The sequence below is a fragment of the Eretmochelys imbricata genome, chromosome 3 (assembly GCF_965152235.1).
Source record: "Eretmochelys imbricata isolate rEreImb1 chromosome 3, rEreImb1.hap1, whole genome shotgun sequence".
Classification (NCBI taxonomy): domain Eukaryota; kingdom Metazoa; phylum Chordata; order Testudines; family Cheloniidae; genus Eretmochelys; species Eretmochelys imbricata.
In genome coordinates this window covers 130,010,556-130,145,372 of record NC_135574.1, presented here as the reverse complement: position 1 = coordinate 130,145,372, position 134,817 = coordinate 130,010,556, and the positions used below count along the sequence as shown (strand labels likewise).

The 134,817-nt window shown below is 42.3% G+C and overlaps 2 protein-coding genes across 5 annotated transcripts; one reads left to right on the top strand and one right to left on the bottom strand.

Moving 5' to 3' along the window:
- The first annotated feature begins 45,433 nt into the window (after positions 1–45,433).
- COG2 (component of oligomeric golgi complex 2) lies at positions 45,434–90,594 on the top strand. Of its 4 annotated transcripts, none has more exons than XM_077813384.1 (18): positions 45,434–45,596; positions 51,866–52,027; positions 52,916–52,981; positions 55,229–55,309; positions 57,320–57,423; positions 58,819–58,927; positions 60,823–61,002; positions 66,509–66,633; positions 68,740–68,866; positions 74,916–75,055; positions 76,874–76,935; positions 78,324–78,475; positions 79,345–79,542; positions 80,411–80,483; positions 81,012–81,154; positions 84,749–84,888; positions 85,561–85,741; positions 90,150–90,594. In XM_077813384.1, the coding sequence occupies exons 1-18, from the start codon at positions 45,522–45,524 to the stop codon at positions 90,249–90,251; spliced, it is 2,220 nt and encodes a 739-aa protein (XP_077669510.1). In that variant the 5' UTR covers positions 45,434–45,521; the 3' UTR covers positions 90,252–90,594. The 4 variants fall into 4 exon arrangements, with proteins under 4 accessions (XP_077669510.1, XP_077669511.1, XP_077669512.1 ...); XM_077813385.1 differs by having other exon boundaries at positions 45,436–45,596; positions 60,823–60,906; XM_077813386.1 differs by lacking the exon at positions 60,823–61,002 and having other exon boundaries at positions 45,436–45,596.
- Positions 90,595–102,770: 12,176 nt separating this feature from the next.
- AGT (angiotensinogen) lies at positions 102,771–114,596 on the bottom strand. The gene is made up of 4 exons (XM_077811831.1): positions 113,771–114,596; positions 105,622–105,889; positions 104,712–104,856; positions 102,771–102,959 (listed from the first exon to the last, which is right to left on the bottom strand). The coding sequence occupies exons 1-4, from the start codon at positions 114,561–114,563 to the stop codon at positions 102,771–102,773; spliced, it is 1,395 nt and encodes a 464-aa protein (XP_077667957.1). The 5' UTR covers positions 114,564–114,596.
- Between the last annotated feature and the right edge of the window lie 20,221 nt (positions 114,597–134,817).

The window sequence follows — 134,817 nt, the reverse complement described above, 5'->3', positions numbered from 1 at the left end:
TAACTTTATGCACAAAACCCATAAGCCCAGCTGAGTTTCTCCTCAACCTGGTGTTGGGTCCCAGCTGAAACTGGTGTGTGTACTGCAAGAGTGCTTTGCTCAGCAAGATCAAATCGTCCATTAACTACCCTGAGATTTAAAGCAGCGAATAAATCTCTGCCAAGGATAGGAGTGCCTTTGTGGACAATGTAGAACTCTGCAGTTACACAGCAATCACCAAAAGTAACTATTGCTGGCAGGCAGCCATGTACTGGAATATGGTTTTTCAAATAGCACACCAAGTGAAGTTTGGGTTCAGTAAGAGACGCATCTTTAAAGTAATGCAAATAGATGGAATCAGGTAGTATAGATACTGCTGAGCCTGTGTCCAACATTAGCTGAATAGAGTGTGATTTGCCTGAGGGTATGGCAGAAATGTTTACAGTGCGCTTTATTTTTTCTGGAATATGTGCAGTAGTGATTTTGTCCACGCTCAGCACAGTAACATCTGGTATTGTAACTGCATGCACCTATTGATTGAACTGGCTGCTGCGACATACTTTAGCAAAATGCCCAATCTTTTTGCAATGATTGCACTGAGCTACTTTTGCCAGACATCCTGTGTAGCTTGCAAGGTGTTGTGGGGCTCCACAGCGAAAGCATGCTTTTACTGTATTTTGAATTTGCTGATTCGGTGGTTTTCCATTAGTTTTCCTCTTGTTATCGTTTGTCTGCAGCAATAGCGAACTTTTCTGCAAAGGAGTCGCAGCCTGGACTGTGCCTCCTGTATCCATGCTCATTATTTTGGCTTCAGCTGTAGCTGACTCAATCTGAGTAGCAATGGTTATTGCTTTTTCTAGTGTAAGTTGTGGTTCTAGAAGTAAACGTTCTCTTACACGTAGCACGGTTGTTTTCTCAATGAGCTGGTCTCTAATCATCTCATCTGCCATATTCCCAAAGTCACAAGTTACAATCAGACTCCTCAGGGAAGCAATATACTGCATTATAGTCTCCCCTGTTTTCTGCTCACGCTGGCGAAATCTGTAGCAATTAGCTACTACATTCACTTTTGGCATAAAAAAGTTCTTTAATGCAGTGAGTGCAGTCTCATATTTATCATCTGCAAGGGGAAAAGTGTAAAATATACTCTGCCATTCTGCTCCAAGGCAGTGGATAAGCAGAACATGCTTTCTTATTTCAGAAATCTCTGTAGCAGTGATTGCAAGCAGATAAGTCTCAAACATATGGATCCAGGCAGTAAAAGCAATTGGAGGCTCACCTGGGCTTTGCAGAAAGGGTGCAGGTGGGTTCAGAGGCAGAAGATCCCACCCACGTTGCCAAAATGTTGTAGCAACCAGGCAAGGTACTAACAAACTTCAACAGGATTTTATTTTTAAAGTGGAAACCTCTTTACCAAGCTGCTGCCGCACCCTCGGTAGCTCTCACTCCCCCGCACCCCCCGCTGTATCCTGTCCTTTCAGACACCCAACAGCCAGTTATCCCAGTTCTAATAATTACAAGCAGCATCTAAACAGCACACCCAGACAGACTCCTTTGCCACCCGAAGCAAGAAAACAAACAAAAAAACCCCTCTGAGAGCGCAACTGCTGAAGCAAAACAAAAACAAAAAACCAACCACCCGGAATAGCGCCACTGGAATGGTTTGGTTTGCTGGTGCCTAGAGCCAGTCCTGGGACTCCTCAGTACCCTGTCTTCTTCTCACAGTGAACTCACTATTACCATTACCCTGTCCCAACAAGCCAGACTCCATGTGACCAGCACCCTTCCCTCGCCACAAAACGCAACTCAGTGAGATTCTTCGGTACCCTTCCTTCTGCTCTCAGCCCCACCAGACTTCCTGGTACCCATCCCTTTCCCACAGCCCAGAAAGACTCTGTGGTATTCACTCCTCCAAGAGAGAGTCTCCAAAACTCCCCCACTCCCTTACCTTCAGCCAGCCAGTTTCACTGGTACCCATTGCTTCCCTCTGCAGGCCAGACATTCTCACTATGATACCTGAGAGATTGCTCCCTCTCTCGCTCTCTGTGAATGGTGATGAATCAAAAAAAGGTACTCCACTCCTCATCTCCTCAAGTGCCTGGGATTCAGAGGGCCTCTCTGTCAGGACAAGGAGTTGTTGCTACTTGTGGAAGGTGGGGTGAGGTTTGGAAAGCTTTGAGAACTGATTCCACATGATAATTGCAGAAAGCTAGTACAGACTTCACCAATATTTCATTTTAAGTCTCTCTTGAGGCAGTATTCTTTGAGGCCAAAAGAAGAGAGCTAAAAAGGGTGCAAAACCAAACCCCCTCCCACCCTACACAAGACTGAGTAGCCGGGCTTGGTACAAGGAGATTCTACACTGGTGGGAGAGCTGTGGCAGTATGGCAGATGACACAGGAGATCCCTCAGGTAGGCCAGTCCCAGGCCATAGAGAAATGTATAGGTCATAACCAACATCTTACACTTCACCCAAAGACCAATGGTCAGCCAGTACAGATTCCAGAGCACTGGTGTCATGTGGTTCCAGCGAGATGCCCCTCAATAAGTGAGCTGCTGCATTCTGCACCAGCTGCAGTCTTCGAGTTGTTTAAAGGTGTAGTCCCATGTAGTGCACATTGCAAAGTCTAATCTTGAGGTCAGACAAGCATGGGTAGGAGTCGCAAGGTCAGCATCCTAAAACAAAGACCATCCCATCACAACCTCCCAGCCAGATACAGGTGGTAAAAAGCAGACTGGGTTACTGTTGTAACAGAATAGTCAAAGAGAAGGTAGGGGTCTAGGATCATCCCTAAATTGGAAACCCCAGTAACATACTCCCTCAATCATACTCCCTCAATCAAAGGGATTGATGGACATACTCCCTCAATCAAAGGGACTGATATTACCTCTGCCATCTCCTTCAGCTTCTTCTCCCAACCCGCCATCACCATGTGAGTTTTGTCTGGGCTAAGTGTCAGCCAGCTCACTCACCTCCATGCCCCAGTCCCATCCAGATGCCAGCTGAGGCACTGAAATGAAGCGTCCGAGTTGATTGTGATAGAGACATACAGTTGGGTGTCATCAGCATGACTGAAAACATCACACCCTATGCTTCTTTATTAACCTTCCTTATGACCCTCTGTACACCCTGAAGAGGAGGGTTGAGAGAATGGCACCCCACAACACCCACACCTGAGTGCTCTCCAAGAAAAGGAGCAATGGCCCACAACTACTCACTGAGGTCTCTCTGAGAGAAAAAAACAAAGTCCACCCGGGTCCGTCCATGAGTCAACAACACCTTGCAATGAATGTTATCAAAGGGAGCTGATAGATTTATACCAGCATGGACACCTGATCTTCATCCATCCTCAGGAAGAGATCATTGTAAGGGACTAGGGCATAGGCCGTCTGGCCTAAACATCACTGCTGGGCTGCTGTCACCAGGCAGTAGTCAGCAAGCAGGGATCAGAGTAATCACGAGAGCTGGGATCAATAGGCCGGGGCCAGGGGTCACAGCACCCTGATGTCTGTGTGCTTGCCCAGACAACTTCTTGGGGCAGCCATTTTGATTAAATAGTGAGTGTGAACCAATAAAAAGATCACAGGGTGTTGTTGCTGTAGACACTTTGGGTGGTATGTCCTGCAGTGCCTAATCTCCAGAGTGATACTTGGATGTGGCTCTATGGTCTCCTGGCAGTGATGTGGGCTTTTGTGCTCACTTAAAGCTCTTCTTCAGGTCAGACTTGAAGCTCGAAAGCTTGTGTAAGCTCAAAAGGGTGTCTCTCTCACCAATAGAAGTTGGCACAGTAAAAGATATTACCTCACCTCCCTTGGGTCTCTGAGAGTCATTGACAACCTCCACAAGCAAAAGTCCCAGTACTTCCCTGATGGCCATCAACAGCCAGGAAGAACATGAATCCAAAACACAGGTTGTGGGATAAAGTTGTCTCAACACCTCCAGTATCCCACTGAGCATCACCGGCTGAAAGTCTAGCAGAGAAGACCAGGCCCTTGTTCCCTCAAGACCTTCTTCTCACACCACAGAAACAGTCAGCCCATCTGTAATATGATCAGTCTTATCTGAAAAATAAGAAATTTCCTCACAATGGGAGGCACTTGGACCAGTTGCCGAGCAGAGACAGTCCATACACTGTGTACAGTCCAAAACAAATCTGCTCCAAGATATTGCAGATGCTAATGGCCGAGACAAATAACTTTTTCTTTCCCTCCTGCACAGCCACAGCATAAGCGTTTTTAAAAAAAATCATTGTGCTCCAACAACTAATTAGACTCAGGATGAGGCTTCTGCCACCGGTGTTCATGCTAGCACAGTTAAGGGATCTAGCCTGTTCCTCACTGCCATGCAAACCTTCCTCGCTCACAATCACTCCACTCCCCAGCCTTAACTTTGGTGCCAAAATGTGCAAAGATATATACAGATATACACACCTGGAGCTATATGCCTGAGCCTCTACTGCATGAGCTAAAAGCCATATGGCTGTTAGCTATGGCTGTAAAGCAAACTCCTTTCTATCCCTCTCTCTCTCTCTCTCTCTCTCTCTCCCCCTCCATTCCCAAGGTGTGTGGGTTACACATAGAAACTGCTCACCCTTTCCCACCCCCTCTCATGTCTGTCAGCATAGCGCTGCATGACCCATAATCCCCACCCCCACCCCCTGGTATGCACAGGTGTTAGGTGTTAGGTTGGCTGCTAGCCTAACCACTAGGCAAGCTCAGCTGGGCCTGGTAAGCCCCCTCCAAATGGTTGTACTTCCTGACTGGGCAGGGGAGCCAGCAGAGATGACATGTAACTGTTGATAGTGGTAAGGGGGCATGATGTAAAGGTTCTGGTGTATGCATCTGGGTTCAGGGCAGGGCATATAAACCCTGGCAGAAATCTGGAGGGGGTGGGGGACATGCCCCCCCCCCACCATGTGTCGCCTCTGGGAACCAGCAGTCTTCTACTTGAGCCTTGCAGCAGCTGAGCTGCTCAGTGCTTACCAGGCCCACCACGGTGCATATCCTGCTCTCATGTCTGCTTCCTACTTCTAGCCCTTGCCCCTGCTCCCATCTCTCTGCTCTGGTTTCTTACTCCTGGCTCTGATTCTTGGCTATGTCCCTGACTGGGACTCCAGCTTAGACTTTTGGCCTAGACTTTGACTTCTAACTCCCAGCTGTGACCCATGGGCTACTTAGAATCATAGGACTGGAGGGGACCCTGAGAGGTCATCTAGTCCAGTCCCCCGCACTCCTGGCAGGACCAAAAGTCTCCTGCACTCTAGGTACCAGCAAAGCAAGCATGTGCTTGGGGCGGCCCAATTCCAGGGGCGGTGTTCCGGCCACCCTTTTTCTTTTTTTTTTTTGCTTGGGCAGTTGTGCTCTCGGAAATTGGGGCAGCACATTTTTTGCTTGGGGTGGCAAAAAACCTGGAGCCGGCCCTGTCCACAACCTCCCTAGGCAATTTTTCCAGCGTCTAACCACCCTGACAGGAATTTTTTCCCTAATGGCCAACCTAAACCGCCCTTGCTGCAATTTAAGCCCATTGCTTCTTGTCCTATCCTCAGCAGTTAAGAACAGTTTTTCTCCCTCCTCCTTGTAACAACCTTTTATGTACTTGAAAACTATTATCATGTCCCCTCTCAGTCTTTTCTTTTCCAACTAAACAAACCCAATGTTTTCAATTTTCCCTCACAGGTCATGTTTTCTAGACCTTTAATCATTTTTGTTGCTCTTCTCTGGATTTTCTCCAATTTGTCCACATCCTTCCTGAAATGTGGCGCTCAGAACTGGACACATTAGTCCAGTTGAGGCCTAATCAGTGCGGAGTAGAGTGGAAGAAGTTTTTCTGGTGTCTTGCTTACAACACTCCTGCTAATACATCCCAGAAGGATGTTTGCTTTTTTTGCAACAGCGTGACACTGTTGACTCACATTTAGCTTGTGGTCCAAGCTCTGACTATGACTCAGCCTTTTCCTTCGGCTTAGGCTTAAAACCTTTACCCTGACTCTATCTTCAACTTTAGACTAGTGCCTGATCCCTGGATCTATGCTTGTCATTGCCCAAACTGCCACCACAACCACCAGGCACTGTCCTGATCCACCTACTAGGTAGGACACCCATGCCCTGGCAGCTTACAGCAGGCTGTCCCTATGCACACTGACGTGAAGCTGGTGGTCAGGAATTGCTTAAGATGTGTAGGAGGAGTGGCAAAATACTATTCTTCAGATCTGTCAGCTCTGTTGACAAGCCAAGTTGCTTTTATGATACACAGGCAGGAACAAGCCATGGTTGGAAAGGCTGATCATCCGTGACAAGAATTTCTGCTGCCCAAATGTTTGGAATTGGATGAAGGGCTACAATCCTTTCATTTCTAGCATTTGTTGTGACATAAGAGAGGCATCTACTGCAGCTTAAAACAGTGGTAAAACTGCTGGAATTGCACCCACCTTACACATCCACTAAATACACTTATGTATTTTTCTAGGGCAGACAAGGTCCCAGAGTCTTCAATGCCCGGGAGTTATTGGAAGACCCCGCGCTGGCCACAACTTGTGCTGGCCACTCAGCCCATGTGAAAAAGAGCAGCTGACAGCCAGCTAGCTGATCATTAGAATTCAGCCATAATGCCCCCCACAGCTGAGCACTCAAAGTGCTTTCAGTGTATGTAATTATACTAACAACTGAATGCAGTTAGGCACAGATTCCTAGCCAAAGGTAGAGATGCTCTTTTCTTTATCCTACATTTCCTTTCCTTTTTCTCTCGGCTGCCTACTGAGATGGGCACTCTTCCCTCCTGTGTACTCTTTGCCAGTCAAGGTTACGTAATAGCCATCCAGCCATACTTTTGGATGGGATAGATAGCTGGATAGGAGCATTAAGTTGCCCGCATGAGTTAGCATGTGAACACAGGGGTTGCCAGACAGGTTCACACCAGTGAGCCATTAGTCCAGGAGCAGGTGTTTGACAGGCTTTGCTATTATTGTATTATCGTCAGTGCCAGTGCTCATGCATTGGGATCCTAAGCAGGAATATTTTGGGGACCCCACCCCACACAACACAAACTAATAATTAATACAGGACCCCCTGGAGCTGCTTGGAGCCCTAAGAATTGCTTAGTCTGCTCATGCCTAGCGCTGGCTCTGACTACATGCCTTAGCCACAATTTGGGCACGTTGTGCTAGGCACTGTACAAACACAGTAAGATATTGTCCTTGCTCTGAACAGCTTCCAATCTGTTGCCTTGATTCAGCATGATATTTAAACACATATGTAACTTTAAGCACATAAATAGACCAGAGAAGTCATTGGTACTATTCATGTGCTTAAAATTACACTCACACTTAAGCACCTTGCTGAGCCAGGGCCTATATAGACAAGAGGAAACAGAAACAATGCCCCCTTCCAAATGCCTTGGACAAAGGTACAAGAAGCCTGTTGCGGACAATTATGGAATAATCTACCCAAAGGGGAATTTTCTTCCAAACATTATCATTTAGTGGCTGACTTATGCCCCGAAGCATAAGGATTTTTATCTCAAATATATTAGATAGGATATATTTTTTATATAACTGTGGATGTTCTCATTCCATCTAACTGTCCTATCCTTTTTTTTTAAGTCCTAAGCTCTCCGCCTCAATGGTGTCTTGCGGCAATGAATTCCATGTGTTCTAGGAGGTGGCCTGTTAAAGTTGAGTGATTGTTCTACTAGTTTTCTCTCCCTCTGGGGATCTGATGTGTTAGAGCAGACACAGATTGGTTTGGTCCTTCAGCTCTATAGAAGGAGCAGACCCGAACATTTACCGTTTTCAGCACTGAAAAAGGTTAGTTGGAGAGTGAGGTAATACATGAATGATTTATTTATGTTCTCTGCTTTGTTTGTTTTTTTCTTCTTCCAAGTTTCTCTGAAATGTAATGAAATGAAATGTGATAAAGATTTTTTTAATTGGGCCTATGCACTCTCTTGCTTTTCTGTAATGTATAAAGAAAACTCAAAGGTTTTTATGTTTTTCTTTTAAGGTGATTGTCGTTGTTGTTGGGTTTTTACCTTCTGTAAGATTTAAGGGCAGGAACTATTCTGCTTTTATGTTTGTTATGTTTCAGAGTAACAGCCGTGTTAGTCTGTATTCGCAAAAAGAAAAGGAGTACTTGTGGCACCTTAGAGACTAACCAATTTATTTGAGCATAAGCTTTCGTGAGCTACAGCTCACTTCATCGGATGCATACTGTGGAAAGTACAGAAGACATTTTTATACACACAAAGCATGAACAAATACCTCCCCCCACCCCACTCTCCTGCTGGTAATAGCTTATCTAAAGTGATCACTCTCCTTACAATGTGTATGATAATCAAGTTGGGCCATTTCCAAAACCTGGATTTGTGCTGGAAATGGCCCAACTTGATTATCATACATATTGTAAGGAGAGTGATCACTTTAGATAAGCTATTACCAGCAGGAGAGTGGGGTGGGGGGAGGTATTTGTTCATGCTTTGTGTGTATAAAAAGATCTTCTACACTTTCCACAGTATGCATCCGATGAAGTGAGCTGTAGCTCACGAAAGCTTATGCTCAAATAAATTGGTTAGTCTCTAAGGTGCCACAAGTACTCCTTTTCTTTTTGTGTTTGTTATAGCACCTAGCATACCGTGGGTGAGAGTATAATTGGAGTGTTCACTAATTTGCATGACAAACATAAAACTTTCCTTCTCTGTCTATCATCAGGTAGGTTAGTGGATGCCATAGGCGGCGAGTTCTATGGGCCCGTGGTGCCTGGGCACCAGGAATATTCATGGCCCATGGCCCAGCTCCAGCAATCTTTGAGACCGGGTCTCTCCCTTGGCCCCGCCTTCTGCCCCAGGCGCTCCCCCAGCGCGTCCCCCGGGAGATTTAAAACGGCCTGGGGTCCCCACCCACCAGCCGCAGAGCTGAGCAGCTTCCTGCTTGCTCGCTCCATGTGGCTGCTGGCCCCTCCCTGTGGCCCCTGGACAGGATGGGTCTATGTCTACGCACGCTGCTCCCACCCCAAGCGCCCCTGTGGCCAATAGGAAGCTGCGGGAGCAGTGCCTGGGGGTAGCAGCACGTGGAGGCCCCCGACCTGCCCTGCCTAGGAACCCCACGTAAGCGCCACACACCCCTACCCCCTCCCCGAGCCTGCACCCCTTCCCCTTTCTGACACACACCCTCCTGCCCCTAACTCCCTCCCAGAGCCTGCACCCTGCCCCCCAATCCCCTGCCCCAGCCCAGGACCTGCACTTGAGACCTCCTCCCCCCCACCCAAACTCCCTCCCAGAGCCTTAGGCAAGTGTGGGGGTGGGGGTGGGCTCTGGGCACCACCAAAATTTCTACAAATCTGCTGCCCCGCTGGATGCTATTTAAAAAACACTAATTGTGAGTAGAGCTGGTCGAAACATTTTTGATGGATCAGTTTTCTACTGGAAAATGCAGTTTCATTGAAATCAATGTTTCACAGGAACACCTGGATTTTTGTTAATGAAATTTTATATGGAAAAAGCCAAAATGAAGCATTTTGACTTTGTCATTTTGGTAATGTTGAAAATGTTTCATTTTGACTTTGTTTTGATTAATAGTTTTGACTTTTATATTAGTAAATTATTTTAATACTATATGTATACACAGTGTATTAAATATTATGCATCATATGGTATAGTTAATGTTTTATATTGTATTATAGTGTTTTGGTATTATCAAAACATTTGAACTTTATCAAAATTAGACATTTTCATAACTCTGAATTTAAATTTATCATTTTTGTTCCACAGGAAATCTTGAAATTTGGGATTTTTGTTCCAATTTGGAACAATTCCTCTTCCCCTCCAAATTTTGTTATTTCCTCAGGGAACAGAAATTGGAGTTTTCAGCCATCTCTAGTTGGGAGTCTTATTTATTCTTTCTATCTTGGTACTGAGAATGCCTAAGCTTTTGGAAAACTGGTTCTTTTGTATATGTTTCTACAATTGCTTCCCACTTGGTGAGAGGTTCAAGCCTTCCAGCAAAGAAGCCCATATTAGGAAGAAAGCCACTTATGCTAGGAAAGCCAGCACAAACCAAAGCTGCTTTTATTTTGTAGTCAAGAATTTCTAAAAGCAGCCTCTCAATGCCATGTGATTTTTTTTTGAATGATTTCTGTAACTCACTGCACTGTTGTGCACCTCTACAAACCACAGGGTGGATTTACAAAATTCTGACATGGGATCAAGCTGCAACTTCTAAATCTTGATTTCATAGAATCATAGAAATGTAGGACTGGAAGGGACCTGGATAGGTCATCTAGTCCAGTCCCCTGCACCAGTCCAGGTGTTTAATTCTGGAGATTTGGTTTTGGGCAATCTCTAATAAAATAGAAGGTACAGTAGAACCTCAGAGTTATGAGCACCAGAGTTACAAACTAACCAATCAACACACACCTCATTTGGAATTGGAAGTACACAATCAGGCAGCAGCAGAGACACCAAAAAACGGGGGGAAAAGCAAATACAGTGCAGTGCCGTATGAAATGTAAACTACTAAAAAAGGGGAAAGCAGCATTTTTCTTCTAAATAGTAAATTTTCAAAGCTGTATTAAGTCAGTGTTCAGTTGTAAACTTTTGAAAGAACAACCATAACATTTTGTTCAGAGTTACGAACATTTCAGAATTATGAACAACCTCCATTCCTGAGGTGTTCGTAACTGAGTTTCTACTGTATAATCAAGTGTGCATATTGGTGCCTTATACCTCATAAACATCAGCTGAAATTTTTTTGTCTTAAGAATATTTTTCTTCTTCCAAAGGATATCATATGCCACATACAAAAAAATCTGCAAAAAGAAAAGGAGGACTTGTGGCACCTTAGAGACTAACCAATTTATTTGAGTATAAGCTTTCCTGGGCTAAAACCCACTTCATTGGATGCATGAAAGCTTATGCTCAAATAAATTGGTTAGTCTCTAAGGTGCCACAAGTACTCCTTTTCTTTTTGCGAATACAGACTAACACGGCTGCTACTCTGAAAAAAATATCTGATTACCAATCCCCTGAGCCATCCAGTCCCCAACTGATCTAGCTTTTTAATATTTTCAGTTGCTAATGAGTTCTGTCTCAGAGTCTGATATGACCAGACCCTTTCATTCCTTTTTGTCAACACTGCAACCAGGACACCTCTGATATCCCCATCCCAGCTCTAGAAGACTGTGAGGATTGAACCCTGAAAGAATGTAATTTGAGCCAAGAAGCAAACACTTGTATACAGCCACCTCATTTAAGGGGGTGGGGGGTTTCAGCTTTTTACTAATCCATAGCATATGTTGAATTAAATAGCAGAGAAAAAAAGGGGGGGGGGAAGAAGAGCTAACAAAAATAATGGAGAACAATTATCAAAATGAAACAGACTAATGTACCATATGATTAACAACATTTACTTTAAAATGATATTTTATTGAATCTGGTATAACTTAACTTATATCGGAAGCTGAAGCAATTATGGTGATTATGCTGGAATAATGCCAGAAAGAAGCTTGGCTGCAATATTAAGATCAAATGAAGCAGCTTCAACTATAAAATACATTACTAAATAGCCAAGGACAGTAACAGATGATGGCAAGGAAAAGTGAGGGAGTGGAGAGGGCATTTTACCACTGCATGCTAAGTGTGCAACCATCAATCCTCTGTCTCTGAGGACAGTGAGGAGAGGTGGGGGAAATTCCAGTCTGTTCAAGGAGTAAAATCAAATACTGGCACAAGGCCACTGTGAAAGGATCTCTCATACCTGATGGAATTTAAACACATGAGGGCAGCATGAGAATCAGTGTGGTTAATAGAATGCTTCAGATGGATTGAAGTCCTTCAGAAAATGCAGGTCCCTTTCACGTGCAGGACAGTCTTTTCTTGCCTCTATATCATCTTCCCTCTTATCAGGCCAGGGAGTTCAGACCACCCATTATTTGAAAAGAAGCTGTTTGCAGAGGTTCATAATACAAAATATAGCTGCATGAGGTGCTGGGCTGTTAAGAATTACAAATGGAGACAAATTCTGTCCTTGATTACACCTTTGCTTCCTCAGTGAAGTCAATGGAGTTGCGCAGGTGCAGCTGAGGTCAGTCTTTGGCCCGATAAAAATAAATACCATCTTGTGGTTCAGACCCGGAGCACAAGTCTGTCCTGTGTGCATCTAGATTTTGAAGTGAACATCCTCAGGTCTAAAGGGGGAGAAAATCTTCCAAACAATCTTTTTGTCTGTGTTGCAGATGCATTTAGATAGGTACAGACAAACCATGTTAACCAGCTCCTGATGAGTTTAGTGTGTTTAGATTGTGACAGCCTTTAATCACTAAGTGTGGAGTAAGGTACTATTCAATTTGAGTAAGAGTATCTCAATCAAACACCAATATTAAGGGCTGGTCCTGAAACAGTTCCTGTGCAAATATTTCCAGATTGCCTTATACTACTGCAGAAATGAGAACAGCCTAGAGGGTTCACACTTGGGGTTTTTGAACACTTATGGTGTCTTTATAAGCACTAAACCTATTCCCCACTGTTAAATTTTCCGTCATGGATATAGTTCATCATTGATAATATAACTGCCATGGTAGTGCGGAACTTAATAAGAAATCTCCTTTACAACTTAAAGGCAACTTTTTGAAGAAAAGCAGATAAATACAACATACCTCATAGTTGTGCAGCTGTAGTATCTGTTCTTCAGTACAGGTTCAAGTATGCACTAGAACCCGTGGGAAACGGTTTTCCTGTTTTCGGAAAATATTTGAGATTTTGAAGAAATTTCCCAAGCTGAATTGGGACAAAAAGTTGAAATCTTGAATTTTTTTGTAAACTGACAGACTGAGAAAAAAATAAGTTTGGATCATTCTGATAATTTTGAAGTTGATTTGGTTTCGGCCATTTTTTTATTTGTAAATTGGTTTTACTACAATTAGCTTATATTTTGAAACAAAAAGTCATTTTGAGACAGGAAAATGAAATTTTTAATTTTGAAAATGTCAAAACAGGATATTTTGACAATTAAAAAATAATTTCAACATTTTTTGCAAGGCAAGAAATTCATCAGAACTGACCCTTTCCCCCTGATAATTTTGGTTTCAATGAATCCACATTTTTCAAGTGGAAAATGTCTCAGAAAATTTCCCAATCAGCTCTAGTATGTATTTAAAGGACCAAATTCATCACTGGCATAAGATGGTGTAACTCTTTGCTAAAAGGAATTGTACCATCATTCCCTAGGAGTAAGTTTGGCCCAACAAATCTTGAGGACAGTTTACTGAAGCATGGTGCCTTTCACAAATGTATAAATTCAGTCAGTTTAGACTCTTTTTAAGGTAGTAAGACATCTTCCAGTTTAAACCCCCTCTTGCACACTTTTTCAGATGCTCATTACTTTGGCAAATTCTCATTCAGCTGGAAATTTGCTTGCTTGCTTTCAGCTCAATGGGATGATTTTTTTTAATGTAAACAGAATTGGTTAGTCATCTGAGTTCTTCCAGAGAGTGTATATTTAAAAAAATGCACTTGGAAATTATGTGCATGCATAACTCAGCAATGGAGAACAATGAACGGATTTTGTTTGTGCTTGGTCCGTTCTATAGATTTCTGTAAGATTTAAGGTGATAAGCCAATTTTGAAGGAAATTAGGTCAGTAATTTTGAAGTTATTAATAATCTTCAATTGAAACCTTTTCTTTGGTGGGGGGGTTTTAAGTCTTCAACCCTAGAATGATTTAGGGTATTGGGCTGCAAAGCACTTTAATTTAATTGATCTTGATTTTAGATGCTGGACGTCTCAGAGTTAAAAAAAATAAACATTATCTAGTGGAATATCATACATGAGTGAGAGTCTGGAGTTTGGGAGGCAGGGGGGAAATCCTGATGCCATTGAAATCAATGACAAAATTTCCATTGACTCCAGCCGAACCATGATTTGATCCCTGGATTTTATTCCCAAGCATGCAGCTGACATGTTGTGTGACATTAGGAAAGTCATATAACTTCTCTGTGCCTCAGAGAATGTTTCATTCAATGGCTCTGTGATTTATTCATTAATGTTTGTAAAGCACTTGGAGACATGAGGATGGTGTCGCCAGGAGGGCTTTGGCTTCCTTGGCCATGGGATGCTGTTCCAGGAAGAAGGACTCCTAAGCAAAAATGGGGTCCACCTATCAAAGAAGGGAAGAGCATATTTGGATACAGACTGACTAACCTAGTGAGGAGGGCTTTAAACTAGGTTCGAAGGGGGCAGGTGACCAAAGCCCACAGGTAAGTCAAAAACATTGAGACTTGGCAGGGGGGTTGGAATTGGGGGGGGGGGGCATGGGCTGTTATAGCCGGGATAAGGGAGAGACAAGACAGAACTGCAGGGGAGGGAATCAAATCAGTATCTTAGATGTCTGTATACTAATGCGAGAAGTATGGGGAATAAGCAGGAAGAACTCGAAATGCTAGTAAATAAAAATAACTATGATGTAGTTGGCATAACAGACTTGGTGGGATAATATGCATGACTGAAATGTTGGTATAGAAGGGAGGAGGTGTTGCCTTATATATTAAAAATGTATACACTTGGACTGAGGTTGAGATGGAACTAGAGACTTGTTGAAAGTCTCTGGGTAAGGATAAAAGGGGTAAAAAACGAGGATGATGTCATGATAGGGGTCAACTTCAGACCACCTAACCAGGAAGACAAAGGGGATGAGGCTTTTTTTAAACAACTAACAAAATCATCCAAAGCACAGGATTTGGTGGTGATGGGGGACTTCAACTACCCTGACATCTGTTGGGAAAATAACACAGCAGGACACAGATTATCCAACAAGCTCTTGGAATGTATTGGAGACAATTTTTAATTTCAGAAGGTGGAGAAAGCTACTGGGGAGATTCTGTTCTAGATTTGATTTTGACAAATAGGGAGAAGCTGGTTGAGAATTTGAAAATGGAAGACAGTTTGGGTGAAAGTAATTATGAAATGGTAGAGTTCATGATTCTAAGGAATGGTAGGAGGGAGAACAGCAAAATAAAGACAATGGATTTGAAGAAGGCAGACTTTAGCAAATTCAGAGTTTGTATGTAAGATCCCATGGGAAGCAAGTCTAAGGGGAAAAACAGTTGTAGAGAGTTGGTAGTTTTTCAAAGAGACATTATTAAGGGCACAAGAGCAAACTATCCCACTGCATAGGAAAGATAGGAAGTATTGCAAGAGACCACCCTGGCTTAACCAGGAGATTTTCAATGATCTAAAACTCAAAAAAAGAGTCCTACAAAACGTAGAAACTAGGTCAAATTACAAAGGATTAATATAAACAAATAACACAAGTATGTAGGGACAAAATTAGAAAGGCCAAGGCACAAAACGAGATCAAACTAGCTAGAGACATAAGGGGTAACAAGAAAACATTCAGCAAATACATTAGAAGCAAGAGAAACACCAAGGACAGAGTAGGTCTGTTAGTCAAAGGGGGTGGGGGGAAGGGAAATAATAACAGAAAATGTGGAAATGGCAGAGGTGCTTTAAGACTTCTTTGTTTCAGTTTTCACCACTAAGGTTGGTGGTGATTGGACGTTTAACATAGTGAATGCCATTGAAAATGAGGTAGGATCAGAGGCTAAAACAGGGAAAGAACAAATTAAAAATTACTTAGACAAGTTAGATGTCTTCAAGTTACCAAGGCCTGATGAAATGCATCCTAGAATACTCAAGGAGTGGACTGAGGAGATATCTGAGCCATTAGCGATTATTTTTGAAAAGTCATGGAAGATGGGAGAGATTCCAGAAGGCTGGAAAAGGGCAAATATAGCGCCCATTTATAAAAAGAGAAATAAGGACAACCCGGGGAATTACAGACCAGTCAGCTTAACTTCTGTACCTGGAAGGATAATGGAGAAAATAAATGAAGCAATCAATTTGCAAACACCTGGAAGTTAATACAGTGATAAGTAACAGTCAGCATAGATTTGTCAAGAACAAATCATGTCAAACCAACCTGATAGCTTTCTTTGACAGGGTAACAAGCCTTGGATGGGGGGGAGTGGTAGACGTGCTATATCTTGACTTCAATAAAGCTTTTAATACTGTCTCACATGACCTTCTCATAAACAAACTATGGAAAAGATACCTAGATGGAGCTACTATAAGATGGGTGCATAACTGGTTGGAAAACAGTCCCAGAGAGTAGTTATCAGTGGTTCACAGTCATGCTGGAAAGGCATAACGAGTAGGGTCCTGCAGGGATCAGTTCTGGGTCCAGTTCTGTTCAATATCTTCATCAGTGATTTAGATAATGGCATAGGGAGTACACTTATAAAGTTTGAGGACGACACCAAGCTGGGAAGGGTTGCAAGTGCTTTGGAGGATAGGATTATAATTCAAAATGATCTGGACAGTCTGGAGAAATGATATGAAGTAAATAAGATGGAATTCAATAAGGACAAATGCAAAGTACTCCACTTAGGAAGGAACAATCAGTTGCACACATACAAAATGGGAAATGACTACCTGGAAGGAGTACAGCGGAAAGGGATCTGGGGGGTCATAGTGGATCACAAGCTAAATATGATTCAATAGTGTAACACTGTTGCAAAAAAAGGGAACATCATTCTAGGATGTATTAGCAGGAGTGTTGAAAGCAAGACACGAGAAGTAATTCTTCTGCTCTACTCCTCGCTGATTAGGCCTCAGCTGGAGTATTGTGTCAAGTTCTGGGCACCACATTTCAGGAAAGATGTGGACAAACTGGAGAAAGTCCAGAGAAGAGCAACAAAAATGATTAAAGTTCTAGAAAACATGATGAGGGAAGATTGAAAGAATTGGGGTTGTTTAGTCTGGAAATGAGAGGGCTGAGAGGAGACATAACAGTTTTCAAGTACATAAAGGGTTGTTACAAGGAGGAGGGAGAAAAACTGTTCTTAACCTCTGAGGATAGGTCAAGAAGCAATGGACTTAAATTGCAGCAAGGGCGGTTTAGGTTGGACATTAGGAAAAACTTCTTAACTGTCAGGGTGGTTAAGCACTGAAATAAATTGCCTAGAGAGGTTGTAGAATCTCCATCATTGGAGATTTTTAAGAGCAGGTTAGACAAACACCTGTCAGGGATGGTCTAGATAATACTTAGTCCTCCCACGAGTGTAGGGGACTGGACTAGATGACCTCTCGAGGTCCCTTCCAGTCCTACGATTCTATGATTCGATGGTCATGAGGTGAAATGAGTTAGTGAAGTCCAGATTAAGAACACTGGAGAGCTAAGATTGTTTCAGTCAAAGACAAGCGATGTTTGAAGAAAAACAATTCAGTAATTTTAAAGTCAGCAAGATAAAACATTTCCATTCAGTACTTTACCTCAATTCAGAGCCAGTGATTTTTTTCAAACTCAGGCCCAATCTGAGCTTTTTACTGTAAAAGTTGATCATTGTAAAACTATTAAACTGAATTTCTTCTGACTTGGCTTGTTTTATGGATCTCCTTGGGACTTAATCAAACCAAAGCTGCAACCTCCATGTACTGTACCACACACTGTATTAAAGTTGTAACAGCAATGCTAGCTTGTATTATATAATATAGTATTCAACAATTTATGAAAAAGATCATTGGCCAAATCCTCAGATGGTGTAATTTGGTGTAGTCCCATGGGCAGCAGGTATCATAGGCTGGGAGTGGCTGTGCATCCCCAAACAACCTGGCATGGCCTTGCCCACACTCTGCTCCTAGGCCCCTTCCTGAAGTTCCTTCCTGGTTCCTGCTCTTCTGTAGTCCAGGCTGGCTAGGGCTGGGGCATGCCGGTGTGCCGCTGGTACTTTTGGCGACTGGCGCTGGGGCCATGCTGCTCAAACGGTGCTCAGGGTGCTGGGACTGTGCTGTCCGGCCACCCAGTACTCCAGGGCTGGGTGTGCTGCCACCTGGATCTCCGGGGCTTGGGGTGGCCGCACCACCCGGGCATCCAGAGTTCTGGGGCTGGGGGCACTTGGGCAGCCCATGGATGGGGTGGGGGAGGCCCTTAGGGGGTACTCTGGGCTCCTGCGGGGGAGACGGGGCAGAAGGGGAGGGCGAGGGGTGGGGCCTCGGGCAGAAGGGGAGGGGTCAGGGTCTAGCCTCCCTCAATGGCCCAGCCACCCATGTGTAGCCCCTTGACTTCAATGAAGCTATACTGATGTATACCAGCTCACAATGAGGCCTTATATTTTGAGGTACATGCATGAAGAAAGTTATGGCTGAACTCTGCATTTTCTGATTTGTATGTTTGATTTCTCATCCTTAATGTTTCATTAATGCTAAGAAATTTTTGGGGAAGGGAGATTGCACAGAAATATCTGTCAGTGTAATGTCATCTGGAGTCGGTAAAACAAGATTTTATAACTTTCAGTTTAAGGATCAGAAATCTCAGCATCTCCTTGCAATGCAATACTAAAAGGCAGAACTGGTTTCACTTCAATTTGATGCTCAGGAGTCTCTGACGTCTCAGTCACTAGCACGCGTCATGTTGCGTGACTTCTATCAAGTCTTTGCTTCCTCAACCTTTCTTCTGTGAAGCTGCAAGTTTAATCAGAATGGGGGATAGGGGGAGGGAAGTCAGGTTGCCAAGGATGTCCAACCTCTGCAAAGATCTAAGCTGTTCTAAGAACTGTAAGATGGCAACAGAAGCAGGTCATGCAAGGATCCCTTCTGAGTTATAAACCCATTTTTTTTCTTTTGGAAAAATCCAGTAAAGATGTTGACATTAAAAATCCCTTATAAAGAAAGCCTCTGACCCAATTAGTTAACATCGTGATACTGATATAGCATATGTAGGAAAAGCACAGTGGGACTAGATGTAAACCTACAGTTCTTGTTTTGTATTAATTTAAGGATGTTCCTCTATAATTTCCTGTGTGATGGCTATAATATTGAAAAATATTAGGGAGAGCACCACATTTCCCCCCTGCACACACTGATGAATTAAATGATTCAGCTGTTCTTATAAGCATCATGTCACAGAGCTTCCCTTCCAGAAGCTCATCCCAAGTCCTTTGATTTCAATGGACTTTGAATCGGGCCCAAATACAGTAAAGAAACAACAAGGTAGCTTCCTCACACACTCCCCTTTAATGTGTGTGTATAAGACAGATGGACTCAATATGACACTCAGTCCAACACCAGGCAGTCATTGGCATGTGCATGGGTGGCTGCTGGGGATTTGGTTTGGCTGATGAACTGGAAACGTTGCTTGAGCTTTTGCATGTACATGAGCTTTTGCGCCCTGCAGCTATATTATCCCCATAATCATCCAAGGTAAGCTGGCCATTGAGCACTGTGGAGCTAAGCTCTGCAGTGAAACTGTAAATTGGTTGAGTTTATGGGTGCAAAAATAGAGTTGGGATCCTTCAGTGCCAAATGGGTGAGCCTTGGGTGCAGCCGCAGGCTGAGCTGGAATATTGTGGCAGGCCTGGTGTGTTGCATAGTAGGAAAGCTGCTGCCTGAGCCATCACACACCTTAATTACAGACAGGCTGGTACTCCCACAGGATCAATAGCAATACCCAAACTGCAGCTATTCTGACCACGTTACAAAGGTACCCCTTAGAAGATCACAAAAAGGGGATCATGGATGCCACAAGGGAGAAACAAACATACCTACATTTCCAATAGGCACCAGGAAAATCTAAGAGAAACAGGACCAATACTGAACATAGACTGAATTTTGCCTTCTCATATGGAAGAAACTGAAAATATGAATCCTATGTAGATGACAGGGGTCACCATATACATCTTTACTCTTCTCCCTTTGCAAACTGAGAACATTACCCTAGAAATCCCTATACTTTTAGTGTAAGGAATTATACAAATACTGTGGTCATATTAATTCATTGCAAAGGCAATTGTAAAGATGTTGGGCCAGATCCTCAGGTGCAGAAGAGAGGGAAGGTGGCTTTCTGCCCCCTTTCTCCCACCTCCTCCCAATCCTTGGAACTGTTCTGGGCCAATTCAGCTCCCAGCACAACTCAGAGCAACCCCAGGGCTACTCCATATTGTACTAATTTGTAATGGCTTCGTCATATTTCCTAGCTTGCCTGGTCCCAATCCCTCCTGAGCCAGCCACTTTTAGAGCTGCTCTGGCTGACAGTAGACCTCTTGCAGGTGGCTTGTGCAGCTTCACCCCTGCTTCAGGCAGATTTACCTTTGCTGAAACCTGCAACCTGGGTTGCTTCTGTTTCTGCTGGCACAACTCAGAAAGCGAATGCCACCTCAGCTATGTCACTACTGGTCTGTCTCTCATGTTGCCATTAGTATGACTGAGGATAACAACCTCAGTCAGGAAAAGGCATTAGCAGAAGACACTAATGAAAGGTTCGCGATATTCTTAGAAAAGACCATCATTTAAAAGGGATGATTTAAAATATTTATTTAACACAGGAAATTATCTGAGTTAGCTGACTTCTGATATTACACTACTTTTTTCTTTCATTTACAAGGTTACCAAACAAGACAGTGAGGACCACAGGTGCTGGCTTCCACCTTTCCCTGGGGATGCTCAACCCCCACTTAGCCCCAGTCCCCACCCCCATTCCATCCCTTCCCCCAAGCTCCCACCCCTGCCCTGCCCCTTCCCACCCCCGCTCTACCCCAGGCCCCACCCCTATTCCACCCCTTCCCCCAAGGCCCCACCCCTGCCCTGCCTCTTCCCGCTCCCACCCCACCCCCACCCTGCCTCTCCCTGCCCAGTTCTGCCCCCTCCCCTGAGTGCGCCCCCCCCCCCAGTGCATCCTGAACACTGCAGAACGGCTGATTGTGGTGGGCAGGAAGTACTGGGGGGGAGGAGGGAACTGGCTACCGGTGGGTGCTAAGCACCTGCTAATTTTTTTCTGTGGATCTCCAGGGCTGGATCACCCACAGAATCAGCACCTACGGCGTGGACCCCCAAAGTGGTCTCTGTGACCAACCAGAGCTTTTAGGAAGCATTATGATAACACTCAACACTATTTGTCCCTGCAAAGAAATCATTGAGGAGATACCATAAAGTTACATAGGCAGAACAAAGAGCTTTCTCCAGGAAAAGAGCTTCTCAGCTTCCAGCTACAAATGTTTTCAGAATTTCAAAAGAAAAAAGGGCCTCAAGCAGCAAGATTTGGATTCGGAACACCCTAAAACAGTGGTTTTCAACCTGTGGTCTGTGGACCCCTGGGGGTCCCCAGACTATGTTTAAGATTTCCAAAGGGGTCTGCACCTCCATCTGAAATTTTTTGGGGATCTGCAAATGGTTGAAAATCACCGCCCTAAAGGTTGGGGTGTTTGGGCCCAACTCTTTTCAAAAGTCCCAATCAAGCATTAAGCTTGAATTGTTTCTTTCAGAACAGATAATCCGTAGAAGACTTCATTTTCTTGCAGTTGCTATGAAGAATCCAAAAGGAAACCTAAAACATGGTTGAGGGGAGGAAGGATTATTGTCAGGGTCATCCCTAGCGGGGTGCGGGGCCCAGGCTGGAAGTGACGTCACTTCCGGGACTGACCATGCCAGGGGCGGGTAGGAGAGGTGGGGGGAGCTGGTGCCTCCCCAAACAGCCAGGCATAGCCTCTTGCCCACACTCCGCCCGCCCAGAGCCCCACTTCGGCGGTGCCGCTGGGCTCCAGGGAGCTGGAGCCACGCCGCCCGCCTTCCCGAGGCTGAGGAGGCTGTGGCAGCACCACACGCTCTCCCTCCCAGTGCTCTGGGGCTGGGTTTCCCTCCCAGCGTGCTCTCCCTCAGGGGGAAGGAGCAGGGAGAGGGGTAGCCTTCCCCAGCCAGGGGTTCACCTGCTGCCTATGCAGCACTGGCCAATTGCGCCGGCCCGCGGGGACCCCAAAGCCTGGGGCCTGGAGCGGTCACCCCGATTCGCCGTCCCCTAGGGACAGCTCTGATTATGGTCAGCATTTTGACCCTTCTGGGTCTTTAATATTAGGGGTCTCTGCTAGTTGATTAGGGTCCAGTTTCTCAAAAGTGGCTATTGACTTTGGGGGACCCATCTTTGGACACCTGGGGCTGCCTTTCAAAGCTGATGCATACCCACTGCGCTCTTTGACTTCTTTTGGAGTCCTGGGTGCTCAGCACTTCTGAACAGGAGGCCAGCAGGTGTCTGAAGTTGGGTACCGTGAGATGGCAGCATCCAAAATCAGTTGCCACTTTTGAAAAACGTGGTCTGAATCCACTGTGGTATCAGACACATCAGCCGGTGATGGGGACAGTATTGGTTTCTGCCTCTAGCGCCGCCTCCTGTAGATGGAAGAAATTGTGAGATATCGAAGAAATTGTGAGATATGGAATTGTTGATTTCTAGTGGAGACAAGTTTAATGTTACCCCTTACACCACCAGCCACCCAGCTGTTTGGAGGGCCCTGCTGATCAGCTCCTCCCCTTTCCCTATCTCCACCCAGTGCCCCCTGCCAATCAGCTGTTTGGCGGAGGTTTCAGTGGTAAATTTTCAACTACTCTGCTCCTAGTGGACAGGAGGAACTCTGGGTCAGGTGCTTGCCCACCCCTCAGCTGTCTAAATATTTTGCTTGATCTCCATTTAGGCAATGCCGTGTCCCATGCTGGGCCAGCCACACCCCATTCCTCGCTTCCGTACTGTCTGCGTTTGCTATCAGAGACATTGGCAGTTTGTACTTAGAGTGTGGGTTGCTTTTAGGGACAGCATTGGTGGCTGCCCATCTCCTAGGGTGTCATGCCTTGTGAAACCACCTGGCCTTTCTGTGCCTAAAGCTGTGGTGTGGGTAGCCATGATTCAGTTTTCTGTGTCTGATGCAATGTAAGTGAAGAAGTCTGTCAGCTGGGGTCAAGCCTCTGAAAGGATTCAAGATAGAAGGTCTGTGTCTCACTCTTTGTGTCTATCATAGGGACTGGATAATTGTTCTTTCTTTGCTTTTATTTTAGTTTAAGGAAAGCAATCTCGACTGAAAGTAAATGATTTGTTTTGTGTATGGAAATAACAAAAGCCCTCACTGGTCCTGAGAAGAGATTTATTATGCTGGATTTTGCCTAATTATGTGGTGGTTTCAAGCTACAAAAATCTGCAAGATTATGAAATTGGTATAGTTTTGTAATGAGGGAAGAGGGAATAGCACTAAGAATGGAGACAATTTCCCCTATAATGCTTTTGATGACTGGATATATAAAAACCCAAAGGAAATTAATTTTATGATCATGTGGCCAGAGCCCTGTGACAATCAAGCAAAATCTATATAATTTTCTATCAGTCAAACTCTCCTGTCAGCCAGAGATCCAGATGGTGGTGGTAGTATAAACATTCAGGTCAGCAACCATGGTTATCTACATGCAGCTTAATTGGCTGAGGGTAAGTTTCCACACCCCACCAACGTGTCTGAGCCTAAGCAGAAGGGCTCCCCACTGGAGAAAGAAGGTAGTGCTCTCTCCAACCTATTCACTCCTTGGCCTTGCTGAGGAAATTGCTTGCTCCTTCTGGCACTCTTGCCCTCTGTGACGTGGATATTTGTTCACTATGGACCAATGGGACAACCAGCTCGTTTAATCATACCCAGATCAGCCAGGGGATGATATGGATTCTGAGCACTAACAACCTGTTCGGGATGTAAACCAGTGAGTGAGAAGATGAACAGGATACAAAGCCTCTCCCCAGAGTTGTCTTATCCCCTTTCGGTGATATAATGTTCGTGTCGCTCTTTGCATATAGTTTAATCTGAATTAATTTTTTAAGCTAGGTCTGGCGCAGGTTGACCTTGGCAGCACTCAGATTCTGTCTGCCCTCTTCCCTATATCAGGCCTGATTTGAGAACCCCTTAATGCTTTGTCCAGAAGGGTCCTGGTGACCCCTGCAGCTGTAAAACATCCCCTTTTTGTTGACCCCCGTAATTCTGCTTCCAAATTCACATGCTACAGGAATTGTCCCCTTAGTGGCCCTCCAGAGAGCATGTTATACCAACATGGAAAAGACTTTTAATCAAAAGTGCGTAGGGCCTAACAGAGAAGCTGCTATTGCCGCTGAGCCCAGTGTGTTATCCTGACTATCTACATGCATAAGTACATAAGTAGTGAGGAAGGGGTCTTGTTGTGGACCTACAGGTGGGCATTTCACTTATCTGAATTCATCCAAACCTTTAAGTATTTGATTCAGCTGAGTTTCCAGCTCGATCATTTGTCCCAATCCTTAATTATGAAAATTCTGTGCTTGGCCTTTTGGAAGAAATGTATTTGCTTCACAACCATTCAGTATCTTCTTCTAAGAAGAAAGAGATTAACAAAGGGTGAAATGGGGTGTGCAAGAGCAGATCACATATTTCAGGTACAGAAATCTGCAAGTAAGCATCCCAGGAGAAATCTAGAAAAAGAAGAACCTGATCTGGTCTTGCTTTTTTATTTTTGGAAGCAATATTAATGTGTGAGAGAAAGTTCCATCTATTCTGAGATAGATTTAAACCTCAGTGGAATGTTTGAAACTCATTTCAATGCCAAAATATTCCACTGAAATGATGAGCTGATGATGATTTTAGAGCAGCTATAAATAAATGGAAGTACTTTAAATAAACAATGTCACATAATTGGTGTGACTGAGACTAACTATTAAGACAAACTGAGGGAACTGGGATTGTTTAGTCTGCGGAAGAGAAGAACGGGGGAGGGGGGAGGGGATTTGATAGCTGCTTTAATCTATCTGAAAGGGGGTTCCAAAGACGATGGATCTAGACTGTTCTCCGTGGTAGCAGATGACAGAATGAGGAGTAATGGTCTCAAGTTGCAGTGGGGGAGGTTTAGGTTGGATATTAGGAAAAACTTTTTCACTAGGAGGGTGGTGAAACACTGGAATGCATTACCTAGGGAGGTGGTGGAATCTCCTTCCTTAGAAGTTTTTAAGGTCAGGCTTGACAAAGCCCTGGCTGGGATGATTTAGTTGGGGATTGGTCCTGCTTTGAGCAGGGGGTTGGACTAGATGACCTCCTGAGGTTCCTTCCAACCGTGATATTCTATGATTCTATGAAACAATAACAGCTGCCATTCACTGAGCTAGGGAAACATGGCAGGTCAAATGCTTGGCTGGTGTAAATGTGCAACAGAGCTGCTTCTACTTATAACAGCGGAGGATGTGGCCCGGAGTCTCTCCCATCTCACCATCAGCAAGGGAGCTTAAGTATGTACCCAGGCTCTGTGCTGGGCCTGTCTTACCCACCCTGAAGGAATACAGGCCCACATTAGATTGGGTGATCGATGGTTTTAAATTAAGTTGGGATATTAGCATGAGCAATAGGCCCAAAGCATGTGACCAAAAAGAATGAGCTCATGGGAAAGAAGAGTTGTTGTGTTAAACTTGTTAGTGACCTTTCAGAATAACATTGTTATCTTACTTAAGGTTTGAGCTGAAGTAATAGAAATAAAACACAGTTAATTGGGCACCAGGTGCAGCAAATAATTGGCTATATAAGAAACTGCTTCATTTGACCTTAGCTAAGGTCCGATAATTGGCAATGACATCACTTGTTTGTTAAAGGGTGTAAAAAATAAACTCTGAAAGGGTTCATTGCTAATATTTGCTTGATTGGAGCTGACCAATAGGGGCCTAAGCACCCATGGGTTTAGTTTGTTTGTAAGTATCTTGATCAAATGCTTATAAATATTTTGTTACTGTTTGGATGTAGTAAATTGGTTATTAATTAGGCATTTTAGGCATATTTAGAGCAAGTGTATAAATACCATTTGGCCTTTGGATTTAATAAAGGAATTTATGGTTAAATTAGTGTTGTGGTAACACCTTGCATAAATAATATTAATTCCAACGCAGGCTGAAGTTCGCACTTCACTGGATTCACTGCTTTTGTTACCTGTGCTATCTGTAATCAAGCTAGCTCAGGTAGGCTAGTTCCTTCACAGCTTTTGCTGTGCAGACATACCCGGGGGCAGGGGGGGGGGGCTGTACCAATCCCTCCTAAACTTTTTACATTTTTATTTGGGTTTCACTTGGTTGTGTCTCACTCTGACTCATTGGATGCTCTCTGCTCACTTGGAAATGATATCCAAGGCAAGCTTATGTGTACTTGAAGTTTTTCCTATTTGGTGCCAATATTCAAGGCAGCCTACTGGTTGCAGGACTATGGGGGCAATTTTTTGTACTTGCTGCCCTTAGGTGGGGACAAGGTTATAGCAATGGAAAGGATTGATCAGTCACAGGTAACACAGGCTGAATGTGATTTCAGGTGCATTCACTTTAACCCAAGATGCAGGTAGAGGGATGAAATATTGTACTACCCAAAAGAATAGGAGCACCCCTTTGGAGTGCAGGCTGAGGAAAGCATGTGCTAGGTGGATCATGCCTGATGTAATTTGTTCTTTCATATCATAAGGGAGAGACATAGGGATGAAACAGATCCCAGGACTCTTGGTCCTTGACTAGCATTTGAGAGTATTGCAGGAATAATTGCCTTGGTTCACCTACACCCCCCCGCCCCCCATGTATATATGTCACAGTTCAGGGCAACTGCATCTGTATTTCCCCTCTGTGGTCCAGCAGGGGCACCCACATTTAGGATTCTGTCTCCTCAGCCATCACCTCTCTTGGGAGGAGAACAGTCACTCTCACCTTCCTGACCAAGAGACTTTTCTGTGGTTACAAGTTCATGGCAGCCTTAGCTCAGAACAAGCACATAGACCATGCAGATCAGCCCATTCCTTTATACAGTTTGGGCCTTTGATCTTCCGATTCTGGGAACAGCTGATCAGCAGACAGTGGTCCCCTCCTCAGTGCATGGCTGCAGAAGGCTGGGTTTTTGCACAACCAGTGTGTGAGTGTGGGCAGGTGGAGAGGGATTTGCCTTCCCCCCCTTCCCCCCCACCCACAGATTTTTCCCAAGAATTCCACTTTGCACATATTGTCCCAATAGACCATTCTGGTCTGTCACATTGTTCAGTGTAGTCCTTTGCTCATCCAGGCCCACAATAATACATAATACAATGTGCTCCAAAGATATTTAAACTTCATTCAATACAGTTTTTCAAGGCTATTGCAGAAAATTGCCATATCTGTTACATTTCCCCTAAAGAAGGGGGTGTAACTAGTGTAATAGAATGCTAAACTGTATGATCCTGTTCAGCCACTAGGTGGCACCACGTGTGTAACATACCTTATTTAAGCTAACCTCAGCCCTAGCTGACAGAACATTAAAGGATCATATAGTGAACACATCTCTGGCATATCTCTCTGGAAAGGAAGCTCGGTAGCCAGTCCATATCGGGTACAAGAGCCTGACCTGCCAGTTGCAGCCCTGCAACATACCATGTACAAGGTACACATGACAACTAGGGTGATTGACCGGCATCCTAGGGGAACCCATGGCCTTATTTCCTGGACAGGCTTATTCCCTGGATGATAGGTTTCAGAGTAACAGCCATGTTAGTCTGTATTCGCAAAAAGAAAAGGAGTACTTGTGGCTCACGAAAGCTTATGCTCAAATAAATTGGTTAGTCTCTAAGGTGCCACAAGTCCTTTTCTTTTTCCCTGGATGATGTTTCTGTCATGCCAGGGCCTTTCCTAAGTTCACATTTCAACTATTCAGATGCTAAACATTCTGCAGACAAGCCGGCGTGCATCCTTTAAAAATCCGTGCAGAGTCAGTGGACAACTCTCCTGTACAATTTCTCTGCTTAGCTTCCTTCTAATGCTTTGAAGGCTGTCTCTTCTATGCAATTCTGCACAACTGAAAATGTACGTTCCTCTTTAAAGTAAGAAAACTGCAGAGGACATAGTACTTAAGCCACGGGGAAGATAAAAATAACTATTATTTAATTGCTAGAACTTTCCTAAACCACTTTATTAAAAATTAAGGTGTGAGGGTACTATAGTGCAGGGGTGGCCAAACTGTGGCTCATGAGCTGCATGTGGCTCTTTTCTAGTTAAACTGCAGCTCTCAGAGCCCCCCACCCCCTCATTCTCTGCTTACCAGATTGGTTGGGAGAGGTCAGAGCTTCTGCCCTGCGGTGAGGTGGTGGGACTAGGAGCTTCTGCTGAGTAGGGAGGGGGGGTCTCTGGGCTTCAGCTCTGTGGGAGGCATCTTCTGGGGCTTGGGGCTTCAGCAGGAGCAGGGCTGAAGCCTCATGCTCCAGCAGGCGTGCCCCGCAGGGCTGAAGCCCCGAGACTCCTGACCCTGCAGGGCAGAATCCCCTAGCCCCACCAACTTGCCGCAGGGCAGAAGCCCCGAGCCCCAGCAGGAGCACTGCGGCTCTCGAACTTCTGAAGATTGTCATATGTGGCTCAGAGCCAGTAAGTTTGGCCACCCCTGCTATAACGAATCCTTGAAGTCGGTCATGCTTAGGGTTGTCACATAATGCACTGTCATGGCAGTTTTCGATGAATGGAAATATTATTCCCCAAATTACTATGAGTTCCTTCTGGAATTAAAAAAACAACAGATATCTCTGCTGTGTTACTGTAGAGGGTGTCATTTCTAGCAGCAGTCTGGCTGTGATGTTCTGTAGTGGGGACAGAGTCCTGTAGCTGCAGAGCTTGGCACGCTGCAGCATAGAGAGACATGGATTCAGGCTTGTCTCAGGGCAGAGCTGTGTCAAGCTTCCTTATCCTGGAGGTGACGTCCTTGTGCTCTGGAAAGGTGGGGGAAAGGGTGATGATCATGGATGTACAGTCACTGTGTTGGCACCTCCTGCTAGCAGTTTTGTGGAGGATTAGTCACTTGTGCCACTCACCACTCGCTATTCCTACCAGACAGAAGGAACCCCACTGCTAGTGCATTTGAAGGTGAAAGGAAGCAATTAAATGATGTCAAAAGATCATTTTGCCCAGAATAAAGTTCTAGGAACTCTCATCTGAACTAGTGCTGTTTGGACCAGACAAAGGCACACAGAGACTGTTGGGAGACTAGCAAACCCCTTTCCCTCAATAAAGGAGGATTAAGGCTAGATGGCTATTTAGATTCTGAACTGAGGATATCACAGGCAAGAATTGACAGAATAGTCACAGAACTGTGTTGTGCAACGAAGAGACTTATATTTTTTTCAGCACTGCCACTATTCAAGCAAGATTGTTGTGTGAGTGGTATTTGTGCTGGGAAGCGGGTTGTTTTAATGGTAAAATTATCACCAAAAAATAAGTATTAGAAAGTGCTCTGTTGGTAATGAAGGGGCATGTAATTCCCAGAGCTGTGCTTTGAAACATTTGACATCCAGCTATTTTTATAGGAGTAGCTTTCTGATGGGTGTCTTTATGACTGAGGGTTAGTTTGTAAGGCAGTGTCTTCCAATGCTAATTTGAAGGCAGGATGCTTAATAGCAATTTGAGTTCCTCGCTCCTTGACTGGTTTTCACATACTGTCGTATTCAGCTAGATCACAGATATTGCACACTGCCAGACACAAGTCGGTGTTTTAGCAGGGTTTGATATCTGGTGCTAACTGGACTTGCCAAGTATTCATCCTGCACGTCACCACATCCTTGCATTATTGACACTAGCAGCTGTCCCAGGTAATCCAGCATGGAGTAGGGGGCTCTTCTAATTTGTCTCAGCAGGACATTATTCTTTATGTATCTCACTGCAAAGTGTTCTGTTTTCAAGTTTAATCCGAGACTTCATCCTGGCTTTTTCTCTTTCCTTTTTAACTTTGCTCTGGCAAAAGTTTCCAGGCTCTGACAGCTCTGAAAATCACCCAAAGAGGCTGGGATAGATACCAGATAAAAACTGGCTGCATTCTTGGAATGCATCATGCTGAAGGGACAGTGTACTTTCTCTGCCTCTTGGACCCTGTGTGCGCGCTGGGTTAAATGTGGGTTACAAGAGATAAGAGAAATCTGAAATCCAGTGGAAAATGACACCCTCCAAAATTGATTTAATGGTTTGTACAGGGCATACCTAGTCCAAATAGGCCAAAAGTACAACTGATTTTATCTTTAAAGAAATCCTGGTACTGCACGAATCCAAGACACACATTTAATAGACAATCTTAAAAGGGATTAGGTTTACAGACCATAGAAGATGGGAAGGCGGGCACAAGATCCATCAATCACTACTCCACCGCTGCAATTGAAGGAAATTAGTCACATGGGATAGGTCTACCATATCCCAGCATGCGGTCTCTGCTCAAGAAGAGGATGGCAAATATCCCAAGCTCCATGTCAGTAATAAATTGGTGGTGGCAAACTTTTCACGTAAAGTTAAAAGGGTAACCATCCTGTCCCATGATAATTTGACTATGCATATATAGGCCTGATCTGAAGGCAATGGAAAGACTACCATAGACTTCAGTGGACTTTGGATCAGACCTTATATGTATTGAATGGGTTTGGGGAAACTGGGATTGAAGGTATGATTTTGCAGGTGGAGTGAAGGGAAGATGGAAAGAAAAGGCAGAGGAAGGATGACTTAAAACACAGAAAAGGAAAGAAAATAATTAGAAAAAGAAAGAAAAAATATTAACGAGCATGGCAGAGGAGGGGAGAAAGTAGGGGAAGGAATATAACAGTAGAAGAGGAGAAAGCATGTCTGTTCATCTTCCTGCATGCTTTGCAGTGAAACCCTCATGGAGTGATAGAGAGCATGGTGTTAGTAGTCTGCTGACAATCATTTGTGGGGTGGGAGAAGGAAGCATGCTGGTGCATTCAGAGTAAGGGCTAAAAGAGGGCCTGGCTGAGGTGGAGTAAGGTCAAGGAGCCTGATTAGAGATTCATAGAGTCCAAGACCAGAAGGGACCATTGCATAGCCACCGACTCCACGGGTGCTCCGGGGTTGGCGCACCCATGGGGAAAAAATGGTGGGTGCTGAGCACCCACCGGCAGCCCCTCATCAACTCCCCCTCTGCCTTCCAGTGTTTGCTGCCCCCTGACAGGCCCCGCTGATCAGCGCCTTCCCCTCTGTCCCCGTGCCTCCCGCCCACCGTGATCAGCTGTTTTATGGCTTGCAGGAGACTTGGGGAGGGAGGGGGAGGAGCAAGGGTGCAGCGCGCTGGGGGAAGGGGTGGAATGGGGTGGTAAGAGGCGGGGTGGGGGTGGAGCAAGGGCAGGAAGAGGCAGGGCGGGGTGCAGTGGGAGTGGGGTGGGGTGGGGCAGGGGCAGGGCCTTGGAGGAAAGGGTGGAGTGGGGTTGGGGTCTGGGGCAGAGCCAGGGGTCGAGCACCATCTGGCACGTTAGAAAATTGGTGCCTGTGGACAATTGTGATCATCCAGTCTGAGCTCCTGTATAGCACATGCCATAGAACTTCCCTGAACTAGTTCCCAGAGCAGATCTTTTAGAAAAACATCCAATCTTGATTTTAAAATGGTCAGTGATGGAGAATCCACCACAACACTGGGTAAATGGTTCCTGGGGTTAATTACTCTCACGGACAAAAATTTATGCCTTTCCTGTCTGAATTTGTCTAGCTTCAACTTCCAACCACTGGATCCTGTTATACCTTTTTCTGCTAGATTGAAGAGCCCATTATTAAATAATTGTTCCCCACGTAGATACTTATAGGCTGTGACCAACTCATCCCTTAACCTTCTCTTTGTTAAGCTAAACAGATGAGAGAGGTTGTCTGGAACTATTGGGAGAAGTTTGATGTTGGGGACACATCAGGATGTGTCAGGAGACTTGATTGTGTAGTGGGAGGTGGTGTGGGGCTTAGAATAAAGTTACTTTTGCAAGGGCAGTTCATGGTTTTAATAAGGAATTTTGCAAGGGCAGTAAGCTCTTTATTTTTGTGCATGTGTGTCTATGTACACACACAAGGTAGTTGCATGGTTTTAATATCTGGTGATTTAGAGAGGAGGGGAGCTACTCCTTTGTCCATCTATTCTTCCTCAGGAGATGAGGACAGAAGAGAACAGGAAGTTGGGGTGCAGTTGCCACTCACCATGACATTTTATTTTGGTTGTCACAAAATTATGATCCTGATGGTGGATTGCCACCTGTTGAAATTGTGTCTATAGACATTGTGGTGGTGTGTTAGGATTTGCAAATGCAAATATCATTAAACTTTGTCACAGTGTTGCAATGTGACTTTGGGGAAGGGAAAATTCAAGTGTCAACCTTGGGTATATACAAGAAAGAAGCAGGCAGGATTTTCTTACTCTAAATCAAAAGGTAGGATCCAATGCTACTAAGTAAAACTCTGAGTTCTCTTACTGTAGCTGGATGTTATCTGACTTCTTTCCTCCTGTGGCAAACCACATACTAGGGGAAGGAGCGGAGAGTATGTAGTGGTATGAGTTTTGGCATCAGGATTCCTGGAGTCTGTTCCTTTCTTTGCAACTTACTCTCTGTATAACCTTAGGCATGTATCCTTAAACTTTCTGTACCTCAGTTTCCGCAAAAGTAAGATGGGCATAAAACATGATAGGGGTGAAGTGAGGCTTCATTATTGTTAAGTGCTTTGAGACCTTCAGATGGAAGGCACTTGAAATCTGTAAAGTTTGTTATAACAGTAATCATATTCCCATGGGAGATAATATATGCTGAGAGAGAAGACTTCAGGTAACAGGTCTATTGAGTGATGGGCCTGGGTTTTCCAAGATACTTAGATTTTTGGAATGAGGTACAGTTCTGACAATGGCTCAGTATGTGAGACTTTCAGAAACTTCTTCCTTCCAAAATGAATTACAGAACTGTTCATAATTCCTTTCCTGTGACGCATGCTCTAGATCAATTTTTTTCTGCTTTCCCATGCATTAGTCAACTTTCGTGCGCACTACGGCAATTTTTTGACTATACTCTAGTTGCATTAAGGTTGTGGAGAGGCAGAAAAAACTAGGGCAAAGTTCTCAAAGGACAGTACATCTTCGAACTTCTTTTCTGCTGGATAAAAATTTATGCAAATAGCTGAAACTTGAAATAAAGACTTATCTTGAACTGAATAATGCAACTGCCCCGTACCTGACCAAACTGCGGGAATCACTAACTACATCTGTTAGAGGCCAAGTGATATAGCATACATCAAAAGAGAAGAACAGAGGCTGGGGGAAAACAATTATGGTTAACAAATGAACAAAAACAATTAGGCAGCTTCCCTCCCACAGTAGCAGAAGCTTCAAGCCGTAATCCAAATGAGGTGCGAGGTTAACATGCTGCACATGCTGTTAGAACAAGTGGAATACTCTGTGCACCATCTTAAACAACATTTCTGAGAATCGTGGAAAAAACCTGTATACATTACTGGCCTAGAGTCATAAACCTATTGGGACTTTAATGAAACATTCACTCACTACTTAGGTTCCTGGGACTTAGATGAGACAAGTGAGTATGTTACGATCCTTAGGTCATAGTAAAGGTGGTTCAAACCCCTTCTTCTCCTCCACTCCCCACTCAATCAATCCTGCCATCATTACATGCTGTGAGGAAACCTCTCCTCCTTATCTGGTAAAGAGTGTACCTGTACTATCAGCATAAACTGTGGCCTATATATGCCATTACTGCCTTGCTCTCTGAGGGTGACAATGCAGCTGGTAGTTGGACTAAGGATAGAAGATGACTGTGGCATCTCAGGTAGCCTATTTGCTTTAAGGTGCCTGTCCCCCTGTGGCATCTGAGCACTTCTAAGAATTAGCTACGGCCATGTTTAAATAAAATCCCTTTTGTCGGTTCAATAAACGCTATTTGCGCTGATCCTACCCACCGTCAGAGACAGGATGTAGGACAAGCTGAACCACTGCTCTGATCCTGTATGGCTATTCCTGTGTTCTTAGAAAAATATCTACTAGATAACTTTAACAAATTATAGGCAGGAATAAGGAAGACACTTCAGAGGACCAGTGTTTTACAACAGATGAGAGCTCGAATTACCCCAACCGTAATAAAAGTGCATTTGAAACCTAACTTGCTATGGCTTCTAAGACAATGAAATAAGGGGCCAGTGAATCATATTGGTAGGAAGATGACTCAAAGTTTATTCACAGCTGAGGTTACAATCCTTGCAAAGCTGTTACAGTTTAGTGCCTGTGAGCAGTTCAAAACCTTGAGCATCTCCAGCATTACAACTGTCCGTCCTCCTTCTCTTCTGACTATCCCTTCCCTGCCGTATATACCACTTATGATGTTCCCCAATGATGTTCCCCATTTGTGATTGGGAAATATCAAAAGTTTTGCTCTAGATAAGCTCCAGAAAGTTTCTATCTACCCCAAATTTACCTGAGCTTTTGAAAGTCTCCCTACTTCTATGTTCTTCTTTCTTTTCTTTTAATTATTATTATTGTTGTTTGTTTGTGTACAGTAGGGCCTGGAGTCCCTAATCAGGGATGATATACCCATTGTGGTAGGTACTGTACTCACACATAATGAAAAGACAGTCACTGCCAAAAAGTGCTTATAATCTAACTATGAGAAGATTCAGGTGGAGTTTGGGGTGGGGATGGAGCACATGGTAATGAGGATCCAAGTTATGAATAGTGTAATAAGCAGCAGTCACAGAACACCAAATGACTCACCATTGTCAAGCAATTTGTGGGCATCATTGGCACAGGTGGCCTTTAAGGGGAGGTTTGAAGGAGGATAATAATACCTGTGGCTTTTTAGCTCTTCCTATGAATAAGGGACAGTGTGGAGGCCTTTCCTTTCTTTGAGCGCCATCCCTCGCTTCAGTCTTCGCAGCTGCCCCATAATCTTTCCAGCTTCCTCTCCATGACCTCCTAACAGATCCTAGACTTCAAAATCCCACACCCAACCCCTATTAGTCCTACCAGTATCTTTAGTGCTATTCCATTGGAGCTGACCTCAGAGCTTGCTCGCTCACTCTCTCTCTCTCTCTCTGTTGGGCTCTAGCTGGATGTTCTATGCTTCTGGGTTCCCCACCCTTATTGGAAAGTCCTTTGGAATTTAAAAGTAATTATCCCCAATAGGGTTCTATAGAAATTATTCTGAAAACCTAAAGAACTAGATTCTCTGCTGTACCCTGTATCCATTGGGGTATGGCGCAGAGGGAACTGATTGTGGCTGCCTGATTCCGGGGTCAGTTGTATGTGGGCTTGGGCTCCATAGTTCTCTAAAGCACATCTACTCTACAGTATGTCTTCTGGCTATAATGCCCAAGGAGCCATCTGTTGCTGGAGAGTAGCCATACGCACTCCCACCACCACCACTTCCCTTTGCTGGGGCAAAGTGAAACCTACCCTGGTATAGGTGGTTCTAGGCCATGGGACTCCCCAGTGTTAGAGGAATCCAAATCCAAGGTCTGGTGGCTTTCTGGCAACTTTGGGCAACTAGAGCAACACAAAGAGGCCAAAATAAATAAGATAATCTTACACATAGAATTTACTAGAGAATACAAATCTTTCTATGGGTCTGTGGAGCCATCTCATAGAATCCGGTAGCAGGGATATTATTTTCTGTTATGCTCCATCTGACTTTTCCATAAGGAGACAAGAGGGTCCTGTCAGTATACACTGCCCTGTGTAACTCTGGGAAAGTTCTGGAACTTATGAGACTTCTAAAATTATCCCACTCATACAGGGATGCTAGAGGTGCTGCTGAGAGAGATTTCAGCAAGGAGATTGCAGTATAGCAGGAGATCTGAGAGAGAGAGAGAGAGAGAGAGAGAGTTTTCAAACACTGAAAGGCTCATTTGATTTAATTTGAAATGTGGGTTATAAATTCAACCATCTCTAGATGCTACGGGCCTGATCTTCAGCTATGGCCAACATAAGTGTCTTGATAAAATCCATTAATTACATGTAGATTGAAGGTTTCAGAGTAGCAGCCGTGTTAGTCTCTATTCGCAAAAAGAAAAGGAGTACTTGTGGCACCTTAGAAACTAACCAATTTATTTGAGCATAAGCTTTCGTGAGCTACAGCTCACTTCATCAGATGCATTCAGTGGAAAATACAGTGGGGAGATTTATATACACAGAGAACATGAAACAATGGGTGTTACCATACACACTGTAAGGAGAGTGATCACTTAAGGTGAGCTATTACCAGCAGGTTAGCGATGGGCGGGGGGAACTTTTGTAGTGATAATCGAGGCGGGCCATTTCCAGCAGTTGACAAGAATGTCTGAAGAACAGTGGGGGGTGGGGGAAAATAAACATGGGGAAATAGTTTTACTTTGTGTAATGACCCATCCACTCCCAGTCTTTATTCAAGCCTAAATTAATTGTATCCAGTTTGCAAATTAATTCCAATTCAGCAGTCTCTCATTGGAGTCTGTTTTTGAAGTTTTTTTTTGTTGAAGAATTGCCACTTTTAGGTCTGTAATCGAGTGATATATTTTTATATGTAATATACTTTAATGTTTTCAAGGCAGGGATCATGTCTTTCTACAGTACCTAGCACAATGGTTATTTGATCATGATCAGGACCCTTGGACATTACTGCAATAGAAATAATAAGTAATGATCCACCAGCTCTACTTTTGGCCCTCTACACAAATAGAGGAAATATACCTGTTTCTACTGGAAAATCACCTTGCCTTTGTCCAGCAGTCAAAGCTTTGCATTAGAAGATTCTATACTGTGTCTGCTCAGACACCTGCTGCTCTAAACTATTTGACACATTGTAATCATCAGGCAATAGTGAAACATGAAGGAAAAAAGTCAGTGGCTGGCTGGCTGAAGAAAATTGCACCCACAGGGAAGCTGCACAAGCTGGGATATTCACTGCTGAGGGAGCTCAGGTAGTGAATGGAGTGCATCACTGCCTCTCTGCCACAAAGGTTCTGTCAGAGGCAGACAGTTTTAATTTACAGCTCATCTTACGTTGACATCTCTCCTGCTGATTCTACTTCCTCTCTGGGCTGGCTCCCAGCAGAGAGTGGTTGCAAGCACTTTGTGATGTTGCTCTTGTCCCTCTGAGATGACTTTGTGCCACAGGGCCTGCAATTCAAATGCACCAGCAGAATTTGAGGGCTGAATATAACCTATTTTTTGCTGCTATTTTTGGCGATGGGAAGAGTAAAATGTTTTCAGAACCTTTATGCTGGTCTCAAGACTGTGGTCGCTGCAACGCTACCAATCCCTGAGCTAACAGAAATTGCTCTCAGCACATTTCTCTCTTCCACTTCATTTCTGATCACTCACTCTGTTGTGGACTGAGCTGCCAGTGGGTACGGGTTGAACAGTAGCCTGATCTAACAGATTGCTAAGAGAGTAACTTAATTTACAACAGATGGTATTTGTTATTACTTTCCATCCATATCAGGAGGAAAAACTCTCCTTGGAAGAAAAACTGCATGCAACCTTTCAGTTTTCTTGTAGGACTAGGCAAAATTTATTCAGATAAAATATGATTATACACATAAAGTAAGAACTGCCCCAAAAGTCCAGACAGAGCTTTAACCAAACCTACGTTTAGTTTGAATAATTCTTTTTCCCCACATCTTTTTACACTTTTGGCTACGCCAATCTGTATTACTGGGTCTAGATAGGAACAGAAGTGGTTGTGATAAAATACCACTAAAAAGTTGGCATGCCCATGAGTTTTAGCCCAGTTTCAAAGACTCCAAAAGTTGGTTAGTTTGGGGTTCTTATCCAAACTAACTAAATAATAATAATCCTTAGTAATTTATTTAACACTTTCAATCTTTATTTATTGTTATTATTATTATTACCATAGCCCCTAGGAGCCCTAGCCATGGGACGGGACCCCATTGTGATAGGTAGTGTACAAACACAGAACAAAAAGTCAGTCCCTGCCCCAAAGACCTTGCAATCTAATCTTCAAAGTGTTTATAATCTTTGCAATTCACAAGAAATGTTTGAGATTGGTAAATTTCATTATTGCCATTTTATAGATGGGGAAACAGAGACAGGTAGACGTTAAGTAAATTGCCTCAGGCCACAGCCACAGAGGAAATTAGTGTCAGAGTTGGGATTAAAGCTTCAGAACTCCAAGTTCCTAGACCTGTACTCAAACCACTATGGAGTTCCCTGGTAGTTGTGACATCATCAGCATAGCACATGCTTGGTGATTGCTTGAAGTAAGAGCCAACAATCTGTAATGGTCAGGAACCTGAAAAAGAAACAAATGGCAACACTAATATTCCCAGTGTAGCCAATGACTCCTCTTTGTCATGCTGTGTTGCCAACTCTGGAGATATTATCACGCATATCACAATATATGTTGTGTTTGTTGAAGCACCAGTTCCTGGAGTCATGTGATTTAAATCAGACTCAAGTAGTTTTTGTAAGTTTCTTACCCTCATGATTTTGAAGAAAAGAATGAAAAAGGCTTGTAAAGCAGAAGGCAAATAAAAATAACCTAAAATGTATTATTTTAAAATCTCATGATTTTTAAGCTAAGGTCATGATTTTTTGGAGCTTGACTCAAGATTTTTGAGTGGTTGGTGTTGGCAATACTGCATTCAACATATTTTGCAATGGTTTTGGTTTTTTGTATTTCGTATTTGCAGATCATCTTAATATATAAGTCTCACCGTGCTCAGAGGATGACAGATCTCATACAGGTGTTTGCTTTTGGCCTAAATACTGAATAAAATAAAATTATAGTATGATGCCTGCCAATGTTTAGGTCTTTAAATCTAAAAATATTTCTCTCTCCACTTGGATACCTTTGATTCAGTTGTTACCCATTATATTCAACTGTGCCTTTGTCACCTAATGCCTATGGAGGTCAAGCTCTTTGTTACATTGGTACAGTCCATTGAAATCATCAGGGTTGTACCAAAGTAACTGAGAGCAAAACTGGACTTTGTTATATTTTCTTTGGATCCCATAAAGGTAGCACTAGAAAACACCCTGCTTAGTTTTGCCACTGGCACCTTCAGTTTTACCTGTGGTTTAATGAATAGGCAAGGATAAAACTAACTAAATATGGAAATAGGCAATGTTAAAAATTAAAAACAAACCCAACAGAAAGGAAAAGACAATTATTACAAAACCAATTAATACTGTAAACTGTGGCAGTTAACAGAACTAAAATTAATTAATGGTTTAGTGGGGTTGGGGGGGTTTCTTACAAGATGTGGGCCAGTCAGACAGATGGCCTTTGTTATATGGTGTATCCTTTTCCCCAATTCTTTATTTGTCTTTTGTTATAGATTGTAATGTCTTTGGAGCAGACTCTCTCTTTCTATATGCCTATAGAACTCTTACCACATTTTGAGTGCTACTGTAACAAAAATAGATAATAATTAATATAGGTCACATATTAGGATTAACCCATTTACTATTAATATCGCCTTGAACCTTACCTCACAGACATAAAGACAGTTCACAGACACTCCCAGGAATAGTTTGATGAGTACATTGCCCTTTTATGCTACAACCCTTGTTAAAAGCCCAAAGTGTGCACTTCTCCTTTGAACCAGTTTAGACAATGATGGCACATTTGAGTCATTTCCATAATTTCCTTATGTGCTGGTGGTATGGATATAAATTTATGTGATGTATATATTATGCATACAACTCAACTAGTGGTTATTGTTATCAAACACATTCATTTATTCACACCCTACACACTATTGTAATAATCTTTGTACAAAATATGTTTTGTGAGGTATCATTGGATAACTAATCACTCATTGATCAATATCACGATACCGTGTGTGTAGCAACATTATCTGTAAAGTTATGAACATAAGCTGAAATCATGACTGAAGTGTGTTTGCAAGATAAGTGTGGGGAATGGGTCAACCTGTTTCTCAAAGACAAATCACAAGCTGACATCTTTAGCCAAGTGTCATCAAAGTTGATGGGCAATCACCTATTAAGAGGCCATTTTTGGCAAAGAGGGAGGCAGGAACAAACAGATTGACATCTTAGCAAACAATAGCATGAAACCTCTTTCACCATGAAACTGCATGACTCCTTCCTCACAGAGAGGATCAACTTTATCCAGGGGTAACCCTCAGGAAAAGGCATTTCAAAGGGGGACTGGACTATAAAGTGAGGGGCAAAACCACCCCAAGCTCTCTCTCCCTATCCATCTCTCTCTTTCACCTAAGAAGACTGAAGAAACAGCCCTTGGACTTTGGGAACAGATCCTGGCCTCAGAGTTTGGTCAACAATATTACTGAAAACATGTGATAAGGGACTTCACCTTGAACCAAGTCTAGTTTGTTAAGTTTTAGTACTAGGAAGTGTGTTATCTTTATTTAATTTCTGACTTTAATGCCTCATTACTTCTATTCACTTAAAACATATCTCCTTGTAGTTAAATACATTTGTTTTATTCTTTAGCCAAAACTAACCCAGTGTTGTGAACTGTGTGGGTATCTCCATTTAGGGTAGCAAGCTGTTGATCCCCTTACGGGGGGACAATGGACCTATTATATCTGGGCTGTCTAGGAGAAGGCTGGACTTTGCAGAACTCATGTTTTGAGGGGAAATCTGGGGCTTGGCATGTGTTGGGGACACCCTGAAAATGGTAACCAAAGGTTGGTGAAAACCAGAGTGTGATTGATGTGTGGCTGGCATGCTGCAGCTATACACAGACACTCTGGGTGTTACCTGCTTGCTGGCAGGCTGTTTGTGAACGTCCCAGGTGGGATCTACAGCAGCAAGACATTGTGAGGCACCCAAGGTTGCAGGCCAGGGGTGGCACAACCCCTCACTGGTCTGGATTGCACTCTGGAATGGGATAGTTATTGAATCCCATAAGAAGTTTATCTTTCAGCTTGGTTATGTACATGCCTTGTGACCTTCTGAAATTCCACAAGGGATAATTGCAGGCTTAGAACTAGGAAGAGCCCCCCTGACCTGTTTAATGGAGTACCTGTTCTCCTCTTCTCGTGTATCAGAATTCAATACAAGTCATTGGTCCCAATTTGATCCATGTTTACATTGCTTTAACCTGCTCCTCTTGGAGTCATACTAAACACATAACTACTTCTCTTTTAGACTTCTTGTTCTTGAGTCACATTATTTACAGCCACAAAAATGAGCATGCTTCTCTGTTTCTGTGAAGCATCGGTGACATCCAGTGGCTAGTTATGCAGATGTAAATATTTGTGTATTCACTTCCAGTATGTTTACTAGAAGATATATTTACTCCTTCCTTCTGTTTTCTAAAGATGGAAGCCAGCAATCTTTTGGGTAGCCTTGTTCCTGTACTACACAGTATATTAAAGCACACAGGGCTAGTTTCTCAGCCACGGTTCTGTCCACTTTGTGCTGTCTGAGGATGTAGTTTGGACAAAATTGGCCAGCTAAGTTGTTCCCCAACAGAGGGGAATTCTCAACTGGCATAAAGCTAGCAGAGGTAGTTCTTATGCACACCTCTTCCACTCTGTCATCGGGAGCAGCTCCTTGTCTGCTCTGATTTCTGTCAGGGATAGGACTAGGGTAGCTTGAGAATCAATGTGCTACAACCTGACGCCCCCCCTCTTCACTCCTGCCTGCACTGTTTCTGGCACTGAAGAGAATCTCGCACATGAATTACCCTTGATGAAAAGAAGCCCAATTTTGCAACATTTTAATGTGTTTTACACATAAAACATGTTTTAAAAGTTGCAAAACTTTTACATAAATCAAATATGTAATAAATTATTTAAAAACAAAAAACAAAACAAAAAAAACCCACCACCACCAAAACAGACCAAACCAATGTCAGTGCAATTCTATGGTCCAGATTTAAATTGCACATCAGTTGGGGAATTCAGCAATCTTAATTCTTCATCTGGCTCATATGGGCCCTGATTCATCAAGATGCTAAAGCACATATTAACTTTAAGCATGAGTGGAATTTCATTGGCCCCAGTGGAACTACTCATGTGTCTAAAGTTAGGTACGGATGCTTAAGATTCTTGCTGAACCAGGGTCTTGGGCCTTATCCTGCTGTGACTGAAGTCAGTGGAAAAATCCCCATTGACCTCAATGTGCAGGCTTGGACCCAAAGAACTAACTCCTGCTCACTTTACTCACATGAGTAGTCCCACTGCCATGTGCTTTGCAGTCAACAGAAAACAATGGATGCAAGTGACGTATTAGTCAGAAACATCTTCCTTTGCTTTGAACTTAAGTTTCTTAATTAGAGTTCAGTCTGAAACATCTACAGGAAGTAGCCAAAATAGAATTTGCCTTTAACAATGTGGGCAGACAGCCAAGCATTGCAGTGGCAGAAATGCCATTTTATTAAGGGAATGCGCTCAAAGCAATGCATCAGCACCAAGTACATCATTTTGTTTAATGTTATCTACATTTCCTGGAGGTTCTTGGTAGCCTGCGCATCTCCCATGAATTAATTTTAGTATCTCTATCTCTGCATGCAGCATGCTCTTGTACTTCTACCCTTTATCCTAAATTGTATGCTATGTCCCTGGCAAGCAGTGCTTTTTAATAAAAATAACACCCAAAGAAACCTTAAGACTGAGACAGGAGGTTACATGGTTTCTTTACTTCCTCATTTAACTAATGTACACTAGAATGGAAGCATTTCCAAGATAGTAGATTAGTCATTGGCAGCCCTCAGGAAAGTGATGATTCAATTATACTAAACATTATTTATAATATCAATGTGCATCCCTTTAAGTGTCCTCTGCTCAGGGAAGTGAAGTGACACTGGGATCTTTAAAAGCTATTAGCCTCCATGCAGTCTGTAAATACCTCTTCCCCCCCCCACAATCTTCCTGCTTTTGCAACTGTGTTACCTGCACAAAATTCTCTGTTACGCTCACACTCTAGAGGCATTCCTAGGGCTCAAGCATAACCCTGCAGGTTTGCAGGACCTTTTACCAGTGAAAGTGCCTTACTCAGTAATATCCTTATCCTCTATTTATTAACAATTACCAAAAACAGAGTGCACACATTACACATACAGTGCTTACCACTCCCAATAAAACAGACTAACTTTTCCCTGCTGGCCAGTCAGGATCAGGTCCACCTGGGGGACTCCAGTTTCTACATGGTGTCATTGACAGATTGTTGAGGTCTGGCAGCTCTGATCTTTGGGGCTGTGTCCTGGAATTAGTTCCCAAAGAACTTCCTTTCGGACTCCAGTTTATATAGTGAAATTTGAGTCCTTTTTAGCTCTATCTTAACCAATCATTATACTAAAATTTTACTAACCAATCCTAACACATTGTAACAAAATTCTCTAACCAATCCTATCCCACCACCTTAATTTACACCTTGCAAAATTAATTATGTAACAGATGGAAACAATTAAAGAACCAGAGACCATACAGATAAACAATAGGGAAGTGGGGACCATAATGACAAAACAATAAAGAAATGAGGATTTCACAACTACAACTATTGATAAGTGATTTCTTGACAGAATGCTATTAAATTAAGTTTTCTTTAACCATATTAAGATCTTTTTCTTTATCTGGTGGTAGAGTGGGTGCCATTAGGACAGGGTCTCCTTCTAAACAGCCTGATATTACATTGTTTTAATGTTATTTAAATGGAATGTGAAGATGTGACTTCCTGCTTCTCAGCTAATGGCTACTGTTCAGCTGCTCTTTTAATCTGGCTGCAGATGAAGGCCTTAGGCTTTACAATATGGCTGCAGACAAAGGGCTTATCCTTGCAACTGTGCTGATTCTGAAGTGTTATTTAAATGACTTTCAGATGTCTCATCTTCAGTCTCTCCAAGGCTCCCGTGAAAGAGAGGCATATGTTAATCCTTTGTCACCGAAGCCTGCAGATTAAACATAGTTGGAAGGTTTCCACAAGAGTTTATTAAAAGCACCATTTCCCTACTATTTGGAATGGATGGTGTGAAATGGCATTTTAAAAAAAGCCCAGCATACCTGCAGATGATTGAAAATCAAAGAATGAGAACAGCAACATGAGTAAAGCCAAGGTAAAAGGAAGAGGGATGGACCAGAGGCTTATAACAGAAATGTACTGTAGTCATGGTAAAAAAGTAGTGGCAGAAAAGATACCTTCAGACAACTCATTGTAATGTCTGATTCATCCACCTCTATGGTAAGACTGTCTATCCTCACCATTCTTCTACATTTTTGTAATATCTCCACTCCATCGCACCACTCCCATTGACTAGCACCACTTTGGGTGTCTATTGTCTAGTTTAGTGGACTAGGGCAGAATCAATATCAGTACTTATGAGTTCTGAAATCAGCTCACTATGACTCTCTTAACTATTTTACCTCAGTTCTCATTGGTAAATTGTGAGGTTCCCATGGAGTGTTTATTATTGTATATTTATATTATACTAGCACCCAGAGACCTCAGTCAGGACCAAGGCCCTCACCAATGTACAAACGCACACAAAAAAATACATTCCTTACCCACATAGCATTTTAATGACAAATGGGGATGCAAATACAGAACACATCTTTTGATTTGGATTCCAATCTGGTAAAACCACTGTATAATTGGACTGTGCCTTGAGTATGCTACACAAGAGTCTGGAATTAGACCCAATTTTTATGGGAGATAGGTACCCAGAGTCATATGTTAAAGGCTAAATAGATGGCTCCTATAATGAGGAGCAGGTTCTAGTGAACTTGGACTAATTATCTGCTGCCCAATTGGTCTTGAGGGAAGGCACCTGTGTTTTATAAAGGAACAAGCATCAGCCAACAACCAGCTGCAGTGGTCTCCCTCTTTATAAGGCTCAGGTGCCTTCCCTAAAGGCAGTTGGGCAGTGAACCTGCTCTCTCTTAAAGGGGCCAAACACCAACCTTAGAGCCCTTTATATAACAGAAATGCACATATACCTTTAATATATGACTCTAGATACCCATCTCCTATGAAAGTTGGGTCTAACTGGGATGCATGGAAACTTTATGCCTCTTAAAGGGGCCAGTCACCCTCTGACACTTAGAAAATCTTGTCACATTCAGAAGCTGAGGCAAAGCCTGTCTATCTTTGCAGTACTAGAATATGGTCAAAATCACTGCCCTAAATTGTCTGGGACCAGAAACCTCATGTACGTTAGAGAACTGACCCCGAGTCAGGGCACCAGGCTAAATACTAGGGGTGGCAGTGCTTAATTTGTGCCAGGGCTGAGCCCTGGCACCTCTAGGCTTGGCAGTCCATAGCCCTGGCACCTCTGGGCTTGCTGCATCAGTTATTAAAGTAAAAAAAAATTATTGAGCCCCAGTCACCTCTTTCATTAGCTCTTAAGCACGGAAGGGGTGTGGGGGAGAGGGGGAAGTTCACACCAGCCATGCTACTCTGAGTTCAGATCTGTTGCAGTTTCGCTCCCTCATGTCGGCACTAGCGCTGCCCTCACACCTCTCATTAGTATCTGCCCCACCGCGCTCACTGCAGCTCCCTGAGGCAGTCGCTCCTGTGGGGAGCGTTTGAACGGCACAGCAGCCACCCCAGCACCGCCGCGGAGGAGACGGGTGCGGGGCAGGGCCGCAGGGTGGTTAATCCGCCGTGGGTGGAGGAAGCCTGGCTGCAACATCCCAGCTCGGGGGCTCCTCCTAGGGCCTCTTGACTCAGACCCGTCGCGTCCCGCGCCGATCTAGACCTTCAGGGAACGGTGCAGGGTCCTCCTCGGTTTCCTCAAGTTTCGCCGAATTCGGATTACGAACGTGTAGACGGGGCGGTGGGGGCGGTGCAGTGACGCCTGGCGCCGCTAGGGGCCGCGTTCGCCGGTGGCGGCTTCTCCCAGCTCGGAGGCGGCGACTCGTCCGTGTCGCGCCCGCCGCGTTGCCATGTTGGCGGAAGAGCCGCCGCGGCCGCCTGCAGCTCGGGGAGCCGGGAGCCGGGGCGGAGAGGAGGGGCCCGGGGCCGGCCCGCGCGCGGGGATGGAGGCGAGGGGGGGGATGTGCCTGCCCCGCGGGCCCGGAAACCTCTGCTTCGACAAGGACGAGTTCATGAAGGTGGGGGGAGCTGGACGGGGGGAGGGGTCACCGCGGGGCCAGTGGACGAGGCGGTGCCCGTGGGGCGGCGCCCGTGGGGCGGCGCGGGGGTGCCCGTCCCTGCGCTGGCTGCGGGGGAGCAGGGCTGGGCGGGGGTGGAGCGTGTTCCGGGCTTGAGCGGGGGCTGCCCGACTCCCCAGCGGAGCAGTGACGGGTCCCCTGCCGCTGGCCGGGCTGCGCAGGGCGATGTGTGGGGCGGGCTCATCTCGGCTGGGGCCCTTGGGGCGGTTGGCAGAGGGGGCAGGTCCACACTCCTTTCCTAGGGCTGAGCGGGGGACGCTTGTTATTAATGAGCGGATTTCCGTCCCTTTGGGCTATGCTCTAGTTCACCAGGCTCGAACTGTAGCCTGGCTTCGGTGTCATTGCCTTGGGTGCCCTTCTGTAACCCGCCATGGGGCAAGGCCTGCTTCAAACCCTAATCAGCATAGCAGCCCAAACTCCGTGGTGGCTTTGAGCGCCCACAACTGAGCGATAAGCTGGGTGTATGGTGATGGCTCAGTTAAGTAGACAGTGGAAGCCTGGAGCACTAGCCTCAAAAGCTGAAGTCTGAGTACTGAGATAGGCGTCAGGTGTCCTCCTCCTATTCTGATTAGGTTTTTGTACCATCACCTGAGTGCTTTTCATTAGTGCCTTGAGCAGCATGACTAATGTTTGTCACATGTTTGTTCTCTCATCCTCTCCCCTGGGGCGGAAATGTGTGTTCTGAAATTCATGTTTACGTATATATACACACACCGACAACACCCATGTTGCTATATGTTTATATTAGAGAAGGCACGATAAAATAAGTACACTTTGCACATGAAGCAGAAGCTGGAAATGGGTGACAGGGGAGGGATCTTTTGATGATTACTTGTTCTGTTCAGGTTTCAGAGTAGCAGCCGTGTTAGTCTGTATTCACAAAAAGAAAAGGAATACTTGTGGTACCTTAGAGACTAACCAATTTATTTGAGCATAAGCTTTCGTGAGCTACAGTTCACTTCATCGGATGCATAAAGTGGAAAATGCAGTGAGGATTTTTTAGACACACAGACCATGAAAAAATGGGTGTTTATCACTTCAAAAGGTTCTCTCTCCCCCCACCCCACTCTCCTGCTGGTAATAGCTTATCTAAAGTGATCACTCTCCTTACAATGTGTATGATAATCAAGGTGGGCCATTTCTAGCACAAATCCAGGGTTTAATAAGAACGTCTGAGGAACGGGGGCGTCAGGTGGGTAGGAAAAAACAAGGGGAAATAGGTTACCTTGCATAATGACTTAGCCACTCCCAGTCTCTATTCAAGCCTAAGTTAATTGTATCCAATTTGCAAATGAATTCCAATTCAGCAGTCTCTCCCTGGAGTCTGGTTTTGAAGTTTTTCTGTTGTAATATCGCAACTTTCATGTCTGTAATCGCGTGACCAGAGAGATTGAAGTGTTCTCTGACTGGTTTATGAATGTTATAATTCTTGACATCTGATTTGTGTCCATTTATTTTTTTACGTAGAGATGTCCAGTTTGACCAATGTACATGTACATTTAGATAAGCTATTACCAGCAGGAGAGTGGGGTGTGGGGAGAGAAAACCTTTTGAAGTGATAAACACCCATTTTTTCATGGTCTGTGTGTGTCTAAAAAATCCTCACTGCATTTTCCACTTTATGCATCCGATGAAGTGAGCTGTAGCTCATGAAAGCTTATGCTCAAATAAATTGGTTAGTCTCTAAGGTGCCACAAGTACTCCTTTTCTTTTTGTTCTTTTCATTCCCTCTGGGGCACCTGGCATTGGCCACTGTTCGAAGACAGGATACTGGGCTAGAGAGACCATTGGTATGACTCAGTACGGACATTTTTATGTTATGTTAAGGTGGTGAGATTTATGGTGATCCTTAGTTCCTGTGGGAGTTCATGCCACAGTCTTGGGCTGGCCCCTAGGAAAGCTTTTTCTCCGGGACACAAACTTCCCCTTTATCGTAGAAGGTTCCACTGTGCAGAGGAGCGAAGTTGTTGACCACGATCTTGTTGATAGTGGACAAAGCCCATTGGGTGTTTTGAAGATAAAAATTGAGCCCTTGATTTTGTATTATGTGGGAGGTTAGAAACTATTGTTTTTCTCAATAGTTGCTGCTTGTTTTTCTTTGGGACAACTTTATTCTTCGCCTTTTCTATGGCGATGTGTGTGGGGGGGGCAGTGTTGAGAGGTGATAGGCAGCAGAACTTTTGAAAATCTTGAAATTTGTTTTCAGGATAACTTGGATAACTGAGGTGCCCTCTCTGGGTTTTGCTCTCTGAATACAGGCCCCTGGAATCACCCATGAGGATAGCTGAAGCACTTTTTGTTGTGGGGGCTTGTTTGCTGTGTTGCCAATGTTTGCAATTGTATTTCCAGTCTTGCAGTGTTTGATGGTTTTTATAAAACTCCAGCTCTGGGGGGTACATGATTATGTGAGAATCTCAGCTTCCATTTAAAAAAATGAAAGGAAGTTTCTAGCCCTAATTTTTGCAGCGACAAACTTGAAAATGTGAACTTGGATGTACCTTAATGACACAGAAGACAAATTAAAAGAACCAAAAATTTATAATTTATTTTCACATCTTATATTTTTAAGCCAATCAAATGATTTTTGAAACCTTGAGGTTAGCTTTTTTTTAAGCTTAACAGTACTGCTATCTGTATTAATTATAGTATAGATCACTGGTGATTCTCTGTTTCTGTGTAGACTAAACGCTTTGGGTAGTCCAAAAATATTATTATGTTGAGAACCCAAGAAATGAATGGTCAATGAGGTCGGTGTGTGTAGGGCTCTTCTATGAAGTGGTGTGCAGAATGAAAAAGCTGGTAAACCACTAGAACAAGTAGATTTGAAATATATAAATTATTGACAATTTCGTCTAACCTGTTTTAAAATGAGTGCGTCAAGGAAAGACTAAGCTGAATCTACTACTTTGTTTGGTAAGCTTTGACTATATTAGGGACTTTTACAACAAAACTTCTACCACCATTTCAGCTCTGTTCGTTTTAGAGTGACAGTAACAGGGAAGAGGGAGTTTTGGTTGGTTTTTCTATCAGATTTGGTGATGGAACTTTACTGCTATTGAAAAATTAGTGAAAAGAGAGGAAATTGAGTTTCTAGGGGTTAAATGAAAGCGATTGTGTTTGTTACAATGGATGGCTTAGTCTTGTCAAAAGAAGCAAAACATGAGTTTAACAGCCCACTGTCTCAGGTGATTGATTAATTATTTTATTGTAATAATTAGGAGAGAGTAAAGCACCAGTCTGCTTAGTGTATATTGACTTTTGTCCTGAAAGACACTTCTAGCATAGCTCTGTTCAGATCTGAAGTCTCTAGATTAGATGCAATTTTTTTCCCTTTGATTTCTATTTATGTATTGTTTTCTGTTTCCAGTTGAGCCTATCAGTTGTCTAGGAGTGGCTGAAAGACTTTGCAGTAAAAACACAGGCACAGCACTTAATTGCTTAGGGTGGAAGGGGGGGAGGATTGTGCAGTATATGATTGTTGGAAAATATGCAAAAATTTAATAGGGCTAGTCTCTGAGCAGATTTTTCAGTTTCTGTGACTGAGGTAGGCCTGTGTATTAGAGTCATGGCTCTTTACAGTTTCTTATATCCATCTCAGATGGGTATATCAGCCAGAGTATTTGCGGCTGTCAGAAAATCCTTTTACTGTGATGGTTTGGAATATGTGCACTACTCCGGACTACTTGCATTTGGTTATTCTTTGGATAAAGATATGTAAGGTATTAAAATCCTTCTTAGGATGACTGCAAAATGACACTTAGGAATATACTTCTAGGAGAAATACACGGGAAGCTGAGAAGAAATCACAGATTTTCAGGTAGATGTTAGATTTGGGGGTGTAACTGTAAATAAATAGTGTAGCATAAGAAATATAAACTAGGTTTTAAGAAAAAGCTTTAATTTTTCATCTGTAATAGGGGAAACTTGAAACATAAATCTGTTTTAATGATTTTCCTTTTCTTGTCCATCTGATTGTTGTCTGTTTTTGATGTTTGTGCTTGTAACTGCTTCCAAATGACATTCCTGCAGTGCTGCTTCTCAATTTCCTCATACATTATTCTTATCAACTTCAGTACCTCTCTTTCTTTCAGGGTGGATTGACTAAATAATTGATTTTAGTCATGTTTTGCATTTTTACTTTTTAGTGATTTTCCCAAAGAAAGATTGATTCTCATTGGTTGATAAACATTAAAACATGTTGATTCGCAGTTAAATATAGTTTTTACACTACATTTGGTGCTTCTTTTTGCTAACCAGGAGAATACGCTATCTCTGTACACATTTATTTAAGCAATTATATAGTTTAACTTTTTACTACATGATTAATTTTTTATTTGTGCCTTGGGCCAAGCTTTATCTGAATGGAAATCCAAATTCAATTAATGCACAAAAATAGCATTTTATTTTTTATTAAATAAGACTACCTTAAATGTGCTCAATATATAATCAAAAGGAGTTTATCAAAACGTCTTTTGTATTTAGAACTGATTGCTTTATTAAACCAAGGAAATAATATCGGTACTAATGAACTGACTTGATGATTTCTGGTCACCATTATTTCAGGATTTTAGAACTAAAAGATGTCAGTCTCTTGCGCGCAGTTTTTATTCATAGATTGGAAGAAGAAAACAAGTTCTCCTGTTCTTGCAACTCCCAGTTGGTTTCTGAACTTTGAGATAGTCATTCAATTGAACTACAGTAGTTGAATAAATTGAAATGAAGAAAATATTCTCTCTTCAGCTGCAGAAGAGGCTACTGCTTTCAAAAGCTGGTTGAGCACTTCCACAAACTCTGGTTCCAGGTGCTTAGCCAATGATTTTCACCAGTTCAGTGGTCTGACTTCCTTTAAAACTTGGCAGCAAACATATGGACTGCTTAATATTATGTTTTGTCTTTTAATTTAAATAAGTTTAGGCATTAACACAGAGTCTCAGTTTCAAATTTAATTTTAAATAGGTTTGTTTACAATAAATAAACCTGTATTTAATTTAAATTAAAGTGTAATTTAAATTTTAAAAATCCAATTTCAATAGAATATGTTTGCAGTGTTAGGTTGACCTAACTATGTTGCTCAGGATACAAAATTTTTCACAGCCCTAAGTGATGTAGTTAGGTCAGTCTAATTTTTAGGCTTAGATTAGGCCTATATGTTGAATCACTACATTCTTCAGAGTAGCAGCCATGTTAGTCTGTATTCACAAAAAGAAAAGGAGTATTTGTGGCACCTTAGAGACTAACCAATTTATTTGAGCATAAGCTTTCGTGAGTGAGCTGTAGCTCACGAAAGCTTGTGCTCAAATAAATTGGTTAGTTTCTAAGGTGCCACAAGTACTCCTTTTCACTACATTCTTGTTGATTCTATAAGAATCAAGAAGTCTGAAGAGAACACAATCAACATCAGTAATTAACATTTTGTAGAATGTTTATTTGTGTCCTCTTTTGTCTGTTTGTGTGCACAGGTTTTTGTGTCCATTTTAATCATTTGTTTTTTCTAGACTGTGAGTGAGAATACATTTGACTCTGGATGGAATGAACTTGAAAGGCAGACTCCTATTTCCATGACACTTCCCTAGAGATTTCATAATTTACTGTGGAAAAGCAGCTTCAGCTTCTTTTCCATTGTCCTCTCTCACCTTCCACTGAAACATCTTAATTTGATATTGATTTTTTTTCCGGGTCATCAATCTGATTTCTCAGTGTTGTCTAGTAGTCTTGAAAATTGTCATCTGTTGGTTGATCTACATAGCTTTGTTTTTCCTTTCCACCTCCTGCAATCTTAACAGAAGCTTTGAACTTCTCCACTGCAGCATGACTAAAATCAAACATTTAACAATGCCTGCTGAATGCTTAGCTACAAAGTGCAATGGGGCTTTATAAAAAAAGCTTCAGGGTTGAGCTCATACTTGTAACATATTTTCAGATAAATCCATGGGCAGTTTAAAGCAGCAATAAAGGGGTTTGGTAAATACAGTACTGCAATACACGTTAGAAGACAGTATCGTCTGTCCCAATGAGTCTAGGATCCCAGAAAGCTAAAATCTGTCTCTAGAGTATGGTTTGTCAATTTTCTGCAAACCATTTCTTTTTTCCCCCTTCAGGTAGGCTCAGCAGTTTAGTTTCATGTAGAATGCTTTATTGCAGGAAAGATCCATTTCTTTTGTATGTTTTTTATTTACATCCCTGTATCCTTTTGCTCGTTTCATTTTCAGCCAGACTTTGATGTCGATCACTTTGTGTCTGACTGCAGAAAGCGTGTCCAGTTGGAAGAGCTCAGAGATGATCTGGAGCTCTATTACAAACTCCTTAAAACTTCTATGGTAGAACTCATAAACAAGGACTATGCAGATTTTGTTAATCTTTCAACAAATCTGGTAAGTCTTCAGGTTTAATTTTATGTGTGTGTGTTTTAGTGTGATATTTAGTTACACCACAAAATAGTGAATGTCTTTCTTTCCTGGCATGTTAGGTAAAAAAGCCTTGAATTGTTGCCCTTCAAATTGAGAGATACTGGAAAACACGTACTGTACCTGTACTTTCTATATAACTGCTGTTTGTCTGCAGTAAGATGAAAAGCAATAATTGCGATTTCTTATAGATAATGGATTTAGTATGAAGGTAGTAAATAAATGTTGAGAATTCCCCAACCCCCTTAAAATGTGAAAAGCCCCTAATACATGTAAAGCTCCAGATATCTGAATTATTAAAACTGAGCGACACAGATCTGAGATTCCTGTAAGAATCCTTCAGAAATGGCCATGCTTATAAGCATGCAGACTATGTAACAAGTCAGTACTGTTCAGTCCAGTTGACCAAGCTCCACACTTCATTTTTCAAATGGAAATGTCTCTAATGCTACCCTTCTACACCAATTTACATGATTTTGCTGATTGAAAAATAAATTACATTTATGTGTAATTATGCACATTTTTGGTCATTGCATTTCTGTATGGTGTGCATTGGAATGCATAGTACAAATATCTATCTTACATAGTTTTTCATTTTTCTTCCTGTTCTGCACCACTAAGACAAATAGTAGTGCTGATTTTTTTGTGTCTTCCTTGTAGTATTAAATGACCATACTGGCACATCACTAATAAGTATGAATCAAGATGAGATGACTTTTTTGTGAGGATTGTATAGGTCTATAAAACAGTGCTGTATCTAATGGATACAGTCAATAATTAATTCACATGTTAAGTGAAACAAACATTATTATAATCAAATATCTTCCCAACTGTATGTTTTGATCATTTCTGTAGGTTGGCATGGATAAGGCCCTCAATCAGCTTTCAGTGCCTTTGGGACAGCTACGAGAAGAAGTCATGGTATGTTTGAAATAATCCATATATACCTCAAAATAGCTCGGTAAACTTAGATCTCCTACTATATCTTATGAAAATTAATTACCTTTTAAATTCCTCGAATTGATAATGGTTTATCAGAGTCTTCTCTTTGAAAATGAGAAATGTAAGACATCATTTCCTGTTCATTGTTTCAGAGGACAGTGTGATATTACTTCTGCTACTACATAACTCTTATTTTGCATTTTCTGTAATGCCTTCCATCCAAGGACCTCAAGTGATCTAAGGACATAAATGAATAAGCCTCATGAAACCACTGTGTAGTGAAGAATTAGCATTATTTTACACCCGAAATTGAGGCACAGAGCCCTTAAGGATGTCTACAGCAGAACCAGAAATAGAGGATGCATCTCCTCCCTCCCAGTTGTATTCATTATTCACAAAGACCTCTTTCCTCCCCTTCTCCTTTGACACCTTTGTTACAGTAGTTCACCTAGCATGAATTGCATTTAGCAGCTGAAATACATTGGTAAAAATCTTCTTCACAGATGTTCCTAGAGGATTTTTGTTGAAAACTTGACTTATAACCTCATCTCTTTGAGGTGGAAAATGCCCATGTGCTAGTACCTTATCTTTCCTCCATGGTGGAAAAATGTTTAAATCCACATATTACCTTCAGTTCCAAAAAACAAAATCATATTAGGGTACCTGTGTACTGCTTGCAAGTTAGTACATTTAACTCATTTTCTTTTTTAAATAAAGCATAAGTTAAAGAGACACAGTCAACTTAAAAAAATCACTCTCCTGTCTGAAAACTTACTGTTTGTTTCAAGTAACACTTAGGTAAATTTAAGAGAGGTAAGCAAAGATCTGTACTGGGACCTGTGCTGTTCACTGTTCCCTTTTCCAGACCATTAATGAATACGTTGAAGTGGCAAAGTTTGCAGATGACAAAAAATTATTCAAGATAGTTAAGTCCAAAGCTGACTTCATGAGGTACAAAGGAATCTCTCAAAACTGGGCAACAAAATAGCAGATGAAATTCAGTGTTAAGTGTAAAATAATGCACTTTGGGAAAAATAATCGCAACTACACATATATAATGATGGGATCTAAATTAGCTGTTACCACTCAAGAAAGATCTTGGAGTCACCCTGGATAGTTCTCTGAAAACTTCCACTCAGTGCACAGTAGCAGTCAAAAAGGCAAACAGAATGTAAGGAACTATTAGGAAACAGATAGAATATTTTCTGTCTTATTTTCTATCACTATATTAAATCCATGGTGCACCCACATCTTGAATACTGTATTCAGTTCTGGTTGCCCCATCTCAAAAAGATATAATATAACTGGAAAAGGTTCAGAGAAGGGCAACAGAGATGATCAAGGGTATGGGACATCTTCCATGTGAAGAGAGACTAAAAAGGGTGGGGTTGTTCATCTTAGGGAAGAGACCGCTAAGGGGGGGGGGGGTGGGAGGGAGGGAGACCTAATAGGTCTGTAAAATCGTGACTGGTGTGGAAAAAGTGACTAGAGAAGTGTGATTTACCCTTTCCTGCAGAGGTCACCTAGTGAAATTGACAGGCAGCAGATTAAATACAAACAAGAGGAAGTATATTTTCACACGTCACATAATTAGCCTGTGGAACCTTTTGCCATGGGATGTTGTGAGGGCGAAAACTATAACTGGGTTAAAAAAAAGAACTAGATAAGTTCATGGAGAATAGGCCCATCAATGGCTATGAGCCAAGATGGTCAGGGATGCACCCCTATGCTCAGGATGACCCTAAACCTCTGATTGCCATATGTTGGGTAGGAAAGACAGGGTGGGTCACTAGCTGCCTTGTTCTGTACACTCCCCGTGAAGCTCTGGTACTGGCTACTGTTGTAGACCAAATACTGGGCTAAATAGACGATTGGCCTGACCCAGAATGGCAGTTCTTAAAAATAATTGAAAATATTATTCCTCTATTTTCAGTTTTATTTACTTTGTGCATTTGACAGCAGTTCATGTACTGTATATTTCAACTTGTTTCCTCTGTATATCAGTTAATCAGTTTTCCCTATTGTTCATTTGTCTCTTACATCCTAACAGGAGAGAGAAGTGTTTTTTTTAAATACGAAAATTATTGCAATCCCATAAAAATTAACAATTCTTAAGGACAACCAAACCCTTCTTTTTTTTAATTGACACAAGTTGGTGTGTTCTTAGGCTTAAATTTTTCCATATCACTAAGCCAGATTTTCCAAATTAATTCATGTCTCTTTCAGAGCCTTAAGTCGTGCGTGAGTGAAGGAATTCGGGCAGTAGATGAACGTATGTCTAAACAAGAGGATATCAGAAGAAAAAAGGTACAACAGACAAATAGCTGGGGGAAGAAAATACACTAATTAGAGTTATGTATCTCCCCCCACCTCCCTCAAATAACTGTGTTAAAACAAGAAATTTAGAGAGATGGCTGTGTCTGTCCATATCATACTGTGCACTGCTTTTATACATGTAAAGGTTAGACATCCATTGTTTGGAGACTACTGGTAGTATAAGGTGAGTGATGGTCAATCAATCATAATCCTAAATTTCCTTTTATCATTAGGTCAAGCCATTTTTACTATTAACACGTACTTCACTTTTCACTCTATAAAAAAGACTGCACTACTATTTCCATTTCATACTGGTGTGTAAAGTTCCACATAATTTAAATGTAGTATAATAAACATGGAGAGAAAAATGTTTAATTTTTGACTTACACAAAAAACATCTAATTTATTTTGAGGTGGAAGAACAAGAATTATTTGGACATGTACTAAAATGTAATGTAGTTCCTACTGTGCTTAACACCATTATATCTAATTAGAATCATAGAAATGAAAGGCTGGAAGGGACCTCAAAATGATCAAGTCCAGCCCCTCAACTGGGGCAGGACTAATAAGCCTAGAGTCCTAGACCATCCCTGACAGGTGTTTTTCTAACTTGTTCTTAAAACTCCAGTGATGGGTATTCCACAATCTCCCTTGGAATCCTATTCCAGATCTTTTCTACCCTTTGAGTTAAAGTTTTTCCTAATATCTAAACTAAATCTCCCTTGCTGCAGAGTAATCCCATAACTTCTTGTCCTACCTTCAGTGGACGTGGAAAACAATTGATCATGGTCCTCTTTATGACAGCTGTTAACATATCTCAAGACTGTTCTCATGTCCCCCTTCAGTCGTCTTTTCTCAAGACTAAACGTGCCCATTTTTTTAACCTTGCTCATAGATGGGGTTTTCTAAACCATTTATAATTTTTGTTGCTTTCCCGTGGACTCTTTCCAATTTGTCCAAGTCTGTCTTAAAGTGTGGCACTCAGAACTGGACAAAGTACTCCAGCTGAGGCCTCACCAGTGCCAAGCAGAGCAGGAAAATTACCTTCTGTGTCTTACGTACAACACTCCTGTTAATACACCCCAGAATGATATTAGCCTTTTTTGCCACTGCATCACATTGTTAACTTGTATTCAGTTTGTGATCCACTGTCTGCCCCAATCTTTTGCAGTAGTACTGCTACCTAGCCAGTTATTCCCCATTTTGTAGTTGTGCATTTGATTTTTCCTTCTTAAGTATAGTACTTTGCTGTCTTTATTGAATAGCATCTTGTTGATTTCAGACCAATACTTGAGTATGTCAAGGTTCTTTTGAATTTTAATCCTGTCCTCCAAAGTGCTTGCACCCCTTCCCAGCTTGGTGTCATCTACAGATTTTTATGAGCATGCTGTCCACTCCATTATCCAAGTAATTAATATAAATATTAAGTAGTACCAGAAATAGCATTGACCCTGGCAGGACCAAATTAGATACGCCCTCCTAGGTTGTCAGCGAACCATTAATAGGTACGCTTTGAGTATGGTCTTTCAACCAGTTTTGATCCACTTTATAGTAATTTCATTTTTACCACATTTGCCTGGTTTGCTTATGAGACTGTCATATGGGACTGCATGAAAAGCTTACTAAAATCAAGATATATCCAGTCTGTTGCTTCCCCTCTATCTACTAGGACAATCAGAGAAGGAAATTTGGTTGGTTTGGCATGATTTGTTCTTGACAAATCCATGGTGGCTATTCCGTGTCACCTTAGTATCCTCTAGGTACTTACAAATTGATTATTTAACAATTTGATCCAGTATCTTTCAAAGTATCGAAGTTAGGCTGAACTGGTGTATAATTTCCTGGGTCGTCTGTTTTTTCTCCTAAACCAATTCAGATTCTTAAGAAACTTTCAAACAAAAATGTGAAGAGTGGCCCCAATACCATTCTCAGAGTTGTTAATTAGAAAATGGAGACTGAAACAGGAGATGAAGATGATGATAAATAATGCTTTATTTACAGATGTGTGTCTTGAGACTTATTCAGGTTATTCAATCAGTTGAAAAAATTGAGAAAATTCTACACTCCCAAAGCTCTAAAGAATTGTCCTTATTAGAAGCAAACAGGTAAGGAATGTGCAAACATTCAAGATATAGTCCTAACCAACAAGTGTGGTTTCATTGTTGTACTGTACCAGAATTTACAGATACCCTTATTACATGTTTAGAATTTTAAATACAGTGGAATGATAGCAAGGCCACAGTTAAGATAGTGCCATAGTTCTAAATTTTACAGGATTCTTAAAATCTCAGTTATTGTTCTGCAAAAGTGGCAGTAAATTAAATATAGAACTTAACATTTTCATAAACGCTGAATTTTTGAAAGTGTTTTTTTGAGTAAAAGTAGATTGTTGCATGCTCATTAATCAATTTTTTAAAAAGTACATTTCAAAAATTTTGTAGTGTTATTTTTTTCAGAATCCATTTGCCAATAATCTGTAACACCTTTGGCTCTGAAATCCCTCCTATGTTTCTGCAAATATACCATTAACTCCAGTACTGTTGGGAGTAAAACAAAAAGTAGCTTCTCCTGTTTCCTCAACCTTTTCATATAATTGAAAAGAAAATTGCCAACAGCAAGATGATGTGTATGTGATGATGTCGTATCTGTGGTGGAGGGAGCTTCATGAAGAGCCAGACTGGTACTTGGACTTCTCAGATAACTTCAGGGACAAGTTCCCTTCTCTCTTCCTCTAAGGAAAGATGCGGGGGGACTTCTCTCTCCAGCTGCCTTGAAGCTGAAGTACCAGATGTGATCCTCACATACCTCATCTTGCCTGCAAACTAGCTGTAGTTCATAGGCAGGGGAAATGCTAGTCTTGTGCGCCTCTTGGTGCATGAGATCAGCTCCGCTGCTCTTCAGTCGTGGTACAGGAGGGCATGTCTGGGGACACGGTCAGTATGGGAGGGTTAGAAGGGAGAATGGATGTAGGAGCCCTGGATACACCCTCTCCTACTGTTTAAAGAGGGGACACAGTGAAAACTGAGACTGGGTGCAGGGGTAGCAGTTCAATTGTAGGGAATGGGGAAGTTTAGTGGAGCCATGCTAGGATCAAGAAGGCATGGCTATTTCCTCAGAGATGGCCTTCATTATTGCTGCCATGCCACAGGGGATTGGCAAAGAGCGGGTTTCCTTCATCAGTCAGATTTGTTCCTTTCCAGAGCTGTTGAGTTCTGTAAAACTGTCTTCCCCTGTGACAACAAGCAGAATCGTTATTGCATGGACCAATGTTCTGGGCCGCTGAGGCAGGATCTTGTGCCCAGTATGCCTGCCTCTTACCATTATTCACAGGGAAAACATTGTAACTCTGACCTCATACCCTCCCTCCCCAATGTTAGAGTTGAGAGTTGGGCAGGGAGCAGTGTGCATCTGACCATTAGGTGGACATGATTTTGTTTGTGGAGACCTTATTGTGTATTGAACTGCTAGTTCTAACCTAACAAACACACATTCTTTTTCAGCCCACTTTTGACTGGACAGATTTTAGAGAGAATTGCCACAGAATTTAACCAATTACAATTTCATGCAGTACAAAGCAAAGGAATGCCTCTTTTGGACAAAGTCAGACCAGTAAGTACCACTGTTACCCTGCTTAACCTCCATGAAATCTAACATATGCAGTAGGTACAGAACATTACGTCAACAGTAATGTTTTAATTAGTTTGTTCTGAGCAAAACAGGTTCCTAGTTTAAAACCATCCTTTACCAATGGTATCTTCTGTGGGTGTCCATGCTGTTATTTTCCAACATCTTTTAGATGAACTGCTGAGAATAGGAATAGAAAATAAGAAATTATATTAAATGTTTGTCAGCATAACATCTTATCCTTAGTCTAAATCTAGGCCTTGGTACTCAGGGGATTTAATAACTCTGATTATCTTATACAGACTGAAGAATAAACAATTGAGTGTGTCCAGAGTAACTACCCTGAATTGATTAAAGTTTTGCCTTTGTGTCCACAGCAATGCTCCTTAAACTAATTGAGGTGTAGTGGCTATTATCTTTGATGGCTTCCTCAGCCAGTGAACCACCTCTTAGGGTATGTCTGCATTGCAGTTAGGCAACCTGTGGCCTCCTGCAGATGGTCAATGTAAACAAACTGTCTCGCGGCCCTCCAGCGGATTACCCTGACGGGCCGCAGGTTGCCCAACACTGAGTTAGACTCTTAGAGCTGGCCCGTGCTAGCTGGCTTGGGCTGTGGTGCTGTTTGATTGAGGTGTAGATGTTCAGGCTCAGTCTGCAGTTCGAGCTCTGAGACCCTCCCACCTCACAGGGTCCCACATCTCGGGCTTGGGCTCGAGCTCAGATGCGTACATGCTGTTAAACAGACCCATGCCCCATGAGCCCGAGTCAGCTGATGTGGGCCAGCCACTGGTCTTTAATTGCTGTGTAGACAACTGCAGTATAAGCCCAGGGTTCAAACTCAGCCTCAAGCTTAATGCCCTGGCGTCTACACACAGATTGCACTAACCCAGAGCTCAGACCCAGGACCCCATGAGCTTGAGTCAAACCAGGACCCAGGGTTCAAACTCCAGTTCATTGCAGTATAGACACAGTTCCCCCTGGACCAGTGACCCAGTTGTGTGTTTTCAAATGATTACTTGCAGCTGGTGACCTACATTTGGTTGCCATTTTAGGATGTTCAGGATGGATTCTGAGAGCATTTCCAAGGAGATTATTTTTTGGGGGATACTTTGAGAGGGGGCATAAAAGGGACTAGACTGAGGGTCAACAGTTGAATCATCAGCTTCATATTGGGAGACATTAGCTGTACAGTGGGACGCTTACTGGGGGAATCTCCTGGAAAGGCATGGCCCAGGGGGTATTTCTGGGGAGAGTGTTGGGAATGAGTGGGGCTTACGTGGAGAAGATGTTGCCAGAGGGAGACCCTCCTCCAACAAACTTAAAGGAAGTTTGCTGGCTGAAGCAGCTGCTAGCCCTGGCAGCTGCCTACCATGACAGTCCTTCGTTTGTGCTAATAGGATGCAGTCATATTGGCTCTCAGTTCTTTGACCTGAAATGTTTGGGACTCAGTCACTGCTTTTCTCAAAAAATCCAGGGGGTAAATGTTGCAATTGATTCAAATGGGTTTGTGTGTTGACACAAGGTGTAGGTTAGTTAATTGGGGAGGAACAATTGTTGACTTATCATTTCTCCCATGTCAGTCAGATCCTAGACTGTTTACCAGATTGATTTTTCAATATATGAAAGAAAATAGTTGACTTTTTCTCTAGTTTAACATTGTTAAATTGAGTAATTTCATGATATGGAGTTAAATATACAGTGATAATACATAGGTATATTTTAATCATTGGATTTTAATGTTAAATGGATACAGTTACTACAATTTTGAATGTACACATTTTAATTTTAAAAGTGTGTGTTGAAGTTGGTAAATCTTCTTGCACATAAGTCCTGTAAAGAGGGCAGTGCTCTGTTTTTATTATCTCTCTTCTTTTTTGTAGCGTATAGCTGGAATAACAGCTATGTTGCAGCAGTCTCTGGAAGGGCTGCTCTTGGAAGGCCTTCAAACATCCAATGTTGACATAGTACGTCATTGCTTACGGACCTATGCAACAATAGACAAAACACGAGATGCAGAGGCATTAGTTGGTCAGGTTCTTGTAAAACCATACGTAGATGAGGTAAGATAAGAGCCAGAGAAAAGTAACTTGCTTGGGAAAATAATTTGTTTACTTGTGAACATGCCTAGCTTCCTTCATGCTCCCTCTGAGTGTAGTTAGCATCTTCAAAGCTCCTATTTCCAGCTTCAGGTTGCTCGATAGTATCCCCTAATATCAGTATCCATTTTCAGTTGTCTTAAATATATTTGGCATGAGCAATAGAAAATGAAAATAAAACAGAAGCGAAGCAAAATATAATCATCACTAATGTTAGGCTACAATACTGTAATTAGTAAGGCCAGACCTCTTAATTACAGAACATTGGTTAAACAAGTTGAATATCTCAAATTTCAGAAATTCTGCTCTTGACAATGCATTCTGTTTCAATCTCACCGTCTTTCTCCAGGGTCAGGAAGTATCTGATCTCTCTGGTCTTATCTGTACTATCAGTTCTGGTGGAAGGCTTCCACCATTGCACGAGTGTTGATGCAGCTCTACTGGCAATGGTGGAAGTAGTGTTAGTGTAAACCAGCGGTGCCAGGGTTTTTTCCACAGTGTCGAGACATGCTCTGGCCTGGATTATTCAATTTGGGAGTTAAAAGTGCTGGTGAATAATCTGCACTGCTGTTCCCACTGTTTCTAGCACTGGTGCTGCTGCACTGTTGGTTACGTAGTGGTGGAAGGCTTCCCTAAAATTGCCAGTGTGGACAAAGCCTTTGTTAGCTGCCCAGATGTGTTTGTAGACCTTTTCTACACTGGAAACTTCCCCTTCCCCCACAAAAAAAATCTGTATTAGTAATAGCAATAGTCAAAATACTAATGTATACTTGGCATCAGCTGGTCACTGGCACTTCTACCAGCTTATCAACACTAACATTCCCACCATCACTACCGCTGGTTCAATTTAAGGGCAAATTTAGTTGGCCATGGTAAACAAGGCCTCAAGCTCTCCCTGGGGCATCATGCTAAGAGATGTGTAATAGTTTCAGGGTAACTGAACCTGTATTCATCCCTTCATAGTCTACTCCAGGAGTTCCCAGTCAGGTCTTAGGTCTCTGACTGTCACTTGTCCCAATTTCTTCTGACCCGGAAAGTTCTAAGACTGCACAGCTTCCTGCCATGCACTGTGATATTCCCAGCAAGCTAGTCTGCCTAATGGCCAGTGCTTGTGCTTTTCTTTCTCTCTGAGGGCTATGAACAGTGTTATGCCAGCAGTTACTACACCGCCCTTTATAAGCAAGCCCAGTTATTCCTAAAGTAAAAGGATTCCAGAAAAAACATAAAAAACAACAAAAGGTCCTAGACACATGCTAAAAGCTTGTCTGAGATCACCCATCAGTCTTAGGGGCCCTGGTAGGCCAAAGTCTTTCCAACCCTCCTGCAGGGATTGAGGACCCCTTTGACAGAAGGTCCTGTTTGTTGCTGGAACAGAAAAAAGGCCTGCAATCAGTTTAAATGCAGCCTTTCTATACCAAACCCACCTTTTTTTGTCTTCCTAATCTCTGGAAACCCAGTTTGAACCAGAATGCAAGAGCCTTCTCAGGGGGTACTCCTTCTCTGGAGGTGTGACTGATTCATCTTAATCATACCCCACTCCTCTAGTTCCTGGAGGATCTGTGGTGGTAACCCTCCCAAGTGGAGTAGACCACAGTCATAAATCCAATACCGGGTCCACAGTGATACATAAACTTAATCCAATGTGTTTCCCCCAGAGATACTGCATGCGGTTTCAATATCTGTCATGGTAATAAAAACCCATTGTTGGCATATCTGGCATTGGGTCATTCCTCATTTTCAAATAGACATAGAAAATAAGTTTACAGTAGTCTTAATAAAGTTCCTGATTCTCAAACTGATGTAATTTCCTCTCAGTTTGCATTGGGGATATATCAAGTGAAATTGGCATATCACTCAGGTTTGAGTTATGTTTCTCCTCTTGGCTTTTAAAAATATTATAAGTATAATTATCTGTTAATTATTATTCTGAGATTCTGCACATTGTTCTAGCGTGTGTGTGTGTGTCTGTCAGTTTTTCCTGTCACTTCCACAGATTAGTCTGATTTATATGCACTCAAGCAATTGTTACTGTCAGTTAATCATGTACATAAATACATATATATATTACACACACACACACCCCTCTACCCTGATATAATGCAACCTGATATAACACGAATTCGGATATAACGCGGTAAAGCAGTGCTCGGGGGGGCGGGGCTGTGTGCTCCGGTAGATCAAAGCAAGCTCAATATAACGTGGTTTCACCTATAACACGGTAAGATTTTTTTGGCTCCCGAGGACAACGTTATATCGGGGTAGAAGTATATATAAATCATTTACCAAGTTGTTAGGAAGTGCTATTCTACATGTTCTCATATTTAAAATAGTTTTTTTTCTATTGAAACTTGAAGAGCTAAACCCCCTATATTAAGTTTTATACACTTTTCTTCAGAGCCAATTAGGAATTCTTTCCAGGAACAGGTAACACCTCCATATTGTTTCGGAGGACACCCACTCCCTGCTGGGATTTGAGTAAACCCCTAGTTTAGATTATATTCAGTAAGGCTGTTAATTGACTGTCTTGCTTTGGGTGTTTTCCTTGTTTTTTGATTGAATTATAAAATTGCTATACCAAAATTAGTATCTTAAAGCTTTCAACACTGCTAATGGTTCTGAAAGATCTGGCCAATTCATACAATGTCTGCTTGGGGGAAAAGCCTATATAATACCAGAGTCATCTCAATAATACCTGATGACACACATGTAAATTTTTCTATTAAAGAACAAAATATTCATAATGTATGCTCCTCCTGTGTGTTATTGTGAACAGTAAGGAATCTCTCCTACCCTCACATGTTGGTCTCTGTATTGCATAATATTTTTCCTCCTTATCTGGTGGCTTTGGGTTGTGGGTCAATTTAATTGTTCATTCTCACGCTACTTTACCCTTAAGACACTGTTATGGCCACCATTCTCTCAGTTGAGAGAGACTTAATAAAGCTCTTCTCAGTTGAAGGGGCTGCTATTGAGCAGTGTGAGGTGCTGAGTGGTACTGCATTTTCTCTCTCTACTCCTAGGATAGAGCAGACTGTTCTTGTAACAGTCCTATTTATGCTCTGCTGTGACTGGTTTATTGATAAAAATGACAAATATTTAAGGTGCAGAACAACATCTCTTTATCAAAATCAGTAACAAAGGGATTTTATTTCTCAGATACTTGAGCACATTCCCATATTGTGCTCTCTTGTTCCTGGGGCTGTACAGTAGCCTTTCCTCAGCCTAGCCTGTCTCCCTGAAGATCCAGGCAGATGTGTCCTTAAACTACTACTTCAGGTTGTTCTGCTTCAGTTCCTTTTAGCTGATGATTCCACACCTGTGATTCTTTACGTTAGTCCCAGGGGCTGATCTGTGTAGCAGTTGTTTACAGGGTGGCTGACTCTATGAATCATATTAGGGAGATGTCTTCATTATGTAATGAGAGATGCCTTTGCATCTGGAGGCTAATAGCTGGCTTCGTTTCCCCTTTAAGCTATGGTTCTTTCACTCTTGTTGTTGAAGAGTAGTTTCCTCTTCTGATGTGCAATGTGGCCACAGCTCCACTGACAACAGTGAACGTGTTCTTTTTTTCTGCTCAGAGAGAGGGACAGAACCTGCAAAGTTTTGGAATAAATGAGAGAAAACTGTTATGAACCATTCTGACTCACCTCTCATAGAATCATAGAATCATAGAATATCAGGGTTGGAAGGGACCCCTGAAGGTCATCTAGTCCAACCCCCTGCTCGAAGCAGGACCAATTCCCAGTTAAATCATCCCAGCCAGGGCTTTGTCAAGCCTGACCTTAAAAACTTCCAAGGAAGGAGATTCCACCACCTCCCTAGGCAACGCATTCCAGTGTTTCACCACCCTCTTAGTGAAAAAGTTTTTCCTAATATCCAATCTAAACCTCCCCCACTGCAACTTGAGGCCATTACTCCTCGTTCTGTCATCTGCTACCATTGAGAACAGTCTATAGCCATCCTCTTTGGAACCCCCTTTCAGGTAGTTGAAAGCAGCTATCAAATCCCCCCTCATTCTTCTCTTCTGCAGGCTAAACAATCCCAGCTCCCTCAGCCTCTCCTCATAAGTCATGTGTTCTAGACCCCTAATCATTTTTGTTGCCCCATTTTTGTTCCTCTCACCCATGTATGCAAAAATTCACAGGGAAGAACCACTAAAAATTAAGGAACAACCTTTGCGTCTTGAAAGAGGAAAAGAATAGAGCCCTCACCCTGTTCATTAGGAGTACTGCTCTCAGATCCTTAGTTAAACCAAAACAACCACAGGAAAGGCAAGAAATTCTGTCCGTTATTATGTTAGGTTCCCAAGATCCCTTCTTTCTCTCACCTACTATCCTAAAGGACTAAAAGGGGAAATATACAATATCCTGATGGATGGATGGGGAATACAAGGAATCAGTGGGACAACATTGAAAACAGACAGTATTGCATCTATCTGTTTTGTATTGTTTTGTACTTAGTCCTTGCCCTAAAGAGCTTACAATCTATATTTTAGTTCTGTGTTTGTATAGTGCGGTTCTGGTCCATGACTAGGGCTCCTATGTGCTACGCTAATACAAGTAATTAATAGTAATTCACTTAAAAGGGTAAAATACCCTGTAACAAAAGCTCACTGTTGCTTGGGTTGATTTTGAAAACTAACAATAAAAAGCTATTTGAAAGGGACTGTGGACCCAATCCTATGTCCATTAAAGTCAGTGGAAAGACTCCAGCTGACTTCAGTAGGCTTTTGATCAGGCCCAACAAAGTCCAAATTGTAGGTTTTGGAAAGTTTGTTCTTACAAAAACTAAAACCAGTAGAAAATTTTCTGTGATTTTTTTTTTTTTTTTAATATTAAGTCCAAGGAAAAGTTTATAAGAAATAATCCACTGTGGTGTTTGCAGTCCAGCTATTGTGGCAGTGTATGCAAACCTGAAAGTACAGTTGATTAGAAACTGACTGTTTAACAATGTTGAGAGCTGCAAAAAAGTTATAGAAAGTAGAAAACTAAATTCAGTTTTAAAGTTCTTAGATTTTAATAATCTCAGATGTTTTTGGTAAATTGCTTTACATAAATGTCTTTTAACATCATTTTTAATCTAACATTGTTCCTTAGAATAACTCCATTCCTATGCATCTTATAAATGCTACAAATTGCTACAATAAATAAGTAAGAGTAGGTTGATAGACTAGGACTCCTGAAACATGAGCTTTCTGTGTATTGCTACATTCCTATTCTAGTCCACTTATTAAAGTTTTGTTATTGAAGCACCTAAATACCATTATGCTAATCACATTTGAATGATTCCAGAGGCTGGTTAAGCCAACCAGAGTGCTACATAAGATAAAGAAAATATATAACTCAAAATGGGCATTACATTGTAGCAGTTGTAATATTTATTGAATTCAGCGTGTGTATGTTTTACATCTGATTGTTTTTTCGTTGCATGTTCTCCTGTCTGATGATTCATATTAAAATCTTCCTGGCAGGTGATTGTGGAACAGTATGTTCAATCTCATCCCAATGGCCTGCAGGCCATGTACAATAAACTGCTGGAGTTTGTTCCTCACCATTGCCGTCTCTTGCGTGAAGTAACAGGGGGAGCTATGTCAAGGTAACTGGTTGTCAGCTATAGTTGTGCCAGTTGTTGATTATCCAATACTTCTGAATGACCTGTATGATATTTAACTACAATACACAAAGGATTTGCCAGTCCTTTCCTAAAGATTAAAATCAATACTGTTTCTCTTTTAGATCTACGCGTGTAAAAAAAAAAAAAAAATGTGAACAAGTTTTCCTGATGCTGTAGCACTGGGCCTGAGAAGGGGGAGAAACTGTATACTACAATAATGAAACTGAGTACCATTACAATAGTCTATCAGCTTGGCCTGACCCTGCAGCAGCCCTGGCCTTCTGCAGCCAGTCTGTCTGGGACCTTCCCTACTGTTATCAATTGGGACCAGCCACCTTGAAGAGTAGAGGGAAAGCCCTCAGAGCAGGGCACTAGGCCTCCGGGAAGCCAGGGGCTAGAGTCGCCAAGAAGCCCAGTTGTGTTGAAAAGTGACATTGTTCAGAGAAGCCAGTGAGAGGTTTTGATTGCTCTTTGCTCCCATTATACAGGCAATGGATCTGGGTCAGGGTTCTGAAGCACCCTGACCCTAGGGTGGCTTCCCTCAGTCTGTAGGGTGCCTGGAAATGGCACCTTATACATTTAAGGAGAAGAAGGAAGAGCAGGTCATCAGCTTGGAACCTCAGGTTGCTGAAGGTGTCCGTCATATCTTCATTTCATTCAATGACACTTTTGTCCATGTGACTGATATCTCTGGCAAGGAAACAATCTGCTGAATGCCTGATATGATGAGTCCTTTCCCTGTGCTGCTGTGTTGGAAGTCTAGTAGGTTGTCCAGAGGTGCAAGTAGCTGGGCAATCGCTGCCTTTCACATCAAGCTACAAACAGGTGGAAATATGACCAAAACTCCTGGATCTAGTGCCCAGTCAGCCCTTGGAGCATTGGTTCATTACAAAATGAAGACTGGGCCTACTGAGGATTTAACCCCCATCCCCCTCTGATAGTACTCCCAGAAGGAGTGGTTGCCACAGTCATTATCTGTAAACCAATGGTTGGGTTAGATTTTTCTTTGATGCGAGGGAACTTGACTGTGTCCTCCATCCAAGGAGAGGGGCACAAGGAAGTTATTAGAAAATTCAGTTTTCAAAGTTACTAGATTGTCTGCATAACAAAAAAGAAAAAAATTATTAGTTTTCCCCCATAGTTTTGACTAATTCATTATATGTTCTGGAATTACAGATTTGATTGATCTGTATACCTCTTTTTGCTGTCTACTCAAAAACGCTTAATTCCTGTTGCAATTAAACTGCCTGTTTTGAAGCCTACAGAATTCAAGTCTACTAAACTTTTATCCATTTATTTATCTATTCAGAGGCTGGTTAATGTAGTAGACTGCTACAATTAGCAGTGCTTAGAATTTAGTCTCTAGAGATTGCAGAATTACTTTTCTATTTAGCCATCTATTGTTGTGCTTTTTACATGTCTTTAGATTTTACTAACATCTCAATTCTGTTACTCCCTCAGCATTTTTAATCCTTATTTTTATAGGAGGATGTTTTTAGTATTTACTCTGATGTACCCTACTAGAATTATAAATGCTTCTTTCTTTTTCTGCTCTGTCAGCTTTTGAATTTGGAAATTCAAGATAAACTTTTAATCTTCCACTTGGAAGCATAACACCAATTGCTGCATGTAGAAATGAGACTCAGAGGAAGCAAAGAGAGGAATTCCCTTTCTTCCCAACATCCTATTTCCATTTGGCATCTGATTGATGAGGGACCTGTTGAAACTTTAAAACATACATGTTAGAGTAGGAATTTTTTTTACTGATAAATATTTGTGTTTTTTCAGAATTTACTAAAAATGTGCTTCTACATAAAACTATTGTTTTTCTAAAAAATGTATTAAATTGGAACAAATTTGGTTGTCTCAAATATGGTGCTCCAATGTAGACATAATAAATATGAAAATTGTGAAGAACACAGAAAGAAAGAACTGGTTTAGCTGAGTAAACATGCCTATATAACATGCCTATGTAATGCAGTGCCTGAGTTTTGGTTAACATTATTGCCAAATTTGAACTTTCATGAGTTAAACTTACCTTTTTATGAAAATTTTTTTGCAATAAATGAAATATTTATCCTCTTGCAGTGAAAAAGCAAATATTGTTCCTGGATATGATTTTTTAGTGAATTCAGTGTGGCCAGAAATAGTACATGGCTTAGAAGAAAAATTACAATCACTTTTTAACCCTGGAAACCCCGATGTATTTCATGAGGTAATTTTACATGTTTTTACATTTGCTATAACTTTGATGTGGGGAAGAACTTGTGTGTCATGTTCTCTAGCTTGTTTTTTCAGATTTTATTGTGAAAATTCATGTTGCTGCATGCCTCCAAATAAGATAGTGTGGTAGAGATCATGTGATAGTTTAAATTCTATTTTAACTTTTTTAGGAGCAAATTCTGCCTTCAGCATGCATTCTGCCCACGCATTTGATGTTAGTGGGACTTGTACGGTCATGTGAATTTGGTCTTAACCTTTGCAAGATAGCAGATATCTCTAGTTTATAGAAAAACACAATGTAAATAAAGGAGGGAAAGGGAGAACTGAATGTTTAAGGCTGGAACTGCTAGAAATAGACCGCTGTTGTGTTAGTTAAACATCTGGGAAGCAACTTGGCATTTGAATGTGACTTGCCCTTTACTGTGGAAAGGTTAAAAAAAAACAAAAAAACCCCCCACCTTCTTTGACATCCCATCTTTCTCTCTCAACCTTTAGCCTTTTTCATCACTAACAATGCTGTGACTAAAGGTGTTTCAGAGGGCAGCTTGAATAATTCAAGTATTTTGAGAGAATGTGGATGTAAATAAGACTTTGGAGAAATGGACTCTTGAAAGAACTGCTTTATAATGTCATAAATATTTACTATGTGTGTTCAAAAATGGATTATGAAGTGTATGGAAATATTTGTCACTACAGTTTTTTCATAATTGTGAACAATGTTACTGTATATCTGTGAGAGATGACATTTTACTGATACTTGTCAGCTGGAAGCTCAGTCTGATGTAGAGTAGGGCATAGAGACTGCAGCTTGCCATCTGAACAGATGACAAATTAGGAAATGGTAAGCCTTCCGCTTTTGTCATGCGTTCAGATGGTGAGATGCCTGTGTCCTTATCTAAACCAGAATGTCAAAATAGCTTTCTTTTGGTTTATTTTTCTTACTTGTACTCTCTTAATGGATAGAATCCTCTTTGTAACTAGCTCTATTGAAAAGGATTCTTACATTACTCCTTTTAAGATGGTGGAGTGACTATTTGTAACAAACGATCTCAAGGTGGGAGAGGGAGGAGGCATACCAGGTACATCAGTGCAAATGGACTGTTTAAGAAAATGTTGAACTCTTTGCATATGTAGGTGTATCTGTCAAATGGTTCTCCCTATTTTCATGCAAAACTATCTGTAATAAAAACAGATCAATTTCTCTTAGAATTTAAGGTCTCCTTCCTGTAAACACACAATGTAATTACTCACATGCCTAAAGTTAAGCACATGTGCTTGCGGGTTCGGGGCTTAAATAAGGGACAAGCATCAGAAGGAGGTTAAAGAAAGAGATCCTGTTTTCATGCAGCTGTCTTGGATAAGGAAATACAGCAAATGTGTATGTGTGTGTTTGTTTCTAAAGAGAATGCTTTTCAGTTTTCCATAAAGCATCAGCTGCTCTTCAATGTTCCATTGAATGCCCTGTGTATGACAGTGTATCAGTTGCATAGTGCTTTTGTTCTTCATGCTGCTCAGGTTAAATTGGAATCTTTGTATCTTTATTGAAAGCTTATCTCCATGTTAAAAAAAAAAACAAAAAAACAACTTTTAAAAGCTTGCCTTTTAAAATTAATCTGATATTGATCCATAATCCAGATTAAAAGAATTTGACCTTCAGTTACACCATGCAATCAAAATAGAGTACTTCTCCAACTGACTACTTAAATGAGAATTTAGCAATTCTGAATCTGAGTCATTAAAATATTTTAACCTAAAATCAATAAGAAATTAAAATTTCAAGTGTCAAAATGACTTATGGGTTAAGAATTTTGCTGATCTTCTCCACATGCCAAAATGGAACTGTGCTTTAACCATCTCAGGGGCAAACCATACTGTAAGTTGCCATTGAAGACTAGTTCTAATAGTTTCTTCAGTTTCAAGGCTGCCCAGGAGCTTAATATCCCCGTTGTAGGTCCTAAGACCGATGAGAATTTAAAAAAGCAAGCTACCTAACAGTAGCTTTAGGCCTTCTTTTTGTAGATGTTTTAGTGCTTCATAAGAGATTTTTGCACACCACTGCACACAATGCTGCAGTATGTGGTAAAGGTCCTACCATTACAAACGCACTGCAGCAGAGCTGCTCTGTTCAAATCAGAAATGTGGTGTGATTCATTGATGCTTATTCCAAAAAGCCAACGACTACTTATTAGACAGATCTGGATAAATGGCCAGCCCCAGGGATTGGTTAAGGCAGAGGTTGGCAACCTTTCAGAAGTGGTGTGCCGAGTCTTCATTTATTCACTTTAAGGTTTCATGTGTCAGTAATACATTTTCACGTTTTTAGAAGGTCTCTATAAGTCTATATATCATATAACTAAACTATTGTCGTATGTAAAGTAAACAAGGTTTTCAAAATGTTTAAGAAGCTTCATTTAAAATTAAATTAAATTGCTGATCTTACGCCACTGGCCCGCTCAGTTGGCTGCCAGCCTGGGGTTCCGTTCACCTAGGCCGGCAGCAGGCTGAGCAGGGCCTGCGGCCGGGACCCTGGCTGGCAAGGGGCTGGCAGCCAGAACCCCAGACCGGCAGCGGGCTGAGCGGGGCTGGCAGCTGGGACCCCAGACTGGCAGTGGGCTGAGCAGCTCAGTCTGCTGCCACTTAGCCCGCTGCCCGTCTGGGGTTCAGTCCGCCGGCTCCTGTCAGCCAGAGTTCCGGCTGCCGGCCCCGCTCAGCCCGCTGCCGGTTTGGGATCCCAGCCCTGCCCACATAGAGTGGGTACCTACTTTCTCCTTTGTTCTAGCCCATTCTCTTCCTCTCTCTCTCTGCACTGAGCTGAGGGTGGGAGTGCACTGAGCACAGGGCTGGGGATGAAGGAGCAAGCTCGGGGTTGGTGTGTAGGGTCCTGCTAGGAGCTAGAATGAGGGAGGGGGCTCAGGGTTGGGGTTTGAGTGTGGGGTGCTTACCTGGGCAGCTCCCATTTGGTGCAGGGGGTGCAGGAGCTCCCGTTTGGTGCTCAGGGTGGGGGTGGGAATGTGGGGGGTGCGAGAGTCAGGACATGGGGTGTGAGTGGGCTGGGTATGTGTGGGGGCACTGGAGTCAGGGCTGGGGCCGTGGGGGGGTGCAGGGGTCAGGGCAGGAGGCTGGGGGTGTGGGGGGGGTGCAGGGGTCAGGGCAGAGGGCTGGGTGTGTGAGAGGGGGGAGCAGAGGTCAGGGCAGAGGCCTGGGGTCGTGGGGTTGCTCCCAGCCCCCTGCTCAGAGCAGCTCACAGCAGGGGGCTGGAGGGGATATGCCCTGATTCCACCCCCCTTCCCCACTTCTTTTTCATCTCCTCCCCGGAGCAGCAAGCTTGCAAGGGCCATCAGCTGATTGGTGGCAGGGAGGGAGAGGAGGAGGGGCAGGAACCCAGCATGCTGGGGGAAGAGGTGGGGGAGGGGGGAGCTTGCCTGCTCTGCAGCAGGAGCCACCATGGGGGGGTGGGACGGGACAGAGAAGAGTGGGACGGGGTGGGCAGGATTTTTAATGGGACGCTGCTGCCTGCCAGGGTCCCAGCCTGGGTTCGGCAGTGGGCTGAGCGGGGCCGGTGGCTGGGACTCGGCAGGCAGCAGCGTGACATTAAAAATTGGCTTGCATGCCGTCTTTGACACGTGTGCCGTAGGTTGCCGACCCCTGGGTTAAGGACATACAGGAGTTTCAGTATCCGAAGCAGTGAGGGTGTGTATGGTGTTACTTGCACGGTGGTGGTGGTGATTATAAAGGCAGCATTTTTCAACAGCTATCAGGTAGTATCCAAGAGTTTCCTTTTTAAGGGAAATACTGCAGTATCTCAGATTCCACTATGGCACATTAACTCTGTGTATGCTGACTGTTTTATGGCACTGCTGTACATTGCCCTACGGTTAGCCTAAGAAATGGCATTTAAGCTGTGTCTACACTGCAATGAAAAACCCATGGCTGACCCGTGCCAGCTGGCTAGCACTAAGGGGCTGTTTAATTGTGGTGTAGATGTTTGGGCTTGAGCTGCAGCCTGAGCTCTGGAACTCTCCCACCAGTAACGTAGCCGGGGGGGAGCGGCCGCTCCCCCTCTGAGCATAAGTGGCGCCTTTTTAATTTATAAACGCCTTTTTTAATTTTTACTCACCCGACGGCGCTCCGGGTCCTTGGTGGCGGGGGCCTTCACTCGCTCTGGGTCCTCGTCGGCATTTTGGCAGCGGGGGCCTTCAGTGCCACCGAGGAGCCAGAGCGCCGCCTGGTGAGTACAAGCGGGTGGTACCTTTTTTTTATGTCCGCTGCCCCTGTTCGCTCCACCCACCTCACTTGGGCCTGAAGCACAGGCTGCAGCCCAAGCCCAAATGTCTACACCACAATTAAATAGCCTTTTAGCCCAAGCCCCGTGAGCTCGAGTCAGCTGGCATGGGCCAGCTGCAGGTTTTTAATTGCAGTGTGGACATACCCCTTATGTCTTGTAGTCTTTAACTCATGTTAATTTTATTCTGTCTAATGCAAACCAAGCCAAGTTCATATAAAATTGGTTCAGTATTTTAAGTTACATTTAAGTTTGTTCAGGTTTTTTTAGGTGACTTCAAAGCTAGTGTGGCTTAGAATGTTATACTTATTCAACTTTAAGCATCATAGAACTGCTGAAGCAGTTTTCATCAGCTCTGTTTTTAATAATCTTAGTGAGATGTGTAAATTAGATCAAGTCTCAGACTGTGTGTTGTACTTGAATTTATTATATATATAAGGTTGTTAAGAAACTCAGATTTGTATTCTGTTACATATTTTTTGGCAAACATATGGTATGGAGACCATATTTTAAAGAATGAGCAAGAAGGACAGATTTTAACCTTAACTCTGCATTTCCTAATTTCTGTTAGATATCTCACCCTTAACATTACATTAATGTCACTCTTTTTGAATAAAATAGTGCATAAATGTTGTATAGTAACAAAGAACTACTCAGAATGCATCTCCTTTTCCTCAGGTGGTGGTTAGCTTTGTGCCTTGCAAAACACCGAATGTATGTCTTGATGAATCACATACCTCAAAGCCATGCAGAATGGCTTTGAGGTACTTGTAAACATCCCACTTGAGGTACACGACTCTGAAAGGAAGTAGTCTAGATAGTTATTCTGAATTACTTATTTGTAAAACATCTGTATACAACCAAAAACATCTAAGATAGCTATCTAAAATAAGGGCCTAATTTATTACACCTATAGTGTAAAGTAAACCTCATACTATCAATCGGTTTCAAATTCTCTCCTCCTTCCCTTCCCACACCAGTTCATTCCGTTCCTACTTCACAGCTTTATCCCTACATGCCTGGCATTGACACTATCCCACAATCACCTGATCCCACCTTCCTCTTCTCCTAACACTGAGCAACATGGGAGCTTCTCTTCTTCCACTTCCAGACCACTGGGTCAGCTCACAAGTCCTGGAGCACCTCTGAGTTGTTAGTTCAGTATACTTGGACAAGTACAGAGCGCCAATGAAAGGGAGGTGTAGCTATGGAACTTGCACACTCATGGCATAATTCATGGTCAGTCTCATTTCCCTTCACCATGGAATAAACTGGATGATTGCTTCAGTTCCATTGCAACCCAGGCTCTGGCCTTATGTGGTATGTCTACACTACAAAATAAATCCTGTGGCAGTGTGTCTCTGAGCCCAGATTTATAGACTCAGACTCATGGGGCTCATGCTATAGCACTAAGAATGGCCATGTAGATGTTCCTGCTTGGGCTCTGAAACCCAGGGAGGGGGTGGGTTTCAGGAGCCCAAGCTCCAGCCTCAGTGGTAACATCTACATGACTATTTTTAGAACTGAAGCTTCAGCTCAAGTCTGTAGACTCGGGCTCTGAGATCACTGCCATGAGTGGTGTTTTTGCAGTGTAGACATACCTATGGAGATTAGAAAGTTGGGGTAGCGTCAACTGACTTTGAGAAATGAGTACAACTATAATCTTTATAGACCACATAATAGAATCAGCATACAGTCTTGACTATTTAATAGGAAAAACTAAATTACAGTAGTCAGAATGTGTTTTTTCTTCATACAGAGATACACTATAAGCATGGATTTTATACAGAGATTTGAACGTCAGTGTGGATCGCAGGCCAGCGTGAAAAGATTAAGATTACATCCTGCCTACCTCAGCTTTAACAATAAGTGGAATTTGCCTGTTTATTTCCAAATAAGGTCAGTATTTGATTTATTTACTTGTAAGGAAGGAAGCAAAAGCGAAGTTTAGCCATGGCAAAAGAATGTAGCCCACAACCAAAGCTCCTATGTCCCTGGGAGCTGTACTTGTCACATAAAAGCAGCTTTCTTAAAATGGAGAAGCCAAAATGTAAATAAATCTGAAGAAAAAGCATGGATACTGCAACTGGTTACCAGGGCATGTAATTATTTTATACAACTTTCACTGAGTTAGACAAGCCAGAAAACCAGTTAGAGTTATGGTGAAGTTGGTACAGAGTGTCACTGCTGATAAGACTGCCAGGGACTGGTCTAGACTAGTTTTCAAACCTTGTGCATCTTCTATAGCTCAGTCTCTGCTTATCTTCTTCCTGGAATTAGAAAGAATGTAGATTTAATAGAGTTTTTGCAAGGCTGGTGGAATGCTTAATAAACTTGCTATCATGGTAGAGTTCTGTTTTTTAAAAGCTCTAAAATAAAGGGTTGAATATCATATCAATTAATCTGCCATGGTTCTGGGTTAGCTGTACCTCTAATCCCTTCTCTCATTTTACTGGGTGTACCTCCATAGGTGTTAGGTCTCATGACTTTACCTTTTCTGGGATGGAATCCTGCAATTCTCCACTCTTAGACCAGGTCCTGGGCTAAAGTAGCCTGTGTACCAGCTATGGTTATTCAGCTGATCCAGTTGGACTCAGTATGTGTAGTTTTCCCTTCTGGAGCTTATGATCAGAGGTGTAAACAGTGGATCAAAACAGCCTTTAAAAAAATAGTTGTGTAATCTTAACAGTAAGAATGAATTATAGCATAAGAGATAAGGAATTCGTAAAATAAAGGTCTACACACATCTGTCTTACCTAGAGGCTTGTCATCCCTTGGCAGAGAACCTGGGCAGGTCTCTCTTACTGTCTCCCAACAAACAGTGTCCCCTCCCTGAGAGTGTCAGTTTCATCCCACCAGAAGCTCTTTGTCTCAGATTGTCTCCTATATTTACAACTTGGTATACCTACCTCTCTCTCTCTCTCTCACACACTCACACTCACACACACACCCTCCCCTCCTCCCCCCCCATTGAGCTCAGATGGTAAGCGGTGTGAATTGCCCTTGCATAATCTCTTAAATATCCGTCTATGGGTGCCTGTCCAAAGCCTTTGTTGTATGCAGTGTTGTGGTAGCTATTGAACAGATACGTATCTTTAGGCTGTGTACACTGTTTAGGTAATGTATGTTGAAATGAGAATTGAAAGTTTTCAGTACTAACCCCCAAAGTTTTTTGTAGTTTAAAAAAAAAAAAAAAAGAGGTCAGGGCATCCAAATCAAGGGAGGAACTATTGATTTTTATCAGGTACAGAACTGTTTGCAGGACCTTGTGCCACTCACTGTTCATTAGCAAACATGCAGAAAGCTACAGGCACCATGATCATGTGACCTACCTGAAGGTTAACTAAAGCAAATGTAAGAAGTGAGATAATGTGTTGACTTTTTCAGTGTGAAAGCAATAAAGTAAACAAGTTAGTGTTTCTTACTAAAAGTATAGACACTGAATCATCCTCAAACTTGCTGCTTTTTACAGGATGTTTAAGATTATAACTTGAATCTCTTTCCCACTTGTCCCACTTCATTTCTGCTTGGAAAATTCCATTATTTCTCTTTTAAATGCTTTCCAGGTAGGGATCAAACTAAGTAAAAAACAAAAAAAAATCTCCCCAAACAAAATCCACACCTTCTTTATATAGCTGATAGTATAAGGCATGTTTAGACGCCAATTTAAATAATCATAACTTGTAATACTGAACAATATTTGTTTCTTTCTGTCAGATTTAGAGAGGTAGCAGGAGCCTTAGAAGCTGCACTTTCAGATAGCCTAGAAGAGGCACCAGGTAAACTTCCTTTACTAAAACTTGTAGTTTTTATTGTGTAAATAAAACTGTTTCCAGGTAGTGACGGTGATTGTTAGAGTAATCAGTCACACAAAGCTTTAGATCTTAAAATCATGTCAGTCTTTTTTTACTGGTAAGTCAATTAAATGGGCTAGATCAACTCATTAATACAAATAGTGGTACCTGGTTTACACAAATGAGATGAGGGATCTAAATTAATGTAGGTCTCCTAGAAGATGCAATTAAAAAATTACGCCATGCTATTGGCGCGAACATCTTTCCTATTCAGAACACTACAGTTATGAAAGTGAGGAAGAAATGACCATTTCTAAGCAGCAAATGCACTTATTAATCTCAGCAGTATAGGCATCAACTCTAGGAGTCATTTGTCTGCTACATTGGCCAGAAATTAGACAGGAGCAATGAATTCATATCTATTTAGTGTATTAGGAGACTGGAAAAGTGAATTTATAATCTATTGAGTGAATTAGGAGGCAGAACATATTAAATGGGAATGGAGGAAAAGGACTGGTGCTGTGGGAAGAGCCAGGAGAGAAACGTACAGGGCCTTTTAAAAGAAACATTAAAGGCAGTGAAAGTGTTTGGTTTTTTTAATGGAATTAGTCTCTCTAATCTGTATAAAACAAATTTTCTAAGGATAGGACTAAAGATTATGAGAAAACAGGACAGCAGAGTTGGAGATATGGGACACGTTGCCTTTGTTTCTAGGATTTATGCATTAATCTTAGAAACTAAATGAAAAGCATTTACAGACTGAGAGCTAAGTACTATTCATTTGCAAACTGTATAACTCGATTGCCAAAACTGCTTTAAAAGTATTCATGTAATTGTAGCTTTTACTTATTGAACTTAACACTCCTTTGGTACCGAACAGTGATAACAGCTGCTGTTTATTGCATTGTGTTGTCAGGACACAGAACAGTTGCTGCTCTGATTGGCAACTTTCATGCACTCAGTCAACTTAGTAACTTTTTTAATGTACCTTGTGAAACCTGATAAGATAACATTTTCAGAACTAGTTTTAGTTATCCTATTAGGTGAATAGTCAGTAAATATAGAGACAATGTAGTTGAACGAAGGGCAAGATTTTATGTCACCTTTGTGTTGCACATTTATGCAATGTTAATGGACACTTGATCCAGGGGAAAGTAGGTCTGATATTAAAAATTTGGCTTTAAACAATTTCAGTAAATTATCTTGGTGATGTTGAAAACCATTTTGAAGTCATTTTTAAAGTTCAAAGTATTTTGATTTAAAAAAATTAACAGTAAAAGTACAGTTCCATAAGCTTTGAAAAATAAATTTTCAAAACAAGATCTTAAATCATGATTAGTAATATAACCATTATCCCCTAATTATTTTTTTAGCTGGAAGCTCATATTGCCTTTTGGCCACTCACCTGGTATGGGTGAGTCTTCTGAAGTGTTGGTCAGATCAGATGTTTTTACCATTATTAGCACACCGCCTATGGAAATTTACACTGCAGATTTTAGCACGCTACTCTGTGTTTATTAATGAGGTAAGAGAATGACATGCTTATGCCATTGATACTTATTGATGGCCTATACGTACCAAATGAAATGTGTTCAGTTTAAATCTATAATTTCTAATATATTAGTACCTTTTAGACTAAGAAATGTGTATCAAGTACAGTTTAAATAGAGCCTTAAAACTAAAAAAGATATTGCAAAAGAATGTTAATGGTCACTGTTGGGAACTATCTTGAATCTTTACTTATATGAAAAAGTGCCATAGAGAGACAACCCATTCACAGAGTTGTCTCCTCTCAAGTCATTATAATGGGACTGATACTCATGCTTCAGTTCTTCTATGTTTCAACTGAAAAATGGCAGTATTGTTTACAGTGTCACTATACTGCTGGGGAAATCAGCCAGTGGAACCCCTAAAGTTCACAGGGGTAACATTTTTAGGAGTGTGAAAATTGCAACATCCTTTGTGAAATGAAAAAGCATAGTCAAGTTCTCAATTTCTATCCTTCTCCCAGTCTCTGCAATCTAAACCAATGACAGTGGTTTGACTGTCATCACCTCATTTTATGAACTTTGGCCCAAAGAACAGATTCAGATACAGAATACATAGATCTCTTTAAAGACATTGATTTTTACACACCAGGGTCTTGAGATGGTGCTGTACAATGTTAGATATTCTGCGGCCTTTTGTTAATATTAAAAAAAAAAAAAAAAAAAAGAACAACCCTATGTAAACCAAGTACAACGAGGCAGAATAGAAACTTAGATGCTTATAACTTCTGCAAATGTTGTACTGTGTTGGGAAAAATTTGCAGAAGACTTTATACACTGCAATTTTGAGCTCAGCTGTAACTATCTTCTCAAAGACTGAAGTTCATTTCTCACTTGGCTACTACAGCTTTTGCTCAGGCCCATCTCCAATGAAAGTACAAAGGACAACAAAAAAACGGTGGCAACCAGTAGCAAGGAATCCTCTGTAAACCCAAATCCCAGTGAGGACCAGGGAAATGGCGCTCCAGAAACACAGCGTTTACCTTCTATATCCAATACTCAGTTGGTATATATTGCTGCAGATTTGGATAGACTTAAGGAGCAGGTTAGTACATGCTACTATATGTACAAGAACATTTTCACTGATCACATGTCAATACTGTTTGGCATATTGCTCACAACATCTTAAATATTTACTAGTGCTGAAACTAGCATAGTCGAAGTAGGGAGGTATCACAAGCAGCAAAGCTTTAGGGAGGCGCTGTTGTTTTTATTCAGATCTGGTTGGTTACAGAGCTACCAGTCCAGGTACAGGTAATTAAGGAGTCTAGTTTTTCAGTATAATGAATTTTTCAGCAGCTGTTGCACTGGCTGCTGAAACCAGATTTTTCTGTTCACTTTTGGCACCAGTTAGCACTGCCCCAGTCTTGCACCTCTCCTTGTATGAATGATGAACAGCAAGGACCTGGTGTCCAGGGGCACAGTGCAAAATCAGGCTTCATGTTTTGAGCTATTTCTGGTCTAAACAAATATTTACTATTTTAACCTTTGAGCCTCAGCAAGATTTTACTGTTAACAATGAGTTTAAAGCAAAATTCTAAATCTCACAGATGGTTGGGTTGTACAGATCTGCTTGGAGGGTTTCCTGTGCTTTTGATTAAACTGAACTTCCTAAAACCTTTGAAGGAGCCAGCTTGTTACAATAATATGAGTAATATGGTGTTTCGTTAATTCTAATGTTTTGCCTTGAAGGGCCATGGTGGGGGGAGGGCACCAAATGCTTAATGCCATTTTCTCGGATATGTCATGTATTTTGGTCTTGTTGATTCCCATTTAATAGTCAGTAAAAATATACCCAGTATTTAAACATAACACAGTCTCTCCTTTTAATGCATGGGAGATTTTCAGACCTTGAGAGAACAAACCCATATATGTTCATAATAATGGTTGTATGCATATCTGTTTTTGTTCAGCTTCCTGAACTCTTGGAAATTATCAAACCAAAACTTGAAATGATTGGCTTCAAGAATATATCCTGCATCACAGGTAAAACTGGGAGTTTGATTTTAGTCATTTGGGGAAACAAAGGGAAAACATTATGTGTATGTATATTCTTGTAATATTTACAAGTAAGAGTTTTTTAAAAAAACTATACCATTTGATAGTTCTTTAAAATCTAATTTGGACTAGAACAGTTAATTAGAAATAGTCTTAAATGGGAGCTTCAGAGCTGGAAAAAATTCTACTGAACTTTGGGAGAGTTTGTATCTGATTCTGAACTTCCTGAGTGTGCCTCATCTCTACTATTACCAACACTAGAAAGCAATTAATCTGATGATCTCCCCCATCCCCCCCTTTTTTTTCTGGCTGTGACATGGACTTTTAGTAACTATTTCCTAAGCTGTGTAATGTTAAATATTTGATTGCAGAAATAATATCAGAAATGTCTTTGTTACATATCCTAGAACAAGATGTATTGTATGGAGTGGGGATGGAAAGGGTTGCACAAGTTTGCTTATGTCTGGGGCTTGGCAGTGTAGCTTAGTTTCAGCTTCCACATTTGTAATTCAACAGGAGCCTTGGAAGACTCTCAGGCGTCTTTATCAGCCTCCATGCCTACCTTGAATAATAAGATTATTCAGGATTTGAGTGAATCCTGCTTCAGTTATCTGAAAAGCGCACTAGAAGTACCAAGACACTATAGAAGAACCAATAAGGTCAGTGCTGATCTCATGTGAAAAGAAGTGCTCTCATGAAAGGCTGTGAATACAACCAGCTGATGTATTCAGGGTTTCTACCACACCTATCTATAGCTGCTTGCAAATATCCCTACTTTGTGACTGTTTAATTCCTGCCACCATTTCATTCTTGCCACGCTCAAGAGAACTTTAATATGGTCTTTAAGAAAAATATCATACTTGGCTCTTAAAGTGTGACAGTAGTTGCTAAAACCTGCTGTCACCCTTAGGTGTCCTAGAGAACAGTTGGTTTCAAGTAGCAAGTGCCCTTGAGGCAAAACTGTTGTTGGCACCGTTGTCAGGGCAGATTGGAAACAATATGGAAATTGATCTGTCCTCTCATCCTTAGATTTGGTCCTGTTCTTCACAGACCCCTCATCTGTCTTGTCCTAAGTCCGAGTTGTAAGCACAATGGCTAGGTATGATCGTACCTGTTTTGTGGACAAATAGAGAGCGTTAGTCTGTTAGTCACTGATGCTGTCAAGCCTGTTCATTTCATGAATTTATTTTCTTTTGGATGGGGGGAAGCCTTGATTTAAATCAATTTTAATCAGTTTTTCCATTTGTACTTCAGTTATTTTCTAAAGAATTCTCAATGGTTGATATAACCATTAAAACATAAGAATGGCCATACTGGGTTAGACCTAAGGTCCATCTAGCCCAGTATCCTGTCTTCTGACTGTGGCCAATGGCAGGTGTTTCAGAGGGAATGAACAGATAATCAAGTGATCCATCCCCTGTTGCCATTCCCAATTTCTGTCAAATAGAGGCTAGGGACACCATCCCTGTCCAGCATGGCTAATAGCCATTGATGGACCTATCTTCCATGAAAGTATTTAGTTCTTTTTGGATCCCTGTTAGTGTCTTGGTCTTCATAACATCCTCTGTTGATTTACTACTGAATAGAGCCTTCACTATATTTGGTACATGTTTTTGCTACCTAGGATGGTACTCTATAACTATGTACATTTATTTAAGCATTTATGTAGCTTATTATTTTCAGATTTTTTTAATTGTACATTTTTAGTATGTTAGAAAATGGTGAATCATATATTGCTTATTTTCCAGATAATTCAGTTTTTGCTCATGATTTCTGTCAAGCTGCATTAGGATGGTAACTGGAATTTAATTAAACATAAAACAGCATATACAATGTATTTTTATTAAAACATTTATGTAAAATGTTTTGGATACATAAACTTCTTAACAAAACATTTCATGTACAAGTAAATACTTTATTACATAGAGGGGTTAACTATAATCAGTGAATTACATTGATTATTTTAGGTCAGCCTGGGAAAATTTTTGAATATGCCTAAATGAAAATGAATGGAGCATAAGTTCCTACTCACTCTTGAAAATGAGACAGTCTCCTAAGTTACTTAATTGTCCTTCAGACTTTTAAAACTAGTAGATTTCATCCCCTCCCTCCTCATTTTTATTCATAGACTGAAAGGAAGAGACAAGTTTTCCTGCTTTTTCAACTCCCAATTGATTTTTCAACTTTGAATGAATTTGCACAAATGAAGAAAATATTCTGTGTGCGCCTTCAGAAGCAGCTACTCTTGTCAATAGCTGGTTGAGCATTTCCAGGTTCCAGGTGCTTAGCTAGTGACTTCCCCCAGTTCAGTGATGTGATTTTCTTTAAAATGAGAACTGAGCCACTCAGAGCTCAGGTAAGGAGAAGCTATAAAACATGCCTACGAGACCTCGGGTGGGCTCTGTGAATGATCCTAATGATCTTTGTTGGTGTCTCCTGGAGTCAGAGGCCTGGTCTCAATGCCGGTGATTATCTTGGCCAGTCTCTTGCATCCAGAAGCATAACCCCTTGGTCCCCAACAGGATCAAGCCTTTAAAACAGTACATGGCCTGTGGTGTCCTTTCTCTAACGCTTGACTTCAAAAGTTAGATATTTTCCCCCCGATACTGTCTTTATATAGAAAAGCAGCCTTTAACTTAAAGCTGTTGCTAGAGGCACATGGATTCAGCGTACCTATTTTTTATTTCAGTGTTTTAAGAGGTGATGATAATTTTAGGCCTTAACAGATTTTGTATTAAACCTGTTTAAAATGAAATCTGACATTTTTTTATTTTGATGTTTAAATTATAATAAGGTTTTCTTTTTAAAAATCTGATTTCAATAAATCCGATTTAAAAAAAAAAATCAATTATTTTTATCCACCTTGCTAGTGGGAGACTCAGGAGACATGGTTTTATTTCCTGTGTGACCTTGGGCAAAACATTTAGTCTGTCTCAGTTGCCGCTCTGAAAAATGGGGCTTTGCCAGAGGTGGTGTAAGGATAAATGCACTAAAAAATGTCAGGGACTCAGATGCTATGGTAGTGGGGCGATATACGTATCTAAGACTAGGGCTGGCTGGTCAATGAGGGTCGGACTGGGATGAGGAGCCAGGGGTAGGGAAGAGACAAGACTGGGACAAGTTGGGGGCATGGGGCAGAAGGGGTCAAGCCTCGGGAAACTCCCAAACTTCTGTGCCCATTAGAGTACACTCCCCTCCAGAGCCTGGAATGGAACCAAAATTCCTGAGTCTCACCATTACTGTGCTCTCAGGAAATATCTCTGAAATTCCCTGGCATCGTCTCTCCTCCCCCTCTAGTCTGGTCCAGATAGCGGATGACTATCTACTACAGCTACCTGTCACTCCATTAGCTCAAATGGCAGAGGTCTGTGGTCAAGCACAGTAGATCCATGTACATGTCGGTATGATACCACATGAGAGAATTTATTAAATGGCTACTTCCTGATCTCGGGGCAGATTAATGTGGTGTTTCCAAAGACACATAGTGGAACAGATACCTTCGCCAATGAGGGAAAAGAAGTATTCTGTTAAATGTGTGGCAGTTTCTGGACAATTCCTGAGTCACAAGATTGCAGAAGTTGCACGGAGTACACCATCATGTGGGGATTGCTGACAACAGGCTGATTTGCCTCAATACGCAAATTGCGGGATATACATACAACTGCCTAGGTGACTACTGACTCCTGCCAGTTACATCTTTTCCTGTTCTCAAAACTAGGAGATTCAATGGCAAAAACTCTAAGGCAAAGTGAGGCTTGCTTGGTGATATGTCGTCCCCTTGCAGAACACTGAGTTGAGCAAAATTCAAACTTCTGAAAACCAGGAAATGCAGAGTTATTTGCAGTCTGAGCTCTGCCTCTTTCAGCAATGCCCCAGTACTCCCCATTAACAGACACGTTTATTCTACCACCCCACAGTTGCTGAAATGAACACACACTTCACCTCCCTTTACCAGCTATTCACTCTCACCCACAGGATTCTGTCTAATGCTATTAAAGGACAAATAGGGGAAGGGAGGGAAAGGTTGCCTATGCCACTTTTCCCTCTGTTCTCCTAGAGCTGATTTTCAGTTTGAGTTTGGCTCAACTCCACGTCCTGCAAGGAGATGACATATGCCCAAGCAGCATTAACATCCTTTTTGCCATTGACTATGCTTTGCGTTTCACGTGTATGGTATATTTGACATGGCATTCTTAAATAACAAGATATTTATCTGCTCTGTTCTCCACCTTGCTTCCTACATGATTTACCAGGAGGTGCCAACTAAAGCATCACCTTACGTCGACAGTGCTCTTAAACCTTTCTACCGACTGCAGAATGAGTACAAGGATATGTTGACGCAACCCAGGATTCATCAATGGTTGGAAAGTGCCCTATCTGAAAGCACACAAAAGTAAGTGAAAAGATGATAGAACCATACAGAACAATCTCAGTGTTTGCCAAAACTGTAACCTTAACTCACCGGTCAGTTTTTTTTATTTCAAAAACAAAGCAGGCATATTCCGTTGTTAGCAAGGTATGTTCATAGGGAGGTGGTGTGGTCTTGTGTATACCACATGCAGGACTGGGAGTCAGGAGACCCAAGTTTTGTTCACAGCTCTGCTACTGTCGGACTGTGTGACCTAGGGTGAAGCACTTAACCTCTGCTGCACTTTTCCCCTCTTTAAAATGCATGTAATAAGTTACCCATTTTTTTAAAAAGCTTTTGAGATCTATGAATCAGGTGCTCTGTATAGGAGTTAAGTATCTTTATTGTTTCAGTAATTACTCATAGTTGAAAATAAAAAGGCATTTAAATATTGGACACCTCAAAGTGTTCGAAATCTAGAAATTACACTTATTCTGTGGGTGGGTAGAAAGACTGCTGGATAGTAAAGAGACATGTCTTGTCTTTAACACTGAGCTCTCTTCTCCAAACCTGCCCCTATAAATATCCTGATGAGAGAGTGTCTCATTCTTCAGAAGAATACCATATTATTTTGCCTTTTTCTTGGATCAAATGGCATATTGCCTGAAATCCTTACTTACGTAGGAACTTAAATTCCATTAACCTCTCTTTACTCAGGTATTATGAAACTGTATCAGATGTTTTGAGCTCTGTAAAGAAAATGGAAGAGAGCCTGAAAAGACTCAAACAGGCCAGAAAAACTGTAATTCCAAACCATGTTAGTTCAAACGGGGGCATGAGTGATGATAACAAAATCAGACTACAGTTGGCCCTGGATGTTGAGTACTTTGGAGACCAGGTAAGTTGGAAGAGAAAAGTCTGCTTATTAAAGGGTTATCACTGGCTATTTCTTGTGGACCTGTCTTAGTTGTTTACAGTTTTGTTTAGGTCTGCTAGAAAAGGTTGCATGCAAATGCCTGTATAAGTCTGACTTCCATTAAAGCCTATCTCCTAAGCATAAAGCAATTCTCAATTACCACAAATAAAAACTAAAATAATATATTACACTTTTCCGCTTTATTCATTTAATTATATGGGTTGGGAAGAAGTCTTGCATTTCTTTGTTCAAATTCAATTCAATGATCTTCAGAACTTTCTGTTGTGAGAATGAAGCATAAGAAGAGATATAAGCCTCTTCTATGGTCGGAGTCCAGAGCCAGAGCAAGCATTTCCTTAATTCTAATTTAAGGAAGCAACTGACCAGCAGTTCTCTGACCCAGCAACTCTTGTGGCCCTGAGAACATTTAACACCCTCTGCCTTGATTTCCTCATGTGTTGGCATTCTTACCTGAGTTACTACGTGAGGAGTAGTTAATCTTTTTGAAGGGCTGTGAAAATGCCAGCAAAGCAATAAGTATTACAATGCTTAAACTTGATTCACTTTTGAAATATCATAATGTCATATATAAAACAAAACCTTAACAAACACATACAAATAGAAAAAATGCACAAGACATGCAGTATCACTAAGCTTTTTCATGTTTTTGTATTTGTAACCCTCTTCCCCCCATCCTCTTGTCTGTCTTCTCTTAACTTGTCACTTCCCTGCAGTGATTGTCTCTTTAATGTGTGATGTTATTTACTTGTATTATCTAGCATGCTTTAGGGTGCTCAAAGAATAAATGAGGTTTCCTCAAGGTAGGGTGTGTGTACACTCCTCACTTCAAATTACGCAAACTGAACGTTCATGCTGAACTATGGACATACTTGGTATATTTTTCAGAAGCAAAGCATAAATATTACTAGCTAAGTGCAGCTTCGTAACATTAGTTACCAAATAATGTCGCTTTTTCCCTTGGTTATGGTTGTGGAAAAGCATTTAAGTGTGATGATAAATAAATAGATCCTCTAGTCCATCAAACTTCCTGTAAACACATGCTTCCCTGGTACTGGGGTTTAGCACAGGGGTTAAGGGAGAAGACTTTGTGGGAACCCCTTGTTAAAATAAAAGTAGCAAATATTGTTACTGCTAGGGCTGTCAAGCGATTAAAAAAAATTAATTGCAATTAATTGTGCTGTTGAACAATAATAGAACACCATTTATTTAAATATTTGTGGATGTTTTCTACATTTTTCAAATATATTGATTTCAATTACAACACAGAATATAAAGTGTACAGTGCTCACTTTATATTTTTATTACAAATATTTGCACTGGAAAAAATAGAAATAGTATTTTTCAATTCACCTAATACAAGTGTAACTTTAGCATCCTCATGGCCAAGATGGAGTCTGCTTTGCAGGCAGCTCTGGCCAAGAGAAGGCGTGCGCAGGAATGCAGCAGGAAAAATCCCTTCCACCCCAGGGGCACCTGTTCCAAACCCCCCAGAGTGAATGAACACACACACACGCACCACCCACCCCAGGAAAAGTACAATGGATATAACAAAGGGAGATATTTATTTACAGAGGGATGAGAGGAGAAAAACAACAAGGGGAAATATAAGAGGAGCAGTAAAACAGGGTTGCATCCAAACCAAGGCCCCACAGGCCTAGTGGTAGCACAGTCTGAAAGGGCAGACACCAAGCAAATGTGTCTGCACACAGAGTTCAGGAGGCCTGAGCAAAGTTCCAGTTCAGTGGTGAGTCTTGGGTGCTCCTGGTCGTCTTCAGCGCCAGTAAAATTCCCCCAACAAACCCCGCTGGTGCCCTCTTCTGCTGCTCTCTGCAAAGCCACACAGAGCAACCACCTCCCCACTTAACTAGTTACAGCCTCCCTCCTCATTCCCAATGCAGAGTCACAAGCCCCAGTACTCACAGCCCCATGCAGCACTGGGCAGCAGTGATACTGGGTCCAGCTCCGGCCTGTCCTTCTCGGGCAATTCCTCCCTTGCACACTGCTCCTCCTGGCTACTGTCCTTGCCACACTTCAGGCAGGTTCCCTGCTGCTTCACTTTGCGAGGGCCTGTGGGCTGCAGCCCTTCTCTCTCTTGCTCTTGCTCCAGAGCCCCACCTGGATTTTCCCTCCTTTCCCCCTCCCCTCCCCTCCTTAGGAAAAAGATTTAAAGGGGCCATGCTCTCTAAACCCCAAGGGGTTACACAAGTACTGTAGTGCAATCTCTTTATCATGAAAGTTGAACTTACAAATGTAGAATTATGAACAAAAAATAACTGTTTTATTTTTGAATGCAATGTAAAACTTTAGAGCCTACAAGTCCACTCAGTCCTACTTCTTCAGCTAATTGCTCAGACAAACAAGTTTGGTTACAATTTGCAGGAGATAATGCTGCCCTCTTCAGTGTCACCTGAAAGCGAAAACAGGTGTTCACATGGCACTGTTGTAGCCAGGGTCTCAAGATATTTATGTGCCAGATGCACTAAAGATTCATATACCCCTTCATGCTTCAGCCACCATTCCAGAGGACTTACATCCATGCTGATGACAGGTTCTGCTCGATAACAATCCAAAGCAGAGGGGACCGACGCATTTTCATTTTCATCATCTGAATCAGATGTCACAAGCAGAAGGTTGATTTCCTTTTTTGGTGGTTCGGGTTCTGTAGTTTCTGCATCAGAGTGTTTCTCTTTTAAGACTTCTGAAAGCATGCTCCACACCTTGTCCCTCTCAGAGTTTGGGTGGCACTTCAGATTCTTAAACCTTGGGTCGAGTGCTGTAGCTATTTTTAGAAATTTCACATCGGTACCTTCTTTGCGTTTTGTCAAATCTGCAGTGAAAGCATTCTTAAAACGAACATGTGCTGGGCCATCCTCTGAGACTGCTATAACATGAAATATATGGTAAAATGTGGGTAAAACAGAGCAGGAGACACACAATTCTCCCCCAAGGAGTTCAGTCACAAACTAAATTAATGCATTATTTTAATAAGCATCAGCATGGAAGCATGTCCTCTGGAATGGTGGCCGAATCATGAAGGAGCATACGAATGTTTAGCATATCTGACATATAAATACCTTGCAATGTCGGCTACAAAAGTGCCATGCAAACACTTGTTCTCACTTTCAGGTGACATTGTAAATAAGAAGCAGGCAACAGTATCTCCCGTAAATGTAAACTAACTTGTTTGTCTTAGCGATTGGCTGAACAAGAAGTAGGACTGAGTGGACTTGTAGGCTCTAAAGCAGTGGTGGTCAACCTGCGGCCCATGGGCCGCATGCAGCCTGTCAGGGTAGTCCTCTGGTGGGCCGCAAGACAGTGAATGGTGAACCACGGCCACTGGGAGCTGAGGGTGGCTGTGCCTGTGGATGGTCAGTGTACACAAACTGTCTCGCGGCCCGCCAGAGGATTACCCTGATGGGCCACGTGCGGCCCATGGGTCGCAGGTTGCCCACCACTGCTCTAAAGTTTTACATTGTTTTTTGAGTGCAGTTATGTAACAAAACAAAAAATCTATGTTTGTAAGTTACACTTTCATGATAAAGAGAATGCACTACAGTACTTGTATGAGGTGAATTGAAAAATATTTCTTTTGTTTATCATTTTTACAGTGCAAATATTTGTAATAAAGATAATATAAAGTGAGCTCTATACACTTTGTATACTGTGTTGCAATAGAAATCAATATATTTGAAAATGTAGAACAACATTTAAAATATTTAATAAATTTCAGTTGGTATTCTGTTTAACAGTGATTAATCGCAATTAATTTTTTTGAGTTAATTGCGTAAGTTAACTATGATTAATCAACAGCCCTAGTTACTGCATTATTATCAGTTTTAACTCTGTCAGCACAAGCTGACTTCAGTTAGGAGAGTTCAGTTCATGCACACATAGCATGTTTTAGATCAGATCCTCTATAATTGCTGAGAAGATAAATTTGAAAATTATCCATTGTTACAGTAGAACAAAATAAACACCTTAAAATTATTTCAGTAGTTTATTTAAGCAATAGTTTCTTGTCACACAAGGCACACTTGTCAAAAATATGTCCTCAGAGAGCTAATTCTCATAAGTGGTAAGTTTGCTGGATAAACTTTATAGGGATCATTAGCAACAGGCACCCTGGAAAACTGCTAAATATTTGCCTGCAAAACGTATTAAATGAAAATTCTTAAAAGTTGGATAGTTCTCTCTTTACAGAGATGAACACGTATAATAATGGACTTTGCTTTGTCAGCACACAACAAAACATGATATGCTTCTTTTCTAGATTTTTACAGTAGAATAATGCAAACAAATAAGGTGTCTACCTTATCTTACAAAAAATGTCAGACAACAATTTAACCCTGTCTTCCATGGGTTTTTTTAGATGCAAAAGATGGGATTGCAGACAAGCAACATAAAAAGCTTTTCAGCTCTTCTAGAGCTTGTTCTCGCTGCCAAGGATCAGACTACAGTGGAACAATCTTAAATATATTTGAAAACGTGTGATGAGGATGAACCAGGTCTCCAAAAACGGGAGGGAATTATTTCCCTCTTCTTTCTTTTACCAAACACTATGTAGCAATGAAGTGCTTCCTAATGCGTCTCCAGCAACAAGTCAATGCATCTTCTGTCAAGATACCCAAAGACTTGTTTCAACAATAAATTACAAGAGAGCATTCAATGTAGTTTTCCATTGTATGGAAGGCAGTTTAAAGCATTCTAAACTTTCTACTTTAGATTAAAAGCAAAACAAATGTTTTTATTTTTATTGTAAATCTTAGTGTGGAAGAACTGACTTAACGATTAAAATAAATATATAATAAATTGTCTTCCTAACTGTGTCATTGAGTGGGGGAGGGAATCGTGCAGTGGAGTCCATGGGTTTAGGGGTTTTTCATCAAAATGTTTAAATCCTGAGTCATCTTTAAACTTAATTTTCAAATGGTGATCCTATGTGCTGACATCTAGTATATAAATGTGCCACTCGTGGCTACTTTCAGACCTCTAGAACTAATGAATACATATACAACGGGAAAACTCTCCTGGAATATAGTGTTCACTGGAATGAGAACACTTTATTTCTTGTTGTTGCAAAATTATCACAACTGTGTATTTTCCCCTCCGAGTTGGATCTTGTGGAGTCCTGTGAAATAACTGAAAGCTTTTATTGTCCCTTTAGCTGAATTTTTCTCAGAGTTTATTTTATGACACTTCTTACCCGGAAGGATCCTGAAGCACTTCACATGCTATGAATCATTTTATCCACCAATGAAATGTAACCACATCTGGGGTGAAACGCAAATAGTGTTAACAGTGCTTAGCCGACACTCCACTGCAAAATTTTAAAATAGAAGGTGAAGACTGGTTAGTTGCACAGATAGACTCTAAGTAGGCTGAAAGTAACTTACCCAGTCTGGAATTTAATCAGGCCACCAGAACGAGTGGTACTCACTGATTGTGAGTGAGTAGTAGATCTTTAATTCTAAGCAGCAGCATTGGCTTCAGTGTATTCAGTATGCAGATGGTGTTCTGTTCTATAATCCCAGCACATGAGACCTAGCTTCATCAGTGGAGCAAATATTACTGTACTTCTGTGAAATCAGGCTTAATATTGATGAGTTGGATGAAGGAACTAGGAGAATTGCTGAGCATGGTTTGAGTGGCGCTCAAGGCGCTGGCTTTGACCTATGAAGACCTGAATAGTATGGGGCCTGGTTATATGAGGGACTGCATCTAATCAGGCTGTGCTGCCATAGTTGAGATCAACAGTGACACTCAAGTTAGAGCTCTCTCAATATAAATGAGGGGAAGATGGTTTCCCATTAGCGTCTTGACACTGGGATTCTCCTTGGTCCAGAGCCTGCATTTATTAACCTTCCAGGAGCACTGCACAGCCCACCTCTTTTCAGACATCGAGGAAGGCTGAAGACTTGCAGTGAAGGAGTTGGAGATGGTAGAATGTCTATGTGGTGTTTCATGCCATGTCTGGGTAGAGCGTCTAGTTTTTGTCAGAGGCTATTACTTGGAGATGGTATTGTATTAAAAATATACTATGAAAAGCTTTCATTTTCTCAGGGTTTCTCAGGCTTTGGGTGTTTCCTGAAGCCCTAGCTAGGTCCAGTTGTTTTACATGTAAAAGGCGATAAGAGAACGGGACTTTGTATAGTAGTAGCAGCAGTGGCTTGTTTTGCAAAGATGTGATATGCTGAATGTTGTCAAAAGTGATAGCACTGTGTGGAACCCACGATGTGCTTGTCCTCACAAGCAGACTGATAACTTAAGTCAGTACCTTTACTGCCCTGGATTGAGGACTTGTAATGCCTTGGACTGAACTAACACTGGATTTTGTGTGTAAGGTGGCCTGTGCATGACTGGTTGCTAGGCTTGTCACTTTTCTCAAATATAATTGAGTCCTCTTCCTATCTTTTTAATAAAATGCAGTTTGAAGTTTGCTATTCTCAAGCTATTACTGTCAGCTTCCCACTGAGTTTCAAATACAGCATGTAACTTCCTGACTGAACAAAAGAATACATTGAAGCTTATTTTGGCAGTGTGTTCAGTATACAGTTTGCAGTAAGAATTGTTCACCTGTTAAGAATCCATCTTTTAATTTAAATTTAATAGAATCTGGCCTCCATTTTCTAGATTTACAATATTACTGTCTCAATTTCTGTAAAATACTGGGAAATCATGTCTGACTGGTAGCCATTGATTGTAATTTAAATTGCAGTCAGCATCTCTTCCTGAAAGCCAGGAATCATGCCTTTGTTAGTGCTGTGGAAGATGGACACACTTTTTTTTAAGATTCGTGGAACCACTTTTTACTTTGTGGAATGTGCATGGATTTAAATTCAACTGTATTCCTGACATAATAGTGAATTTCAAAGCCTGCATGGGCCACTGGTGCAGATGGAATATTTTGTGTTTCATTTGTCAAACCTTTTTCTCTAAACCACAAGGTTCTTTCCTCCTTTCAGGACCCCCATGCCCTTTTGTGTATATAGTTCAATTTATTTTCTGCTGAAGACCAGCTTTAAATTGAGAAGAGGAAGCAACCACCATATAGCAAACAAGTGAAGACTTAAAGGGTCTTTTGGCTGTTATACAAATGTATATTTACGACTTAGTTTTCTACATCAGTGTCCCTAGTCTGTGCTATTTTTGATTTAAAAAAAGGAGAGTAGTATTTCAGTACCTTTTGGTGAGATTTGTAGTAACCTCTTACAAGATACCAGATGAGAGGTGAAGTGGTCCCCTCCTTGAAAGCTGTTTAACAAGGCACACTTTCCAAATAGTGTAGGGGAACTGGAACAGGAGAATCTATCTTGTCTCTGCAGTAAATATTTTGATGATGGAGTGTTTACCTCCTTCCTTCAAAAACTCATTGGATTTTTCAGGGAACATCTAGTTTTGAAAGATCCAGATTTTGCACCCTACCTTTAGTCCTCTTCTACATAGATTTTTACACAACTGGCTATTCCTAGTAACTGAGCATTTTCTGTATAAAGTAGATTCGTGGTCTCAAAGGCCTTAATGGACTTCTTGAAGAGTCTGGCTTTTTTCCCTTTTTAGTTTACAGAAAGGTCTTGAAGTAGGGTTTGTTTTGGTGCGAGGGTGGTTGCTATCAATATCATGGATTATGACTGAAAAGCTTTATTAAAGAAGCTTTTGTAGTATTTTTCTAAAGGTTGATTGAAGTCTGGATTCTTCTGACCTCCAGAAGTTCATTCCACAGCCAGATCCTCTCAGCTGAGTGTACAGTTTTCTCATTCTCCTCTTCCATCAATCACCACAGTTCCACACTTTCTTCAGGTGGGAAGAAAGATGGTCTTGTTTTAAATAGAAAATAGCTTACATCAACATTAATATATTAAGTTAATCAATTAGCTCAGTGTTTAACTACTTCATTCTATGGACCATTGTTAGGGGATATGGCAGAGAAGGGAGAAGACTTCTCTATCATTGTTCACTGAATATTTCATTTTGTGGACTATTGGTGAGCCACAGATTTCAGTTGAGAAGCCTGGAATCCCCACAGAATAGGGCATTATTGTACTAATCAAAAGGCTTTGAGGAATTTAATAAAAAAAAAACAGTACTATCAAAAGGTATTAAATGTGAGATAAGTAATGTGGCAGTATCCTGAGTCTTGACACGTGAATGGGAAATTATAGATAAAGAATGTACTTGTGAGTAATAGAAAAGCTTAATACCCCGGCCTTCTTTTTAAATAAAATGTTTGTTTTGTTGAGAAATGGCAGACTTAAATGGGATGTTTTTGTTTGTGGTGTGCCTAAATAAAATTTATAGTGCAGCTGTACACTGTAAAATAAGATTAACATAAGAACGGCCATACTGGGTCAGACCAAAGGTCCATCTAGCCCAATATCCTGTCTTTCGACAGTGGCCAATGCTAGGTGCCTCAGAGGGAATAAACAGAACAGGTAATCATCAGGTGATCCATCCCCTGTCGCCCATTCCCAGCTTCTGGAAAACAGAGGCTTGGGACACCATCCCTGCCCATCCTGGCTAATAGCCATTGATGGACCTGTCCTCCATGAATTTATCTAGTTCTTTTTTGAATCCTGTTATAATCTTGGCCTTCACAACATCCTCTGGCAAGGAGTTCCACAGGTTGACTGTGTGTTGTGTGAATAAATACTTCCTGTTTGTTTTAAACTTGCTGCCTATTAATTTCATCTGGTGACCCCTAGCTCATATGTTATGAGAAGGAGTAAATAACACTTCCTTATTTACTTTCTCCACACCAGTTATGATTTTATAGACCTCTATCAGATTCCCCCTTAGTCATCTCTTTTCCAAGCTGAAAAGTCCCAGTCTTATTAATCTCGCCTCATACGACAGCTGTTCCATCCCCCTCATTATTTTTGTTGCCCTTTTCTGAACCTTTTCCAATTCCAATAAATCTCTTTTGAGATGGGGCGACCACCTCTCCATGCAGTATTCAAGATGTGGGCATGCCATGGATTTAATAGAAGAAATATATTTTCTGTCTTATTATCTATCCCTTTCTTAATGTTCTCTTTTTTTTGACTGCCACTGCACATTGAGTGGATGTTTTCAGAGAAATATCCACAATGACTCCATATTCATTCTGTCCATAAGTCCTGCACAAATATGCTCAGTTTAGAGAGCTTTTCTAAATGTCAGCTTTGCAGATTCACCCTTGGGCATGAAAATCAAAATCTGAGTTTTTCCTGGCTTATGAATCATCCCCAGTATGAAAGATTGTGCAGCTTTAACAATTCTGGTGGTGAGCCAGAGAGGAGGTGATCTTTCTCTCATGTGGCTTTATTGAGGCTGTAGGGCAAAGGAGAGCAAAAAGTAGTAAACTTTTAAAACCCATAACCGACAATGGGAACAAATTAAAGTCCAGTGCATTTTTATATAATCACTGAGTCTTTAAATGCCATGTAAGCTTGCATCTCATCCTCACAATGCTGCAGTGCTTGAGCCAGCATTTACCACGTCCTAGTCTTCACTATTACTCATAATCTACTCATCCTTGTCCATAGCAGTGTATCCCTTTCCTGCCCTCCATGTGCTCTCCTTTCCTACTCACTAAGCATCCACTGCATGGGACCACTGTTACATGCATCTCCCATTCTGCTAAGTGCTCTCACCCTTTTTTTTATTTTATCATAATAAAATTGTTACTTGGGCAGAGCAGGGAAGTCAGACAATATAGAATTCCTTGTCTGTGGACAGTGCTATCTTGTTACGGAACTCCCTAGCAGCACGGCTAGGAGAGCTCTCTGTTTGCTGAATGAGTCATACATATGAGATAATACAATCTTCACCAGGAAAATAAAACCTTTTGTGCTTTGATGATGAGAAGGGACATTTTAAAATCAATAACAGATTTCTGAAAGTTTGGCAGTTGCCTATATTACACGGGCAGCTATGACCGTGTGCATGGTGCGCTAAATTGCAGCTTAACTTCTGTTGTAAAATGTGAATCTATGGGTATGTCTACACTATGAAATTAGGTTGAATGTATAGAAGTCGGTTTGTAGAAAGCATTTTTATACAGTCGATTGTGTGTGTCCCCACATAAATGCTCTAAGTGCATATAGTCAGCGGAATGTATCCACAGTACCGAGGCACCCGTCAACTTCCGGAGCGTTGCGCTGTGGGTAGCTATCCCACAGTTCCCGCAGTCTCTGCCGCCCATTTGAATTCTGGGTAGAAATCCCAGTGCCTGATGGGGCTAAAACATTGTCGCGGGTGGTTCTGGGTACATATCGTCAGGCTCCCCTTCCCTCCCTCCTTCTGTGAAAGCAAGGGCAGACAATCGGTTTGCACCTTTTACTTGAGTTACCTGTGCAGACACCATACCATGGCAAGCATGGAGCCCGCTCAGCTAACCATCACCGTATGTCTCCTGGGTGCTGGCAGACGTAGTGCTGCATTGCTACACAGCAGCAGTTTATTGCCTTTTGGCAGCAAACAGTGCAGTATGACTGGTAGCCATCGTCAACGTAGTCCACGGTGCTCTTGTAACCGACCTCGATGAGGTCAGGGGCGCCTGGGCAAACATGGGAGTGACTCAGCCAGGTCATTTTCCTTTTAAGTTTAGTCTAATGGTGATTGAGTCCTACCAGCAATGCACTTTTAATCAGCAGCCAGCAGAAGATGATGGCCAGCAGTCATACTGCACCATCTTCTGCTGAGCACCCAGGAGATGACGATGGCTAGCGGTCGTACTGCACAGTCTGCTGCCAGCAAGATGTATAAAGATAGATGAAGTGGCTCAAAACAAGAAATAGATCAGATTTGTTTTGTATTCATTTTCTCCTCCCTTCCTCCATGAAATCAATGGCCTGCTAAACCCAGTTTTGAGTTCTATCCTTGAGGGGGCCATTCAATTTCTCGCAAAGTCACCCCCTTTGTTGATTTTAATTCTCTGTAAGCCAACCCTGTAAGCCACGTCGTCAGTCGCCCCTCCCTCCGTCAGGGCAACGGCAGACAATCGTTCCGCGCCTTTTTTCTGTGCAGACGCCATACCACAGCAAGCATGGAACCCGCTCAGATCACTTTGGCAATTAGGAACACATTAAACACCACATGCATTATCCAGCAGTATATGCAGCACCAGAACCTGGCAAAGCAAAACCGGGCGAGTAGGCGATGTCAGCACAGTGACGAGAGTCATGAGGACATGGACACAGACTTCTCTCAAAGCACAGGCCCTGTCAAGGTGGGCATCATGGTGCTAATGGGGCAGGTTCATGTGGTGGAACGCTGATTCTGGGCTTGAGAAACAAGCACAGACTGGTGGGACCCCATAGTGTTGCAGGTCTGGGACGATTCCCAGTGGCTGTGAAACTTTCGCATGCGTAAAGGCACTTTCATGGAACTTTGTGATTTGCTTTCCCCTGCCCTGGGGCACAAGAATACCAAGATGAGAGCAGCCCTCACAGTTGAGAAGCGAGTGGCAATAGCCCTGTGGAAGCTTGCAACGCCAGACAGCTAACGGTCAGTTGGGAATCAATTTGGAGTGGGCAAATCTACTGTGGGGGCTGCTGTGATGCAAGTAGCCAATACAATCAAAGATCTGCTGATATCAAGGGTAGTGACCCTGGGAAATGTGCAGGTCATAGTGGATGGCTTTGCTGCAATGGGATTCCCTAACTGTGGTGGGGCGATAGACGGAACCCATATCCCTATCTTGGCACCAAAGCACCAAGCCGGCGAGTACGTAAACCGCAAGGGGTACTTTTCAATAGTGCTGCAAGCCCTGGTGGATCACAAGGGACGTTTCACCAACATCAACCTGGGATGGCTGGGAAAGGTACATGACGCTCGCATCTTCAGGAACTCTGGTCTGTTTCAAAAGCTGCAGGAAGGGACTTTATTCCCAGACCAGAAAATAACCGTTGGGGATGTTGAAATGCCTACAGTTATCCTTGGGGACCCAGCCTACCCCTTAATGCCATGGCTCATGAAGCAGGCAGCCTGGACAGTAGTCAGGAGCTGTTCAACTACAGATTGTCGGGCTCAACGGGTAGTGATCAATGGCTCCATGTCTAGTTGGCAGCCGGTGTCAAGTGGAGTGCCCCAGGGGTCGGTCCTGGAGCCGGTTTTGTTCAATATCTTCATAAATGATCTGGAGGATGGTGTGGATTGCACTCTCAGCAAATTTGCAGATGATAGTAAACTGGGAGGAGTGGTAGATACGCTGGAGGGCAGGGATAGGATACAGAGGGACCTAGACAAATTGGAGGATTGGGCCAAAAGAAATCTGATGAGGTTCAATAAGGATAAGTGCAGGGTCCTGCACTTAGGACGGAAGAACCCAATGCACAGCTACAGACTAGGGACCAAATGGCTAGGCAGCAGTTCTGTGGAAAAGGACCTAGGGGTGACAGTGGACGAGAAGCTGGATATGAGCCGGCAGTGTGCCCTTGTTGCCAAGAAGGCCAATGGCATTTTGGGATGTATAAGTAGGGGCATAGCGAGCAGATTGAGGGACGTGATCGTCCCCCTCTATTCGACATTGGTGAGGCCTCATCTGGAGTACTGTGTCCAGTGTTGGGCCCCACACTACAAGAAGGATGTGGATAAATTGGAGAGAGTCCAGCGAAGGGCAACAAAAATGATTAGGGGTCTGGAACACATGACTTATGAGGAGAGGCTGAGGGAACTGGGATTGTTTAGTCTGCAGAAGAGAAGAATGAGGGGGGATTTGATAGCTGCTTTCAACTACCTGAGAGGTGGTTCCAGAGAAGATGGTTCTAGACTATTCTCAGTGGTAGAAGATGACAGGACAAGGAGTAATGGTCTCAAGTTGCAGTGGGGGAGGTTTAGGTTGGATATTAGGAAAAACTTTTTCACTAGGAGGGTGGTGAAACACTGGAATGCGTTGCCTAGGGAGGTGGTGGAATCTCCTTCCTTAGAAGTTTTTAAGGTCAGGCTTGACAAAGCCCTGGCTGGGATGATTTAATTGGGGATTGGTCCTGCTTTTGAGCAGGGGGTTGGACTAGATGACCTCCTGAGGTCCCTTCCAACCCTGATATTCTATGATTCTATGATACAGGCTGAGCAAGTGCAGAATGGTGGTAGAATGTGCATTTGGACGTTTAAAGGCGCGCTGGTGCAGTTTACTGACTGGGTTAGACCTCAGCAAAACCAATATTCCCACTGTTATTACTGCTCGCTGTGCACTCCACAATATCTATGAGAGTAAGGGGGAGATGTTTATGGCGGGGTGGGAGGTTGAGGCAAATCGCCTGGCCACTGGTTAAGCGCAGCCAGACACCACGGCGGTTAGAAGAGCACAGGAGGGCGTGGTGCGCATCAGAGAAGCTTTGAAAACCAGTTTCATACTGGCCAGGCTACGGTGTGAAAGTTCTGTTTGTTTCTCATTGATGAACCCTCCCTCCCCCCGCCCCTTGGTTCACTCTACTTCCCTGTAAGCTAACCACCCTCTCCTCCCTTCGATCACCACTTGCAGAGGCAATAAAGTCGTTGTTGCTTCACATTCATGCATTCTTTATTAATTCATCACACAAATAGGGGGATAACTGCCAAGGTAACCCGGGAGGGATGGTGGAGGAGAGAGGCACCAGGAGGGGTGGTGGAGGAGGGAAGGAAAATGGCACACAGCCTTTAGAAGTTTAAAACTTATTGAATGCCAGCCTTCTGTTGCTTGGGCAATCCTCTGGGGTGGAGTGGCTAGGTGGTCGGAGGCCCCCCCACCGCATTCTTGGACGTCTGGGTGAGGAGGCCATGGAACTTGGGGAGGAGGGCGGTTGGTTACACAGGGGCTGTAGCGGTGGTCTGTACTCCTGCTGCCTTTCCTGCAGCTCAACCATACGCTGGAGCATATTAGTTTGATCCTCCAGCAGCCTCAGCATTGAATTGCCTCCTCTCATCATGCTGCCACCACCTTTCAGCTTCAGCCCTCTCTTCAGTCTGCCACTTACTCTCCTCAGCCCGCCACCTCTCCTCCCTGTCATTTTGTGCTTTCCTGCATTCTGAGATTGTCTGCCTCCACGCATTCGTCTGTGCTCTATCAGTGTGGGAGGACAGCATGAGCTCAGAGAACATTTCATTGCGAGTGCGTTTTTTTCGCCTTCTAATCTTCGCTAGCCTCTGGGAAGGAGAAGATCCTGTGATCCTTGAAACACATGCAGCTGGTGGAGGAAAAAAAAAGGGACAGTGGTATTTAAAAAGACACATTTTATAGAACAATGGGTACACTCTTTCACAGTAAACCTTGTTGTTAACATTACAAACATAGTACATGTGCTTTTGTTCCAAGTTCGCATTTTGCCTCCCCCCTCCCTGTGGCTAACGGGGGAACATTTCTGTTCAGCCACAGTCAAACAGCCCAGCAGGAATGGGCACCTCTGAATGTCCCCTTAAGGAAAGCACCCTATTTCAACCAGATGACCATGAATGATATCACTCTCCTGAGGATAAAAGAGAGAGATAAAGAACGGATGTTGTTTGAACGCCAGCAAACGTACACTGCACTGCTTTGTTCTACAATGATTCCCGAGTACGTGCTACTGGCCTGGAGTGGTAAAGTGTCCTACCATGGTGGATGGAATAAGGCTGCCCTCCCCAGAAACCTTTTGCATAGGCTTTGGGAGTACATCCAGGAGAGCCACGAATGCCAGGGCAAATTAATCATTAAACTTGCTTGCTTTTAAACCATGTATAGTATTTTAAAAGGTACACTCACCAGCAGTCCCTTCTCCGCCTGGCAGGTCCGGGAGGCAGCCTTGGGTGGGTTCAGGGGGTACTGGCTCCAGGTCCAGGGTGAGAAACTGTTCCTGGCTGTCGGGAAAACCGGTTTCTCCACTTGCTTGCTGTGAGCAATCTACAACCTCATCATCATCATCTTCCTCATCCCCAAAACCTTCTTCCGTGTTGCCTCCATCTCCATTGAAGGAGTCAAACACCAGGGCTGGGTAGTGGTGGTTGAACCCCCTAAAATAGCATGCAGCTCATCATCGAAGCGGCATGTTTTGGGCTGTGACCCGGAGCGGCCGTTCACCTCTCTGGTTTTCTGATAGGCTTGTCTCAGCTCCTTAAGTTTCACGTGGCACTGTTTCGGGTCCCTGTGATGGCCTCTGTCCTTCATGCCCTGGGAGATTTTGACAAACGTTTTGGCATTTCGAAAACTGGAACGTAGTTCTGATAGCACAGATTCCTCTCCCCATACAGCGATCAGATCCCGCACCTCCCGTTCGGTCCATGCTGGAGCTCTTTTGCGATTCTGGGACTCCATCATGGTCACCTCTGCTGATGAGCTCTGCATGGTCACCTGCAGCTTGCCACGCTGGCCAAACAGAAATTGAAATTCAAAAGTTTGCGGGCCTTTGCCTGTCTATCTGGCCAGTGCATCTGAGTTGAGAGCGCTGTCCAGAGCGGTCACAATAGAGCACTCTGGGATAGCTCCCGGAGGTCAATACTGTCTAATTGTGTCCACAGTACCCCAAATTCGACCTGGCAAGGCCGATTTCAGCGCTAATCCCCTTGTCGGGGGTGGAGTAAGGAAATCCATTTTAAGAGCCCTTTAAGTCGGAAAAAAGGCTTCGTTGTGTGGACGGGTGCAGCGTTAGGTCGAATTTAGCAGCGTTAAATCGATTTAACTCCTAGTGTAGACCAGGGCTAAGAGTTACAGCAAATCTCAAAAGTGGGAATGAATGAGGGATCCAGTTATAAACTGTACGATAACTATAGTACTGACAAAGCCATTTGTAAATGTTTTATTTGTGAATTTTTCCTGTTCTGAATATTTAACATAAAAGTTGCTTGTGTGTACAATGCAAGCCCAATATTTAAATGTTACAGTGCGTTCTGGAATACATACAGCAAATCAAATAAATGTATAGATACTGCAGTTGACGTCATAGTCTTCCCAGGTTTGGCTGTATTAGTTACTCTTATCCATGACAATCTGTAAAAGGTTGCATTCTGGAGCATTTTAGCACTATTTGTAGAGTGCCAGCAGTGTGTTGTGTGCTTTACATACAGGTCGCCAGACAAGGAGTGAAATCCGGGCTCCTTTGACACCAATGGTAAAACTGCCATTCGCTTCAGTAGGTCCAGGATTTCATCCACAGCCCCTACCTCCACAAGTTTACGATCTAAGAGCCTGATTAAACTCCCATCAGAGCCAACAGGGAATCTATTGACTTCAGTGACTTGACTGATCTGGCCCTAGGAACTTGGTTCTGCAACCTTGCCTCGTATGTAGTGGCACGTACTCATGTCACAAGTCCAAATTACTTCCAATGGGACTATGTGCTTGAGCTAGAACTACTCTGAGAGTTAAGAATTACAGAACTGGGCCCTAAATAGTAGTAGTCTCTTTCTTTAAGGTCATAAATGTGTATAATAAATGGCTCTCAGTGTAGATGTCTAAATAATTTGTGGTTTTAAAAATAATCTGAACTTTTCTAGTGGAAAAATAAGGCTTTCCAAAGAGGTGTGTATAATAATATTGCTCTTTCAGCTCATCAGTGCAAACCAACCTTATTTTAGTTTCCCAATACAATTAGGAAATACATATTATTTTCCATTCGGATGGGGGGTGGGGAGAAGAGAAACATCCCAAAAGCATGCTCACATGGTATTGTTTTAATACTACTTCTGTAATACAAGCTGTGCTGCTCCCACAAAACCACCCAACTTTTCAAATGTATAAAAGAGCTGAAGTTACCCCTTCTTTATATTTGTCTGCAATAAACCACCAGTTACGTTAAGCAGTCAAACTTCACACTGCAGCTTGTAATGTTGCTGTTCGTGCCATAAAGATTTCACACTGGAATCATCATGTTCCAAACAGACAGACAAAGGATTTTCGTCCCTCTCAGTGGATGACTAATGTGGGGGGGGGGGGGGATACACAATTATCACTAGCATATTATCTTTTAAAAGTTGTATTTGAAATACCATCTGCTTCATTTCAAAACTGACTACAGCTGCTCAGAGACACTCCCCCCTCCCCACCCTGCAGCCCTTGGCTTTAAACACCGTTCAGTGGGTTTGTTACTCTGCCAATTAAAACCATTGCCTTTGAATTCTTCTCATAAACGGCTAGTAGGAACGGTTTGTTCAGTGTTACTTCCAGTGGCAGCGAGCCTCCATTTTCTTCTAAGAGATCTTCTGGTAGATCTACTCCGTTCTTCAGTTTGAAAAGGGCCTTATTTATAACCTGGAAAGCAAATATTTAAGTGAATCTGGAGTCACCAGAGCATGAAATTGAGGTGATAAATGAACGCCTATGAAGTATTTTCATTTACTTGTAATAACCAGTGACATGGAGATCAGCAGTAAACACATAAGATGCAGTTTATAGATAATTGAGGTGTGTGTTCCAATAAAGCGTGCCCACCAAAAAAAGAAAGCTAGACAACCAGGCAAACACTCAGCCTGATTCTATGGGTTAAATATAGAAATCCTATTCACTTCGATGGGGTGAGATTTCACCCTAGTCAGTCCATCTAGGTAGAAAAATCAGGAGTAAAGTCACACGCTGTCTCCAAGAAAGCTTTTCTCCTTTTCATGAATATAAAGACCATCTCCCTAGTCTTCCCCCTCAGGTCTGGATGTTAGTTCTCTGCCCCCAAATAGGTAATGTCTCTCACTTTTGACAACCTCATTGCACTGGTTTCCTGTACAGACTTACTACTTTACCTCTGACTTAAGTTCCAGGTGCTGCCTCCTTTCGGATGACTACCTGTTAACAGGGTGAGAGAGGGTTCTTGATAGGGGCAGTTATATAAAGTCAGGATGGCACTTTGGGAGCAACAAAAACCTACCCCAGCATTCAGAAGTTTTCCTTCCATTGCTCAGTGACCATCTCTCAACTTTGGAAATTTAGCTAGGCCTCAGAAGCTATCTACCTGGGTATTAACTTGCAAAGGATCATTCTTTTAAAGGTTTGAAAGAAGATTCATTAGTAACACATTAAATCAGCCATTGATTATATGGAAATTAGTTGATGTTGTACCGTGTTTTGAATATGAATAGCGCTATATAAAAGCAGCGTGTGTCTGTAGTAACCATACAAATGATGCCACTTGGAAAAATGAACACAAAAACAAGGTAAAATAAATAGACCATCCCAATTTGATGCACAGTTGTCATCTTAAAAGACTAGTGTAATGTTGCTCAACGTGGGGGTCGTGGAATGGGTGGGTGGGGGGTTCGCAAGTGCAGGACTGGCATTAGGGGATGACAAGCAGGGCAATTGCCCCGACCACAGAGGGCCCTATGAAGCTAAGTTACATGCTTCAGTCCTGGACAGTGGGGCTCAGGCTTGGGGAGGGGAGGATCAAAAAAAAAATTTTTTTTTAAGTCCAAGGTGCACTGCAAGCACTAAAAAGGTTGAGAGAAACTGGTCTAGCGTGTCCATGTTCCAGATGCAGGTTTCAGGTAAGGTAGCAGCTCCTGTGCCCCATTGGCTCTGGAATATTCAGGGCGGGCACTGAATAGCCGAATACCTACAGCCCTCCCTCAGCAACAGAGGTTACAGTTTGAGCTTGCCGAAATATTCATAGCAGAATACATTTGTCAAACCATGCTCCTGCTCATGGACACACTTGGAGCTCTATTACATTATTTATGATTGACAGGGACCATGTCTCCCTATATTTTTGTACAGCGCCTTGTGCAATGGGACCTCAAACCTGACTTTTTGATAGTGGTGCTATTTTAATGCATGTAGTAGTGATGATGTCTGAACTGTTTATGCAAACAAACTTCAGCCTGGGGGTTGTTCCCAGAGCAGTTCCTTTTGTTCTTCATGGCCATTCAGTATGGCCCTTCCCCCTTCCTCCCCTCCCTCCCCAACACCACTGTCCTTGCCTTTTGTTGTGTTATATTTTTAGCTGATTTATATACATTTGGTTGGACAAGATACATGGGTGAAGGTATTTCTTAATACGGATGGCATGTACTGTACCTTTCCAACGGTAAGATTGGCATCACTTATTTTAGTAAGATTTGCTTTCTTCCCCAGCAGTGCAGACAAATTCATGTTTGTGAGCAGTTCCTGAAGGTCATATGCGCTTTGTATTGTTAACTCTGGCAAAGATAATTTAATATGTCTGTAGAAAATATATTTAAAAAAAGAAAGGTATGAATGATTATTGTTCCACCAATATCCATGGGGGAAAAGTGACCTTGGATTTTAAAACCAGTGGGAGGCTAAGCAGAAGTGTTGTGCATATAGGCACACAAGAATAATCATTTTTCAGTGTCACAGAACAATAGAAGCTATGTGTGCTGTTTCTGAGGGGTAACTTGCCCATTATTATGGGTGGAGTGCTGATGAAATATGGCCCTGATCCAGTAAAGCATTTAGGTAAGTGTTTAACTTTAAGCATGAGTAGCCACATTGGTGGGCCCTGTATTACCAGTTCTAGCAAGGCTTTTGTTTGTTTTTTGCTTTTTTGGGAAGAGGCAAAATACCAGGGGTAAAATCTTGGCCCCACTGAAGTCGAACTCCAATTGACTTCAGTGGAGCCAGGATGTAACTCCAGAATCCAGGTTATCAACACGTAAAAGGAGGGGACAAAATAAGGGTGAAAGGTTGTGACTTGAGAGCACACGTAGTTATACGAGCGAGGAGCAATACAAGGGCTAGCTTTCCTCATGCTTCTAGACAACTGATCATCCTCTGGAATCTCCTGGTGTAACAGTGTTGCACAACCAGATGCAGTGTTGTGTTTCAGAAGGGTTGGTATGCCTTCCTCGGAAGGATTTGGCCACTGTTAGAGAGAGGAAACTGGCCAGCTATGGGCCATTGGCTTGTTCTGGTTTAGTAATCCCTATATTCTTATGTGAGATTTTGTTTGTACATTTAAATATACCTGGGTGACAGATTTTGCAGCCAAGTCGAAGATGGATGCAAGGAAAGTTCCGACTCTATTGGGTTCAGGTCACTGCTGTTGACAGGCTGCACCAGCACAAGGAAAGCGTTCTCGCTGACAGGAACTTTGATTACCGAAAAATTCTTGCTGTCGTCCCTCTTGTACTGAAATGTTCCAGTTATGGACATCATAGGCACCAGGGTCTTTGTGCTTGAATCAGTCCAGAACTCCTGAAGCGCTTTCAGCTGGGAGGCTTTCTTCACATTGGCTGAAAACCAGAGTGAGAAAGGGAGAAGGTCCAATTTATTTATGTGTTATCGCTATTTAATCATTACCAGAGTCTCTCTTTCTTTTGAGAATACAAATGTGACATTGTGTAAGAGAATTACATGCCGAATGTTAACTATGTGAGTGTTCATGCTGCGCTGCTGAATGCACCCGGGGTGGCCTTAGGCAAAGGCTACAGTACCTACGGCACCGTATGTAAAAGAACCATCGGACTGTTATTGGGACTCCTGTGGTCATTCAACAGTTTGCTATTGTTGTCTTCAAATGCTTTGTATCTGGTGAATATTAAAAAGAAACTGATACGATAGTGGTGGAAAGTAGGACTTGTCCTAACCTGAGAGCTAGTCTCCATCAACAAATAGATATATTTAGGCATGGCAGAATTTTATTTTAATTTTTTTAATAATTTAGATGAATAATAGCGATGTTTATTTTTAAGCAGTTTTTTCTATTTTGATTTATGTAAATTTTCACAGTTGCACAAAATTATGGTTTTAAGCATTTTTAAAAATTTTTTATAAATTTAAGTTTTCATAGTTGCAGAAAATTATGTGGTGGTTAGACAATAATTTAATGACAGTAGATGTTGAGATTTAAAAAGTTTCAGCTTTATAACCATTGAAACATAAATTTTCAACATTGTGTCAAAATATACAAAGTAAATATCCTTAAATCAAATTCTACTAAGTTCTCAAGCAGCCTGTTTTTAATTTGCCTACCTGTAAATTTTTATAATCTATTATACAATTTTTTCATCAGTTTGTGAGTGCACGGTGAACTTGACATTTACCAATCTAGTCCTTCCAAGCCTAGATGTATCAATGTTTTTAGTGTCAAATGTGTTATGAATAATAAATATGGAAAATGAGGCTACTGTTAGCACATGAAATAAATGTACACACTCTGTACATTACAGTACAGAAATTCTTGCCTCTGAAACATGCTTGCATGAGAAGAGTATTATGCACAATATTACTTCACCTTAAAGAAGAAACGGGTAAGAAGATACATGAAAGAAGTGTACATAATAATGAAGGGTAGAGAAGGTATATTGGCCACAGCTATTCACCTCTTCTTATAATATAAGAATAAGGGGACATAAACTGAAATTAGAAGGAAGCAACTTTAAAATAAGGAAATATTTTTTTTCATACATGGTAAAAGCATAGCCTGTGGAACTCATTGCCACATGGTATTAGAGGCCAAGACTACAGCAGTATTCAAAAACAAATTGGACATTTATATGGAAAACAAGCATATCCAGCATTGTAAAAGTAAATATGTTTTTAAGGAGTTCTGGAACCCTCACACTTCAGGCCATACCATAAGCCAAACTCTAACTATTTTGGGTTAGGAGAAAATTTTCCCGGGTGGGGGCAGGGGGTGGCAGGTTATCCCATAGCTGCCTCTCGTGTGGATTCTTTTTCCTTCTTCCGAGGCAGCTAGTACTGCCCTTTGTCAGAGCCAGGACACTGGATAAGCTGGACATCGGGTCTGCTCCAGCACAGTTGTTACGATCCTATTAAATAAACATAACTCTCACTTTAGCTCTCTGATCAGAGTGAGGTGACTCAATTTCACTGGGATTATTAAACACAAACCTTGGTTGCTAAAAGCCTGCAATTTGAACCCTGAACACAGCTGAGGAACTTCACTTGCTGGTCATACGTTATTTTGCTAAATACTGCCAGTGAAAAGTCCTTGGTTTGGCAAACAAATCAGCATGACTATGACCGTGTGCTGTCTCTGCAATATCAGTACTAGTTGCTATAATGAATTTTGAGCCTGATTTTTGCATCACTGACCTCTCCAAGAGCTTGTCATGGACTTTGGGTGCAGGGTCAACCTCATTACCATTTGGTGGGCCAGATCCTCAGCAACTGTAAATCTGCACAGTTCCATTGACTACATGGATTTCCCCAGCTAAGGAAACAGTATCTGGCCAACTGTTTTGGAAATCATACTATGTTTCTATTAAGTCTTTTGTATAATATTAGTGTGTGAAGGGAGCTATCCCCATTTTCCTGGTAATGAAATACTCACCCTCCAAAAATATTGAAGGCAATCCCCAAGCTACTGAGACTCTGCCAGCCCATTTGTCGCATCATTGTTCAGAAGAAGTAGGTGGGAAAGAACCTTTAATTAAATACACACAGTATTCATAAATTCCAAGGCCAGAATGGACTACTGTGATCATCTAGTCTGACCTCCTGTAGAGCACTGGCCATAGAACTTCCCCAAAACAATTCCTCGAGCTTATCTTTTAGACAAACATCCCATCTTGATTTAAAAATTGTTAGCGATGGAGAATCCAGCACAGCCCTTGGTAAGTTAATTATTCACTGTTCTAACTTATTCCTTATTTCCAGTCAGAATTTGGCTAGCTTCAACTTTCAGCCATTGAATGATGTTACCTTTCTCTGATGGATTGAAGAGCCCATTGTTAAATACTTGTTACCCACCTAGGTACTGTGACCGGGTTGGGCCAGATGACTACAGGAGAGTAATAGAAGGCAGATATATTAGCCCCAGGTTAAGTAGGTCCCTTTCCCTGGGTAAGGTAACAGGGAAGGTTCCAGAACAATCAGGAACTTTCTGGAAACAATTAAGACAGGCTGATTAGAACACCTACAGCCAATCAAGAAGCTGCTAGAATCAATTAAGGGAGGCTAATCAGGGCACCTGGGTTTAAAAAGGACCTCACTTCGGTTTGTGGCGCATGTGAGGAGCTGGGAGCAAGAGGCACTAGGAGCTGAGAGTGAGAACGTGGACTATTGGAGGACTGAGGAGTACAAGCATTATCAGACACCAGGAGGAAGGTCCTATGGTGAGAATAAAGAAGGTGTTGGGAGGAGGCCATGGGGAAGTAGCCCAGGGCATTGTAGCTGTCGCACAGCTGTTCCAGGAGGCACTCTAGACAGCTGCATTCCACAGGGTCATGGGCTGGAACCCCGAGTAGAGGGCGGGCTCAGATTCCCCCCAAACCTCCCAGCTCCTGATCAGACACAGGAGGAGTTGACCTGGACTGTGGGTTCATGAAAACATCCAAACTGAAGGCTAACGTGAATCTCCGAGGCGAGCAAATCTGCCAATAAGCGCAAGACCCACCAAGGTAGAGGAGGAACTTTGTCACAGTACTTAGAGTGTGATTAAGTCACCCTTTAACCTTCTTTGTTAAATTAAATAGAGCTCCTCGAGTCTATCGCTATGTCAGGTATTCTAATCCTTTAATCATTCTTGTGGCTCTTCTCTGAACCCTATTCAATTTATCAACATCCTTCCTGAATTGTGGGTACCAGAAGTGGACACAGTATTCCAGCAGCAGTTGCACCAGTGCCAAATACAAAGATAAAATAATCTCTCTACTCCTATTCAAGATTCTTCTGTTTATGCATCCAAGGATCAAATTAGCCCTTTTGGCTAGAGCATCACACTGGGAGCTCATGTTCAGCTGATTGTCCACCATGACCCCCAAATCTTTTTCAGAGTCACAGCTTCTCAGGATAGAATCCCCCATCCTGTAAGTCTGGCCTACGTTTTTTGTTCCTCTATATATGTTTACATTTAGCCATATTAAAGTGTGTTTTTCTTGTAATAGGAAATGAAAGAGAAAGAAAGAAAGAAGGGAGTGCCTGTATAATAGGAAAAGATCATCTTAGCTGGACAACTGAAAGAAATGCTTTTTTACTGGGAGTCAACTAGTGTCAAGTCACTGGCTTTGTGTAACCTTTATACTGCTTTATCAAAGGAAAGAAGCCTATATCAAGGAGGACAAGAGAAGGGAGGGAGAAAGACATAGAGGCTAGCAGAAACATGCTGAAACTCTAGCCTGACAAGCTAGGAGAGGACTCTGGACACACACACCCCCACCCCCACCGCACCACCACCAGGAGAGAACTGTTGTTCATCTATGCTTCAAGTAATATTTCGCATACTTAGTAACACACTTTTTGTACCCATCTAGTACAGCTGGTCAGAAAATGGCTTTCTATTCTGTGGAAAACTTTGACCTTTTGTCAAAAAACCAAACATTTTCCATTGAAAACCAATGTTTTGGGGTTTACAATTAAGTGTCAGGTTTTTGCAGAAAATTTAAACTTTCTGTGGAAAATGTTCTACTGAAAAACAGTCTGGATGTGGAAAATTTTCACCCAGCACTACCATCTGACTGTGCTATTATAGGATCCAGCTTCTCGCATTGATTTTTAATTATTTATTTTTGCAACTTTGAAAAACATTTTCTAACCCCTCCTCCCCCCAGTAAATTGTGTGTTTAATCAAGCGTGGCTTGCAAGGAATTTCAAAAATGGTTCTTGTTCCCTTTTGTTGTGGCTGTACTATGCTTAACGGTCCCTTTATGAACATGATGGTTGTACCACAATGCATTCTGTAATGTGGAGAGGGGCTCAGTCTTTATTTAAAATAACTATATAAGAGTGGGTTACAACTTGGAGGTCTAGAATAGTGAAACCTTGGTTTCTAATTGGATCACTACCACCTAGACAGTCCCATGACTATGGGTAATATCTTATGATCATGTAATATAGCCTAGAAGAATTTGATATATTTTCCTCTCCTGCGTTTACTGGGAGAAAATGTGAAGCTTGTAAGTGTAAGTTAACATGGCTGCTCTTCAATAAACAGAAGAGCCAAGCAAGATCTGCTGAACAGTAGGGAAGGGCTGCAACAATGGTTATTTTCTAATTCACCCATGTCTGAACTGCTTTTCTCTAGCCCCCATGTGGAGTCTGTGGCACATGTGTGCGCATCTTCCTCCTAAGAGAGCAGACAAAATAGAGCTAGACCGGTGAAGTAGAGAGACATGACAAACGTACATTCCTAAATCAAACAGTGAGTTTCAAACACAGGGGAAGGCGATCCAAAGAAATAGCTTTGTTATAAAAAACTCTACCCCCTCTGGTTGTGCCCAGCTGACAGCAAAGTTAAAAGTTAAGAATCATCTCATAATGTACATTGGTCAAACTGGACAGTCTCTACGTAAAAGAATAAATGGACACAAATCAGACGTCAAGAATTATAACATTCATAAACCAGTCAGAGAACACTTCAATGTCTCTGGTCACTCGATCTCAGACCTAAAGGTCGCAATATTAAAACAAAAAGACTTCAAAAACAGACTCCAACGAGAGACTGCTGAATTGGAATTAATTTGCAAACTGGATACAATTAACTTAGGCTTGAATAGAGACTGGGAGTGGGCGTGTCATTACACAAAGTAAAACTATTTCCCCATGTTTATTTCCCCCACTGCTCCTTGGACATTCCTGTTAACTGCTGGAAATGGCCCACCTTGATTATCACTACAAAAGGTTTTCTTTCTCCCCCCGGACCCCCTCCCCCGCTCTCCTGCTGGTAATAGCTCATCTTAAGTGATCACTCTTATTACAGTGTGTATGGTAACACCCATTGTTTCATGTTCTGTGTGTATATAAATCTCCTCACTGTATTTTCCACTGAATGCATCCGATGAAGTGAGCTGTAGCTCATGAAAGCTTATGCTCAAATAAATTGGTTAGTCTCTAAGGGGCCACCAGTACTCCTTTTCTTTTTGCGAATACAAACTAACACAGCTGCTACTCTGAAACCTATAATAATGCCTGTTATTTCTACAGCACCAACACTGAGCTAAGCACCTCATAGACCAGTCTGAAGATAAGCTTACTCCCTCGAAGAGCCAGCACCTTTCATCTGAGGATTTCAAATTTAGTTTACTGAGGCCTGGTTTAGCCTAAAAAGTTAGGTCCATTCCACTACGTTGCTCAGGGATGTGAAAAATCCACACCCCTGAGCAACATAGTTAAATTTACCTAAGCCCTGGTGTAGAGAGCACAAGGTCTAATTCTTCTGTCCACCTGGCTACTGCCTCTTAGGGAGGTGGATTACATATGCTGATGTGAGAACCCCTCCCACTGACGTAGAGAGAGTCTACATTGAAGCAGCTGTACCATTGTAGCATTTCATTGGTAGACAAGCCCTAGCATTAAAAAATTGAAGCTCATCACACTGATGAGAGATAGGGAAGTCTGATCTCCAACTTACAGGTGGGGAAACTGAGGCACAAAAGCACCCAAGTTCCATTAGGAGCCTAAGTCTCATTGAAAGTCAGTTGGAATTTAGGCCCTTACGTGCCTAAGCCACTTTTGAAAAGGGGACTTAAGCTGCTGTCACTAAGGGTTTTTTGAAAATTTTACCCACAGAGCTTAAGTGACTCACCCAAGGTCACACAATGTGACAGTGACACATCCAGGAATGGGACCCAGTTCTTCTGACTCCCAGGGGTCTAGCTTAGTGACTGGTCCACAATTCCTCCCCGGTCTCTTTTGGCCATTAATACATTGTGTGACTTATTTGGCAATAGCGTTCTTGTCATCACAGTTGGTGGTCGCAGCCACTTGACTCCTTGGTATCACTGTAAAAGTGTGCTCTCTACCCTTGTTTAATAAAGACTTAGGATGAGGTTTTCCAAAGCACTCAGCACTGAGCTAACTCTGTTCCCATTGAAAGCCAAGGTCAAACTCCAGTCAACTTCAACAGGAGCAGAGCAGGCCATCCCCAAGCCTGTTTTGAAAAGCCTATTAATGGAGATCAGCACCAAAGTGACCACAATATAACCACTTAATTAAATATTAATATTATTTGGTTCCTGACCTTTGTCCCAGTAGTAATGCATGACTCTCATGAGAGAGGCTGTATGGAAGTGGAGGCTTTCAATTTCAAGGATCCCAACATGCCTTAACAGACTGTAGGCGTAGCCATTGCTCATCCACCCCTGAAGAGCAGCCACCTCTTGGATGGACTCGGGCAGCTACTGTGTGCCAGCAGCAGTCCACCACCCCAGTATTGTAGAAGGGAATGTGGAGGCTAACTATCCAACTGGAGCTACAGGGGGAGTTCTAAGTAAGCAGAAAGGAACTATCCTGGTTGGAATTGGGCAGAACATCGAGTTGAGTTCTCCTATTCTTGTGAAACTCCTCTTCTTCTGAAAAATATGCTGGCACTTTTGGGGATCAGGAGCTCTTTCCACCTGTGCCATGTGAAATGTGCAGGAGTGGAACCCTTACCTTAGAACTTATACTCAGGGAGGTTTCTGATGTAGCATCTTTGCCCTGCCTGGGGCCAACAGAGAGGCAGAACAGGCAGACAGTGGGTACGATTGCTTTGTTTCATCGGCTGGGGACCCAAACCTGTGGATCTCTACACAACTGGTCAGAGGAAATCTCCCTCCATTCTCCCCTCAGTCCCCCTTACGCACAGCAATGACTCTGTGGCTGGCTGACAGATGTTGCCTATCACGGTCTGTCTGTAGATGAGGCACTGATGGCATATGCACCAGGGCGAAGGATGACCTTGTGGTTAAGAAACGGGAGTGGGACTTGGGAGATCTGGGCTCAGTTTCTGAGACAGACTTCCTGTGTGTCTCTGGGCAAGTCACTTATTCACATTAAGTGCGGTTTCACATCTGTAACGGGGATTGTAATACTTTCTTTCTCCCACCCTTTCTCTTGTCAGTTTAGACCATAAGCTCTTTGGGGGAAAGTGACTGTTTTTGTACAGTGCCAAGCACAAAGAGGAACTTGCTCTACCAACAATACAAACAGTATGGCTATTATTATTTATTAAGTGTAATACTAAGGCCACATCTTGCAGCACTCTAGGTTTTCAGCTGAGGTCTTCCATCTAGCTGCTGATCAGGCCTGATCTTGCTTAACCTAAGAAAGCGAAGCCCAAGGTGGGAGAGCTGTGAGGTACAAAATGTGCTGGCTTGCAGAAACCGATGAATCTGGAGGTCATTAGCTGCCCCCCTGAGATTGCCATTGAAATTAATTCTCGTCGTTCTTACCTTTAAACTGAATGTAAGTCACAAACAGCAGGGTGGTAGACGGGTCTATGTTTGTCAGTACATTCTGGGTTCTGCTGGCATCTTTGCCCTTCACAAAGTTTTCGATTAGTTCTGCTGCCTGACTTGGGTTCGTAAAGTCAACAGCTCGGGCATAAAAATAATCGGCAGAAGGGGCCAGACTGTGCACGAGTGATTTGGATAAACGCACACTGGGAGCAGAGAAGAGGCAGGAAAGCTTGGTAAAAAGCAGATCATCAGCTCCGCTTGAGAGGAGCAGGTCATCCATGGTCTTCAGGGTCAAAAGGACTTTGTGTCCATCCACTTTGGAGGTGCAGTCTGGGTCACCGGAGGGGGGAACGAATCCCAAGAAGTTCTGTAAATCAGCTGCTGTCTGTTCGGAGGCCCCTAAGTAGAATGACAACAAAGACCTGTAGAGATTGGTAGGTGACAGGAGAATGTTTTCACCCTTCAATGTTTCCTTCAGCGCCCCATAGAAGCGCATACCAAGGACATGCACTAGGTCTTTCAAGTAGCTCAGCTTTTGGTCACGCTTGGTATCCGAGCTTTGTGTTCCCAGCTTGGTTTTGTCTTTCAGGCTCTCTTCATAGGCAGGGATGGTTTGGGACTCAATGGAAATGGGGACAAACATTTTCTCCTCCTGTGTCAAGTTGTCCAGCTTCTCGCAGCTGCTTTTGTTGTAGGAAAACAAATGGAAGGGGTGGACGTACACCCGGTCACACACGACGGGGCTCAGGCACAGGAAGAAACACAGGAGGCTCACTCCTGGATTCATGTTGAAGAACAATTTCAGCAAAGTCTGTTTGGAAGAAAAAAAAAAAAAAAGAAAGTAAGTAAGTGGGGGGAAGTGTTAGCTAATTAACATGCCATTTACTTTGTTCCTCTGACAGGCAGTGTGAAATGTTAATATTGCTTTTCCTCACAGGTCAGGAAATCAGATGGGTGGGAGTTTTCAAAAGAGTTTAGTATTGGCCTAACTCTGCTCTGACTGAAAACAATGGTAAAATATCGATTGAGCTCAATGGGAGCAGATGCTGGGTACTCTTGACGATCCCATCCCCAGTGTGTGTCACTGGTACTCGTATAGCCCCCTGGCACGTAGCATCTGAGTGCATCTCATTTTAATGTCTGTATCTTCACAACACTCCTGTGAGGTAAGGAAGTGCTATTAACCCCCTTTCACAGATGGACAACAGAGGCACAGAGAGAGTGTGACTTGCCCAAGCTTATACAGGAAGTCTGTGGCAAGGCAGGGAATTGAAGCCAGGTCTCTGAACTCCCACCCTGCTGCTCCCCTTCCCCTCCCCCAGCACTGTACCGTCTTTCTCCTCTGTGTATCTAATCATCATAGTAATTAGCACTTATTTTCAAAATGCAGTACACACACTTGGTAATTCTCACACGTGTCTGACATGGGTTGTGTTCTCTCTCTCCCTCCTTCCGTGGAAACTTCAGCATTAGCAGATGTTGGGATATTTTTTTCCACATTACTTCCCTCTAACAATTGCTGTTCTAGAAGTCGTGAACAATGTTTTGCTATACTGGATTAGCAATTTCCATCTTGTACTGAGACAATTTTCGACTCGTTTTACTTCACTAGAAATCAAATTTCACTGTGTGAGTTCACTCTGGATTTCTGTGAATAGGAGAACTCAACAATAGGAGAGCTCAAGAATAGGAGAGAGAGAGACACATGCATACCCAATACTGATGTGTTCTTACAAATTTTGCATGTTCTAATTATCTCTACTCATATACCAAATTTTGCCTGTTTCTGAATTTTTGGAGCATCGTCTTTAAATTTGAAGCTGTGGATTGGAAACTTGCATGTTAAAACGTGTGATAATTTGTGAATTTGCAAGATAGTAACATCCATCATACTTCAAAATGTTTTTATTTAGGGCTAGATTCTGACACCCTTCATCACAACAAGCAGTGCCTTACTCCGTAAGTGTTTCTGCTGATTTCAGTAGAACCACTTATGGGGTATAATACAACTTAACATGAGCAAGGGTTTCAGAATTGTGTCCATCTTCTAGCCCTTTCCTGGCTCTGCAGGGCTCATGAATGGTGCAAGGTGAGAAAACAGGCTCAGTTTTCAGCTCTGCTCATCTTTGGTAGTTGTAGAAGGTCTGACTGGCAGCTGCTATGAATCTGGCAGTCTGATCCTGCTGAGAAAAGTACCCTAGCAACATCGTCTGAAATGGGCTCTGTTCCTTTTCACCACCTTCCTTCTTGGTGCTCACTGTTTACACTGATTGGTGGTGGTATGATCTGAATCCATTCTCTGGGTGGCAGGCACTTTCCTGGCATGATTTATGATACCTCATTGTCCAGCTGTAGTGCCTTTCATCTGAGGATCTCAAAGGGCTTTTCAGTTAGTAATGCCGGAAACCTCCCAGCACCTGTCTGAGGTATTACCCCATTTTGCAAATGGGAAGAGTGAGGGGGTGAGAGAACCTGGATTTGTGCAGGAAATGGCCCACCTTGATTATCATACACATTGTGAAGAGAGTGGTCACTTTGGATGGGCTATTACCAGCAGGAGAGTGAGTTTGTGTGTGTGTGGGGGCGGGGGGGCGGAGGGTGAGAGAACCTGGATTTGTGCTGGAAATGGCCCAACTTGATGATCACTTTAGATAAGCTATTACCAGCAGGACAGTGGGGTGGGAGGAGGTATTGTTTCATGGTCTCTGTGTGTATATAATGTCTTCTGCAGTTTCCACGGTATGCATCCGATGAAGTGAGCTGTAGCTCACGAAAGCTCATGCTCAAATAAATTGGTTAGTCTCTAAGGTGCCACAAGTCCTCCTTTTCTTCTAACTACAAACTAAAATTCACACCAGTCGACAGATGCACTACCGTGTCTGCCTGCACGCTAACAAGTTCATTTAAATCCCCAGTTGTGTACACCTCTCTAGCTACGTGTGTGCAAGCTGGGGATTTGCTCATGCACAATAGAGTAGCTGGAAATTTTCACGCCTGCCTACTTACTGAAAATCAGGCCCGAAGGGACTTGCTCAAGGTCACACAAGTCTGGGGAAGAGGACTGGAATAGAACCCAGCTTTCTTGACTCCCAGTTCTATGCCTAAAATACACATCTATTCTTTCTCCCTATTTAGCTAGCATACTACATCCTTTATTAGTCCAGTCATGGCCTTCAGAACTGCAACATTTCCTTCCTTCTTTCCTTCAGCATCAGCTTTTGGCTTAAATCAGTTGATGGTGCTCAAAGCAAACTTCCCATCCCAAAGTTTCAAACAAGACACAGCTAAATCTCTTGGGCATCAAATTTATGGGATTATTTAGTAAATTGTAGCAGACTGCTTGCAACTAAACTGAACAAGATGCTTTCCTGCTTCTCTTTTCATAAAAGGCATAGCTACTTCTCCAGCTGTGCTGAATGTATTTCCAGCCAGATCATCTCCTTAGCATTTCCCAGGTGATCAGTAGGCAATTGCAACAGAAAGGCCAAGAATTAAAGGGCACTGCCATTCCATCTCTAGACCTTACTTCTAATAGGACTTTGGCCCGTTAGAAACCAAGTTTTAAGAATCCTTTCCCATGGTGAAAACAATTTTGTCCCATCTACACCAGCAGTGAAACTGTCTTCTGCCTTGGGGCATGTGATTACCAGGCTAGCTGTACTGTGTCCCTTCTCCTCGTCTTTCCAGGTGCACCCCCGCGCCCCCCACCCACACACACAGCAGGCTACTCCCGGACTGGAATTCTGCAATTCATCCACTGTCAGAACAGGGCCTGAGTTATAGGCCCTGGTACTAATCATGTCTAATTCTAGGTCCAGCTGTCCTTGGACTCTGAGATCAGTGGGAGCCTGTGCCAGCATGTGCTTACAGTGAGATAGAAAACACTTCTTCAAAACAAAGCCTGATTTATTTTGCCCCAAAAGTACACAGCTCTTAAAGAAGTAGGCTTAATCCAACATAGAGTCCTGACATATATGTCCTTACCTAAGTTGAACCTCTCTCTCTACCTGTAGCTTAGGTGGCTCGGACTTAGAAGAAGCAGCCTATGCTGCTTGCAGCCTTCCTTTTGTCTCTCTGTCAGCCTGTGAGCCTTTTCACTGGCACATCCTGGCCAGCCAGCCAGCCCCTCTCACTCATCCAAACCCCCTCCCTTTTCTAATCTCTGTCAGGGTTTCTTTGGTCTCCTTTTATCCAGGCTTAGCCTTGGGGAAGATACCCCAATTTACCCTGAATGGAGCCAGCTATTGTTACCTTAAATCCTTTGAGGCTGCATACTTGAGGGTATGTCTACACTGGAATAAAAGCCCCTGAACAAAGCCACATCTGGCCCGAGTCAGCTGACTCAGGTTATGGGGCTCAGGGGCTGTAAAATTCTTGTGTACACGTTCGGGCTCAAGCTGGAGCTGGGGCTCTGGGACCCCGCAAGGGGGGGGATCCCAGGGGCTGGGCTCCAGCCTCATCCTGGATGTCTACACAGCAATTTTACAGCCCTGAGACCCAAACCCAAGGCAGCTGACCCAGGCCAGCCATGAGTGTTCACTTACTGAGTAGACATACCCTAAGGGGATGTCTTCTCTGAGGGGTTGTTTCACATATCCTGGGTTCCTTAACCACCCCCCTTTACAGCCTTCTTTGATTTAACTCTGCATTCAGGCAGGTAACTATACCAAATTGAACAGGGAGATGGTCACACTCAATATTCATTAAAAAACAGTACAGACATTCTCCGAGTTTGTCACAGATCCATTGCTGGCCACCCTTGTTACCAGTAAGACCATTTCCTAGTGCAGCCAAATCCATAGCATTACTTCCTCCAGATGAGCACTGAGGCTGTGCCTGTATCTGAAAGAGAAGATTTCACTCTCTGGGGATGCCAGTCCAGAAACTTTCACCAGCGCTAAAGAGTCATTTAAAAATTAACATTCAAAGCAAAACCATCTATTCAATCAACAGGTTTGCTAGTCTTTGTCCTTCGTCTCACCTTGCTCTCTTATGGTATCTTCCGCAAACCCGGCTCCTCTCAGCACCTGCTGTATCTGAAGCACTCTACCATGACTGCTGGCACATTTATGCCTTTTTGAAAGGGAAGACCCTTTCCAGTGCTGTTCCACAGAGCTACATTGCATCACCAAGTGGAGCGGTGAGTGGAGACTAGATCAGACCAGATGGGACCAGATGAAACATGAGCATGGCTGAACACTAGACCCATTGGTGGGTTTACAGATCAATACACAACCTTTAACCAAGCATAGCATGGTCTTCTGTTACACATTCACTGGCCTGGACTGTGACTTTCTGTTATGCATATGGGCCCATAGTAATGCCAGATAAAAAACCAGCTCATGTTCTTGTAACCTTTCACCCCTTTCCCTTCCCTGCTTACTACAGATACACTGCTACATTTAAGAGTAAATTTGTTCCTGGAAAAAGAAAAGGAGTACTTATGGCACCTTAGAGACTAACCAATTTATTTGAGCATGAGCTTTCGTGAGCTACAGCTCACTTCATCGGATGCATACCGTGGAAACTGCAGAAGACATTATATACACACAGAGACCATGAAACAATACCTCCTCCCACCCCACTCTCCTGCTGGTAATAGCTTATCTAAAGTGATCATCAAGTTGGGCCATTTCCAGCACAAATCCAGGTTTTCTCACCCTCCGCCCCCCCCCCCCCACACACACACAAACTCACTCTCCTGCTGGTAATAGCCCATCCAAAGTGACCACTCTCCCTACAATGTGCATGATAATCAAGGTGGGCCATTTCCAGCACAAATCCAGGTTTTCTCACCCCCACCCCCACCCCCATACACACACAAACTCACTCTCCTGCTGGTAATAGCTTATCTAAAGTGATCATCAAGTTGGGCCATTTCCAGTACAAATCCAGGTTTTCTCACCCTCCGCCCCCCCCCACACAAACTCACTCTCCTGCTGGTAATAGCCCATCCAAAGTGACCACTCTCCTCACTTTTAAACCATTTTTAAAGCTAGCCTGTAAAGGCATTCTTCTAATAATTAGGTGTGGGCCCTTTGTCAGGTTTTATCTGCAGTAGAGTAGGGTTGCCATGGTTTTGGAAACTAATACAGGCCTAGCGATAGAACTTGAGCTTTCAGAAGAAAAGAATCTCTTTCCGATCTTTCGTTTTAGGCTATCCAGCAATATAGACTCCAGAGATAGAGGTAGCAGAAGTTTACCTCAGGCAGACTTTTGACTGCCACCTGTGCAGCCATTAGGAACTCTAGGAAGTTGCTTGTTTGCTTTTTCCTCCCTAAGACACTGGTTGTACACGCAAAGACAAAGGGATAGGCATGTTTCCCAATTAATCCCACCTGGCTACAGCCACTTGAAGGGTACACAGAAAGCACACACCTCTCAAACCTGCTCACAAGTCAGTGCAGAGGATCCCAGTCTGGTTTCCCATGCTTTGTGTCTGATTTCAAAATGATGATTTGCTTCCTATATTATTCCCACCATTGCCTAATCTGGGTTACACATTAGCTTTCCCCTCTTATCTGATTTCTGTTCAAAATGTTCTGGGATATGTTGCTGTGTTTTTCCATCTGTTATTAATCCTCATTGCCTCCTTCAGTGAAGAAGAGCAAATAGTGGCTGAAGAGCTGATTTCATCAGCATCATAGCCATTATTTCCACTGTGTCCTACTTTTGTCATCTCTTTGGCAATATTGAAATTAAATCAGTCCTTGCCAGGTATTCTTACTGCCCTGCCGTGCCAACATGGAATCGTTGCTGTCAGATGAACCAATTTCAGTGTGCAAACGTTATCAAATACTCTTCATAAATGTTAACCCTAACAGAGAGATATTGAACAGACAGCTAGCTAAAGAGTAAATATTAGATACAGAGAATGCAAAGACATTTTAGTTCAGGCACTTGTATCTGCTGATCAGACCGAGGTTTTAGGCTACTCCTTCGCTATGGACAGTCTGCGCTCTGAATAAGTGTCTGGAATGATGAGGAAAGTTCTAGGTAGGGCTGAGGGAAATTCAAGCACTTTCCCTTTACACAGAAATAAATGTAAATTATGTATTTGGTTTTGTTCAATTTGGCTTCCCACCCTCCCTAATTTTGCATTGAGACTTTTCTGAGTTAGAGACTAATGGATCCATGTCTGATACTATGGACCCTACTGAGACTATGGATCCATGTATAGTTAACCCAGATGTAGTGACACTCTCTTTATAATGAAGCAGAGTGACTGTGTTCAATTTTTTTTCAGTGCGTAGCAATATGCAAATAACAAGTCTGAGTGCAGTGAACCTCTGCTTTGTTCTGTGAATAAGAAGCTTCGTTATAAGAGGTTCCACTGTACAGGTTTTAATTAATACATGCCTAAAGATAGACCTTTTGGCTTCAAAAGAAAATAATCTCTTTACTTTCTTTCATTTAAGATATCCAACAATACAGACTCCAGAGAGAGAGGTGATAGAATTCTACTGGATTTGGGGGTTTGTCTTCGTCGTCTTTCTCTTTCTCTCTCTCCCCTTTTCTTTTCTTTTCTTTTCTTTTCTTTTCTTTTCTTTTCTTTTCTTTTTAAAGAATAGGATACACCTTGAATAGAGCTGTGCAAATGCTGCACTGAATTACTGACAAAAATTAATTTGCGTTCATATTTGTGAGCCTTTTTGTTTCCCAGGAATGCTTGTAACCATTCATGTCTCGTTTGCTTTGTTTGCAGAAAGGAAAGTGATGTCTAGGAGCGCATGTGCAGGGAGAATCAAGGGGAAAGGAGAAGCGTGTACGGGGGGAAAGGAAGGGGCAGAGGAAAGGAAAGCATGTGCAAGGATAGAGGAGGAAAAGTTGACATAGTTACAGTGAAGGATGTACAGGAGGATCAGGAGAGAGAAAGGATGGTCATGGGGAAAAGAAATGAAAGGGGACAGTGTCATTACCATTTTTTCCAAAAAGGACAAAACACTTATTGTGTTAAAGACAGTTAAAAATACCTAGATGCTTTCCTACTTCCCTTTCCATGGAAGCAGCAGCTGTAGTTGTCACAAGGAGGCCAGGCAGTGGTATGGGAACCAGTCCATGAGACACTTAGGGTAATATTTTCAAAAACTCCTAAGTGACATAGGAGCCCACATCCTATTTTCAAAAGTGATTCAGGCACTTAGGTGTCAGTCTCATTGGGAAACACCTAAGTGCCTAAATCACTTTAAAAATTAGATGTGGTCTCCTACATCTCTTAGGTGCTTTTGAAAATTTCCCCCTTTCTCTCTTAAGAAGTCTGCACTATGAATAATTCTGAGAACCCTGCTCCCTGTTATATATGTTGTATTGGGGCCTGAATTTAATTTCTGCATACCCTACAAAACCTATGTTCTCTAGGCTCACTTTGCTGCACATGAGTGACCTATTTTAAAGTAAACAGAGTGAGGAGGGAAAGTTTTGTTTAAAAAATAGATTTATGTACAGAAGTAAAAAACCAATTTCCCCCTTACCCTCTGAGAACTGTTGCTGTCCCTGTCCCTGGTTTGAGCCTAATTTATTTATTTTTGTGATCTGTGATGGCAAAAGACTATACAAAGTGATTTTGTTAACTATTATAATGAAAACTTGATAAGAAATAGTTTGGTAAATGTTTTTTTCCTGTTTTTTCTGTATTTATATACAATGATGACTTCTGCCCTCAATCTCTGAAAATGCTATTCCCTGAAGGCAGCTGGTGAGCATGGAGCTGTTCGAAGGGCTTGCCCAATTTTCGCATAAAAAAACATCGAATCACAGCATTCAAAGTACATATGATGAAACAGGGATGTTATGGAATACCTCAGCATTTGCTACAAGTTCTCACGGTGAAGAACAGTGGAAAAATTTGTGACTAATTGGAGACAATAAACAAGAAGGAAAGTCTAATAGCTCCGAGGTTTAAAGTTGAAGGAGATTTTTCAGTCACTGTCACCTTGTGTTCAGTAATATAGGGCCCAATCCTCAGCTGGGTATCATTCAATTCTTACTCAGAATGCCTACTGAAGCCAAGGAAAAGCCGAGTAAGGGCTTCCAGGAGTTTGTCTTGGATAACTGCCCAGAAGAGGGCCAGATCTTCACAAATCCTGTGACTCACCTATCATGGCTATCTCCAAAGAAACAGAAGTTCACTGCTTCCTACAAGAGCTAAAAAAGCACTATTTTAAGAGAATTTATTGTGTGTGAGAAAACCGAACTGGGTGTGAGAAAACAGGGGGCAGGGAAAGAGAAAACAAGAGAAGAGCAAAAACATTATTATCTGTTTTAGTTTGTATTAAGGTAGCACCTACAGGCCCGAGCAGCAAAAGGGCCCCACTGTGCTAGGGGATGTATAGTAGCATATCAAGAGACAGTCCCTGCCCTCAAGGGCTTACCATCTAAATCAGAGGTCGGCAACCTTTGAGAAGTGGTGTGCCAAGTCTTCATTAATTTAAGGTTTTGCGTGCCAGTAATAAATTGTACATTTACAGGGGCCGGCAGACTGAACCCCAGGCCAGCAGACTGAACCCCAGACCGGCAGCACGGGCAGCATATTGAACCCCAGACCGGCAGCAGGCTGAGCCGCTCAGCCCACTGCCAACCTGGGGTTCTGTCCATCCAGGCTGGCAGTGGGATGTGTGGGGCCAGCAGCTGGGACCCCAGCTGGCTGCAGAGTGCCACTAAAAATCGGCTCGCATGCTGTGCTGCAGGTTGTTGACCCCTGGTCTAAATAGACAAGACAGGCAAATGGTGGGAGAAAAGGAGAGAACCCACAAGCAGAAAATTGGGAACTGAGTAAGAGAGTAAGTGACTTGCCCCAGGTCACCCAGAAGTCTGTGGCAGAGCTGGGAATCTCCTGATTCCTAACTTCTTTTGAAAAACAAAAATAGAAACTAAGCAACAGAAAGCAAAAAAGAGGAGAGAGGGAAACTGGAGAACAGGAGAACAAATGTACAGGAAAAAAGATGAGACAAGGTACCTGTATCAGAGCACGCAGCATGGAAGGACGTTGACAAGGGGGCATCTAAGCCCCAGTCCATCACAAGTGAGAAGTCCAATGAAAAAAGGATACAAGCCCCTGGGATGTAGAGTGCTATCACTTTGTAAGGAAAATGCCTGAGCTGAAGCTGCTCATGCATTGAACAGCTTCATTGCTGATGTGCCAGGTATGTTAAGCAAAATTCATAGTTGTGGTCCAGCAGTGATTCTGCAGCGCAGATTCTGGATGGGGCTAGCCACAAAGAGGCTAATGCACAATTCCTGATCGAGGATAAATAGAGTAGAATGTAGAGGAGGAGACAACTGTTTGCCAGCATGGCTCTGCATAGACTTTGCCACTGCAGCTATTTCAGGCAATGATCCTTCAAAAGGCTTCATGGTTTTCTGGGGGGGTTTTGTGCTACTTAGTTTAAAAAGGTAGAGCACTAGTGATCTGGGATTCTCTGCATCATAAAAGCTTTGTCCCTTAGATAAGAACACTAGAACAGCCATACTGAGTCAGACCAATGGTCCATCTAGCCCAATGTCTGGTCTTCTGATAGTGGCTAGTGCTGGATGCTTCAGAGGGAATGAACAGAACAGGGTATTTTATTGAGTGATCCATCCCCTGTCATCCAGTCCCAGCTTCTAGCAGTCAGAGGTTTAAGGACATCCGGAGCATGGGATTGCATCCCTGACCATATTGGCTAATAGCCATGGATGAAGCTATCCTCCATGAACTTGTCTAATTCTTTTTTGAACCTTGTTATATTTTTGGCCTTTGCAACATCTCCTAGCAACGAGTTCCACAGGTTGACTGTGAAGTACTTTCCTTGTGTTTGTTTTAAACCTGCTGCCTATTAATTTAATTGGGTGACCCCTGGTTTGTGTATTATGTGAAGGGGTAAATCACGCTTCCTTCCTTACTTTCTCCACACCAGTCATGATTTTTCAGACCTCTAACATATCTCCCCTCAGTCATCTCTTTTCTAACCCGAACAGTCCGAGTCTTTTTAATCTCTCCTCCTATGGAAGCTGTTCCATACCCCCAATCATCTTTGTTTTCCTTATCTGTACTTTTCCCAATTTTAATGTCTCTTTTTTGACATGGTGGCATTTTTTGGTCCTCTTACTGTTTTTTATTTAGTATTATTTATTTGTTTTTATTTTTATTATTATTATTTGGGGTATACATTTAGTTTGAGCCTCTATTATGGTGTGTTTTAAGTTTCCGTGCAGCTTGCAGGAATTTCACTCTTCCTTTTTATTTCTGTTTAACTACGCTCCTCATTTTTGTGTAGTTCCCATTTTAGAAGTTAAATGCTACTGTGATGGGTTTCTTTGGTATTTTCTCTCCTACAAGAGAGGAATGTTAAATGTAATTACATTACGATCGCTCTTACTGAGCAGTTCAGCTATTTCACTTCTCGGACCACATCTTGTGCGCCACTTAGGATTAAATCAAGAATTGCCACTTCCTTTGTGGCTTCCAGGACTAGCTGCTCCAAGAAGCAGTCATTGATTATGTATAGAAAATTTATCTCTGCATCCCATCCTGAGGTGACATGTGTCCAGTCAGGATTGGGATAGTTGAAATTCCCCATTGTTGTTGAGTTTTTTGTTTTACTGCCTCTCTAATCTCCCTGAGCATTTCACAATCACCATCACCATCCTGGTCAGGTGGTTGGTAATATATTCCTACTGCTATATTCTTATGATTCAAGCATGGAATTTCTATCTATAGAGATGCTATTGTACTGTTTGATTCATTTAAGATTTTTGCTATGTTTGACTCTATGCTTTCTTTCACATCTAATGCCACTCTCCCACCTGCATGACTATCCTGTCATTCCTATATATTTTGTACCCTGGTATTACCGTAAGTATCTGATGTCCAATTGCTATGCCTGCTGCTCCTGAATAATCCCACTCTTTAATATCATTTAATGATATACCAAACTCTGGCAGTTATTCCCAGTTTATCCACCAATGAGTCATTCAAATTCCTCTAGAAGGAAACAGCCAAATAAGCCTCCCATAAGTCTATTAGGCTCCCCCAATCACCCAGTCATGAGCAAAGTAAACAGTTGTTTTGTAGATTACCATGCTGAGCAATTTGTTCAGAATGTACCTTCCTGCTCTTGAACACAGTTATTCTTTGCTTAACTTAATTAACTCAGTCCTCCTCAAAATATCATCATGGCTACTGGTACACGGAGCGTAGAAAGCTTCCAAAGGAATATTGCCCTTGAGGAAGATCTGCACTGCATTGATATTCTATCTGTGGTGCTCATCTAATGATTTATTACCTACAAATGAGTTTATATTAACACTAGCTCACTTTGTTCCATCTTATAATTACGTTTGGTTTGATAAGACTTCTGTTTGCAGGTCCAGGGTACAGAGGTTTCTCTGCATTTGTATAAATTTCTCTCTTTTCCCACCCTCCACTCCCCATGGAAGATGCAATGTTTTTAACAGCATTTTTTAAATGATTCCTATATAAGGATAACTAATATTCCTCTGTGTGTGTGCACAGTTTTTCATCCTAAAGTATCTCACAGTACTTTACAGATGGTTGTTATCACTACAGTAACACACAGAGGCCTATCTTGACATTGTGCTAGATACAGTACACATACATCATAAGAGAGTCCCTGCCCCAAAGGTCTAACAATGTAAATAGACAAGACAGACAAAGGATAGGAGGGGAAACACAGACACAATGTGGAAGTGATTTGCCCAAGGTCACACAGCAAGTCTGTAGCAGTTCTGGAAATAGAGTCAAGATCTCCTGATTCCCAGCCCAATGCCTTATCTACTAGACCCTGGGGCTTCTCTGTCAGCGTTGCTCAAGGGAAGGAAAGGAAATACACCGCTTGAGTGGCAGTGCTTGAAGAGTGTTCTACCTGGGGAGAGCCCAGAGGAGAACACTATATAGTGAGACTTGCTGAATGTTGCTACACTGGCATTGCCTGGTGCAAGGGAGGCAGTGCAACCCCACCCCAATGCTTTCCATCTGAGGAAACCAGCAGTATAAGCTCAGTCAATTTATTTAATTATTGCATCACAGACAAGTGTGGGGGAAGAGGCTTGGCTATTGCTCTCAGGGACGTAATGTTGTATGCCTTGGGATTTAAATTCCTACAGTCCCAGGAAGCAAATATCCGAATCTCTTTAACTTTCCAAGGTGAAAAATTAAGTTCCATACAAATTTACTGGGTGTGAGAGATCTTTAATCTGGTCTGCTTTGCAGGGATGTTTAAAAAAAAATCATTGCATTTTTATTTTTGTTTTTCGCTCTAAGACAAAATGTTCCCTCTCATCATTGGGCAGTATTCTGGGCACTGGCTGGCTGCTACCTTCCATCCCAGAAGTGGCTGCAATTTAGCAGTGGTATAGGTGTATAAAATGTAAAATGCATTAGGGTCAAAAGTGCTAGATATATGTACAGTGGTTGTACTTAAGTTTCCCACATTTACCAATTTGAGAGAGGTTCCCCATTCTTAAAGTGGGGAATACTGGGAGAACTGGAAGTATTACTCAAACTGGCAGAAACATTTTAAGAGATAAGGATTTGGAGAAGGGAGCTGTGTAGGTAGTTTTCAGATCCATGGTAGTTTTAAAGTAGGGCTAGGGTTCACATTCAATAGCCCTGAAATCTTTTGAACAGTTCTTGTGAGATTTCAGTCTCAAATGGCAAAAACCTCATTAGGGCCCTGATCCAGTGCCCAATGAATCAGTGGGAAGATTCCTTTGGGCTTTGGCTCAGGCCCTTACTCAGCTGCTCGCACAAGATTTTGGTCACCTCTGAACCAGAACTGACTGACTAGGTCTCTTCCAGTTTGAGATCCTCTCCAGAACCAAACTGGGTTTGGATCTACAGATGGGAATCTGAACTTCCCTGAAATGTCAAGCAATTTGATTCAAAGTCCCAGTCTTGGCTTCACTCTGATAGATATGTAGAGAGAGTGAGTTATTACCATTAATAATGTGTACATATATTTCAAAATTAAGGAATAGAAGGAATACTGTGAAGCTGGACTTAGGTACATTTGGTAAACAGTAGGTGAGGGCTGTGCATAGACTATTTATGACATAGCATGCCATTTTTATTTTACTGGGACAATATATATTAGTGGCCTGGCAGTTTTTCTGGTTCTTTATCAGGTTTTTTATGAACATACTGGTAGAGCTCTGTGTCTAGCTGCCTCCACTATGTGATCTTATTCTGTATGATGGTAGCTCTGCCTCAGAAGATTAGGGATCTTCTGTTGGCAGAAGACAACATGTCTGCCAATGACTTGCTAGCTACAATCCTGTCAGCATAGGCTCACAGTGAACGTTGCTCTGCGTAGGAGTAGAAATGCCTGTGTGTAACTATTTTCTGGTCTAAGCTTTGAAGTAATTGAAAATTCACACCACAGAAAAGGGTGTTAACAAGTCCTCTTAGAACTACACTGCCTAGTTTCTTAGCCGATTCTGCCCCCTTGTGAAGCTATACCGCTAGATCCCTGATCATCTGTAATGCATAATGTATGTGTGGTGTGTGTACTACACTATATAATGTTCGTAGGTGTGGCTATCAAATAGTCACTGGGGACAGTGTTATTCCTTTACCCTATTAAGCCTATAATTTTTTAAACAAAAGCAGACCAGGCTTTAGATATTTGCTATATCTACTATTGTTTTACAGGAAGTAAAACTATAACTTGTCAATTTTCTGTATTTCAGAGTTAAATAGCATAACAGTCGTTCTGAAAATCAGAATTTCATGTTCTTCCATTTTTTACTGGATACTTTAACAAATATTTATTGTGCTGCAGTTTGGGATCCATTTTCATTCTGTTTTGATTTTTTTTTTTAATGTAAAGAATCAAAGACCTGAAATAAAATGTTACCTTAGTTCTTTCCTTGGTTCAGTAGTTAGGTTTCTAATAAAGTGAGTGACATCAGGATTGTTGTATAGTGGAAAATTTTATCCAAGGCATAAAGATAGGGAAGAATACATTTGGCCTAAAGTATTCTGAGTGCGAAAGGTATTAAGAAATTCCCAGAGTCCTCTCTGTTCCCTGTCAGGACTTTAAAGGACCCAGTAATGAAAGTCCAAGAAAACTATTGTACTAAAATTCTGCATGAAATTTATTGTACTTATTAGGACTGATAACTGCTTTTAAGGAGAATAAACTCTGTTCAAACTGACAATATACAGCTTTTTAAATTAAGGATTTTTGGTGACAATATAAATCACTAAAGCACAAAACAGATCTAGACTGTTCTCAGTGGTAGCTGATGACAGAACAAGGACTAATGGTCTCAAGTTGCAGTGGGGTAGGTTTAGGTTGGATATTAGGAAAAACTTTTTCACTAGGAGGGTGGTGAAACACTGGAATGCGTTACCTAGGAAGGTGGTGGAATCTCCTTCCTTCGAAGTTTTTAAGGTCAGGCTTGACAAAGCCCTGGCTGGGATGATTTAGTTGGAGATTGGTCCTGCTTTGAGCAGGGGGTTGGACTAGATGACCTCCTGAGGTCCCTTCCAACCCTAATATTCTATGATTCAATGAAAAGCGGTTTGTATGTAAATATTACATATAAAACTACATTAGACAGATGTTGTTTATGTTGCAAATTCAAGCACTTGCAAGTTATGGAATGCCTGAGTTACAGTTACAGTTGTGCAACCTTAATTCTGTCTCCTTATGCATCCTTCCTGTGCTGAGGCAAGGGTCCTGTCAAAAATAAGTATGTTCCCTTGCAAATAAAGACTGTTGTATAATGCTTACACACAAGAGGATAGAAATAATGTTCATGGTTAGTTATTTTGTCAGGCTACTAATGTATTCCTGAGCAATGCAAACAAGAAGAAAATGGTGATTTTTCAAGTGCTTGTATCTCAGCAAAACCTAAATGAATTTCATGGAAACACACCCCCCCACACACACGCACCCCGGAATGATTTTCAAACGCCTGCTGCAAACAGTGAAGGTGGAAAAGTATCTCAAACAAGGTCTCAAGTCTCTTTTATAAGGGGAAGTGTGAAGCAAGGCAACCTAATATAGAGGACAGTACCAGCTCCCCCTGCAATGAAGTACTTAAACCACAGGCTTTGTCTTCAGTGACAAACAAGGTGTGTTTTTTACCACAGGATAACTAACGCGTGTTAGCTATCTCGATGTAAAATCCTAGTGGAGACAAAGCACTGTAGTTTTGCTGTGAGGTCAGCTAAGTGAGATTAACAGCAGGCAAGGGGCATAGTGTTGACCTCTCCTAGCTACATCGTGGTAAAAACAACACACCTGTCTTCACTAGGGTTTTGCAGCAAGAGAGCTAATGTGCATCAGTTATCCTACAGAACAAACCCAAAGTTTTGGCTATGAAGATGGACACAGAGAGTTGGAGTAAAGATTATTATTATTTATTATTTGTATTACCATAGTGCTTAGGGGCCCTAGTCATGGACCAGACCCATTATGTGAGGTGCTGTGCAGACCAAGACCAATTGTGTACTGTACTCTGCAGATACTGACAAAACATTTTAGACTGAAACTTCTTTTATTTGATGATTGGACAGTGCCTGCCACCATGGGCCCCAACATGGCTACAACCATTTGTCACTACCCCAATATAACTGTTTAATAATAACAATGAGCATTAACTGGACTAGAATTTTTGGTATCTATTGTTTTTAATGCATTTTTTATTGGCTTGAGGGATTTTCACCCTTGATCTTCAAAATCTTTTTTCTCTCTGTTCTTCAGACAGAATAGTAAATCTGAAACATTCTGAGCACATTTGGCTAATGTATAGCAAGTGACATCTAGACAGACAGGGTGGTCCAGTGGATAGGGCACAGGAGATCCAACCCAGCCATGGACTCATTGTGTGAACTTGATCACTTAACCTGTCTGAACCTTGGTGTTCACCCCTCTGTAAATGCTTACCCATCTATCCAGACTACTTTATGATCAACAGAGAAAGTGTACTAAGTGTTATATTATGACTCCACACCAAACAAAACTTTCTCCACAAAAACTCCATGCTGGAAATGATTTCAGCTGGCTTGAACGGTCGTTAAACCCCAAAACATGACCCTGATTCGTGAAAGGTTTGCTGCAGCTTGTGATCCTTTCAGGGAAATTGACCCAAGGTATGAGTGAGGTTGGCCAGAGTTTCACACAGAGTTGGGCCCAGTTGAGCAACTTTGAGCCAAGAAGAAACTTTGTGATTTAATGACTGTGATTGGAGCATTTGAACTTAAAGCTCAATGTGAAACTCAGAGGTAATCTACCCAATATAAACTGAGACTAGTGTTTAAATATCATAAAAACAAAGGTGTCTTGTTTCATTTAAAAAAAACTGAGAGGGGAAGGAAAGAAACAGATACTGAGCTTCATCAGCATATGGGTGGTATTTAAAGCCTTGTAATTTATTTAAATGTTTAATTGTATCCTTACAGACCCAAGGGAAATGATAAAATACTCTAGACAAAACCCAGCAGTGACCCTCAAAACACTGTCTACTCGCAGTGTTAGTGGGATGAGGATAAATTCATATAACCTGAAACAATCTTTTAGAGTAGGATGAATCAAGTCGAGTTCAGCTTATGTGGAGGATAGCCAATGAACAAGAGTCCTACAAAATCAGGCAGGTCAAAGGCTGTGGCTAAATCCAGCAAAATTAAAAATGACGACAGACCAAGAGATTTAACAACGGAAAGGTTATTAAAGACCATAATCAGGTCTGTTTCATTGGAGTGACCCGCTTTAAACCCAGAATGGTAAGAGTCAGTCAGGTCTGGATAGCAGAGAAATAATAGAAATATGACTAAGAAAAACACACTCAACAAGTTTACTGACCAAGGAGGAGATTGTGTGCTGTGCCTAGACAGAGCGCAGAACTCTCAGGCATAGGCACCAGGTCATATGGGCCTGCAGGCCCTGCGCCCCACCAATGTTTGATCCAGGGACACAAGGAGAATTTTGTTAAGGAGGTGGCCCAGGTTACCTGCCCCACCACCCCAAATTTGAGTGGTGTTGCAAGCTGGCACATGGGGCTCCTCCCCTCTGTCATGCCATGCCTACCTGTGGTGCTTCACCCCTCCCAGATCCACAAGTATAGGTGGATCTGGCTCCTACGTCCCCTGTGACCGCTTCAACCCTGAGCCCCACCAAAAATTTTACTCGTAGGCCATTGGGAGGTGGGGGCTAAAATGGCTTTAAGCTCTACCTCCTGATTCTGGGCTGCTCCGGAATCCAACACAAACCCCGGTAAAATTTAGTTATGGCAGCTTGTTTTTCCACTTCCTTATGGGCAGCAGGACTGTCCAGAATCTCAGCAGTGCTCCATGCTGCAGCCCTGCCTCTGGCACACCCCTATGCCAGGGCTCGGGATGGCGTCCTCCGTTCCTGTATTTGGGGGAATTCTCCACTGGTCAGACCCAAGGCTTTCAAGGTCCTTTATGGTGCCGTGACCCTTTTACCAGCTATACTGAGGCTGAAGGAGGGGGTGAGAATCTCACCCAAAGGAAGGCAGAGAAAAGGCATAAGATTTACAGGTCTGAGCCAGGGTCTTTATGCATTGGGCTTACTTATAGCAGTCTTTTAAAAAATACCCAACAAACCTCCAAGCAAATTAGAGCTGGTAGTGTTTGCCAATATGACACGCAATGACAGAAATGAGCAGTGGAGGGAAACTTCACAAGGAGACATGTAGCAAACTTGATTTTATTAAAGGCACGAAATAGCCACTGAACATAGATTGCAGTGGGAGTTAGGGACCTAAATACCTTTTAAAATCTGGGCTTAGTTGTTCAGATACAATGGGGACACTGATGCTCAGTTACTGCCGTGATGGGTGTGTTATAAGACCATAGCTAGATGGATTAGAGAGAGACAAAACGAGAACACTGAATTATCATCAGAGAGTGCAAGGGAAGAAGGCATAGAGAAGAGAACCTAGCGTGGTTTAGTGGTTCCCAGACTGTGGTGAGCAGAACACTTGCTGATGGACTATGGAGAGCTGGCTGGGCACATAGTGCTGACGCTCCTCCTTGTGGCCACCTGTTAAACTGTTTTAACAGACAAAAAATACAGTGCTATCCTGATATTACCCTTCATATGGGTGTTGTATGATCCCCAACGGGCCTGGAGGCGGGTCTGTGCAGTCGCCAGCCGGAGTGGGGACAGATTTGTGCCATCACCAGTGAAAGATCAGCCATGTCCAGGTGATCACCAGGGGGAGGGGAGTTGGATCCGTGTGATCACCAGCTGCTAGGAGACAATCTCTATTAGCCTGTGGCCCACACTATGAGAAAGCATAAGAACCTTGGCTGTAGGAAATATAAAACTGTTTGCAAGGTATCTTGTGAAGAGATGTTTAATGGTGCCTGGAGGAAAAGAAGAACAAGAATTCAGCCCTAGCATGAATTGCCAGCCTTTACATCCCTCATGTCGCCGTGCTGTGCCCTTGAAGAGTACGTCTGGACATGTAGCTCCTATTAAGATATTTACACCCCACAGAAATGAATTACAAAAGCACAGGTTTTTCAGTGGCCTGCAGGAAGTGAGTTTATCTCAATCCATCCACATCACAGCTGACCGCAGCTTAGCTCCCTTCCTGGCAGGCGAAGCGGAGACCAAGGACTGAATTGTCTTCTCACCCCTGGAGTGGTCAGTTCGGATCTTGAGGTTTTAAATGAGACACTGTGGAGGAGTGTGCACTGCTGCTACCCATGTTGTACCTGTTCTGTGGATGAACAGAAAGGACTTTGGTATTCCCAGCTATCCCAAGCACTACATTTACTTCCCTTTAAATGTCACCATCTGTCCATTCACATGGTCACATTTAGCTATGAACAGACTGACATCGCACTGCCTCTTGCAACATGTGTTTGCTCTGAGAGTTCGAAGGGAGGACACAATGCTAAAAGCCAGTGTTCTATTGCTCAAGAGAGGAATAATAAGACACAAGGCCTTTCGCTTCTAGCTCACCAGTTCAAATCCAGCCCAGCAGCATCCAAAAGCTGTGAGCAAGTTACGTGAAATGGATTGTTACTCTGTCCAGATGTGAGTATCACAATAATCAACACTGGAATCTGCATCCTGGTTGTTAGTTTCACCAGAAATTGAATGGATTTAATTGTCCACTTAGCCATACAGGTGATGGTTCCTTCAGATCAGGAATCTTCAGCATTATCAATCTTGCGCCCATCATGAGCATGAAGATCACAAAATCATTTCATTATTTTCTTGTACTCCACTAACCTGATGTGTAAGCTTGGGCAATTCATTTCCCCTCTCTATGGCTCTGTTCCCCTGACCTCTTGTGTCTGTCCTGTCTGGTTAGACTGTAAGCTCTTTAGAACAAGGGTTCTCTCTTACAATGTGCTTATGCAGAGCTGAGCACAGTGGGGCCCCGAGCTCAGTTGGGGTATCTAGGCAGTCATAGCAATAATACAATTCTGGGAGGTAAATAAGGAAATACGCACTCTGAAAGTGAAGGGTTTCCTTCCCACATTGTTATGAAAAGAACAGAACAGAAAGGAATGCATTCTGATTCATCTAACTGATTTCCATAAATCGTATCTTAGCAGCAAGATTGACTGAGCTGGCAGAGTACCAATTAAAATGGAAGAAAAGCTAGCAGTGTTTGCATGACAAGGCAGTGTTTTGTAATACATTAGCTATATTTTTTGTCAAGTAGTCTGCATCTTCAACCTTTACAGGCCTGGAAGAATGTCCATTCCAACTTTGGCTTTGAAATAGTATTTTTTACTTTTATTTCTTCACAGCACTCGTACTGTGCTAGGCACTTTGCAGATCAGATAGATGGACACACTCTCTAGCATGAAGATTTTACAATCTAATGGACATGCTGTGAAAGCTACAAACAAAAGTTCATGAAATAGAAGGATGGATAGACATGGGCCACAAAAATAGGTTTGCTTAATTAGGTAGCTGTTATATACACATCTTGCTCCAAAACATGGTCTACAGTGTATACAAATCTCCCTCCCCACAACCCACTAAAATCCCCTTTCAGGGCAAAGTGCCCCCTTCCCTCACCATTCAAACCCCACACACATACCT

Excerpts from the sequence above, each read along its gene's own strand:
- COG2 (XM_077813384.1), top strand. The coding sequence starts at position 45,522 with ATGGAGGCGAGGGGGGGGATGTGCCTGCCCCGCGGGCCCGGAAACCTC. Across the intron at positions 78,476-79,344 it reads ACTCTGTGTTTATTAATGAG|CTTTTGCTCAGGCCCATCTC; the intron begins GTAAGAGAATGA and ends TGGCTACTACAG. Across the intron at positions 85,742-90,149 it reads TTGAGTACTTTGGAGACCAG|ATGCAAAAGATGGGATTGCA; the intron begins GTAAGTTGGAAG and ends GGGTTTTTTTAG.
- AGT (XM_077811831.1), bottom strand. The coding sequence starts at position 114,563 with ATGAATCCAGGAGTGAGCCTCCTGTGTTTCTTCCTGTGCCTGAGCCCC. Across the intron at positions 105,890-113,770 it reads GACTTACATTCAGTTTAAAG|CCAATGTGAAGAAAGCCTCC; the intron begins GTAAGAACGACG and ends TCTGGTTTTCAG. Across the intron at positions 102,960-104,711 it reads CCAATCTTACCGTTGGAAAG|GTTATAAATAAGGCCCTTTT; the intron begins GTACAGTACATG and ends TTTGCTTTCCAG.